The sequence below is a fragment of the Salarias fasciatus genome, chromosome 19 (genome assembly GCF_902148845.1).
Source record: "Salarias fasciatus chromosome 19, fSalaFa1.1, whole genome shotgun sequence".
In the NCBI taxonomy this organism is placed as follows: domain Eukaryota; kingdom Metazoa; phylum Chordata; class Actinopteri; order Blenniiformes; family Blenniidae; genus Salarias; species Salarias fasciatus.
In genome coordinates this window covers 16,617,813-16,734,614 of record NC_043763.1, presented here as the reverse complement: position 1 = coordinate 16,734,614, position 116,802 = coordinate 16,617,813, and the positions used below count along the sequence as shown (strand labels likewise).

General features: G+C 43.3%; 6 protein-coding genes across 9 annotated transcripts; 2 read left to right on the top strand and 4 right to left on the bottom strand.

Annotated features, from left to right (window-relative positions):
• Positions 1–1,275: 1,275 nt before the first annotated feature.
• Positions 1,276–59,284, bottom strand: ralgapa1 (Ral GTPase activating protein catalytic subunit alpha 1). Of its 3 annotated transcripts, none has more exons than XM_030116152.1 (46): positions 58,819–59,284; positions 55,020–55,130; positions 54,580–54,629; positions 53,629–53,686; positions 52,996–53,039; positions 52,725–52,902; positions 51,959–52,074; positions 51,283–51,421; positions 50,488–50,696; positions 50,062–50,385; positions 49,762–49,941; positions 49,544–49,615; positions 48,557–48,705; positions 48,359–48,482; positions 48,104–48,250; positions 47,922–48,012; positions 47,111–47,275; positions 46,038–46,184; positions 42,760–44,586; positions 38,676–38,800; positions 38,341–38,575; positions 37,967–38,152; positions 37,066–37,236; positions 36,719–36,912; positions 36,544–36,642; positions 36,257–36,412; positions 36,006–36,134; positions 35,788–35,913; positions 34,248–34,306; positions 33,407–33,515; positions 31,081–31,191; positions 30,819–30,887; positions 30,591–30,728; positions 30,318–30,501; positions 29,547–29,665; positions 29,339–29,458; positions 28,480–29,131; positions 28,217–28,332; positions 27,698–27,822; positions 25,808–25,879; positions 25,476–25,599; positions 25,198–25,353; positions 21,778–21,936; positions 20,744–20,871; positions 7,460–7,584; positions 1,276–3,348 (listed from the first exon to the last, which is right to left on the bottom strand). In XM_030116152.1, exons 1-46 carry the CDS (start codon positions 58,922–58,924, stop codon positions 3,203–3,205), a joined length of 8,370 nt encoding a protein of 2,789 aa, XP_029972012.1. In that variant the 5' UTR covers positions 58,925–59,284; the 3' UTR covers positions 1,276–3,202. The 3 variants fall into 3 exon arrangements, with proteins under 3 accessions (XP_029972012.1, XP_029972013.1, XP_029972014.1); XM_030116153.1 differs by having other exon boundaries at positions 44,383–44,586; positions 58,819–59,276; XM_030116154.1 differs by lacking the exon at positions 46,038–46,184 and having other exon boundaries at positions 44,383–44,586; positions 58,819–59,275.
• A 293-nt stretch (positions 59,285–59,577) lies between these two features.
• LOC115406646 (breast cancer metastasis-suppressor 1-like protein-A) lies at positions 59,578–63,604 on the top strand. Its single transcript, XM_030116789.1, has 9 exons — positions 59,578–59,694; positions 60,257–60,415; positions 60,514–60,604; positions 60,714–60,841; positions 61,332–61,411; positions 61,503–61,599; positions 61,813–61,902; positions 62,020–62,084; positions 62,178–63,604. Exons 2-9 carry the CDS (start codon positions 60,277–60,279, stop codon positions 62,274–62,276), a joined length of 789 nt encoding a protein of 262 aa, XP_029972649.1. The 5' UTR covers positions 59,578–59,694; positions 60,257–60,276; the 3' UTR covers positions 62,277–63,604.
• A 1,990-nt stretch (positions 63,605–65,594) lies between these two features.
• LOC115406630 (melanoma inhibitory activity protein 2-like) lies at positions 65,595–75,700 on the bottom strand. Of its 2 annotated transcripts, none has more exons than XM_030116768.1 (23): positions 75,505–75,700; positions 73,890–74,021; positions 73,780–73,801; positions 73,556–73,644; positions 73,300–73,371; positions 72,568–72,678; positions 72,381–72,452; positions 72,183–72,287; positions 71,889–72,011; positions 71,499–71,669; positions 71,325–71,415; positions 71,130–71,197; positions 70,284–70,354; positions 70,102–70,203; positions 69,911–70,007; positions 69,737–69,804; positions 69,141–69,226; positions 68,754–68,867; positions 68,086–68,247; positions 66,910–67,050; positions 66,778–66,830; positions 66,513–66,696; positions 65,595–66,431 (listed from the first exon to the last, which is right to left on the bottom strand). In XM_030116768.1, the coding sequence occupies exons 1-23, from the start codon at positions 75,604–75,606 to the stop codon at positions 66,238–66,240; spliced, it is 2,430 nt and encodes an 809-aa protein (XP_029972628.1). In that variant the 5' UTR covers positions 75,607–75,700; the 3' UTR covers positions 65,595–66,237. The 2 variants fall into 2 exon arrangements, with proteins under 2 accessions (XP_029972628.1, XP_029972629.1); XM_030116769.1 differs by having other exon boundaries at positions 66,513–66,693.
• A 9,003-nt stretch (positions 75,701–84,703) lies between these two features.
• Positions 84,704–87,181, top strand: LOC115406632 (gem-associated protein 2-like). The gene is made up of 10 exons (XM_030116772.1): positions 84,704–84,909; positions 85,055–85,139; positions 85,336–85,425; positions 85,504–85,563; positions 85,663–85,779; positions 85,854–85,898; positions 85,981–86,049; positions 86,396–86,506; positions 86,676–86,734; positions 86,930–87,181. Exons 1-10 carry the CDS (start codon positions 84,788–84,790, stop codon positions 86,973–86,975), a joined length of 804 nt encoding a protein of 267 aa, XP_029972632.1. The 5' UTR covers positions 84,704–84,787; the 3' UTR covers positions 86,976–87,181.
• Positions 87,182–87,660: 479 nt separating this feature from the next.
• Positions 87,661–93,141, bottom strand: LOC115406631 (pinin-like). The gene is made up of 9 exons (XM_030116771.1): positions 92,984–93,141; positions 92,142–92,219; positions 91,669–91,740; positions 91,159–91,234; positions 90,793–90,887; positions 90,578–90,653; positions 90,057–90,212; positions 89,824–89,962; positions 87,661–89,306 (listed from the first exon to the last, which is right to left on the bottom strand). The coding sequence occupies exons 1-9, from the start codon at positions 93,094–93,096 to the stop codon at positions 88,111–88,113; spliced, it is 2,001 nt and encodes a 666-aa protein (XP_029972631.1). The 5' UTR covers positions 93,097–93,141; the 3' UTR covers positions 87,661–88,110.
• A 2,438-nt stretch (positions 93,142–95,579) lies between these two features.
• On the bottom strand, positions 95,580–111,158 carry LOC115406490 (F-box only protein 33-like). The gene is made up of 6 exons (XM_030116565.1): positions 110,632–111,158; positions 106,539–106,649; positions 105,508–105,668; positions 105,223–105,431; positions 104,744–105,041; positions 95,580–104,624 (listed from the first exon to the last, which is right to left on the bottom strand). The coding sequence occupies exons 1-6, from the start codon at positions 111,057–111,059 to the stop codon at positions 104,359–104,361; spliced, it is 1,473 nt and encodes a 490-aa protein (XP_029972425.1). The 5' UTR covers positions 111,060–111,158; the 3' UTR covers positions 95,580–104,358.
• Positions 111,159–116,802: the final 5,644 nt, after the last annotated feature.

Below are 116,802 nucleotides of genomic sequence, written 5' to 3'. Positions count from 1 at the left end.
TTGTCTTTATGATTGTACATTACTGTTGGGATACTCGCTAAATGCCTTTATCATGCTGAAAATGTAACCGTGGTTCTATGAAGCCTGTACAGTACTATTTTGATATGGCTGAATGTGAAACTGAATCCAAATGTCAATAAATGTTAACGCAGTCCCTTGGCATGTTGGTAGCCATCTTTTATTGTCAAAACTCATCCTCCAGTCCACACTCTTCCGTGTGTCTCATACAGACTCATGTTCACACACACACACTACAGGTTCGACAGTAACACCATGAGTGGAGTGCTTGCGTGTGGCGCTACAGCTGTTACATGGTCAAAACATGCAGTTAGTATTGAACTGGTATCATGCAGTGTGTGTATATTCAGTAGTTACATGTGTGAGCTACGGTGAAGCCGCAGACGCTCCGCTGCACACATGAGAACCAAACGTTTCCTTCCCGTCAGGTGATCCTCCAGACGGCTCGCCGCAGTGCACCTTAACAGGTCAGTTGAAGCAGAATCTTGCTTGTCGTTGTAAGTGTATTTACATGTTTTGTCAAACGAGCGGCATCTCATTTGAAACCATGGTCGCCGTGGTTACGCTGTGGATGCAGCTGCGTGTCGGGGGCGTTTATGGGACGGAGCCGTTGGCAAACAGTCGTGTGTGTAGTTTCTATACAGCATGTGGAGAGCGAGGAGGGCCCCCGGGATGCAGCGGTCAGGTGAAAGGGGGGGGGGGGCTCACGTTCACCCAGCACTGGCTTTTCAGCCCCTCAGCAACAACAATCACAAACTCAACAGCAGCCGTTTAAAAGCGAGGTGCCTCACACAAATCGTCACCTTGCTCAGTAACCGAACACAAAACTTGACCTCATTTTACAAATGTGTTTAAAAAATAAAGTTCCAACCCTGACACAGCGGGTTCAAATAAAAAGAAAAGGTTGGACGATCCCTTCGCTCACAGCAGATAACCTGTAGCTGAGACGCAGAGAAACGACAACAGAACTGAGGCAGTGAAGCAACGTGATTAAAAAAAAAAAAAAAAAAATACCCCTTAAACACAGTTTACATGTGCCCGTCGAGTCCTGATGGCGCCTGGAGGTTTGAGCACTTTTACAGCGACCGGGAGTCGCTCAGACCTCGCTCGCCTCAAATACTGAGCTTTATAATAAAGTGGCAGTTTTCACTCATCTGCAGGAGTGTTAAGTGTTTCCAGCTGGACCTGCATTTGAGCCACATTACAAGATTTATCAATTGAGTTTCTGGATTTTTTCCCCTCAAAAATCAATCACAGGTCTTGAGAATTTGACATTAAAGTTATAAAATTTGACCTCTGTTATTTTACCATATCTTTTTTTTTTGTTGCAAAGTCTACATTTTTTCCTTTGTGTAGTTATTACTCTACCAAAGTTTTTCTCTTAATGTTCTGTATATTCCTGACATTTTACAATAAACTATGCTTATTCTTGACATTTTGTCTCTAATGTCAACAACTGAGAGTAATTTCTCTAATTTAACTCCACAAATGTTTTAATTACTTTTGATGTTTCGGTTTCATTTTTTACTTTTGTACTTATTTTACACCTTAAATGTAACATCAAAGTTCTTTCCTAAATGCTTTCTTTTATTGTTAACACTTTTCCTTTAAAGGTCAGATCTATTTTCCTTTTTCAGGTCAACATTTCACCTTTACTCCTTCAACTGTCACAATGTCAACATTTTAGTGTTTATTGAAATTTATTCCAATTTTTGTCTTTTTATTAGAGACTTAAAACTTTCATTCCTGACAATTTAACATTTTTCCTTCATCTCAAAACACAAAGACTATAAATATTTCTTGCATGCGGCCCTCATAGGCAGCTGTAAGGTCTGAAGGCATCACAAACCTCAAACTGCTTCGCGTTTGTCTGTGGGGTGCAGTTCAGCGTACACGACTCTCGGCACACTGAACACAAAACAGTGAAATTATGTTACAGTTTGTGGAGAATGAAGTGCGGGAGAGGAAGAAATGTTGTAGTGTTGCCCTATTTGTAGTAAATACATGGTGTTAAGTTTACACACAGTTTGGCTTTGGCAGCTATTCTCACAGAACCGTATATACACAGCAACCCTCCTCACACTGTACACATCCATATAGATATTCGGGTATCTACTATATATATACATTTTGCTCATACATATATAGACATACAGAATATATATATGACCGCGAGAACTAAGAGTGGCCGAGGCTTCTTGCCTCAGATGACAGAGGGATGACAAATACAGCATTGATCATTCTTGTTCAAGTTGAAACAATTTTACAGCCCATTTTTAAAAGGAAAAAAAAAGAGAAAACAAATGCATCGAGCATCAGTGCTTGTCCTCGTTTTTTGCAGCATGAGCAAGAAAACTGAATAACCTGAAACAAGGGCTTCTTCTTTGATCTCTGTCCGGTTAATGCACAACAAAGCTCTGTCCTCTGTCTCATTTTGTAAAACAACATCCACCCTGGTTCTAACACTTTCCTGGAAACATTTTTTTGGCCACCGCGTCCACAAAGACGTCCTTTTACCTTCTTTAAATTTGTATTTACATGTCACGAGGACTAAACAAAAAAGCTCTTGAGGCCTGTGCTGCGCTAAGAACAAAAATAGACTTTGCTTTCTGCGTGCGGCACCTTCCTCCCGTTTCTCTGTACAAACACACACAGACTACAGTACAAATATACAACGCATCTGCTTCTCTCTGTTTGTCAGTCTCGTCTCTGGAAGCAACATGTGAGGCGGCACGCCGAAGCTTTCTGCAGTTACAAGTGGCATCTGTGCACTTTGCATCATGGCACACAGTGTTAGGGACTAATACTGCACTGCTGTGGATATCTGATGCAAAGCTGGAGATATATACAACCGATGTGAGTGAAGTTACAGTATATCAATCCACAGAAGTTTACAATGCAGATATTTTCAGGGGCGTTTTTCATGCGTGAAAGCCCAGCGGCCAATCAGAGAGCTGCAGAGCTGGGAGCCATATCGGGATATGTTACATATATATTCACTTGTAGTTCTGTTAACATCCCCATTTCATTTTGAAAGATAATTAAAGACCCAATTTGGCCTGGAGGAGTGTTCTGAGGAGTGGCCGCCTCTGATTGGCTGATGGGAGGGACATCAAGTGCTTTTATGTATAGATTTATTTTCCACACTAATCTGATATGAGATGTCCCGTTGAAGGCCGACAGCTCAGGTCTTATTGGCCGATCCGGAGGAGCGCCGCAGCTTCATGGACATGCGGCTCTTGCTAGTCCGAGGAGACATGGGGGACGCCGAGTCGCTCCCGGCCTCCCCAAGAGCCGGACTTTCTCCCCGAAGAATCTCGAGGCAGGAGCCTGAGGAGGGGCGATGAGGTGGAGGAGGATGAGGATCGGGGGGGGGGGGGGGGGTGTCAGGGAAAATGTGATGGAGGAGATGGAGAAAACATCAACAACATCGCATGGCACCAGTTTCTACAGTCAGTTTACACAGACGGACAACATCTACACGAGCTCAGTCGTTCTTCCACACCCACTCGATCCAACACACTGATTCCACATGCTCTACGGCTACATCTTCTCTTTTAACCCATCAGGAGCTGGACCCGCGTCATGTATGCACACGGCCCGTCTGTGTCAACATGATAATGTCATTTTAACTAAATGATCTGCAGAAACACACACGAGGAAAAGCTCGGCTCATGTCGCATCCAGATCGGGTGCAAATGTTGTCTCAGATCTCAATGGGTTAATTGGTTCTATTCGGCTCACTAAAACAGATCAGCTAAAGGGAAACTACAGCGCGGGGAGCTACCTGTATCACAGCCACCATTCACCTGACGCACCACGCTGGACCTGTTGCTCTAAATGAGGGGTGTCAAACTCCTAAGTTCAAAATAAATCCTGACAATAATTCTGTTTAATGCACTTTTTTTTCATAGTTTCTCACCATGCCAGAGTGAGATAAAGCCTGTTGTCTCACAAATCATGGGACTTCTGCAGCTTTTGGCATGAATATTATCAGTTTCTCAATATTGTATCGACATTTCACTGCTGTCTCAGAGTCAGATTACAATCTCTAATCTTAAGAAGTGCAAACTTCTGTGGACAGATTTGGAACAAAAGTGACTTTTATTGAAAAATCTGTTAAATTCTTTGCCCAGATTAAAAACTTGTCATTTTTTGGCCTGCAGGATTCACGTTTGACACCCCCCCCCCTGCTCTGGACTGACTAAAGACACCACGGCTACCCTCTGTGAGGCATACCATTCACAGCTAGCATGGAGGACCTTCTGCTTCAGGCCTTTGCCCTTCACCCTCAGTACTGTCAAGCTGTCTACAGGTTTAGGAACCATCAGATACATCCCACTGTGCTCCTCTGGACGGAGGAGGACAGCAGAGAGGAGGACAGGACAGGACAGGAGAGGGTGGAGGAGGAGAGAAAAAGGACAATAAAAGAAAGCAAAAATTTAGAATGACAAGGAATGAATTGAATGAAAGTGATTAAAAAAGGAAAGAATGACAATGATGAAAAGGGTAGAAGAAAATAAACACGTTGAATAAAGCGAGAGGAACACAAAACAGGAGAGTGAGGTTGAGGGGAAAAAAAGAGATGAAAAATGAAGACAATCAGGAGAAAGGAGAAAACAGGCTCCATCCGTTCACACAAACATTACTGTCTCAGAGTGAAAGAAACGACACAGACTTAATGAGACAAACATCAGCGCTTCATTCAGCTGAACCCACCAACCCACCGGAAAACAAACAACAAGCAACTGTTAAAGTTACACATCCAGTTTGTTGACATGTGCACACCTACCCATTCTGTGTGTGTGTGTGTGTGTGCGCGTAGTGCTAACAGTGCTACATCATATCAAATCCAGAAGAAGAGACAGGAGCATACAGGGCGGTTAGAGGAAGAGCTGGTCCAGGGCAGAGTCACACGGCAAGTCAACACAACGGGCGCCCACGAGGCGGAGGCGGTGAGAGGAGAGAGGAGGAGGTTAGAGGAGGAAGAGGAGGAGATCTCACTGTGATCAGGCATCGCAGTGCAGTTTGGTGTGAATGACTGATGAACCGGATCCTTCACAGTTTGATGTGAAAGAAGAAACCCGAGACTGACACCGTGGGACGTGTGTGTGTGTGAACTTGTGAAAAGAGAAAGTTTGAATCAAACTGTTGAACATGATTATGTTTGATCGCGTCAGTAAAATAACTAATCAATTCCAAAGATTTCCCTTTGTTTCATAGTAAAGAAGGGCGAGCGGTACTTTGTGAAAATGTTCACATCCGATGAACTCTTTGGCCTCCAAACCCTGATGAGAATGACCTGTGACCTCCGAGCAAGAGATTTTTATCCGTTCCAGAGGGGTGAGGGGGCTGGAGTAACTTGGCCCGAGGCAACCGGGGGCCTGAACATTATTATTGACTTCACATTAAATTCTATGTGGGTATGCTGACGTGACCAGGGTGCAAATAAGCATTGCTGGAGGGGTGTGTGTGTGTTGGATATAGCTACAGAATTATCGTAAAACTATCCCACACGCTGACCCAAATAACAAGCCCACTCCTGCAACAGTCAAATGTAGTCGGCATGTGTCTACTGGTGTTATTAATCGTACATCATGTGATAATTATCACGCACCTCACAAGGCCACGGGAAATACGCTGCTCGGGCTAGAACATTTTGCCCCACGCTTTGTCATGGTGGGGAGTAATTTCACTTAGAAATGCACAGAAAATTAAATTAAACTGAAACCTTTGGTGCATTTTTACATCCGTACACAAATCCAAAGTGCTGTCTCCTGATGCATTATGAGCAGGATACATTTAGGTGGTTTTGGCGTGATGGGGTGGATGTTCAGAGGCCGGGTGTGTTGTACTGTAGGGTACTTTCACTAAAACAGTGTGTATCTCTGGGGGGGAAAAAATGGGAATCTTTTTAAATTGGGTGAATTCTCACCGCAGGCTGGACATATGTGGGACGTACATGATGTGATTTGAGCACATTGAAAAGTAAAATTAGACCAATGTACTATTTATTTTAACATTCAAAGGTAAAAGACTCAATTGGGTCAGTAATCATTTTCTTTAAGTATTATGAAACTAATGAAAGTCATTACAGTTTTCCTTTGGAGCACAGAGTGTCTGATGTTCTGGTCTGAGAGTGCGATGTGTATCAGCTCCTAAAAAGCTCATTAAATCATCACATCAATGTGTCGCTTTGTCGGTATCGTCCAACCCAGGAAACGCAGCAAGTCACACCAAACCACACGGAGCAATGAGTCCAGAGTGACACTTCCTGTGACGGAGCTGCCGTTAGTGCATGCAGGGCCGCTGGATCGGTGGAGAAAAACACACGGCGAGATGAGAGGAGAGCCAAGGTTAGGGGCTGAAAGTGTCAGTGAGAGGAAGAGCCACTCCAAACAGGGCGTGTCAATCACCAGGCTTACCTTGCTTTTGTTTGTTTTGGTTTTTTTTTTTTTTTTTTTTTTAGCTATAGGCAAGTGAGACAATACGATCTAAAAGGATGGGGGAACAAGAGGGGAAAGGAGGAAATAAAAAAAAAAGAAAAATAGAAATAAAACAGAAACAAACATTAGCATTAGTTATTAAATAAATACCCCAAAATAAATAAATGCATAAATTAAGTAAATTTAAAAAAAAAATCTCAAAGTGAAACATGATAAATAAAAAAAAAAAAAACATTTAGGATATCCATAAAAAAACAAAAAGTGAAATTGAACAAAAACAGAGAAGAATGTTTTATCATTGTGCTGTTAAAATGGGAAAATCTGAGTTAATACAGGGATTCTGCAGTAATTTGAGCAAGCTTTATTTCACAGCACGGGATCATATTCACACAAAAGATAATGCACGTCTCATAAAATAATTTAGAATTTGAGAGATTCCTTGATCCTGTGCCTTGAAATGGAAACGTTGATGCTGAACACATTCATGACTGACAAACCATGTGCCGACTGGGTGTCTGATATTAAGGGGGGGGGGAGACACACCAGTGTGTCGGGTTGTGCCAGATGTTATTCAGCCTCAAAGCGGAGTGATTATTACTGTATCATTATTATTTTTTTTGACACAACAGTTGGTGAGATGGGGAGCAGTTGGTTGAGAAAAACAACAGTTGCCACTTTCACACGTACCCAGAGAAACGCACACGGTCACACCCATCACATCACGCCACTGGACCCCCTACCCCCGCCCCCCAACAATCCAGACTGTCACGTTAACGCGCCGACATGTGGCCCGCCGTGCACACTTCTGCTCCTTCATGTCTCCGTGAAGAAAACGTGTGTCTTACCTGCGAGATTCGATTAATGTAATTGGCCGTTGTGCTGAACGACGGGGTTAAACGGGAATCAAACGACAGCCCGGCATTTTTAAATGATGTTGTGATGCTGATGTTCCCCCAGTGATCTGTTGGGGGGGGGGGTCAAGCGTCGGGTCTTACCTGTGTCCGAGGGCAGGTGGGTGCAGGGGGCGGGGCTGTAGACCCGAGCCGCATAATCCTCAAACGTCGTCGGCTCCTGGTGGTGCTGCACGATGGTTTCGAGGTACCGAGCCCGCTCCTCATAACTGGGATCAAAGGTCAAGGAACAATTCACAACCCAGACGCTTAGGATGAAATTTTTTAAAAACAACATTAAAAAAAAAAAAAAAAAAAAAATGTATGCGGGCAGAAACTTAAAAACTAGAAAATGTCAGAAAGTGAAGTAAAGCTGAATATTTGCTAAATGTTTAATTAGAGTCACATTTTATGATCGCAATGTTTTCATTTTACATTTTTGAAGGAACTTTGCCAACAAATTACGGATTAAAAAGAGTCAACTTCTTAAAAAACTACTTTTACATTTCAAACTTACATGTAAATACTTTCATAGCAAAACTATTAAAAATTTCTTACTTAAAAAATAGTTCCAACCAATTTGTAAACCTTTTTCAAAGCTTGTACTCGGGAATAATAAATTGTACTTTCTTCCAGCTTTTCAAGTATAATAATGACAGTAATCAAAATAAGTAACTATTACAGCAAGAAGGTTTCTGTTTCAGAACAGATGATAGATTTTTCCAAATGCCTGCATAAGCGTCCTTCCATAAAACAAAAGCAGGCTGAGCACGTTATATATATTATATATTTACCATATATTTGGAGACAAAAAAGACAAAAAACCCACAACAGATTAGAGATTAAAAACTGGGGAAACGAAACATCAAATTGTTGTTGGGGATATTTAGAAAATTCAGCGAGTTGATTTGCAGATGTCAGTAATGACAGACTCATTAGCTCCATGTCCCCGGATTTCAATGTAAATTCAAAGTGAATACGGTGGAGAGAAAAAGGAAAACAAAAGGTAAACCTAGTCCTCTTTTCTCTCTCTCACTATTACAGTGATGAATTCAGAGCGGGGCAGAAAGACGGAGCTGAGAGCAGAGTAAATGGAAACCCAGAGTTCTACTGTCCATCTATTAGTGATAACCTCATTCATAGAATGACATTTACCCTCTTTTCCTCGGTCCCTCTCATACATCCAACCATAATGACAGCCATATGCAGCCGTAACAGTCCGAGACACACACACACACACACACACACACACACTCACAATTGAGTCTCATCATCTCCCAATAGCATTACCATTTGCTCAGTGAGTTCCAATAACGAGAGATTTTCAATGAGAGCGCGACGTTTGTGTGTGTGTGTGTGTCTGAATTTGATAAGCTTGGTTGTGAACAGGCACAATGTGTGCACGTGAGACTTAGTGCGACTGTGTGAGTGCGTGATGGGATTGAGCCAATGAATCTTCAGAATGAAATCTGTGTGAGAGTGTGTGTGTGTGTGTTCACGTTGTGAATGGTTCGGCCATCTGTAATAGCGCCCGTGGGTTTTCTATTGGGTTAGAGAGCTGGTCTATGGGCCTCAGAAGGAGAAAGATTCAGGTCTAATGGTAACTGATTCAGTTAGACACAATGATAATAACAACAATATGGCTCCTTTAAAGTGCGCTGGAAGACGGGAGAAGAAACCACAGGGAATGGACAAGAGGTGAGCGGAACGAGGCAGTGGAAGAAACGCACGAGGAAAATATAAAGCTTTTTGTATTTTGTGTCATTTATATAAAAGCACCTACTGGCCATTGGTTTATTGAAGCTCCTGCTCTTTCCTGGAGGCCTGGCAGAGCCTGAGCGATTGCTGCATGTAGCTATACCGTATTCTTCTGCCTTCATCAGTTGACAGAAGATGATCTCAGCTTGGTTATGAAGCACCTCTGGTGGTATTTCCAAGCTGGACCTCAGGACGATCAGCCCTTCCTCAAAAAAGATGTTTCTATTTACTATTATATCCGATCAACTTTTCTTCCTTTAAGTTTTTAATCTCAGTAAAATCCTTCACACGTCGTCAGGAACGTCCCTTTCCAGACATCTCTGGCCTCAATCTCCTCCTCGGATTTAAGGTAAGATGCTGATAAGATGAACAGGATAATAATATTATAATATTAATTGAATCATAAGTTGCTGGGTCAGATGGCAGAAAAAGAAGCAGTCTGAACTGAATGACTGTGACCCTCCCTGGAGAGGTCAGGAGGCGGAGCAGGACGAGGCCTAACAGACACTGCCCTTCTTAACTCTGCTTATATCTCCAAAAAGCACAATACCAGCTCGCTCTTTGGAGAAAACTGAGACACTTCAGCTTAAATTAAACCACTGGAATAAATACTTCAGTCATCACTTCAAATATATTACCCTGACAGAGTAGATCACTCTTTATAAGACGATGAATAGAAACCGTTATGTGTCATCAGACACCCACACATAAAATACATACTAGTAGTCAGGCTGTGTTACATAAATATGGCAGAAACATGGCAAAAATAATTCTAATCATTAGTATAATCAACAAAACACACTGAAATATAAGCACATAAATTTTATTTGTATGTGGTGTTCTTTTTAACTCTCCTTATATGTTGTAAAAATTAATTTCCTTAGTTTTCCAGTTCTGACCAGAATGTGAAAAACATATTTTTTGAGCTTAAGAATTACAAAAGCTTTTCTAGAGATTAAAAAAAAAAAACATGTTTGACTTTCCAAACATCACAGGAGCAAAGTGGAGTAAACAGAGATATCTGGCTGAAGGCGGAGGTTAGAGGTGCAAATCTACAGTGGTGCTGAGAAAGGAAGAGCAACTGCTAGAAGACGACGGGAAACCGCAGAGGTGTGGAGGACGAGGGGCGAGAACCCAGCGGCGGATCACAGAGGAGGCGAGCGGGGAGGACAGTGGGGGGGCCGGATGGGAGGAGGGGGTGTGTAAAGTAAAGACAAAGCCGTGTGAGTGTGTGAGCGGCCGCCGCTCTCACTCTGAGCCTCAACGTGATCTCAGTGTTCGCCTTTTCCTGCCTACCCTGCTCCCCTCGGCGTCGCGCTTCCACGTCTGGCGAGCCGGCGCGAGGAGAGAAGAGGTGGCTGCGCGGAAGTCGCGTAATTAGGAAGTATTGAATTAACTACTCCAGCAAAAACAACACCTAATCATCTTCATCTCATGTCGGCGTAACGCGCGGCTGCATGACGCAACGGGGTGTGAACACGAGAGAGAGCTGTGGGGTTTTTTTTTAAATTCTATTTTCAAGAAGCAGACAAAAGGCCACCTTTTCATAATTTCTAAGGTTAAAAGGTTCAACGACACCCGCGGGAAAGAAAGAAGCCCGTAGAGGTGAGGAAACAGCAAGAGTGAGAACAAGGAGAAAGAGGAGGGCTGCGCCGAGAGCCGCGGCGCCACCGCTGAGATAAATGACAAGAACATCACTTTTCCTCGCTCTTTCTCCGTCTGACTTCTCTCTGCCTCCCACCCGTCTTTGTTCCTCTCAGTGTGGGCCTCCGCCAGCCGACTTATGTCACAGTGTCACAAACACCGGCTCCCCGCGGCGCGGAGCTGGGGAGGGTGGAGGCGGCGGCGGCGGCGGTGGGAGGGACTTGCATGCCGAACGGGCAGAGCCGATGACTGGGGATGCACCGGAGCATCAGAACTGGCAACAAGTGAAAGTCAGTTTCATCAGGACAATGAGCAGAAGTTCTTCACAGTTGCAGAATTAAATAAAGATGTAAATCTACAAATCAGACAGGATAGAAATGGAAGCCGTTTCTTGCGTTTTAACATGTTGATGTGGTGATAAACATCTGGAAAACTTTTTTTTTTTTAATCTGGAAATTGTTAGCAAAGATGAAGTCCACTATTTCACCTATTCACAGTATCACTTCCATCTGCAGGTCGTGTTTTTCCTTTCTTTTCTGTTTGTCTTGCAGCTCCAATCCCCGTTCTCATATTTACTTTAGCACTTCTTTAGCATCCGGACACAACAGCAAAGTGCTGTCTGCCTTGCTTTTTAAAATGAAATCTTTGTTTCACTCTACTAGTCTGGTTCATTTATTTATTTATTATTTCTTTAAATCTGCCTTCATGCGGTCCAGTGAACAGTTTCCTAGTTTTAAATCTGCAGTGTGAAATGTTTTCTCTGCATGAAACATGCTGCACGAACAGTTATTATTATTGGTATTAGAAAAAAAAAAAAAAAGTGCAACCTATTGAAGGGTCAAAGAAAATCGACTTGCAGAGCGCTCATGCATCTCTGGCTCCATCCGTCCCTCCTTCCCTCTCTCCAAATGGCCGTCAGTGCTACGAAATCTACTGTAATTGAATTTCAGATGGCTCCTCTTATTAAGTCATTAGCAGAAAAATATCTCTCTTTCAAAGAGAGAGAGAGAGAGAGAGAGAGAGAGGGGAAAGAAAGAGGTAAAATTATGAGGGGAGAACGATGGGAGAGAGGCTGGTGAGGGAGCGAGAGAGTGAGGAGGACGGCAGAGAGACGGAGGAGCGAGGGGGCGGATAAAGAGGCTCTTTTGTGTCGAGTCAGAAACTCATTTTCTTGTGCGCAGCCGAATAAGAGTGGCGGGAGTGAAGTGTTCGTGTCTTCCTTAGCTCTCTCGCCCTCTCTCCATTTCGGGCCTTTTCTCTCGCTCTCTCCCCTGCGGCGCGCCTCATTGTGGCCGTGTTCGACTCCTGTGATCACTTGAGACCGAGGGAGGCTGAAGGAGGAGGCGAGGAGCCGAGGGGAGGAGAAAAGGAGCTTGTTAGCGCATTAGGAGCTGGGACCACTGCTGGGACATTTGAGTGTGTGTGTGTGTCTGTGTGTATACTAAGGTATGTCTATGTTGAGTGTGTGTTTTTGAATCATCTCCACGAATGGCTTCGAGCTCTTTTTTTGGGAACAATGTGCCTGAAACTACTAACATGAAATTAACAACGCAGGAACAATTACTAAAGTTTCTATTAGTTTGTTACTTGTTGCTTTTAAGGTTCAGTGAACAGCTGTGACGCCGCTGTTGCTCCGATTCGTTCTTTGTGAGAACTTAACTTTAATGGTACAACGGCTTTTGTCTGAGTGGTTACTATTTCCCTAAACTCCTGTTTGCTGGCAGAGCACCTCAGTCCTCTTGACAACATTAAAGATGTCCGACTGGAAGAAATCTCAGCTGTTTTGTCATTACTCCATAAATCGGTTGAAGCATCAGAATCACTGCACTTGCAGCATGACACCCCCCTGCCACACCCCCCCCAAAAAAAGGAGGAAAAAGAGAACAATTAACTCAAATAGTGTGGGCCACCAGTTGATTTCCAAACAACTGATGTAACTCTGACCGTTTGGTTCCATCAAATAGTTCATTTCCTTGTTTCAAAAACCTATCATGAAGCGAGACTAGCACACAAGACAGCAGAACACTGTAGTTTTTTTTTTTTTTTCCCTTCATCAGTATCTAACCCCGTGGAGCAGCGAGGAGCTGAATCTTTTTGCAGGCTTTTCTTTAAACTACCCTGGGTCACACCGGCATCATTTCACTTGGGTCAGACGAATGAACAAATCTCACCAGAAACCAATAGAAGCATCTCTACGAGGATGAGAGAACACCTCATCTCCTTTTTTTTTTTTTTTTTGCCCCCCTTCTCTTTCTTTTCGGTGCGATTTTTTTCTCATCTGAAGGGCAGAAAATTATGTTAAAAACAGCCCGACAGATGAGTCCATTTTCCAAAGCTTGTCTAAAAGATACCTCTCCTCAGACACACACAAGCACCCTATCTGTCCTCTCCACCCCGGGCATTGGAACAGACAACAGAGAAGAGGACATCAGAGGGATAATACAATTGGAAAAGCTTTACAGCGTGTAATGATAAACCTGTGCGTACGTGTGTGTGTGTTTGTGTGTGTGTGTGTGTGTCCATGCCCAAAGGAACAAGCTAATGGGTTTATATCTTTCTGTGATAGCAGTGATATGGAGGCTTTGTGATTTCATTACCAGTGTGTGTGTCCACGTACGCCAAAGATGAGGACAAAGATAAGTTAGGCTGATGCATCACTTATTGCCAGCGGACGACGCGCATGAAAGACACACACTAGCCACCGTGTTTACCCCTATTCATCTCCTCTTTAACCCCCGTGCACGGGGGAAAACAGATGTGATACATTAATTGCCCCCTTGTCACCCCGATGCTTCACCCTGTGACATTAAACTGTGTGCGCACACATCCACACACTCCTCCTCCTCCTCTCTCTGCCTCCACTGGGGAGCCCTAAAGCTGCCAAAGCAATTGCGAGCTTTATTTAACAGACACATACAAACGTGCACAGCGAGGGTGTGTGTGATTGTCACCAAAGCCATAATAATAATTCTTTTATTGAGGAGATGGAGCCTGCTCTTATCTGCAGGCAGTTAGATAATACACACACACACACACCCTCCTCCACACGCTATATCTACATACACACATGTAAGAACTCATATTTATATAATTAGAAGAAACACAATTATTTCTACAAGGTAAATCCAACAAGGATTTCCTTTCTGCTTTGAACTGTAAATTTAGTTTATTTTGCACATTGAAATAAGTAAATAAGTCTGAACAGTTTGCATGTCGAAACACTATTCCGGCGATATTGTAATTCAGGGACCGAAGTACAAAGACAATTCTGCTTCTGGTGAAAAATATATAAAACAAAACTATAAATATATTTAAAAAATAGAGATATATTCAGAAATAGACAATCACCAACTTATGAACTGGGTAAATGACAAACACGCCACAGCGCTCTGTTCTGCCCCTTTAAGGCCAAACTCAAGACGGTGATTAGAGCTCATAGTGCACGGTTTGCGGCGCTGCACTGCGCTCGGTCATCCACCAGATCCCGCCCTGAATCTTAAACACCTTGTCACATAAAAAATACTTAGGTTCGCACAGCCCAGCCACACAGTGCATACACGGACACACACACACGCTGCAGATTAGGTTGTTTACCAGTCAGAGGGGGGTCTGCTCCAACTAGGTGTGATCAAGCTGCTGATGGCTTCGGCGCATGTGTCTGCACAGCTCTCGGTGACAAGCACATATGTGCACACAAACAGACGCGCGCACACACCTCATTACTCAGCCTCAACAAGAATCATACGCTTTGGAAATTACACACACACACACACACAATATGGACAGAACACTTAAGATAAAGTCATATATCATCTCACTTAACATGAATTTCCTTTTTTTTTGTTCTTTTATAATTAACCAGTTTTTCTGCTGTGTGTGTGTGTGTGTGTTGGAACATGATGAGTCTTTAAAAAAAAAAATCTGCGCTGGTAGACCTACATTATGAATGCAATGTAATCTACATAGGATGAAAATGGATGTAGAAAAGCGGAAAAGGCTAAAATTATAAAATAAAATGGTCATCTTGTGGATATCAACATACTGAACATGCTGCACTTGACTGTGACTGAATATGGTTTAATTTTCTTTAATGGACAATTTTCTTTAGAGGACAATCTTTCTGTACTTTGAGACTTTGGAAATTATTAAAACCGACAGGCTGCGCAGGAAAACATCCTGCAACAAGTTATGGAGAATATTTCTGCTTTCCATATACTTTAAGGACTGCAACTGTAGCTTTGATTTAATGGGTATTAAAAATGCACAGTAGGATGGAGGGATTTTGGGTTTTAACGCCCTGTTACCTCTTTGTATTTTCTTTTCTCCTGCTGACTATTGGTGAAGGCAAAGTACGCAGAAAAAAGTCACCTTTTGTTCAAAAATCAAACCTTCTAATTGGCTTCATTGTTTTCACGTGTCAAAGATTACCAAGCTGAAGCATGTTACACACGGTGACATCCTGAAAGCATCTAAAAAATATTTACAAGCGCGCACATCCCCAACATCATCGCGGAAGGAAGAGATTAGTTGTGGCCCCTCCCCCTCATCGAGCCCCCCCAACATCCACCCAGAGGGAAACAATTAAGTACAAATCCCCCTACACGTTCTGTACACTTTCACTTATTCATTTCTTTACATCATGCACACACTTTCAGCCTAATCCTACTTGTATCTGTGGGTGTTTAAGGCCATTTAATAGCAATTTCGAGAGCGCCGTTTGCAGCCCGAAAGAGAGAATAAAATACTTTTTTATTCCATCTGTGATATAAGGTTGCTGACTGTGCGACTTATTCAGGATTGCAGTTGTTAATTTACATCTGCACCTGGGAATTATTTCTAATCCGCTAGCAAATGTCAGAGCCACTTCCGTGCACCTGCATCAACAGCAAATTGTTGTTGATTGTGCGCCGTTTCATCAGACGGAACAAAACAACTTGCGTCGGCTCGTCTTCTCTTTTATATCGGAGGGAATGTTTTCTCTGTGTCTGATGGGCGCAGCGCCGCTCGGGGGAGGTTAAGGATAACATGACCCCATTTTCGGCGTCGGCAAAAGGAAAATGTCTTCAATTTGTCAGGTTTCGCCCTCACCTTACCACCGCGGGGAGAAACACGCACTCCTTGTCACACGCGGCAGATTGTAGCCTTACTGGGACAATGGGCTCTATTGTGAGAGCTGGCAGAGAGAAGCCATGCAGGCCGCGAGGCGTTTGGCTGCCCTCGGTGAGTGTATGTGTGTGTGTGGATATGGGGGAGATAATAGCGCTACATGCCCAGAGCTGCCATCATTTCGCTGGGAACAGAGTGTGAAAGCGAGGGGAAGACAGCGAGAGAGACAGAGAGAGAGAGAGTCGCACACACACACACACAAACACACACGCACACGGGCGACGTGCGTGCAAACACAGCATCGCTATCACACTGAGCCATATGCTGACCCCAGCCTCAGTGCAGCTATCTCTGCCAATCAACTACTAGAGGGGAGGTCTCTCACTCAGACACACACACACACACACGCTCTAATCCCAAGAGTAGGATATATGCACATGCAATGTAAACACTACAGGGTGCACACGAGTGAATGGATGAAGGATATGCATTAGAAAATTCATCTACACACAAACACTTGCTGGCAGTTTGTTCGTGTGTGTGTGTGTGTGTGTGTGTGTGTGTGTAGCAGCTTAACATCTCTCCAACATTGTTCCCCAGAACCACAATCGCCCAGCAGCAGATGGGGGACGGCCACAGCTCGCCGTCTCCATGTCACTCACTCACTCCCACACAGCTTCACTTGTGGGGCCCACTCATTGACAAAATGCATCCATTAACTCCTCTCCCAGAATTCACCATGCCTAACCCTAATGTCTGCTTTACAATCATCTGACTACGACATGTAAATTGTTAATTGTTGATGATACTAAATAGATGATATAATATTAGGTTGTAATGGTCAACTTATTGATGGAATTACTTTATTAGTAGTCAATGTCAGTGGAAATGTGAAATTATATAAAGAGAAAAAAGCTTATCCGTATTGTGGTGGGAAAAAAGTGTGAATGTTTTTTAATGTATTGTGTAGAATGTATGAGGGGGAAAAAAGCAACAGTTTGAACAGCATGAATACTGCCTTTGCTTTGACATGTTGAATTTTTTCTGCCTCTATATGTTCATGATAGCGAGTGTGTGTCTGGCAGTTTCCGCATTTACTGCAAGTTTTTGGGGGTGAAAAAAGCTGTGAAACCTCAAGTATTGCACAACCACTGACCTAATCTGACCCGTATTAAGCGCCGAGTTCCAAAGCAGGAGTCTGCTCCCGACTTCCATCTGGTCTCATCTGTCAGTTCGACCAGCTCAGATGGATTGACTTCACTCGGCTGCGCTCCGGGAGGAATCCATTCTGCATCGCATTGACCAACGATTTACTGCTGTGTTAGAGCACAAGACATCGCAGCACAGACAAACTTTCTCAAACCTGATGTCTCGCTCGTTGGTGATGCATTCTCACCCTGACGCGTGTGAGCGCACCGTGAGCTCTGTGAAGAGTGTGTGTGTATGTGTGTGTTGAGTGTGTGCCGTTGTGGAGTCTTGGATGGCTGTTCTTGCTGCAGCGAGCTGATATGCGAGATAGAGCTGTGCTCACACACAGCTGCCCCAGCAGCCTGGCACTGTGTGTGAGCGTGTTGTGAGCCTTTGGATGGCTCTAGTCATGGTGAATGAAAGATCAGAGAGAGAGGAAAGGCAGATGGACTGCCCTGAGGGCCAAGGGACAGAAAGAGAGAAGGAGAGTGGTGGTGGGGGGGGAGGAGGAAGGAGGAGGAGGAGGAGGAGGGGACAGGCCAGGGAGAGTGAGGAAACAGAAAAAAGAAAGAAGAAAAAAAAAAAGGCAGTTAACAGTGACATACTTTGCCCAGCCAAGGTTCCTCCGTCTCTCTGCTTCCACACTTGGTTCCATGTCAGCCTCTCAATGAGAGGCCGTGACGTAACCATGCAGCACTTTGAATAAGACACTTCCACTGCCATTCATGGAAATCTAATCTCCTTGATGATCCCTAAAATTGAGTAAATCTGGAAACTGTTTTTTTTTTTTTTGCTTTCTCAACAGGACTTCGGACTTGTTGAAGATCTGTATCACAATCCTGTGCTGCTCGATCGGTCTTGACTGTTGCACTAAACGGTATGAAGTGCAATGCAACTCTTTTCTTAAAACCTCAAACGCTCATATCGCGCGCAGCCACAGGCAGGATGGTCGCAAAATGAGGTGGAATGACTGACGCAACGTTATCTCAAGGTAGCAAAATCACCAGATAAAAGGTCTTAATTCACTGGCACGAGGTATTTCAATCATGAACTCTATTATCGACATGGTTATTATAACTAAAGGCACATAAACTACACACTATAAACAGTTAAAATATAAAACAAACCCTAAAATATATTCCCCAGGCTGCCTTTTGTGCCTTTTCCCTGAGTGATAATGTAAACCTATAACCATTTTTTTAAAGAAGCGACAGTTTCTAAAAGGTTTAAATGTGTAAAAGAAACCTAACAATTAGTCCCTGTCACAATTTAAATGAATGTGTCTTTTGATAAGAGAAGTTTTTTGGCACTGGGAGTCTGGAGTAGTTTTGAAGTGATGTCAAAATTGAGTGAACAGGGAACCCATTTTATTCACATTTTACCCATCTTGTATTGACCGCCATTGTCTTGCGTCTTGTCTTGTGCTGTTCTGAACATCCACTAACTCTTGTAAGTCGATTAAAGGATTGCCATTACATCACGGCGAGAGTTTCTCTCGGTTTGGTACAATGAGCAGAAAAGAAGACAGAGAGCGAGAGAGGGAAAAAAAAATGAATGAATAAAAAAAAAAAAACCTCACCAATAAATATGAACAAAATGAAAAACAGACAATATGACAGAGAGAGGAGAAGAAACAAAGATGTGGTAAGATAAGGGAATTAGAGAGACGGGAGAGACAGCACAGGGACGGAATTAAGGGAGGGAGGCAGAGAAATGATGAGGGACACAGAGTGACACAAGACAGACGCAGGAATCAAAAAATAAATAAATAACAAGAACACAAGACGTACAGGGATGCGAGCGCTGATGTACAGAAAGCGAAGTTAAATGAGGAGAAGGAGGGGGAAAAAAAAAAAAACCCGAGTGACAGAAGTGGAGGGCAGAAAAGGTGTGGGAGAGGAGGAGAGACAGACGAGTGGTGTGTGTAGCAGAGAGATGGGGAGTCAATAATGACTGATTACTGTAATTCAGCCTGTCAGAGGCATCGACCTGCTGCTACCACCAATCAATACACACCGGGACCCACTCTCTCTCTCTCTCTCTCTCTCCTTCACTCTTACACACACTTCAAAATAAGCATGTGCTACACATGTGTAGTGTGTCAAGTCCATGCGGGTGCATACAGGTGCCGGTATAGTAATGCACGTACGCGGTCGTAAAGGTGTATGTACATGTCTACACACACACACACACAATGATTGAAAGAAAGAGGAGGCGGGACTAGTTGAGAAGGAAAGACGAGATGAACTCAAAAGGCGAGCTGGAAGCAAAGAGATGAAACGGTAAAAGATGGAGCAGATTAAGGAGTAGAGTGGGGAAAAAAATGAGGAAGAAGACAACATGAGGAGATCGATGTAAAAAATATGAACAAAAAACAAAGCGAGCCAGTTTAATTCATCAGCCTCGACCATCCTTAAGGTTCAGAGGTATCGTGGGGAAAGGAGGAGGGCTCATGGACTGGGTCAAAGGCCTTTCAGCCTGGAGAAAGTTATGAATGTATGGATGCAGCTTCTGCATCCACACGGACAATTTCATTAAAAAAAAAAAAAAAAAAAAAAAATGGAAAAAATGGCAAACTAAACATATTTAAGTCTGAGAAACAATGTGCTGAAAAGAGAAGCTCAAACATCCAAACAGACCAGATCTGGAAGAGAATCAAATCACTTTAAATGTAGCTCACAAGAATTTCCAATGATGAACCGGCGGGTCGACTCACCTCCACGGGAGAGCTCACCACCTCACTGTGCCGAGCGTGTGTGTGTGTGTGTGTGCCTCCACGGCCACTTTTTAATCAACTCAGCATGTATCTGCATGTCTTTGGATGAGCGCACATGCATTACAGTGCCTGCGAGGCGCGCGAGTGTGTCATGTGCGAGTGTAATCACCGTGGACTGGAGAAGTGTGTGAGCGTGCGTGTGCATGTCCGCGTCTGAGACGAGAGAGCAAAGCCCCTCATTTAGAGACGGCGTCGGAGTGGAGAGTCATCAATAACTATTGACCGCTGGGCTCCTTCCAAACAAACTACCATCGCATCAGATCAAGCAGACAGACTGTACACACCTGTCTGTTTCTCTTTCACACACACACACACACACACACACACCTCTCTGGCTGGCTTTGCACGGCAAACACGCATTTGATATATAGCACTTCAGAGGGCAGTAAATGCAGCTCCATCATACCAGCATTTATATTTTGAAAGCCAAGCACAACTGGACATCGATTTGCTATTCTTAATCCTGGAGCTGACCGATAGCCAGCACTCCCGCTCACACATGCATGTGCACTCATCTCACCACACACACACACACACACACACACACACACACACAGACAGCAGGGCACGAACACTGCCACAATGTAAAGCAGGTAATTAAAGGTTCAGTTAAAGCTTTTCATAATTGTTTTGTCGCTTTAAAGTATCGCTTGTGGCAAAAGGATCTCAGATGATAAAACATGCCACCAGTTAAAAACATATGAATACAACTGACAAATAAATAATAATTAATATAAAAAAACAATCCAAAACCTACCTTTGTCTTTGGATAATCATTTTTTTAAAGGCTTCATGAATCTGATCACCCCACAGTGAATTCAGTCGTGAAAGACTGAAGCTCCACTCACTGTGACCCGGCTCAGGTTAATGTGGGTTTAGGAGACGGATGGACGACTGCCGAGGACTTGAAAGGATACAAGTTCTGGTACAGGGGAATCAGAGACTTCAGAGCTCGGCTCGCATTGATGGCTGTGGCCCGAACCATGGTGGGCAAAATCTTCATGTCCACTATGGCGCCGTCAAAAAGTGGACCAAAGAACGGCACCTAGAGGGGAAGGTGAGCGGGCCGAAACCAGCCTGAGTCAGTCTTACATATTTATGTTTTCCAATATATCTATTCTTTATTTCCATCCAGCCAAGACATTTCCAAGTACCACAAAACAAGTTAGTATAGTTTCAAAAAGATGATTATGACTTATCCTGCAAAGTGTTTAATATTTCTATCCGATCAGATCTAGAACACGAGGTGTAGTGGAAAAAAAAAAGACATTTATATACTAACATCTTGTTCAAACAATCAGGAATATTCTTGCTGTGGCAGCATTACAATGGCAAAATGGATATATTTTTTTCTTTTATGACAGAAGTACAGTCTGGAAATCACCAGTGAATCGAGCCTGACAAGCAGTGATTGGCATAAAAGATTTTTTTTTTTTTATGACATAATATCTGATTCAGGCCATGGCTTTCTGATTTAATTCAATCCTTTGCTTGAGGAATCCACCAAAGAGAATAATGTCAGGCTTTTTATTGAGTTTATTTGTCGACCAGGACTCCAAGCCATGTGCTCGATGGCTGAATACATGTGCTTTCAAGGCAACAACACACAGCATATCTTATCTAACTTGTTTTTGGATTCATCATAATTCAATCTTTTCTCCCGCAGAATGAATGAAAGAGAATATGATTATGTTATTACTGCTATGGTATCTATGTCATACAGAAAAAAAAGCAGCATTTTATTGTGTTAGCTCTTGTTTGAAATAGAGTTATGCCATCAGTGCTGTGGTATTAATGTCTGTGTGTTTTAGACTGGGACATTAACCAGATCGACGAGACTTGGGGCAAAAACTCTCTTTCGATTTGTTAGTGAATCTGCGAGGCCCCCGATGGAAATGCTGTACATTTTTCTGACTGTATTACTGCACAAATAGTATAATGTGCTATTTACCTCTGGTTTCTTGAGTATGTGGATGGAGTACATGTGGTTCTTCATGGGGTAGATGATGATCAGCACGTCCCCGAACTCGGTGGGAATGATCCCTCGGCGGTAGTCTCTGGAATGTTCCGACCAAACGATGTGGACTTCGTCATTTCCCAGGTGTCTGAGCTGCAAGATTCAGAGACATGAAGGAGGAACAGAGCAGAAACAAACACCAAACAGAATCACAGCGACAGGATGAATGGAGCGCATGTGGTTCTTCAGGGATGGGGACAGATATTTCAATATGAGTTTTTGTTTCAAGTTGACTGGATCACTGTAATACTCTTCACTTTCCAAAATAAAACCTGTAAACAGGTCAAGTAGTTCAAAACTTGAACAGCTTGGCTGCTGATAGGGACTTGTGTTAGTCTCCATAAACCCTTTACAAGAGGGTTTTCAGCTGAATTTTAGAATTTGATGCAAATCTAAGAAAAAAACCCTTTAAATTCACCTTAAAACATTAGAACTTCAGCCAAAATCAACCTCTTCAATTTTACCTTCATTGATTTAATGTTTTTATTAGCTAACTCACCATGTAGTTGTCCCAATAACTGTAACTGATATAAACATTAAAATTTGTATTTCTTTATTTTCCTCTGAAATATTTTTTTCCTCCAACATCTATTTTCCATTTTCAGGGTTTTTTGATTTAAATATTGAATTCAGCTTGCTTTATTTTTTTAATATCATTGTAATAATGGTTTATTTCATTGATTTTTAATAATCACTGTCAGAATACCATTTAAAACTTTGCTTCATTTCTGTTTTGTATTCACTGATTTATTCCCCTCGCTTGCTTTGTTCTTTTATTGCAGTGTCAATCATCTTTGAATTGCACTGACCTGCAGTGAAAGCTGCTTATATTTGATTGATTGATTATTCTGCCACACAGAATAAACAAAACAAACCAAGCCATTGCCAAAAAAAAAAAAAAAGAAGAGAGAAATCCAACACCCACATTTACACATGCACCTGAAGGCTCCGACACAATAAGGCAAATGGCCTCTATCCATTACAGACCCCAAGGATTTTGATGGTGGGTGCAGACGCGGTGTCTGTGGCCCTGGGTGTGATGGAGTGAGTGTGTGAAGATGGAGAGCGGACAAGAAGACAGAGTGCCCCAGAAAGATGGAGTGTGGGCCGGATGACCGATGGAACCGTGTGATGTGTGTGTGTGTGTGTGAGTGTGTGTGTGTGTGGTTCAAATTCACTCAGTGAGGTTCAGTCGCTGACAGCTCAGTCATTAACCTGATGGCTGCACACACACTCTCACACACCTATACTTCGTCTGGCGCGTCGCACCTTCAGACGGCCGTCACTTTCGGCCTTGGCCATGAGACTAACGCAATGAGGACGTTTCCTTTGAATGTTTACTTAACTACTGCCCAACACGGCCGGTATTTTTATGCAATCTGACATTAAAAGTGACTAATAATGAGCAACATCTTCATTTTATGAAATCCCAGTAAAAGGCAACAAGATGAGGCTGGTGTTAAATTACAATCCCTCGCTGTTATATCAGAGATTTGTTGTTGTTGTTGAGGTGGCTGATTCAGTGAGGAGAAATCACTGAAGACCGGTGGTGTCACATTAGTGCTACCATCATATTCATACCCACTCAATGTTTTCTTTTAGCTGAGCTAGAAAAGACTGAATGAAAGACCCTAAACCAGCAATGATAATAACGAGTGCCAGTGGAGGCGACTCTTCAAGTGACGGAGGCTAAAACAGGTCATTTCAGACAGAAGAGGATCTGATAAAAGACCTGAGTGACATTCATGAAGGTTTTTGGGAAATGAGGAACACAGGAAGACACACAATGTGCTTTTTCATCCTTTAATGAGAAAAACATCTTTATTTAAAAAGTTGATCAAAGTTTGTTGCTGAAGTTAACTCTTGAGGTGGAGTTTTTTTTTTTCTTTTTCTCATGACTTTTATCCAAAGACTTCATCCCTTTTGGAAGTGACTCCACCGACCTGTCATAATGCCACAACATGCCTCCATTGATTTATGGGCTAACTTAACCCAACCGGATACAAACCCTGATATATCTCGACTGCTGATGCATTAAGTTGACATATATGTCAAGATCATTTTCCGATGCATACTTTACGAGCCCTTTCCCCTCGCCCGTGTCAGCAGGATGCAACTCACAGCGAACATGGGAACTGATAAGCTTATTCATTACTGCTGAGGCGGAGTGAGAATTTATGAGCTTCAAGCCGTATTTTTCTCCGTCTGCCTCCTACTGTGACTCTAAATTGTTTCAGAATGGAGTCTTAGAGTCTGGCGGGATCTTCTGAACTGTCTCGCTATTTTAAAACGCTTTCTTTGACGAGGATCGGAGTGATGTAACACCAAATGTAATGATCAGTTGGCGTAATGCAACTTAAATGCTTTTAATCATGATTTGAGCAGATGCGTCTCTGCAGAGCGGAGCGCTGGACAGACGCCCTGATGTGGACTGAGCCGACGGTTTAGGTCAATGCCTGTGTGTTCACCATTAAGCGTAAATGCACCGAGTGTGTGTCTCATCGTCCGGCATTAGCGCAAATTTATAGGCGTGTGGTCGTGTGTGCAGACTGATGTTAATGGGAAGAAAACCCTTTGCGCGCGTTTGTGTCAAATTAAACAGCTTTATAGTCTGAGCGTAGCGTATGCACGTGCGCGTAGGCGTGTGTGTGTGTCTACGCGTGTTGGATGGGGCCCATCAGCTGATCAGGGAGACGGATGGTGTCGCACCAGGCGCTGATAATCCAATCAGGAGCCTGAAGCGATGTGATAGGCCAAGAAGCAGGAAGTATGATCTGATTATAGGGACATTACGGCCATGTGCAGAGCGCCCAGTGCCCGGGGGTTGACAGGTGTGCGCACACACACACACACACACACACACACACTCACACACAAACACCCGCACAGGCATAGACGCATACAATAAAGCAGCCTGTCCAGACTCTGATACAAGCCCCACACTGTGCTCAAACAACGACGTGATTGTTCCTGAGAGTTATTGGAAACATTTGTGTGGTGAGGAGACGCCAACATCGACTGTGTGTGTGTGTGTGTGTGTGTGTGTGTTCCACTGAGGACAATATATAAGATTTTGAGGGAAAGGAAAGAGATATTTCCATAATTGGAGATAATATAAAAACATGCAGACTTACTATTAATACAATTCATTATATCTTCACTCTTTTTACTTAATTTTTGTTAAATTCTTTGTCAGAGATGTTTTGTGTTAAGAAGAAAAAAAAAACAATTACAGTTATTCATTATTTACAGATCCATGAACTAATGATAAAGAGAAGAGGTCGCAATCAGAAACAGCAGAACATGACAACTTCTGGATCAAAGGTCAGCACTAGGAAGACGTGCACGCGTTACCTTCTTGGTGAGGTTGTGGTCCTGGTCGTGGGGCATGCGCGTGGAGACGTGGTAGATGACCTCAGTGGTGGAAGTGGCGTAGTACGGCGTGGTTTGGCCGGTGCTGCGGTTTCTCTGAAGGCCTCCCATGAAGCCACAGTGGGTGGTGAGGTCCACCTAAAGGCCCGACAAAAACACAACGTTACAATTAGGAGACATGACAATGATTTTAATTAAAATTCTGTCAAGAATATAGAAGTCCAAAGACTGGAAACGATGGAGGTCAATTGTTTTCTTACCTCCCAGCCAAGTCCAGAAACAAAATCCTCGTACGCCTGGCTGCCAGCTGTGTTTGTTAGTATGGAGTGTTTGTCTTCTTGACCTTCAGCCACGTAAAATACAGCAATCTTGTGAGTCTCGCGGCTACAAGAGAAAGGAGAAAGATCATGATGACCGGCAGTGTCGCTAATCAGAAACGGATTGTTACAGCAGCAACAGTCAAGTCGGCTCAAACAAAGAACAGAATGAACGCTGAGTGGCGGCGTAATGAGAATAGAGGTGTTTTGGGAAGAACGCTGAATAAAAAAAAAAGAAAAAGTGAGAGGCGCTCGACTTTTTTCCATTTCCTCACCACTGCCGTGAGTCCAGATTCTTCAGCTCTCTGAGCAGCTTTTCGTTCTTTCTCAGCAGATGGAAGTTGCTCCTGTAAGACACAGAAACCGTTGGGAGTTTGCATGTTTTCCCTTGTGTGTGCAGTTTTGTCCAGGTGCTCCAAGAAGATAGCTCGATGGAGCATGAGAGGACAGTTATATGAGATCAACCATTAATTTTAGCTATGTTATGGACAAAACAGCTACATCGCATGAAAAAAAAGGTCCTTGGTCTTCCCTCATTTCATCACAGCTCTGTAATTACAAGAAATAAGTACGTCAAGTTGACCACTGCCCGCGTTTTCACCACTGTTTAATCGTACACAGTGTAAAATAAGGGGCTTGCATTCAAATTTAAAAAGAAAACCGCTTTATGGGGGGGAAAAGTTGCCCAAAGGCCACTCTGAAAATTCCCAGGGTCCAACCCCCCCAACCCCTGTGCTGCTGATATAAAACCAAAACTCAGACAGTGTAGCTCAGAGTGGACTGATAATGACACGTTATTCTTTTCTCTCTTAGAGACAGGGGGGAAAGAGAGAGAGAGAGAGAGAGAGAGAGAGAGAGAGAGAGAGAGAGAGAGAGAAAGAGCAGGAGAGAAAGAGCGAGAGCGAGAAAAAGAGCGACGGCAATTTGCTCTTTATTAAACTGATACTTGGTAATGGCCTCATTCTCTGCTCTCAAAGACTCCATTTACACCCTGGATTATAGGGAAAAGCATAATAGGGGACACACACATGCACGCACGAGGGTGACTGTCAGTATCTTAGTGTCTGTAATGCTCCATATGAATACCTGGAGAGACATAAGGGGGACAATAACAGGTGATTAGACTATTTCTGTTCTTTTAGCGTTATCTGAACCAGTTCTTCTTCTTCTCCCTCCATCATCCAAGTATCTCATTGTTTCATTCCCATCCATATTCAAACGCCTTTTATTTTAAGGTGCGCTCCCCCCGTTACTGTCTCTCCTCATCTCCACGTGCCTCATTCATCCTGTTTTCTGATTTGCCACTTCACCCTCAGCCATTCTCTTCTTCAACTACTGGCTTTTATTCTAACTCCAAATGGCTTGAGTTTGATCAATAGAGCACTATACTCATTATCACACACACTCCTGCACACATATACACATACACACGCGCACGCACACGCATGCACACACACACACAAGCCCAGTGTGTTAAGAAGTCTATTGTGCGGGCTGAATACAGAAAGTGTAATTCCCTGGATGAAGCATAAAGAGTGATGAGTGTCCATTAGTTGGCCAGACACATTTAAAGTGATACCCTGACATTGTGTATTCTAGCCCGGGAGTTATTGAGAAGATGAAATGCTGGACCACATGAATGGGGGAAACGTGGTGTCTAATGAGCACAAAATACTTTGTGGAGTTTGATTTTTTTTTTTTTTTTCCTCTCTCTCTCCCCCTCTGGTGTCTCATTTGCATTAAACAAGCTTTTGGTTTGTTCCAGTGGAGACAAAAATCACAAAAGGACATCCCATATGTGCCAAAAAGAACACAAAAACACCCCTTATTTACTCTGACGAGCAGGTAATGTGCCAAAGCTGTGTGTTAGGTCTTCAAAAAGAAGCGAGCTGGTCTTACAGACAGAATCAGATCTAAATAAATATAATGTAGAAATAAAAAAACAAGAAAGAAATCCAACTCAAGAATGAAAACAGGATGAATTACTTTAGCTTAATGAATGTTATGTGATCACCTGCTACTTGAGAGATCTTTAAATATGAAACACTACGAAGAAGGTTGAATTAACAAAAGACTGTCACCCTTTGTATTTGTCACGAATAGCGAGAATTATTCAAAAGCCGCAGAGTCAACATGTCATTTTCTTTCTTTCATGGTGTTCTCACCTCTTCTCCCAGGAGTTGAGTCCCAGTATGTTGATCAGAAGTCTGCTGTAGTAGAAGGCCGACTGTGGCGTCTGGGTTTCTGGTTCGGCCTGTTGCACTGCCCTCATGTTCAACTCCTCGCCTCTCTGAAACAGTTTTTTTTTATCTCTTAAGTTTGATGATAACACAACTTGCAACACATACAGATGAGGAAAAAAAAAAATCAGACAGTAGCAGTAAAGTGACAGACCACTGAGAAAGAACTGGGGTGTGTGTGTGAACTCAATCGAAAATAAATCTCACATTTTAATGGCAATATGATGAAATCTGATTCAACAAAGCACTGAAATGTGAAAGTAATACGATCATATATATTGTATAATATATTTCACTACCGAGTTTGAGCTGAGCTTAGTAAGTTTCTAAACTCAATGTTTTGACACACGAGACACAATCATTTCATGCGAACGCTTTCATTGAGATACAGACTTGTTTTAGACCAAAGTTTGGCTTTCGCTCCTGAGTTTGGGCTCTACGCACATGGAGGACAAACTCTCGCTCTGCGGCGCTCTGCTTCAGGATGGCATTGATCACGTCGTTCTCCTGCTTCTCTGAGACGCACGCCGGAGGAGGAGCGGGGATGTTGAGCGGCATACCTGCAGGAAGCAGCCAGCAGACAGTTAGCTATGAACAGCTAAACTTTTTTTTTGTTTGTTTGTTTCCAATATCAGCGGGGCTGAACTAAACTGAGAACAGTTTAACTGCTGCATGTTATTCAGGTGGAGTCTGGAGGAAACACCTACCGGCCCTCTGTAGACACTCGGGACTGGAGTATCCCAGGTACTGCAGCATTTCATCCAGCGCGTCGTCTCCTTCCCTCAGTGAATCCCACGCTGGCACCGCCTCTCGACACACTCGCTTAGCCAATGGTGGAGCAAGAAGCTGCTCCAAGCCCGACTCCCCAGCGTCCACCCCCCCGTCGGTCCGCTGCTCGTTCCTCTCCTCCTCCTGCCGCTGCTGCTCGTACTCGTCTTCGTCTCCCAGCCCATCCTTCTCCCCCTCGCCGGCCTTCCTCTCCTCTGCCTCCTCCTCCTCCTCCTCATCCCCCTCTCCCTGCAGCTCCTGCTTCTCCCCCTCCATCCCGCTTCCTGCCCCGTCTGCTGCCCCCCTCTCTCCCTGCCCGTCTTCCTCGCAATCATCCCGCTTTGCCTCCATCTTTTTCGGCGGACCTCCCGGTGGGGTGCGTAACTGCAGAGCCGCGGTGTGAGGCGGCTGCGTGTGCGTCAGGAGCGCGTGCGGCGGACTGCTCGGGGAGCACAGCGGAGGCCCGTAAAGCACCGCTGAGTCCCACGAGTGTTTCCCGGCCACGTCTCGGATGATGACACGAACGCAGGTAGGAGCGGAGGACAGACCGGCTGTCATTCCGCCTCCCGGCACACCAGACTCCGATCGGATCTGGAAAACAGGGTCAGGCAGGGAACAAGCTGTAAACTCAAAACACTTCGCCAACTCAGGCAATCATCCAGCCTGGGAGGTAACGAAATAAAGTTTCAAACTTTCTTGAAAAAAAGAACACTTGTTATAAGAAACTGTGAGTTTTATTCTGCAATAAATATCATAATATTTCAAAAAAAGCATCTAAAACTGGTAGATCCCATTTACCTGCAGCACTGAGAGCAGCGTGGAGCCGTTCAGAACCAGGAACTGCAGGTTCGGAGAGTGGAACAGTTCTGGTCCAAGGTCTGCGCTCTCGCAGAACGGGTTGTCTTGGTTCTCGCAGACCTGCAAACACACAAAAAACAACCCGACCGTGTAATTCAACACCATGAGGTGACACGAGTACCGCCAAACGCGCACAAATCATCAGTACCTGACTGGACAGAGTCGCAGGCCCCCCGGACATGGGATAGTGCCCAAGATGGTTGACCAGGTGGGTGATTACTGTTCTGGCTGCGATGGAAACCAGGCCCTGCTGAATGCGGCTACGAACTGGAGGTAGAACACAAAACAGAGACAGAATTAATTGAAGGAGATGCGAGGATTTAAAAGAAATACTCAAGAAGAATCTATAGAAGAATTTTGAACTCCTGTCATGATTTTTCTTTTCAAAACATAGAATGAATCAGTTCTGATGTGTGAGTTCTTTCAGAAAACTTCAGGAATGACTGTACAAACTTCGGAAAAGGTGCAAACACTCTGTGAGCCTTGTACATAGCTTGTCCCATGCTGAGAAGGAGCCGATGCCATCACACACTGTGCTGCCAGCAGATCCCAGTTAATCAACCTCACACACCCAAACACACACTTCCCAACGAGTCCTTATTGACAGGCTGAGTGTAGAGTACAGATATGTATTGATCAGACATTCTCAACGACTTTCTTAACCTCAGGAGGGTCGGAAGGAGAAGAGAAGAGAAGAGAAGAGAAGAGAAGAGAAGAGAAGAGAAGAGAAGAGAAGAGAAGAGAAGAGAAGAGAAGAGAAGAGAAGAGAAGAGAAGAGAGGCATGTCCTATCAGAGTGCTCTTGTCATTAGACTAGTGACTGAATCGTGGTGAACAGCAGCAGGGGGGAATACACACTCTCCCACAGACGCAGACAGGTTCAAACTCATACACACATCTGCAGACACTAAATGAATGACCTTCAGTGACCGGCTGCAGTTTGCTGGAGCGTTCCGAGTCGGGGCTGTGCAGCGGTTCCGGTTCCCGAAGGCTCTCCAGCGGCAGGAACGGGTCGTAGTCCGGACCCAACAAGTCCGACAACTGCAGCGGGTAATACTTGGGACTGGCGAAAGACTGCGCTCCGTAAACACAGCCATGTAACACCTGAACGAAGAAAGAGAAGCCTGGTTCAGACAGTCTGCCAGGTATGAACCCAGTGCTGGCGAGAACACCATTTCTTTACACCTGCGTACCTTGTATATGCAGCTGAGCAGGGTTTTAGTGGGCTGGTCTCTCTCCGGCGGGCTCCGCGTTTGTACAGGCTGAAGAAGAGTGTTTGGTGGGAGTGCCATCACCCAGTCCAAAAGACATAACAACAAGGAAACCACCAGCTGTAACAGATGCAGGGGAAGAGCGGTTATTATTAAAGCATAACAGGAAAAAAAAAAACAAAAGGAGAGATTTTTGTGTTATCATCTTACCCTTTTATCCAGCTCATGTGGAGACGATTCAGTGGTGGGCAGCAAGTGAGTGATGGTCGCAATCAGGATCTGAAGACAGGAAAAACAAGGTATTGTTTTGAAGGTTAAAACACTGGAAATACAAAAACGCAATAGAAAAACAGGTCTTTTTAGGTTGAAAAAAAAAACCCTTTAAACCTTGAAAGATAAGACTGAGGAAATTGTAGAAATTCAGAAATGTTACACAAACTTTTCTAATGTTAACAGACTTGTGATGTCTCACCTCTACGATCTTCTTCGGAGTGTCAGGGGGAAATTTCTGCAGATGATCCACATAACTGATCAGGAGGTGAAGGATGTCCGACGCCACCAGTGCGACATTCTTATTGGGGTACTGAGGGAGTGGAAGACAGTTTCTGTGAGTTGAATGAATATATATACATGAAGAAACTAAGCAAATAAACAAGAAGCACATTTATTACTATGTTGTAAAAATAAATCAACTGTAGAATTAACTGCCTTGTTAGGAAAGACTATTTGAGAGATTTTGTTGCAGGCACGACACACATAATCTGCTTTGTTGCTCGTCCAAAAATGCAGCACCATTTAAAAAGGGGAAATAAACAGCTTTTATGAAACTATAAGGTCTTTTTCTTGCCAAGAAGCATTATACCAAGACTCATTACAAGTCAAAACAAGCATGTAATTTTCACAAAGTTTTCTTTTGATTCTATTACTCTCTAATTTAACACTTATTGAGATCACAGTAACACCGCTGGTGAGATTTTACAGTATTTAGAGATTAGTCAGGCTCTCATGAGGATTACCACCAACTAAACACATGCTGATAGATGAAAGAGAAGGAGGAAGGACAACAGGAAGAAGCATGGAAATATGACAATCCCTCCAGCTTTGTGTGTGTGTGTGTGTGTGTGTGTGTGTGTGTGTGTGTGTGTGTGTGTGTGTGTGTGTGTGTGTGTGTGTGTCACTGAGCCCATGGCTGAGGCTATTGGCTGCTGGTATGAAGGCAAGAGATTCAAAAGTGGACAGGATGTGTGCATATGTAATGGTGTGAGAGCCACAGCTTGCAGCATTCCCCCTGGATTAGTCTCCTATCTGAAGAAGGACCAAACATATTGACAGTCCAGGGTTTGCTCCCAGGAGTCGTAAACGCAGGAGTGTGTGTGTGTGTGTGTGTGTGTGTGTTGCAGTGTCTTTGCAGGCCATTGGCTGCCGATACACAAGCTAGGGATTCCAAGATGGAAAAGGTATGTGTGTGTGTGTGTGTGTGTTTATGTCCATCTAGAGCCACTTGGCCATAGATGAGACAGCAAATGCTGGACAGTGTTATTGTGATCCACAGGCCTCACTGACAACTTGCCTGAAAGAGACAATACCAAATGAGACAATTTCAGCAACACCGATGATCACCTCCAACAATGTTTCCCATCGTACTTTGGCTGCTGACAGGCCACTGTGCTGAAGGCATCTGCAGCCCAAATCAGCCCATTGTAAATCAGTACTTTGGTGAACATAATGAGCTCATTTTTCGGTAATTTATTATATCCTGGAGATCTACTGCAGTTGCAATGCATGTTTCACAGTTTAAATGAATTACTTGCAGCATCAACAAAAGGAACCTGGGGAAATCTGTTGTTTTGTGTCACATGAGCTGGTCATAAAATACAATCCCAAGAACGGACAAGCCAATGTCCTTGATGTCACACAAACAATCCTAATTATGTATTCTTTAGAACACCGCCATTCACAGTGCTGCTAAAAAATTGAAGCAATATTTTGAAATATGACCCCAAAACGAGCAAAACAGAGTCAGGAATTAGCAAACCTGACAGAAAAAAATGTTTGTGTCATTGCTGTGCCAAGGAACGTTGTTCCAGCGGCTCTGTATTTGAGAAAGTACAAGTCTGCTCTAATTCACCCACAGCTCAACTCTTTAAAATAAGAATTTAAACTGTCAAATCGTGATTTCCAGTAAATGAAGTTTTTAAAAACAAGAGTCACAGGACAAAACGGCAATCATTTTCAGACATTTAATTGTATATAGTAGGATTAACGCTCAAATCTCCTGTATCCGTGAGATTTTTAAGTAAACTTTTTTGCACTGGCAGAAAAGACACGCAGCAGCAGGAGAACATGTTGTACATTCTCTCATCATGTGGTTTTCTAAATCCATTCAAACACACAAAGAACAGAGAAATGCAACAGGGCTCATCCGACAATGAATTAAAAGATTTCATTTCTCACACCAATATTAAAATAAGACTTGGCATGCGGAATTTGTGATGAATTTTCCCTCTAAAGTATGTGTAATTAAACACCCAGACACAAACGGAGCAGATGTGTGGACGCTATCTGTACATCGCTCAGCCAGTCAGCAGCCGCTTTGATTTAGAGTCAGAGTTTTTTTACTGGAACTCAATACTGGATCGCAGGCAGTGTATGGTGGTCAGCAGGGACAAAGTTTGAGGGACAAAGCAGCACAACCAGCTGGTTTCACCACTCCAGCCTCATTTATTCACAATTCAAAGGAAGAAAAGTTTCTTTCAGACTAAACTGGGGTTATGCACAGCAGCATTTACGTTACTGACCTTCAAGGTGACACAGATGACATTGAGAGCATCTTTAATCTGCGGATGCTGAGTCCCGCGAGCCAACTCCTCACACAGCCAGATCCCCAGGCTGCACAGAGCCACACACCTGGCGAAACAAGCAGAGCTGGCTGTTACACACACCACTGCTGCAACACACTTCTTTTTTGCTGTTGTAAATGATTTAGACTTGACAGGGTTGTCATAATACTGCCAGTAAACTTTGCTGATGGTGATTTTAATTTGTTTTAACAGTTTGTGGAAGTTAAATTAAACAGAAACCTTTGAAAAAAAGGTGATTTGACATTTTTAGCGGTAAAGCTAATTTATGTAATCATTTTAAGTAATTATATTGATTTATTACACAACCTGTTAAGAAATGAAAAAAAATTTCAAACTATTTTGGTCCAAATATAAGATGGGAAATGCCTGTTCTATATTCAGACCAAGATAAAATAAATGTATATTCTAATCTACAAAATAATCAGTTCATGTACTTTTAAATGACATATTCAGAACGTAAAGTTAGAAGAAATTTGTATAACATTGTGCGCCATCTTTCACACTCACTATGAGGCACACCTTCCTCCAGTAAACAGGACTGTATAGACACAGTAACCTTCCCCAGAGCTGCTAACAGTCAGCAACTCTACAAATATTTTAAAACGTGATGAAAGAAACAAGAAAAAAACTCAGTAAAACTACACTTTCTGTACTGCAGGAAGTAGTCACTATCATCACTGTCCAGCGTAACGGCATTACAAATACACATTACTTCACCGGTGTTCGGATTCAGTTTATTTTATGTGGATTTTCTTTGATTATAGAAGAAACGACGCACCGAGCAGGAGCAGACGGTTCATCCCTGGCGGAGGTCAGGATGGTTTTGATGATGTGCTCCTAAGAAACGAAGCAAACACACAACGCAATGTAACATGACAATATCTCTATACTGTCACCGGGCAAAAAAAAAAAAAAACTCTATATATGATCTCAACACAACCAGATAAGATGAAAAATTAGAAATTATTAGGTAGCGACAAATATACATCAAAGCTACATATACTGCGTGAAAATGAAGATGCGCGGTCACAGGCCTACAAACTTCTGCACGCCGCAGCAGGCACATTCACACACTCACCATTCATGTTAATGACTGCTTAGGGATTCAAAACAAGTTTTGGCCTTGAAAGAAGCCGGCGAGTGAGCCTGAGACGCCGCCGTGCATGGCATTAACCGTTTACACGGCGACAACAACAATAACAACACGACTTCAGCGGCCCAGAGCTGCTGGGCGAATGGCTGATCGGACATTAACCCATTAGTTTGGCTCCGAGATTCCCGCTGACAGCAGGCATGTGCTGGATGTGTGTGGATCCCACGCAGTGGAGCTTTTAAGCCGAAGCTGGGTCAGTTTTTAATAAATTAGGAAATGAGTACTCATATTCACGAAAATTATATTTTTGGGTGCTTGTGGTGTCATTCTACTCCATGTTTACTCAAACAGTTTTAAAATCTTGAGTTGCTGATGAGTACATTGTCTTCATAACTTGAATCAACAGTAAAATCCTTTGATGATCATGATGTTATTTCAGTTTGAGGTCAGTTCATATATATATATATATATATATATATATATATATATATTTTTTTTTTTTTTAAAGAAATAACTGTCTCAGAAATGTATGCAGATATTTTTATTGGTGAGTTGATTTAAACACCTGCTACTGACAACACAAACACAAATGAATGTCAGAAGCTTTTGCAAAAAGGGCTTCATTTGAGTATTTTCTTCAATAACAGCATCCTATAATTTACTAGACAAGCATCTTTTTCATGTTATTGCAATGACAAGATCACCAGAGCAGCAATAGAGTTCTATTCTTCTGTGTGCACTTCAGTCCTTTCCTTCTCCATCACTGTGTGTACAGTCAGCCTTTCATAAACACAGGTCTAAGTACAGGCCATGAGAACTTGTCTCACGCTGAACCTGCATTAAAAGAGTAAAAGCATCTTGATCGCCCCCTGGTGGTCAAAGTTTTTCCAAGTTTCTTCCAACCAATTTTATGACTCATTTGAATTGAACGTTAGCTGACGTTATTGCTAATTTTATGAAAAAGTTGTGTCAGTTTTGTGTTTGTGAGCTGCTTTCACAGAAATGGAGAGAAGTGTTGGGTTTAGAGGGGTGTGTGTATGAGTGACTAATGCTCTGCTCTACGGTCATCACAGGATTATAACACAGGGTCTACATCAAACGAGTTAATTGATGTAAGTCATGAGCACAGATATCTATGAATCTTTGAATTTCCCTTCATGCTATGGGATAAAAGTGGAGAATATGCTGTGAGCTACGCAAAATCAAGGTCTATTTTCCCATCTACCTTGACATCGGGGAACTTGCTCAGCACTACGTCAGCAGTGGTCGGGTGGAGAGCGGGAAGCTCCCCGTACAAGTTGGGAAAACACACCAGAGATCCAAGAAGGATCTGCGCTTCCACTCGTGGAGCCTGAAAAGAGAGGCGACAACAGCAGCAACACTATATTAGATCTTATCTTACACACCATGCTGTGGGTATATGGTTCTGTTTGTCTTTTTTACATTAAGTGACGAGCAGGCAGTGACTCGAGAAGCTGCGATGATGAAGTCCAGAATCAACATGGTGGCTCCTGGTAAACCAATACTGAAGAATCTGGGGCTGCAGTGTTTGATGATAGTGTTCACAATGTCCTGCAGAAATTACAATATAACTACATGTTGCACACATACCAATAAACACTTCAAACACACAATAGGTTATTATTGTTGTCAACTTTGCGACAGTTTCACACACACACAGACGGACGCGCTACCTGGTCTTGATGCAGCAGTCCCTGGTGCATGATGTTGTAGAAGTGGGTGAGGAAGTCGGAGTTGGGAGAGACATCCTGTCTTCTCTTCATGATCCTGCAGATCAGCTTGTAGGCATGAAGCTTTCCTTGCTTGTAACGCTCTGTCAGCATGGTGGCCTGAAGGCGAGCACATAAAAGATGATAAGTGTGTGTGCAAATACAGACACATTACACACAAACACAGAAGAACCTCCATTGTCTAAATGCCTGGGTTTGAAAAATGTACATAATCTGTCAATAAAATCTACCTTGAAAAGCCAGGGAGTGAGGATTCTGAGAGGAGGGATCAGAACAGGGGGTGGAGGAGACGACTGGTTGTCCAGAGAAATGCCCAAATTATCCCTGATCTGCAAAAAGAAACGACTCAGATTCAGTTAATGCAGAAAGTGCTGAGTCACCGTTACAGCGTGTATCGATGCACACCTTCGCCAGGTTCTGCCACAGTTCGCACAGGTAGTCGAAGACCTGAGCGTGGATCTCAGGGTCCTTGATGCTGTTGACGTCCCCCAGAATACCCAACATCCGCCGCCACATCACCGTGGCAACGTCCGCATGCCATCCTGTCAGGGAGCCGCCTGCCATCACGCTGCAGTCCTCACTAGGGAACTCGCTGGTTTCTAGGATCGATCAAACAATCAATCTGTGAATCTCACTGAAAGCCGCAGCGTGCAAAAGAAAACCAACATGTACGCACTTTCACCAATTACATTCTATATAATGTCATTTCCAGTTAAGCCACATGCTTAAGACAGTGTGTGTCTCACTATTACCCAGATCATCAGGGGTCTGGAGAACGGAGTTGTGGAGTTTCTGGTCCAGCTGCAAGTGCGTGTGTGAATGGGAGTGTGTGTGATCGGCGTGATCTGCTGTCAGCGTGGCAGGTGAGGGTGTCTGAGACCGGGAACCACCGAGGGAATGCATGGGCGACGCGCTCTCTGAACCTAGGCGAGAAAAACAACAAATACTGAAAAGAAGGGACACTTGAAATTCAATCACTGAAGAGGTTCATGGTAACTGTGGCAGAGAAATCCCATTCAAATAACTTCAGCCAAAAGCCCCACAACAAAAAAATATTTTAGAGGCTGAATGATATGATACAGGCTAATCAATGCAAAGCACTGGTAAGCTGAACACTGCATGGCTAATTCAAAAACTGGTCAGTCTAACATCACATAACTAAGTCAAACAATTTGAACAATAATATGCATGACTGGTCAGTTGGAAGCCTTGAAGCTAAATGAGCGACACAATCGGTAAGCCAAGAGCTGTGTAATTAATAATTAATTCACTCCATGGGTCAGACGGATGTGAAATTTTTTTCAAATTCTACCTTTTTAAATATTTTTTTAGCCATATGTTGAGTTGATAACTGGAAAGGTGACCAATGATAAGCCAAATTCTGATAAAACAAGATTTAACATTTTTCTGATGCAGTGTGATTGTCTGATCAAGTTACACTGTTGGTCTGCAAAATACTGAGACAGATGACTGCACAATGGACAGATATCGCAGCACTGGAAATTCTTATTAAAAGATTAAATCACAGTTGAGGTGCAGTGTTTCAACAACTGAAATTGAAATACAAGTACACTTTATATTAAAAGGTGGTAGCCACTTGCTTGTATATGTGAATATATCAATACAGCGTGAGAATCAAGGCTGTGAGCATACCAGTGACGGTGACAGTGTGGCTGAGGCTGCTCGTTTCCGAGTCAATATGAAGTGTTGTCAAACTGGCTACTTCATGTTCCTCAGAGGCCACGCCCCCACCCAGGCTGTCCTGGTCCAGTGAGCTCCCTCGGCCGCCTCCTCCAGATCCAGCTCCACCACCACTCGCTTCAGAACTGAAAGTAAAATCTGTAAAAAAATTAAATAAATAAATAAATACATATAGCGATTACTGTGAATTCAATCTACTCTTTTCAAGTTCAGTTCAGGATGACAGATATGGTTTCAAATTACAAGTTTTATACAATGAAGAGACCAAAACAAACAAACAAACACATTGAAAATCAGCGTGAACCAAATGCTGTTGAGCTCCTCACTGTCAAACTTGCAGGTGGAGTACTGGAAGGCGTTGAAGGAGTCTGATTGGCTGTCAGAGCTGATGACATCAGAACCGCTGGCGCTGGCAGGCGACGTCCACTCGGAGGGGACGCCCGGGTCGTCGATGGGCCGAGGGTCATCCGAGGGTCGTGACCCGGGACTCTGACCGGCCTCCAGGAGCTCGGGCAGGTCCCTGGGAACCTCCAAACTCCCTGGGCTGCTGCCACGACGGCCCTGCGGGTCAGGGCAGCGGAGAGAGGCGGGGTGGGGGCGCCGTCAGCTCGCATATTTTTAAAGCCTGTAATTTTTTTTCATGCTGGTGTGTTGAACTGACCACAGTTCCTTTGGCCCTCAGTCTCTCCTGAATAAACTCATCCATGAGGTCGGAGAAGTTTGGGTTGCTGCTTCCGACATCGGTGGAGACCGGGCGGGCCTTCTGGACCACTTCCTCTTTGTTGGCTACACACAGACACACACACACAAACATTTACGCAATGAGATATGGAGATAGAGGGACCACGCTCATGACCTCCTGCAACCATGTGACGGCGAAGTAAGAGATATAGCGGCACGTTCTTAATCACGAACAGTTCCTTCCTACACCGTCCCTATAGCATTAGCAACAGGCGTGAAGGATTGAGTTAGATCATAGGTTCAAATTTCACAATATTCACAAATATGACTGATTTTGATTGATTAGGTTTCTCTGAATCGTAAGAGCAGTCCTGATGTGTATGTACTGTGGGCTATGAGGGTTTTAAAACACTAAGGTTTAAAGAAATAAAACCAAAAAGCCACGACAGCAGGCACATGAAAACCCACCACACAGCAATGCAGGAGTTAATTCACACCATGCACAGAGAGTGAGACAGAACACCACCTGGTTAGGTCCAAACAAGCAGCATACCGGAGGCCTGCATGAGTGCAGTAAACAGAGGTTTTATTGACGTTAGCCCGGAAGCGATGAGAGCTGTTAGTGTGGCGTTATAAACTCTGGATGGTCGAGCGTCTATCAACCACAGTCAGACGGGAGTAAATCCGCTGCTTTCAGTATTAACCACCTAATCTTTAATTCCTGAACCTGACGGCTGGCAGAGCTGATGGGAGCTCGGTTGGGTCCATCGTGGCTCAATAACAGGGACTGTAGTCAAAACCTGACGGAGGAGGGGAGGATTTATCCGTGCTGCCCCCTAGCTGGATAAAACACACCGTGACTCACCGGTGTCACTCGGCACTCCTCGCCCTGCGCCGATCACCTGGGTTTTAGTGAAATCTGAGCTGTTTAGTTGGAGCTTTAGCATCTTGCTGCTGAGCACATACACATAATCCCAGTTAGCAGCACACAAATGACACAGTGTGTTAATCAGACACGTCCACAAGCATGTTGCGTTTCTTCAATCTGGATAGAAGTTGGTTCTTTAACTGAAGACATTTGCACCACTAAATGGTTTCATTTTCTTCACAGTGGTTTCCCAGCACTTCAATTGTTTTTAGTCTTCACTGAATAATGTTATTGATATTTTTGATCTTTAAGGATGCAACATTTCACATATCACTGTCTTGGACTTTCACCATGTACTTTACCCCATAGTTTATGTATTTCTGATTTATCCAGACGTGCTTATATTGAGAGTAGAGTTTGGATTGACTTTTTTTCCCCTATGACTTTCCTCTTGGAGAAGTAGCTGAATAAAGATTACAACACTGCCACCTGGCAGCTAAAGCATGAAAGCACTTGTTTTCCTCAAGTAAAGGAAGCTGGCTTAGATGACGGATATTTGAGGGAGATTGAAATAAAAAAGGCAGATCTCAATGTTCTTTTGCACCAAAATATGGATGTTTTAGTAAAAAAAATGAATTATAAGAAATCCAATATATTGCCTTTCTTACAGTATTACAATTAACTAGAATTACAATTATGTTGAATAACACCTGCATTGAGATTTACCTTGAAATCTTTGCTGATACAGATCAGATTTTCCCAAATTATGGTTATTATACTACATCAGACTTGCTGATTTGCTTTGTTCACTTCCTTTAACTATGCATTAGGACTGTTTAGCATAAGAGCAAATAATCCTTTGATCTATAACTCTTTAATTCAACCTCAATTAGCTCTTGACACATTTCCATGAGTTTGATCTGCCCGCTATCTGATCACCGAAACACATTTTAATGCCAGGTGAAAATGGGCATCTAAATGGACCAAAAAGACGCATACCAGTTGAATAACATGACTACAAGAGCTAAGGACTGACTCTCCACGAGGATCATCACTGAAGGATTGTGCTATCCACTTCCACGCTCCTCAAACCTAATTGCAGTTCAGTAAGAGAACCAGCTGCTGCGAGGAAGCATATACAGAATAAATAATGCAGCACACTACAGCTAATGACTGCAGTGTGGAACGGATATGTTCCCTTTTGTAGGATCGCCTCCGTTTGGCCGTGCAAGCTCATCCTAATGGACCGGGACACAGACATGCAGATTGCGCCCGCCTGCACTGTGCAGTTGTGTGGTCAAGTCTAAAGAGCTCGGGCAGAGGGCTCCATCTGTGTTCACAGGATGAGGATTATGCAGAATCAAAAGCTGGTTGAACATTCAGCCAGACAGACAGTCACGACACAAAACAGACCGATTTTAGTCTTCAAGTATTACCGGATTACTGAAGTGGACAAAATCTCAAATGGCAAAATTGAAATCGCTGGTAAAAACTTCACTTTTTACCTGCAATATCAACATATTTTGGACTTCGGTTGTCTCCAAATATGTGGCATTCATGTGGCTCAGCAGACAAATCAAACAAAAAGCATTCTGTTCAACAGTAATCCACATCTAGACAGATTCGTGTAAAGAATCACTGTGCTCTTACTAAACATTATGACAAGAGGTCCTATTTTAGATTTCATGCTGTGTGTGTCACACACAGATGTTCTGAAGTCAGGGTCATACATAAACCAATCAGTTTTAACATGATGACCACTGAAAGATGACATGAATAAGACTGGTCATTTTTCTTGGCATACTAGTGCTATCATATTTTAGAAAACAAGTTAACATTCTGTCCCCAAAGCTGATGAGTTAGAAGCTAAAAAATAGTCAAGCATATTGATTTGATTAGGTCTGAAAATTACCCAACTGTGATTGGAGGATGAGCAGATCAGAGCATCTACACAACTGTAGTTCTTGCAAGATGTTCCTGGTCTGCTGCGGTCTGTATCGATCTTTGGTACCAAGATGTTGCAGCGGACTGGTGCACATTAATGGAACAGGAGGGCATTATGCTAATAATGACTGAACCACTGACATATAAAACCATGTGGCACGGTGACAGAAGAAAAGTTGAGCTGCCACTGTCAGTTCTGCGCCTTGAAACAACAGTCGTACTCACATCGTGCACAAGTTCTTCTGAAAAGAAAACCTTCATAATAGCCTCTCAATAGCAAGAAGGCTAAAGCAGATGCCACTGTATTCAATCCAAGAGCTAATGTAGTAAATACATATAACTCATCTGAACAACACTACCTTATAGTGCAGCTGAAACAGTGGAAGACATTCAAATTATTTTTTTATTCTAAAAATAACTTCAGTTTTGCCTTCTGTTCTGCTCAACAGAATTTCAAAGCTGAAAAAAGGCATAAACCACTTTAGATTAATTAGTGGATCCATCCATTCAAATTGTTTTGCCACACCAGCCTCATAAAGATGGCCACATTCACGAGGTGTTCTGCTGCACCCTAGTGGTCTGAAGATGAACTACAGTAATATATTTACACATTCTTGATACAGCTCTGATTTCTTTCTTACTATCAACATGATCATGATACAACAAACAGCAACAATCAAAAGCTTACTGAAAGGTGTCGCGTATCGCCATGTTTTTCGCCATGTTTTTCTCTCTGTGCTATTATATTTTCCTACAGGTGGCGGTTATTTTTCTGGAGATTGCCGCTTCCTTCTGGGCAGCTGAAGAGGGGCCGGAGTCCAGGGAGGCGAAGGAGGCACAAGGAGGCCGCATGCATAATCGAGGAGAGGGTAGGAGGTGGAGCAGAGGGGAAGGAGGTGAGGAGGTTAAATTCCCAAAAAACCCTTAGAAATGAGAAGACAGGAGAAAAAAGAGGGAGGGAGCTTCTGAGGCTGAGAAGTGGGAAGGCATGATGGGAGCAGGATGGGGTCCTTGACAGGAGGCAGGCTGGAGGAGGAGGGGCTACGTTCAAGAGGAAACACATCAAAAGGGAGTTGGAATTTCAGTCCAGCAGCGAGATGATGAGTGTCAGCCAAAAAAATCTCATTCCATCATAACAAACCAGTTAAAAACAGCCCAAAAAGAAAAAGAAAGTTGCTGGTGTTTGTGTGTTGGTGAGTATCTGTCTCTCCGCTGTGTCCGCTGTGAGCGCTTCGTTCGTTGCAATCCTCACCTGGCGTCGTCGTCTTTCGTCCAAAGTAGCCCAGGACGTGGGAGTAGAGATCCCGTAACGACGCGTCGCCCATGGCCGCCCGGCCGTGCCGCTGTGGCGACGAGCCTTGGGATGACCCCTGGCCTCGGGGGCGTGGTTTGGAGGACAGAGCGTGGACCACAGTCTTATAAACGCCACCGAGAAGAGCCCCCTGGTGGTGGCGGGAGGCGGTGCTGCCTGGTTCCTGGGAGCGCGAGCGGGACACTCGGGATCGCAGGGCGGAACGCCCCAGACGTCCGCGCACTCCCGAGGAAGCCGAGCTAGCCGAGGGAATCTCCGAATGAGCGTCGGGGCCGAGGCCGGGTCCCACACAGGACCCGGGGTGAAGTCTGCTGTTGTCCCCTCCAGTCCCAGCCCTGCTGTCCAGGCCTCCGCCTCCCGTCGCGCCGCGTTCCTCAACAGTCCCCGACGAGGACTTCTCATGCACTCCACTTCTGTGGCTAATTCCGGGCACAGAGGCAAACTTACCTGCACCGCCTGCGCCGAGCCTCCCTCCTGACCCCGCCCCGGCTCCGCCCCCCAGCCTCTCCCCGGCCGAGTGGCTGTGTGTGTGGAAGTGACTGAGCCTGCGCAGTCTGGCCTTCCAGTGGGCCTCCTTGTTCTCCAGAGGATTGTGGAATTGGACGGACTCAGTGGAGGGCCGGAAGCTGACGTGGACGCCCCCGGAGTGATGCCTCTTGGCACCGCTGCGGGACGTCTTGTTTTTCGCTGAGTCTGACGTATGGGAAGCTATTTGAGTGCTCGTCTCTACTGCGTTTGTTTCTTGTTTAATTAAGCTCAAACAATCATTTCCTGCTGCTTTCTCATTGTGCTTTTCTTCTCCTATTTCACTCCATATGTCACCTTTTCCTTCCCACTCAGCTGTCTTCCCAGAACCCTCCCCTATCCTTTTTTCATCAGCATTTCTCTCTATGCTGGTGCTCCCTTTAACACTGGGAGACGGCCACTGACACTGCAACTCCAGGCACTCATAGATACTCCTCTGATCTGCTTCAGTCTCCTCAGTGGAATCCACACTGCTATGTCTAACTGGTTTACTTACGTGTCTGTCCTCTCTCGCTGCCTGTTTCACCTCAGACGCCTGTGATGTGCTCTCTAATCGTGTTTTCGCTCCCTCTGTTTGCACCACAGCAGGCTGGGTAACGCTGCTTTCTAACACATTACCGGAACCGTCTCTCTCTCCGGACTCCTCCTTCCTTTCACCTCCTTTTTGAGTGAGATAATCCCTGATGGAAGAGAACAAATCATCCTCCTCTGCTCCGGCCCCAACTTCACCCTCATCTGTAACCTTTTCAGATGAGGCGGTGAAGGCAGAGTCCCAGTCGGTTACCCAATCAGAGCTGGAGCCTCGGCACCGAGAGCCGACCTGCTCCCAGAACTGGTCGTAAACATGACCGTCATCCTGTCCCTCTGAGGCGGAGACAACACCATTGGGGAAAGTTAAAGAGGTGGGAGAAGGGGAGGTGAGGGGTTGTGAGAGTGGTGGAGCTGCGTGGTTGTTGGCTGCGAGTAAGGAAGGAGTTGTGGAGTGGTGCTGGTGGGAAGGGTTGGGGATCGTAGCAGGATCCCTCTTGGGGTCGTCACCTTTGACCCTCTCGGCGATGAAAGGCTCCATGATGTCGGAGGCGCTGCTGCTCCGCGCGAGGGAGGATGGGGCCGGGGTGTCAAGGTCACAGGCTACTCCCTGGAAAACCTCGGAGCAGGACGTGGGAGGCGCCTCGTCGCTCTGGGACGAGTGGCGCATCCGCGAGCTGCGGGATGTCAGCGAGATGGGCGGGTCCTCGAGGTCTGGCCATTGGAGGAAAACCAAAGATGAAGGACATTAGAGAGGGTAGAGTTGGGATAACATACATGAAAATGTAAATAAAGGCAAATTAAAGTACCAAAAGGGAAGCATAAATGTTCCAAACAATAAATCTTGGGGCACTCTTGTAGCACCACAGCTATTTTCATTTCCAAAGTGAAAATGATTTGACTTGATGGTGTGTATTTCAGAAATCTCCAGCTCTGTGGATCTTAGAGATGTGGCTGAATATCATCATGAGCCTCAATCAACTGCTGCACCCTCGGAATTTCATATCATAACTTATCTCTTCAGTAGTCGCCCCCTACAAAAAACCAATCCTTGATCCAGCTCCTGTCTCTCTTCAAGGTTCCTCTGAATGAGAGGTAACTGCTTTTCAGAAGTCATCCACAGTAACAGTTCTACCCACACAGCCTACAAAGTCCTTGTAATTTGACACCAGCATCAACCAAAAAAAGAATATAAGAGCTTTCTGCTCGTTCCCGTTATTTTGGAGGTGGTCAATATGATCACATCATTACTGCAACATGGCATGAGTGATGGATTAAAAATAATAACCAGTCCCCTGTGAGTGGCTGACTGAGCCTTAATCATACCTTCAGGATTTAACTCAGTCCAATAGCAATTTAAATCACTTGAGCTGTAATAACGGCACACACAGTCACACACCGAGTGACTCGGTTCAATCATCAAAGAAAAGAATACAAAAACAAAACAAAAAAATCACCACTACTGTATTTGAAATCAAAGGAATCAAACCAAACATCACAAACCATCATCAAACAAGCAACGATAGGAGGACCAATAAAGGCAGAAAAATGCTGTAGAAAGACAATGCAGGCATGTGACGTTAATGGACAAAAGAGCGAGCATGTGCACAGGCATGTGGAGTAGTAAAAGACTAAAAGGTTAAAAAGAAGGGAAACAAGCAAGCAGACAGGTCAGGTTGGTAAAGACTAAAGACGGTAACACAGGTTACTATTTGAAAAAAAGAAAATAAAAAATGAATTACATTCACCCGTCCAGTGAAATATTCGTAGATAAATTCAAACTGACAGCAACATAAATAGTGTGGCTATTTTTAAGCCTCATAATTCAAATGGAACAAGCCGATAACTGGCATCAATAGTTGACACAGTGAGTGCGATATATTTCAGACTTTTAACATCTGAGTATACAAATCTCTTAGACATGACAGAGGAACAGGTGACAAACAAGAAAACTCTTCAAAACACATCAAACAGATCATCTTTGGTACACATGAATGAGATAGGGATCTGGAACACCTTGTGAGGCACATGCATACTTCTTGCTTTTGCCGCACGAACAATCTGTGAAACCGTCAGGCTTCATTTCCCAACACACAACGTAGACAAAAACAAAAGCTCTGAGGAGGACGGCAGGCGGGCAGACAGGTAGTGCAAAGAGTGTGTACCTGCCAGCTGGTCGGCAAGAGGGGGGAGTAAAGGGTGGTGATGGTGGAGGAGGACAGGAATAGGCGGCGCCAGAGCGGGGGCACTCTTAGCGCTGCGGATAAAGGCTGAGGACAGCAGAGAGTCCCCCGTAGAGCAGCTACGCAGGGCTGAGGAAGTGGGAAGAAGAGGAAGAAAGAGGGGGCACATGTGGAAAGCAAAAGAAAGAGAGCATTGTTGGCGTGAGAAGAAAGGTGGAGAAGATGACAAGTAGAAGGATGAGCGATTATAAAAAAAAGGGTTGAAAATTCGCAAGAGGAAATGGGACATAGAAAAGTGGGTTGTTTGGAGCAAAATATCGAGCGAGAAAGGTGATAGGAGTGTGAAAAGATTTCAAATGGGAGAAAAGTGAGAGAGGAGTGGAGAAAAGAGGCAGGTTGGAGGGCAGGGTTTAGAGGGGGGGTGGAGACAGGGAAGGTGAGGGAGCAGTGAAACGGGGTTAAACGGTGAGAGGCTGGTGGCGGACTGGCACTCGGTTGCAAACCACGACTGAGCGCAAGTTTCACATCCACAGTGACGTTTGTGTTTACTGGTGGTAGAATACGTAACTGAAAAGAAAGTGAGTAAAAAAACTAGTGCATTAATATCTAAGTCAAAATCAGTAAATCAATAACGTAATATTTTCTTCATTACAAAACATGACTTACCACTAAAACTCTGTGCAATAACAAGGAACTGAACTGATTTCATTCAAACGTAGGTGAACTTCTCCTTTTTGTTTTTAAGTTAAGATTCATATCAACTGGATCTTTTTCGTTGACCATTCAGTCAGGCGATGCATGTGTTAGTGGAGCAGAGCCTCCTTTATTGATACAAACAACAGACTGATTAGGTGCTACTGGGTATTCAGATGGCTGTGTGTATCGTAAAGGACAGATTGTTGATGTTACAAACTTTTAAAAAGTCAGAGGCCATGCACGAAGAAAACTAAGACGACTTCCAGTGTTGCACACCTTCAAAAATCTCCTCACGAAGCACCAGCAGCAAAACCTTCTACATTTGCTCACACAGAGGTCTAAAGAGAGAGCGTACTGACCCACAGTCTTCTGGCGGACGATGCTCCGGGCTTTCTCGATGCCCGGTGAGCCGGCAGTGGTGGCGCTGCGCTGCCTCATGGCTGCTGCCTGGCCTGGCTGGTCCCTGCTCCAGCCTTTAGAGAAGGAACGATCCACAACCTGCCGTTGGCCCTCCGAGCCGATTCCTGCAGAACCAATGCAGGGAAGTTAGGAGACGTTGTTGACATGTAAGTGCATGTGCCTGGTCACTGTTTTGGGGCTTATACAGTGGTTTTCAGCAAACAATCATAGACTGTTCTTACAGTGAAGCTTCAAGTAATAAAAATCAACAACAAAATACAAACCTACACCTTTAAAATCCGTAAATGAATTCAGGAATATATGGGCAACAGTTCTTGTACTTTTGTACTGATTTCTAAATATCTAGCTTTTCAGTTCAGTTTCTTCCAGTCAATTACTTTTCCAAACCTTAACTTGCCCTTTTAGAATAAAATATAATAAAACAGGACACTTTATTAATCCCAAAGGGAAATTCTTTTTGTTGCACAACAATAAAACATACAGAGTGAGTAGAATAAAAGTGGAGCTCTGTATTGCACTTTGCTGGTATTAATCTGTTCCTGAAACTGTTCCTACTGTTGACCAGGACAATGCATTTTCCTAATGTTTTGAGAAAAAGTCTATTTTTAAACACACTGCAAACCTTCTTGCAACTGGGTCATTTAAAAAACAAAGTGTTCTTTCCTTAAATTAAATAAAATCCCTCCTGTATAATCTATATCAAAGAAGTTTAAACATCCCTGACAGGTCTTCTGTGACGGATGAACCGACCTTTGCCTTTGTGTTTCTTCTGTTTTTGTTCACTGAGTTTGTCCAGAGGCAGCTCGTTCAGATCCACTGTGTAAAGATTCCTCGCCAAAACCTGAGACACAGAGATAAACGCGGTTTAGGTAACACTTCTTCCTGCGTCTAAGGAAGCAATAGGACTGCCAAGAACGTGCATATTTGAGTACCTTTGTGAGTGTCTCCATGGTGAGCGACCACTCGGTGACCAGTTCTTCCCAGCAGGTGAGGGAGGAGAGGACAGAGAGGAGGTCGTCCCACAATTCCCTGCTAATGTAGACGTTCAAGTTCCCTTTGATCCAAGCTACTATCAGAGTCTGAACAGAAGGGAGGATACAAGACATGTCATGTTGGACTCATTATCAACATGCTTTTGTTGTTTTTGATGGAGCAATGTAACCTGGGTAATGCGACAGGAAGTGTACCTGAAAGATGGGACCAGCCAGCCGGCCTGACAGTGTGTTGTTCTTCTTGCCCGGAGGCATAATGGAAGGAGGCCTTTTCATCACAGACTCTGTGACCCTCAGCAGAACCAATAAGATCTGCTCCCTGCAAACACAGACAGGTTCAAGCTAAATGACACTTCCTCGTTTCGTAACTCCGTACGACGTGTTGGTATTCACCAGGTTTTCTGGTCCATGGTCTCGTGCATGACAAGGCTGCGGTAGATGTTCAGGACTCGCTTGCACATGTCGACGTGCTCCTCCAGAAGGATCTTGATGTCGTTGGCTGGTTCCAGGAGGAAAACGTTGGAGGAGTGGGTGATGAACACCTGCATCAGAGACACGGAACCATTATGGCTGCAGTTGAAGCAGTTTCGGAAGCTGAAGCAAGAACTAGATGCTGCAGTAAAGACACATTAGTGGACATCAGAGAGGAAAAAGGAAAGACGCTTACATTGTGGTTCATATTTGTTTGACGAAGTTTACATGTCAATAACAAAATAAACCAAATATGAGCAAAATAAACTATTGAATTAGCCAGTCTCTGTCTATAAATCCTAAGTTTTTCACTCTGCCAACCCTTAAAGCAACAGAAAAGTGCTGTAAAAGTCAAATCACTTACCATTTATCACAAAGCAATTAGATTCTAACAGTTCATCCTTATTGTCAACATAAAGAGCTCAATGTTACTGATAATTTTTCTAATTTATCCTTGACATTCTTATTATTCACCTTTTCACTTCAGCCCTATCGGATAGTTCAGTCTTGCTCAGAATTTTAACTTTATTATCAGCCTTTATACCCGACTGTCAACATTCATCTTGATGGTGAACAGATCCCTTGTTGTATGTGTGAAGACAAATGATATTATCAAACTAAAATTCTAAAACCGTGTTGCTCTATTGATTACAGACAATCACTGACAGAGCTGCTGGGAAATGAAAGTGAGCTGTTTCTGGCTCCAAAATGAGCTCAAGTTAAAAAAAAAAAAAAAAAAAAAGACGTCAGGTGTAGAGCGACTGTTATCAATGAAACACTCAAATAAATAGAATGTTTTGAGTAAGGTGTGTGGGGGGGGCATCTTTGCAGCTTAAGCAAAGAAAACTTGGACCTCTTAAAAACTTGAAACTCTTTTAGCCGATGTGTGGCACAGAATGAAAACCATACCTGTAATGTAGTTTGAACTCCAGCATGAACGCTGTACTCCAGCATTTCACTGTCAGTCACTCTGTTTGATCCCTGGAGGACACAGGCAAGACACAAACTAAACGTTATGATTGGAATAGAAAATCGGAGGCAAGAAGTTGGAGAGAAGTGAATAAAAAGATCTCTTCACATCTACTGAAATAACAAGATCGTCGTAAAGGTTTAATGAGATTTTTCACCTCGTCTTCTTTGTCCCCCAGTTGGGAGCCTGTCTCCATACTGCTGGCAGAAGCTATAGGATAGGGACCCTCCTCTGGTTCCTTCATAAACACTGGCTTGTCCTCCATGGAGATCCACTCCTGGTAAACACGTACCACTTTGCGCATGGCTGCTGCCTCACACATGGGCAGAAGAAAAGCCTGGGGGAATAGAAAGTCGATCAGAATACTCACATTATTTACTATACAAAGCAATAAATAACAATTGTAATCCATGAACAGCCACACTGGAGGGAAGTTGTGAGTGATCCTCTCTCTGACCTGTCTGAAGATCTCTGTGATGAAGTTGACGTTGGTTCTGGAGCAGGTCAGCACTCTCCTCACCACCTCCATGTCTGTCAGCTGCTCTTCGTCCATGGAGCAGAGCGAGGAGGAGCTGGGCTCCCGCTCAGTCAGTGTGGACGTATTGGAGTGGCTTTGCTCAGGCTCACCCGGACACCCGGGGCCCCCGGGGAGTCCCATGCTGCTCCCCATCGGCCCGGAGGAGCCACTGCTGGCATCCAGGTGGCTATCGGAGCGAATGCCGCTTCCTCCGCTGTCCTCCGAGCTGCCTGTGGAGCGAGCTGCCAGACCGGCTGCTGCTCGCTGGACGCAAACGAGGACACACTCATCATTCAGAACATTTTCACACAAGACAAGGAGTCATAATATTGCACAATATCGAGGTCCACTATCACTATGTTTCACCTGTATGTTCTTGGGGACGTTCTCTCCCTCCGTGCCTGGGATGTGTGTTTGTGTGTTTGGCCGTGGCTCCAGCCAGAAGGACACCAGCCACCGGATGAAGATGACTCGGGCTTGAAGGAAGCTCTCCTTGGTGCAGTACACCGTCTCCCCGCCGTCCTGCTCTCGGCGCACCACGCTGTAGTACGGCTTCGGCCGCATCGGAGGCACATCTACAGAGAGAGAAACACACCTATTTTGTTGGTCATGCAATGATCAGCTATTGCTTTCAAAGTTGTGAGAACAGTTTATACAGAAGTAGGTTTCCAGAGTGGAAACAAAGACATGTTCACCGCTGTGCTTAACCAACTCTTTTATTTCAAGAATAGCATGTTTCTCTATGCTTGTGTGATTTCAGCTGCTCAATACCTCAGTGTCTCCTTTGTAGCATTTCTCATTTCACAATGTGCCAACTTAAATTTAGCACCTGGGCTCTTTCACTACACACATCTGCTGTTGCAAAATGTGGTTTTCCATTGTTTTTTCTGAGTTGAGCAAACCCTCTTTTCAAAGAGACACCCTCTGGGTTTCTGTACAAGCATTGCACAATGTCTTCCACCCTGTGTAGCTCTACTGTTCTTTCTGAAACACAAAATTCTTAAATACTGTCCAGAAACAATCACAAGCTGTTCACATTAACAGTTGCAATGCTTTTTGGTATTTGAAGATTTGTACTTCATTGCCCCGAGTTCTTATTTCTTTGTGTCTTTCTTTTTTTATGATGGTAGTTGCAGCTCTTAGTGAGTTCAGAGTACTGACCCAGCATGGGACTGTAGAGACTGGTTTCCATGGCGAAGTTGGGGAAGATGTGAGGAAGATAAAACTTCCTGAAGTGACCGAAGAGGAAGCTGAAACCACGCTCATGGTTCTCTTTACAGCGCCACTCCAGAGACTTTGCCTGTGTGACACACACACACACACACACACACACACACACACACACACACACACACACACACACACACACACACACACACACACACACACACACACACACCACACACACACACACACACACACACACACACACACACACACACACACACACACACACACACACACACACACACACACACACACACACAGGCCTTGTGATACACTGAGAGCATTATGCATACAAAATGAGGGTCAGGCAGAGAAGAGCACCATTGTCTGCAATCAGTGTGACTGCATGCATGTGCACGACGGCAGCAAACAGGAGGAAATACAATGTGGCGTCTGCCAAAAGGGAGTGTACTCCAGATAATAGGGAGTTACAAATTGCAAGTGAGTAATTTGTTCGAATCTGTGCACGCCGCCATCAGAGACAGATGCACCCGACACCAGGCTTCCGCCATGCAGCCGTCATTAGTGGCATTAGTATAGCGCTGCAGCTTTGTCCTTCATAATGCAATAATGCTGTGTTAACCATGTTAGTAATAAAATGTGATAATACCTGGTTTACCATGTATTTCAACAGAGCTTCCAGGAAGTAGGCAGTCAGATCTTCCTGGTTTTTGTCACCTGACTGAGGGGGAACAAGTGGAGTGATCTCTTCGGGGGTGACCTGAGCTGCAGGGGGGGGAAAGGACGTGATACACATCAGGATCAGTACTTTCAAATATGTTCTCCTTCATCTTTGTGTGGGTAAAAACGCTCAGTGTTCCCAGCAGCAAGTTGAAGGTAGGAGTGATTGGTTCATTTCTTTTAACTGCTGTTGAGCACATTTACACATATTAGCCAAAACATTACAACCACATATGATAAGAACGCAAGCTGGTGAAGGTGATGTTTTTGTTTTGCTTTGTTTTAATATGCAACACCTCTACATCCTTTCTAACAAGGGAAAAGGGTTCAGGAATGCTTTAAGGACAATAACAGGTAGTTTGATATGTTGACTTGGCCTTGAAACTCACCACATCTAAATACTAGTAAGTACTGGCAGGTTGTGGTGAACAAACAGGTCTGATCCGAGGAAGCCACACCTCGCAACTTACAGGACTTAAAGGATCGGCTGCTAACATCCTGGTGCCACCTTCAGAGGTCTGATGGAGTAAATGCCTGAACACACAGGACTGTTTTGGCAGCAAACGGAGAGGCGATCAAACACATGTGGTCATAATATTATGGCTGATGTCTAGATTTGTTGACTTTCACTGTGGTGTGTGTGTGTGTGTGTGTGTGTGTGTGTGTGTGTGTGTGTGTGTGTGGGGTGTCCTCACTCTCAGTCAGACTCAGCGGCGGGTTGATCAAGCTGTCGAGAGTGCGCGGGGTCCCGTGGCAGATTGGAGCCGGAAAGCCGGGAATCAGACAGGCGAACATGCAGAGCTGCTCGCGCTCGGCGTTGCTCTGTAAGGCCTGCATCCACAGCAGGAATAAACGCACGCCTTCACGGCGGATCTGCCATACACGACAGAGAGAACACGTGAGTGAGAGGGGCTTTTAGTTCTAAATGTGACCGATCCGACTGCAGGTAACAGAGAGAAGAAGTACCTTTAAGGAGTTCCCAGTGTGCAACAGCTTCTTGAGGATGAGCCCTGCGGAATAAAGAAATCTCAGCGTTGTTTGTTTCAAACTGCAGTGCATCAAGTTTTTTGCTCACATTTGTTTAATGAACCAGATGAATATTGTTCAGGTTAAAGTAATGCAATAATTGGAGCAATAATTTTTGTTGCTACATATTTGTTTTTGATAAATCCACTGTTGATTTATTAATGTACTATTGTAATTAGTTTTCATTATGCCGATGTGAAAATATAAAATCTTCATGGGTTGCTTCTGATTGCTTCTTCAGGAACTACACTGGCTTTCAGTCAGTGTCAAACAGGATTGGCTCAAGCTCTTCAGGACCATAAAGCCGGTCTAGAAGATTGATGTCTTTCTAAATTTGTCAAAGTATTTCACATTCCAGCAGATCCAAGGTGCTATGCTATGGAGTGCCTGCTAAGTGAAGGTGGATCTCTTCTGCTCACAAATGGCCTGAAGGTTAAAAGACAAAACGAAAATTCACACAGATCTCAGGAAAAAATGTTTCCTGAAACTGTCCAAAACTGGTAAAACCGGACAAAAAAATAAACTTGAATGTGTTTGAGTAAAGGGGTCATCTGCAGTTTTTGTGTGACTTACCGATGCTGTGGAACTGCCATCGGCTCTGGATTCTCTCTGGTAGGAGTTGGAGAATTTTCTGAAGGGAAAAAGATGTAAAAAAAAAAAAAAAAAAAAAAAAGCATTTGAATGCAGAAGACCTCATAGGTGTCACTTGTCCGTCGTATGAAAAACTGCCCAAAGCCATAAAAGTTGAATTTCAAAAAGGAAGAAGAAAAAAAAGGTCTACCTTTCACAGATTACTGTTTTGGAAATCGCTTACCAACATGAAGGCCAAAGTTAAAAATACAAACTCAGCAAAGTCAGGAAACAGTTATACTGCAGCAAGATATCATTATCAGCTGCCAACAGGAAGGAATTGTGTCTCATTCGAGTGTAGTTAACTCAGGGAACAGGTTCAACCCAAACAACCTGAGATTCCTGGATGTTTCCTGGAGATCAAGATTGCCTTTTTTTAACCCCAACTTTGACAGTTTTGTAAACCTAAAAAAATCTATTCTCTCAGTGAGAAGAGACCAGCATTAAGACTTTAGAACCACACTGACGGACTTCTGCTTAACTTAGCTCAATCTGAATTTGAAGGCCATTGAGGGAAAAGTCGACGTTATACACCCACAAACACATTTATCATAAGTTTGACATATAAAGTACAACAACTGCACAAATCTGGTCATCGCTGGATTTTAGTGGTCTGAGTCTGAGGCCAAAACCAGCTGGTGGCCTGGTACTGGACGAGACCACATGCAAACCTTTTTAAAGCAAACAGCTCACTGATTTATTGAATGTCAGGACTCCCCTCTGTATCTACATGTTTGCCCAGGCTGAGATAAAAACTATTCTCTTGGAGCTTTTCAGGACAAAACAATGGTGGAAAAAGTACTCCAACAATACCCGGTAATTGAATAATAGCTATCTTACAGCTAATTTTCACTTGAGCTCAACCTAAAGTAGAGGCTTGTCACGTTATTTCACCTCAAAAATGAAGAGGATTGAATCCAGCTCCTCCCTCTGAGACTTATGACCTGCGAAGCAGAGATCAGTGTCATCCACACACAATACGGTTTTGAAAAACAGGAAGCAAAAGACAGTTGAGATTCCAAACATCAAACAATACCATGGGAAGTTGTGTTGTGTTGTTAGTAGCTTTTACAACGGCAATGAGGCCCAAATCTGCTCATGACATTGGAGATATAGTTTCGCTTTGTTGGGCTATTTGTTACAATACGATCAAATCACAGTCTTATTGGAGGCGATGGCATGGCAGCAGAGTGTATGAGTGAATGTGACTAACATGGCAAAAGGCTTTGGGGACAGCTGAATCAAGGAAACGGCGCCACATAAAGTGAAATCCACCGACCCGTCTCCGCTAACCAGAGGAATATTTAGATGGCTTTTGGCCAGCTGAAGCTTACCTTTTTGCTTGAGGCTGACCTCAATGGTGACAAAGTTCTCAAAGAAGACATAGTAGATATGGGAGTAGTTCAGGTCGAAGAATTGCTTCAGCTCTGCAGGTTCAGCATTTTCTGGAGGATTAACAATGCCAAGATTTCACAAATATGCACACAACCAGGAGGAGGACATTAAGATTAAGTCAAAAGTCTTTGTAAACTGTGCATGTCATTTCTAGAATGTAAAAAGTGATAGCCATGTTCAATACCCAAGTAATGTCAACATACGCCCAGAGATGAAAGTTATGTATTTATGTATCCGAGTACTGTGATGTGAGCACTGAACACCGTTGGACTTTTCATCACAGGAAGTTCATTTGAGTAGAGCAACATCATAGCCACATCTGACTTCTCTAAAACCCCCGGCAGCACGGACCGGATTGGCTCCCAGCCGCAGACGAACATTCACACTGCTCTTCATCATGGGATGTTTCAAATTCAGCTCTACAGGCTGTCATGAGAAGCGAGGCCTGACATAAAACACATCATGTCAACGCAGGTCAAACTAGGACGGATATAAACAAACATGTCAGAGGCCTGCACTATGAAGCAGGATTTTTTTATATCTCAGTACCTACAGGAATCAAATCTGGGTTTTCTGTACTCTGACGGTGGTTAACCAAGCTGACTTGGAGAGATGCAATTCTTTGACAAATCAAAAATCATTGAGTGAAATGACAAAATGTTGTTTGTTCTTGACGTGTTCCCAAGTCCATTTAGCTCCATTAGGATCACATCTAAAATAATGAGGTTAATAATAATGGCCCCACATGGCATAACTGCAGAAACATGGATGGAATATTGTATAATTTCACAAATTTATATTATCAACAGTATCGACAATTTTCTGCCAGCATTCCTTCTTGACTGCTATTGAGGCAGCAGTGCTGCTTTAGCCTGGATGATTGTTCATATTTTTAGGAGAATAACTGTCTGCTCCTCAATGGTAAAGCAGGCTGCTCTGCAGAGTTTCACTATGTTCACAACTGGTTAGACGTTTCAAACACTCCCCAAATTATTAAACAACTTTGTAGTACCGCATGTCAACCATTGCAAATGTTTGGGTCTGTCAATCCAAGAAACGGCTCAATATCCCGGGTGTGTTCGTCCCGCTTCGTAGTACAGGCGCCAGACTTCACACCTATGCACAAACACACACAAGCACACGACGAGGAGCCTCTGGGTTTGTTTACAAAAAGAGAGCTGAGATGTTGAACTCTGCCACACACACACAGACACACACACACACACACACACACACACACACACACACACACACACACACAGAGGATCTCTGTGCCATTGTGGTTGTCCTTGTAAGGCCACAGTGGTACAACACCATGGGTTTCTATTTTTTCCTCCCCAGACTGGCATTTTAACACAATCTTTATCGTCACGTGACTGCCCATTCTTCACCGCTTGAAAGAGGTTGATTTCTGATAATATATTCAAGGTCAGGATTTCTTTTCATTATTTTGTCTCATTTAAAGGAGTAAGTTCAGCTGGAATGCACATAATTGTATCTTATTCAAACCATGGCTCAATTGCTTCGACTTCATATGATAATATTTCACATATTACACATTTAAATACACATATTGTGCTTTATAGAGAGTGACCCTCATATAGCACAACAATGTTCTTACTGACTCACAAGAAATACAAATTCATATCACCAAACCACACAAACATCATGAAAGTCACAAGTTCTCTCAGGAGGTGTCAAGTGGGCAACTCCCTTCATGTTACTTTAAATTAAGACTAGAAAACCTCTACGACATTCAACTAAAGTCTGGAAATCTCACAAAAACACTCCTCAGTACTGTCACACACCACTTCTGCTGTCTTAACATTCATTTGCAGGGCTATACTCTCAGGCATGCCGCGTACCGATTAAACTTTTGTTTCAATCTCTTCACAGCCGTCACGAGTTCATGTCCGCCACAAACAAATTCAACACACCTGATAACCTCTTTGCTTGTTTCACCACAGGCTTTCAGACATGACCTCTGTGCTATCATACGTTTGCTGCTTTATCTCTACTCCAAGCAACAGGGTGATCCCTACGAGAAACAAATCTCACACAACTGATAACCTCTTCCCTGGTTTGACAACAGCCTTTTGGACATAACTGCTAAGAAAATCACACTTTGACAGCAGCCTTAACTTTAGTCCATGGATCAAACCTTGACACACACAACTGCACGCATCCATCCACTTCCAGACAAATTTGACTAACTTGTGGTCACGGAACACTGGAGTTGATCCCTTCAGATAAGTTCTTGTTTTATGGTGATAAATTAAAAAAAAAAAAGCCCAGGAATAATTCCTGCATCAACTTTTGGCCAGTTGATCTTGACATAAGCCACAAGGTCAATCTTCCTATGAACCAATCTGAAATAATTCATCTCTTTGCTTGTTTGCAGATCACAAATAAGTGGTGGCTATTTTCTACCCTGATTCTATTAAGAAGACTGCTCCTTGCTGAATCATTTCTCAGATAAGGTAGGCCACAATGACAAATGGGGTAAACATTTTTCATGGAATTGTTAGAGAGAATGGCAGCAATACCCAACAACAAAACTGACAAATATTCAGTCACTCAGGGGTACATACTGTAACCCAGTCTGTCATTTTTCTAAAGCAGCTCTCAACCGTACTTCACCTCTCAAACGAGAGTGCTCTTTTTAAAGGACTGTATTTGTTAAATCTGTGTGGTTACTCATTCTTCAGTCACGCAAGCTTTCCCTCTCACACAATGTCACTGCAGGTCTGTCTGTGTGTGTGTGTACGTCTCTGGGACTGTTATCACTGTCTGTCCTGCGTTCCCCATGGACCTCACACAAGGGGCACACCCCTTTCCGCCTGACACACACACACACACACACACACACACACACACACACACACACACACACACACACACACACACACACACACACACACACACAGTCCAGTAGCTCTTACAATAGAAACAGGAAGCCAAGCTACTGTACTGGACATGGGGAGGAAATAGTACAGGCGATTTCCCTTCCCAGCCTTTGTGTGTGTGTGTGTGCGTGTGTGTTATTGAAAGTTGCATACAGACACTCATGCTTCCATCACACACATTATTTTCCTTCCAACTTTCCCACAACATTCAAAACACTGCAACTAGTGTTATGTTGTAACACATCCCATCATATGTGAAGATCAATACTCAGCATCCCTCACACACACAGGGTCCTTTGTCCAGCAGTCAGGCACGCCCCTGCAGAAATCACAACAATCTAACAGCATGTAGCATCGTTCTCTAAATTTATACAAGCACCAGCTCAGATTCTCTCCCATCTCAGAGCCCAGTGTAATAACCCAACTATGCAATGTCACAAGTGATTCCCAGACTCTGTGAAGCGCATCTTGAAGCACTGTCCGAACACAACAGATCCTTCCAGTAGCTAAAAACAGCACATTTACTTGTCACTTTCAGCTTGCATGCAAGTCTGTGTCCTTCTGAGAACACACAGCAATTACTTTCAGCCAGTGAGCAAAAGAGTGTAATAAGTGTTGGAACAACAACAACGCCATGCCGAAAGAATGCATGGACAGAAAAAACAGTGAAACTGGTGTCACGTTTGTGATAAAACGACACATCTCTGATTATAATCCAGGCAACCCTGAATTTCGTGATCTCCGGGTTGAGTTTGGCGAGACATGCCCTGTGTGTACAGACTGGCACGAAAGTGCTAACCTGTTAGCGACTTAAAAAGGATGTTTAACCTACCTATGACTATCCTGAGGTGTTTGAGCCTGGTCAGCACGTCCTTCTTTGGGTCCAACACTTTCTGTGTTGATTTTTTAACGTCCCCATGAGGCTTTTTGGAGAACATTCCTGAGGCAGGAGACACAAGAATGCGATGGTAGAGAGCAAGGAGGAGCTAGCCGCGTAGCCACTTAAATAGCCCAGCTAGCCTTAATCTTTAAACTATAACCAAGAAGAAAAAAAAGGCGTCACTGATTTATCATTGATTTACGCCGCGCTGCGAATCAGCAGCGTTCCGCAACGGCGCCGAGAGGATCCGGCGGTGAAAACCCGCATTCTGGATAAGCCTAACACAAATATGTACAGCGTAGCGGGGCAACGCATCCATCCATCGCACCTCCCTTTCCACAACAGCCCTCTGACGGCTAAAGGCTAAAAACTGCTCCGCTAAAACATCATGGCGGAGGAGGGAGGAGGGAAAACTCAAAAATACATTCCAGATACATTCAACGAAAAGTGCAATCCAACTATCACCATCTTTAATTATCTCATTTGAACAAAGTTAATTAAAAGTCACAACTATGCAAAAGAAATGTTTTTTATTGTTGCTATATGCTCTGCTTTGACAGCTCCGCTCCAACTCCGCCTCAATGCACTGCGGAATTGTGGGAAGTGTAGTTTACGTCTCATGTTTTTCTTTTATATTTCCACGACATCTCGCGAGACAAAAACTACATTTCCCAATACACGCGAGGAACGCCCTGCGGTGATTTGTTTTTAGCCTAGCTGGAGACACACGAGTGAAATTGGAGCCGAGGAAAAACAAGTTGTCCCTTTTCTCAGAAAATAACTTTTGCTGTCAGCAGCGTCCTTGGGCGTCCAGGCCATTCCAACCTTGTGAGTTGTTGCTAAGTTTTATGATTTTTCCTTCTGGTGTATTTGATTAAAATCGTGTTCATTTAGCACGCTACCTAATCACATTGGTTTGTTACATGCTAACAAAATGCTAACTTTGTTGTGCATTGTTCGAGTTTCTGTTGCAAAGTTCTTTAAAACTCAGACAGCTGATGGTTTCCATATCAAACCTGTTTTTTGTGAACGATGTTGCACTTGCAGGTTGGAGCAATTCTTGCATGCAGTCGAAATTAAGAAAGTTTATAATCAGAAGCGCGAGAGTGCTTGTTTAGTGGGTGTGCAGTCTGCTTCATACAAAGTGGCGGGAGTTGTCTAAAATACTCAAATTAAATCTTATGATTTTCTTGCGTGATCGAATGAAGTGTACATGTGTATATATTTTAACAAGTTTGTGCTGCAGATACTCCTGACTGTCATCCCTCGAAGTCTGACAGCTTTGCGCTGTTTAATTGATTTAAAGCAAAAGCAATCAAATCATTGAGTGTTTGCATTTAAATGGATCAATTACTTTTTTTATTTTATTTACATTTCTATGTAACGCCAGGCTCAAGCTGAGTTACGGCCATGCCAGTGCACCGTGATCGGGAGAAAAAGGAGAGTACAGCTGAAGAGATGGAGGTAGAGGAGCACGAGCAGGAGGCTTCCAGCTCAGAGGAGGAGGACTCTGACACCTCCTCTGTTTCTGAGGATGGAGACAGCTCCGGTAAATAACACACACTGTGGACAAATATGAGAATAATTATCTCGCTCCCATTGTAGTGCAGTTCAGTGTGGCTGACATGGATTGTTCTCCTCCTCCAGAGATGGATGAGGAGGACTGTGAGCGCAGGAGGATGGAGTGTCTGGATGAAATGTCCAACCTGGAGAAACAGTTCAACGATCTTAAAGACCAGTAAGGTTTATGCTGAGCAAGATCAAATTTGGTTTGATCCATATATATTAAAAAGATTTCAGATAAAAAAACAACATCTATCCTCATTCATACTTGTGGCTGTGTGCAGGTTGTATCGTGAGCGTCTCAGTCAGGTGAACAATAAATTGGCAGAGGTAGAAGCCGGCCGAGCAGCTGAATATTTAGAACCTCTGGCGGTGCTGCTGGAGAACATGCAGGTCCGGACCAAGGTGGCAGGTAACATTGAATACAGATGCATGTTTATATACTTTATTCAGATGTTGCATTCCAAGTAAGAATGACCTGTTTAGTCTTTTTGACTATGAATTTATTAGCCTTAGTAGTTTTCCTCTCACTTTCATGTATGTTTCATACTTTCTTGTTAACCGGAGTGGGTGCTTAGACAGCATATTCTTGAGTTTTCTCTGGTTGAATTTACGGTGGAAAATCAACAATGTTTGTATGACTTTTCTATATAGATCAAAAAGCCAGTGTTATTAAAGTAACCCCCTTTGTATGTAAGTTGGACTTCATCGTGAATATAATGTGATATTAGACTTGTAAGGCTGGTGTGTTGGATTAAATATAATCTGAAAACTGAACATCATAAAGTGACTGAACCATTGAAAGACCACTGTTCTGATCCCGAGTCTTCATTCTAGGTTGGTTGAAAGCACAAAAACTCCTCGGTTTCCTCATTCACTCCTCTACTGCTTGTATCTGTTAGGTATCTACAGAGAGTTGTGTCTGGAGTCTGTGAAGAACAAGTACGACTGTGAGATCCAGGCAGCGTGTCAACACTGGGAGGTACGAGATACTTTGTTGAGGTCTGTGGATTTTCCTGTGATTTTGTCTGTGTGCATGTTTGTCCTACATTGTTTTCTACCTGTGTGCGTAGAGTGAGAAGCTGCTGCTGTTTGACACGGTTCAGAGTGAACTGGAAGAGAAGATCCGAAGACTGGAGGAGGACAGGCACAGCATAGATATTACATCAGGTAATCGTGTTCAACACAAGCTGATAAATCAAATTAAATGAGTGAATTTTGTAATTTTCACCATTTTTTTTAACATAGCATGTCATTACTTCCTCTTTGGTGGTATTTGTTGAGTAAAATCACAAGTTTTATTTACTTATATGTACAATTTTTGTCGTTTCTGTGCGTTTTTCACATAAACTCAAAAGATGCGTTCTGTTTATTTTCTATCAGAGCTGTGGAATGATGAGCTGTCAGGGAGGAAGAAGAGACGAGACGCATTAAGTCCAGATAAGAAGAGGAGACGACCTTCGGTGGTGTCTGATATCCTTTTTATGAATATTTATCTAATTGTCAAGAAAAGAAACACACTGGAATCTACGTGTTAATATTAGATCTTTAGTGTTTCACGATTCTGTGACTTTTCTTAACCCTGCTCACGCCCCTATATCGTGTACATGCTGCCTGATTTGGACATCCTGGAGGACTGGACCGCCATCAGAAAGGTGTGTGTTATTGTGCATGCCTGTGTGTTTGTTGACCGTATGGGTTTACTGTTAGCCTTCTAAAGCCACGTGGATGTGTGTATTGCGTTTCAGGCCGTGGCCACACTGGGCCCCCACAGAGGGAAGGCCGACTCCGACAGCCCCGTGTTCCCCTTCAGGCCCGACAGAAGCAGGCCCATTCTCAACTGCTGAGACACTCTCGAATTCCAGCCAACAACAGGACACAAAAGGACCTCAAATACAACATAGGATTGGGGTGGGGGGGGGCATCTTCCTCTGCAGGCTTTTACTGCCAGCCGTTGCTGAGCTGTCTGTAGTCGACAGCGGTTCAATGCCGGGACTCTGTGGGCTGACTCCGTTCACTAAAAAAGAAAAGAAAATGGAAGTATTATTGATCCCTGCTGATCTGATCAGGTAATCCTGCCTCCCTCTTGCCTCTCAGGCTGTCCGTGGATCCGTTCAGTGGACTTTGGACATGAAACGTGTCATTTGTCCAAGTGTTTTGGAGGCATCGCTTCAGATTGTTGGATATCTTCAGGGAGTAAACAGTAGTGATGCAACATTTCAGCTCTCTAGGAAGATGACCAATTCAGTGTTTTTGTTTTGTTTGTTTTTTTCCCCCCAGACATACATCTTATCTGAAATGGAGCATAACTTAAATACGTGCTTATCAGGCATCGTTTCTGGCAACTAGATGCAACGAGTTGGTTTGCTTGCCGACTTCAGCAGGTTTTCCTGCTGCTCAGCAACCACAAAAATATTTTTATGGCATTATCTTATTTTATTTTTTAGCGTTCTTTCAAGTGGAAATCCAACATATTGTCCATTTCTGAGTGTTATTAATGAGCCTTCCAGTAAACTGGGTTCTTTGCGCTCCCAGTCCATTGTGCCATGAAACTTTGTGTTTTTCATACAAGAATACTGATTGAGAAATGTTCTCTGATCGTTGGGTGGTTTTGGAGATAATCCAGGTGCAAATTTTACATTTTTCATGTGTTTACACGTCTGTGGCAGATGACTGATGTCCATTAGGACTGCTGGTGAACTCCACTGCAGTACAAATTGGCAGCAGCGACGAGAACTTCACAGAAGCAAAAGGTTGAATTTTTAATCAGCTCTTTGAAACACTTGTATTTTTCCTTCCCAGTGTTTTCCTGGGGTAAGCGTTCTACTGCCCACTCTTGTATCTACCTCTCCTCCCAGTTTTGGATTATTTCTTCAACGTTTCAGAAGTAAAACGCGTAGCCTTCGTGTTTCATGCGTTCCTGCTTTTTACACTGCTATTCTGCACCTTTTTGATAAAACACTCGAGGTAATCATTACACACACGTACCACTGATCGCTCAACAAGAGCTGCCATTTGATGTGGCTTTAACAGAGTCAAGGTTCTGCTGGATGTTGGAAATTGTATTTTTACAGTTTTAAGCCGTGTCTGGTGCATTTGTGTCTTCTTTTTTTGTAACTAAGTGAATGGGTTTGTACAATAAAACTTGTTTTTTGTAAAGTTGTGGATTCCTGTGAACTAATCTGAGCTGATACTGGATTTTCACGGAACAGAATGAAGAAATAGACTCACTTCCTCTGGAGTGGTGTCCTGGCGATTAATTCTTAGCTGCTTTTAAACAAAATTTATAGTTTTTACAACATTTAAGACCAGGTGACATTTTCAAAATGACTCATATATTCGCTAAAAAGGGCTTTAAAAATTATTAAAGAAGTCCAAAAAAAGGCAAAAAACACTTAAAACGTGAAAGAGAAATGTCTAATCACGAGAAAGTTTAGTTTCTGCTGAGAGTCATAGAAAAATAATTACGCTAAACACAGAGAGCTGCTGCTCGTGCAGTTTGGGGGTGAATAATGATAGTGCACGACGACTGGGCTTTACAGTTCTCATGACGAACCGCTTTAAAGAAGTCGCCGGTTGAGGAATTCTTAATCCTGATTCGGGAATGTTGACATGACAAAAAAAAGTGTCTTTAAAATATATCAATTAATGAAAATATGACATTTGAGAATCCAGTGATATAATTTCTGCCCTGGTGGAGCATTGAGTTGAAGAATAACAGGGATCTTATTTAAAAAAAAAAAAAAAAAAAACTTGAATCCTGGTTCCATATGTAGACATCCAGAGAGGAAATAACACAAGGTTTTATATTCACTGTATTCACTTTTAACATCCTCTAATAAGGTTATTTCCGTGATGTCTGCCCTGTGAAGAGTTAACTCTCCTGTAGCTGCGACACTGAACTCTCCAGACTGCAGCCTTGCATCTCTGAAAGACGTTAGCTCATTATTAGGAATTAAATATTCAGCAGCCGATCTCAAAGTGCTCGACTGAACCTCAGAACGTCGTAAAAAGAAAGCAGGTCAAAAGCACTGAGCGCGTACGTGTCTGAGTGGAGGTAAAGCCACAGGACAGTGAAGCCAGGCTTAATGAAATTAACATTGATCTTTCTGCAGGATGTGCTCCACACTTTCCACACATCTCAGCGTGCGCTACCTGAGGGTAATAACTCATCATTATGTCAGTGAAGCACAGGCAGCCTTTCAGCAGCGCTATATTCCCCCGAATTATAGCCTCATTGAAAGCTTCTTGTTTACATGTAATTTGATTCAAACAATGAAGCTTTCATGTTTGAGTCTTTTCAGCACTCTTCTTCTTATGGCTTCCCTCCTCGCGGAGGCTGTCAGTGAGACCTGCTGCGTTTAAAATTAAAAAACAAGCATCTATCATTTAAATATAGTCAATAAACATGCAAGATCAAACCAGAAGAATATAAAATGGTGATAATCGTATTATGTAGACTGGAAACATGTAATTGCAGTCAATTTTTAAAATGTGAAGTTAGAAGTTTCTGCAAATCAAATGAAAACTGAACACAACTTGCAGACAGAAGCTGAAACTAAGATTTACAGCCAATTGATAAAATGCGCCTCCTCTAATAGTTTACAGCATAAATCATCAAGGGAACAGTTTTAGTTCAATAAATACAGCAGGCTGAGAGCTCTCGGAAACATCAGTAACTATTATAGATTTGAACACTTGACCACTAATGCAGGGCCTCATAAATCTGTCTGCAATGAAGATAAATACTGAAAAACATGAAATCAAATTTTGATTTTGTTCGCCTCAGCGTAATTTGTCCAAAGGATAAACTGATGCATAAAGCATGAACGCTACTGTGTCCTGATCTTAACCGATTAGGAAATTGATTAAATTAAAAGAAAAAAAAAATAGAATTAAATCTTAAATATAATTGTATGAAGCTGTTTTCTACCAAATTAAACTTCATGTATTTCTCATAAACGTCTGTGATGTGAAGCTTCCAAGCAAGACCCACAGTCGGGTTCAGTCAGGTTTTAAGAGACGGCTACATAATGATGCAATAGAAAATTATTCATATTTTGTATTGTGAAGTCCAGTTTTAACTAAAAAAAACCTCAACATTTCAAATCAACACTAGCCACCGGAATGAAGTTATCTCATAGAAATATGCACACATGGAGAATTTAAGAGTCTTTATTCATCTATTAATCACTTTTTACAAAATTCACATGGGTGTCTGGGGTGCGGCTCTGGAGGGGGTCTCTACCCCGCTGAGTCCGCTCAGCTCACAGTCACGTGTCGCCATCAGAGGCCGTCTGGAAGTCAATGAAACATGGCGACAAGTGCTGCTCTCGCCCTGAAAGACCAACTGTGTCGACGGAGGCGAAGTTCCCCCGGATTCAAACAGAAATGTAGAAAAGTGTCTCGTTTGATCTCTGAGGAAAATGAGAGCTGATGTCTGAATGGAAAACTAAAATCGGTGATGACATGACGCTCATGACAAACTGTACGATTCCAAGTCTAAAAGAGCTGCAGCGGCCGGTGATCGTTGCGCGCTTCATGCAGAACTTGCGCGAGCTGCATCCCAAACTAAGAGCCGCGATAAAAATCTTTGTGGCGGTGTTGGAGAACCGTGCTGCCTCGCGGAAGAGGGAGCCTGCTTGATGGAGACGGACCAACAGAGAAAAAAAAGGCAGAAGAGAAGGATGCGAGTGGCGAAAAGCAGACTCGGAAACGGGACGGGCCTTTGTTTCAGCTCTGATGACGCCACTCGCTCCATCCGCTGAACGACGAGAGTCCGCCCCGCCGTCTCACGCGACGCCGGGCTCAGATGGCGTCTTCGGGCGAGACCGGGTTGTCCTGCGGTGGAGGGAGGGGCTGCCGGGGAGGGGGAGGACCCATGGGATGAGGCGGGAGCCCATCGGAAGGAGGGGGGTGTCGCATGGGGGCGCCGAAGGGAGGCATATGAGGGTGAGGAGGGAAGCGAGGGGGGAGCATCATTCCTGGAGGAGGGGCCCACGCTGCAGGCAGAGGGAGGAAGAAGAGTTACACTGCTGACATCTGCTGGTGGAACGGTGTGAAACACCGCTGCAGTGTCTTACTTGGCATGATGGGAGGGGCCCCCGGAACCCGGGGAGGGTAGAAGTCGGACGGGGGCGGGGGTCCGTAGGGGGCTCTCCGAGGAAAGGGTCCATCCATGGGGCCCATTGGGGGTCCTGGAGGTGGGGGGCCACCCATCCGGGGATCGGATTCTGGGGGAGTCCTCCGCTCGCCAGGACCAGACTGCTGACACACACACACACACACACAGGGTTGTTTTACACTAACACACACACGCAGACGCAAACACACAGAAACACATCTCACCTCTCTGTGTTCCTGCTCAGGAGCTCCGAGGCTGTTTTCTCTGTAGGGGCCGTCTGAAAGAACAAACACTCAGCAAGTGAGCCGCAGTGAGGAAAGAGACGACACGACGCCTGAGAGCCGCCACTGACTCACCTGCCAGGTCCACAGGGTGAGGCGGTCCCGGGGGGAAACCCCTCGGGAGAAGTGGGCCTGGAGGAGGTAAAAGGCCCATGGCTCCTGGATGAGGAGGGGGTCTCCTGTACATGGGACCACCGGGGTCTGGAAACATGTAGCCTGTGACAGACAAGAAACACAGATCATGCACAGGTGAAAACAGATCGAATCTCCACTGCAAGACTGATGTTTTAAGAAGTCATAGGCGTGACACTGTGGGTATGAAGGTAATTAAAGGGTTAAAATTCAGAGGAAGCACAATGGCGATGCTGCCTGTGAAAGTAAACTCAAGTGTGTGTTGAATCCAGACGTTCTCTCCGGGATCTCTTGATGTGTGACTGGATACATTAATGACAGACAACTGGAGTCTGCAGTGTCACATTCAAGATGAGTGCAGCATTCACATGCATAGTATGACTGATGCCTTCTGTTTTTTTTCACCTGGTAAACACATCAATCTCCCCAATGTCCGCTTCCCACGGGTGATCATTAGAGCCGTTTAATGCATTAACGGCTGTATGGGTGTGTTCACACTGAGCAGGTTTGGGTGGATTGACACACTTGGCCTGCATGACTCATCTGTGGGAGAGTGAATGCCGGATCTGGACCTCTGTCACATTTCCACTGGCGTCTCGCGAGCAGAGGAACTCTTCTGCTGCTCACCTGGCAAAAATCCCACACGCGCCACTTATTTACATGAGCCGTGTGAGCTGGATCAGCCTGCCATCCGCCGCAGGCGTGAACACACCCTAACTCAAACCCCCGCTGAAAGACACTGTTGATCTTCCTAAGCACAATCAAGATGCACATGCATTAAGATAATAACTGTTGAGTGGTTGATGATGAAGCAGAAATGCAACTTTGCCACATGCAGATCCCTTCACTAAGCCCGAACATTCTTTTTTATGTTTTTTTTTTTTTTAAACAGCTCAAATCTGACATTGCTTTACAGTGCAGCTGCAAGGAGCATCGAGAATTTTAATGCCTGCTGCAACGGTCACAACTTCTGAGAGCTGGAAAACTCAGACAACTTACCTGCTAAAGCTGGAGATCAACCTGAGGAAATGTCATTTCTGACAGGTTGTGACTGTGTAAGCGTTTACCACAAGATTCATGTAACCTCTGTCTTTTTTGATGTTGCGTATGTGCACGCACCTGGGGGGCCGAGAGGCCCTGGTGGTCCGAGAGGCCCTGGGGGTCCTGGTGGGGGTCCTCTCCGATCCCATGTGGGTGAGATGGAGCCGCTGTCTGAGTGGGGGCCTCCACTACGCTCCATCTCCCCTTGGCCACCTGGGGGCTCCCCTGGACCGCGGGGCACTGGGGAGAAGAGGAGCGATGACGGAGCGCCACACAGACAGGGGAGGTGGGCGACGTGACAGAAAGGAAGAAAAAGAGGGAGGGGAAACCCAATTTCCAAAGACTGATTATAAAAAGAGCAGCAACATCAGGTCCCAGACGGCGTCATTCGGCCAGAGAGGTTCAGTCCGAGCACAGAAACGGCTTTACATCTGATTTTTTTTTTCATTTGTACATTCCAGGTTGCAGAGAGCATGCTAGCACAGAGCATGCTGCGGCACGTCTCATGCAACGTCATCTGCTCATTACCAACATGCTTCATACGTCCACTGCATTAATGAATCCAGAGAAGGTATGGAGGTTTTGTAAAGTCAATCAGTAAAATGAAGAGAACACAATCTGTTCGTGACAGAGTGGTGATTCTGCTGGAAATAACACGTTAGAGGAGAAAAGCCAAAACTGTCTACATGAAAAAAAGGATAAGGAGAAGAATGGCTTGTATAACAGTTTGGCATTTGATGTTTTACCTCGAGGGGAGAGTCTTGGAGGGGGTCCTTCCATGAGCGTAGGAGGAGAAAGGAAAGGTCGGGTCTCAGATGCGGGTCGGCCCAGAGGAGAAGGTCCGTATGGAGACCGCTCACCTGGAGATAAACAGGAAAGCTGTTAGAGCGAAACCGAGGAAAATACTGCTTTCACTACATCTGCACTGCCCCAACCGTCCTCTCCAGGACACAGAAAGGAAATTATATTAGATGATATTTTCTTCTCCTATTTTATCTTTCTATTTGCACCAAAGAGTTATTTTTTTAATTTCGTCGTACATATATGATGACAATAAAGGCATTGTAATTCTAATTTGAATAGAACTGGCATTTGTAAGTTGCCTAAAGGTTAATAAGATTAGATGTGTGTACCTCGGAATGGCAGAGGTCGAGCTAGGCTGTTCAAGGCGTATGGATCTTTGTCGAGTGCATCCAATTTGAACTGCGTATCCGTCAGCCTGTAAACAAACATTTAGGTTAAAGTTTGATCAACAACTTGGGACGTCAAACTTCAAAGAAATGGCGCCACCATTGTCCCTACTGGAAACTTCACCACGCAGCACAAAGACAGCTTCATTTCATCTCACGAGTTTGTTCAATAACAGAGATAACACAGAATTCGGGGAAAGTAATTCAGAATTAATGCATCCTTCCGAGTTGAAGCTGTTCAGGCTGCTGATGGGAAAGAGATTTTCTTGTCAAACTTTTGGTTTCTCAGTACAAACTGAGCATTGTTACAGCACCATAGCTACTCCAAAGCCTTCAGATCATAGATAGCCAACAAATCAGCAGTGACTCTGATACTCCAGTGAGAATATGGAGAAAAATCTGAGCGAAGTGTTTCCAGCAGCATGTTAACTTGATGACATGTGAAGGAAACAAACATCATTATGAATCAACCTGCTACGACCAACGTCTACATATAATTGATAACAAAGCAATGGGGACGAGAAGAAGCTTGGGCTCACTTCTGCCTGAGGAGGGCGTTCTCTCTCCTGATGTCTGCCAGCTCTCTGTCGGCCGCTCGAGCTGCCAGCTGGAGGTCACAATCAGGAACAGGAAGTGGACACAGATACAGATACAGCTCAGTGGGTTTACAGAGTGGGAGGTATTGTTATGGCTGACTGTGGAGTTTTACCAACCCAGTTATTATGAGCCTTCTTCTCATGCGCCGACATCTGAGTCTGGTAGGACTGTTTGGTTTTCTCCAGTTCGTCCTCCATCTCTAAAGCCCGTTGCCTGAAACGAAGCAGACGAGAGTGTGTGTGCAGAATCGCCTCACAAAGCTTTCACTGTTTTAAACTGGTGATGAGTCCGTGGAAGAAGCAGCTACCTGTAGTTGTTGAGTTCCTCCATCGCCATCGCAATGTTTTTGTCTGCTTTGTTTAGTTTCTCCTCCTTCTGCAGACGCTCCTTCTCTTCCACCGTCAACAGTCTGCAGACAACACTCGTCAACACCCTTCCAAAATCTCTTAGCGGTCTTGGTGAAATCGATACACGCGTGTTCGCCTCTACCTGTGCAGCTTGAGCTCGTTCTCCTGGTACATTTCTGTCATAATCTGGAGTTTCTGTTGTAACCGCTGAACCTAAACACATAAAAAGTAAAGCACAAATCATCAAAGTCAAACAGCTGTAAGATCACTGTGCAGGGCTGAGCCACGCATCAATGCTATATGATATAACTGTGTCAGATGGTTTTCTTTTTAGATTTTGAATATAATATTATTGAGATTTGATATAAAAAAATAGTCTGCTGCTGATTTGCTCTCAAGTGCGTAATGATTACACATCGGAAAGTGCTTTGCTGGAACTGTAAAATGGGAATTTGATGCAAAAACAGAAAAAAACTTTTTTACAGTCATTTATTTCCTTGGCACAATCAAAAAATAATAAAAAATTAGAATCTTCAACAATATAAAACCTAGTAATTGTTTTATTGTGTTAAATTTCATGGAGCCTTTAAAAGCTCTTTCACAGCAATGCTGCTGAGGGCCATCTGTTTCCAATTTCTACAGAGCATAATCAGGACTTAATTGTCAGGATTGTTATTGGTGATGCATAACAGAAGCACAAATAAAAAGCTCCACTTAAGCTTTGCAGTTTAACAGAGTAAATACTGGCAGCCTGGTTTAGTTCGACTCAGCTGAGAACAGATTACAGCTACACATTAAAAGCACTGATAGTAATGCTTAATTAGTGATATCCACGTGTTTGGGTCAAGGTAATACAGACTTAATGAAACGTTACACACATAGTAGAGCCATTGAAGAACTTAGACTGTATTTCATAGACGTAATGATTCAACTTATAACTTGACATGCGATATGAACAGATTTCAATAGCATAGTTGAAATTGGCTACCTGCTCTGAGTAGTGCTCAGTGTCAGACTGTAGTGACAGTTTCTCATTCTCCAGGTCCTTCATGGCCACTTGAGGGAAAAACAAAAACACATCAACGCGCATCAGAATGATGATAATTATCCAATCAAAACTCAAACTTGCTGTTCTGAGTCCATGAAGTTCACGAAAACAGTATCCAGAGCACAGATGGCTTACCTTGAAGGTCTTCTTTAGCTTTGACTTCATCATTCAGTTTGGCGAACACTCGATCTTTATCCTCATCTACTGACTTGAGATCTGCATTGAGCTACACACAGATAAAGAAAACCTATTAGAGGTCTGCATGGGACTACAATAAACTCAAACGTTCAGTTCATTTTCTTGATGTACCTTAGCAGCATAAATGAGTTTCTGGACTTTCTGCAGATGACCTTGCGTGTCGGTTACAGTCCCACTTCCATTTGCATCTTCCTTTCCTGCGGTGCCGTTGCTGGTTTCCGTCTCTTCTTCCTCAAGATCTGAATCCCAAGCTTTCATGCTCAGTAGTCGATCAGTCAGGGACTGGAAGTGCAGAAAATATTCATAACACTAAAATATGTAGAAACACCAGGAATTCTGGATCCAACAAGTCTCTTATTTTCAAATGAAATGACTTAATCTATTCTAGTTGAGTCTAGTTGTTTAATTTCCTCTATTTGAGTAAATGATACAAAAAAACATTATGACCAGTATTTGAGAACATAATCTTCACAGAATAAGAACTGATCACAGTTAACGCACCTTTATGCGTTCATCCTTGTTAGTCACATCCTGCAGCATTGCGCTGTGGGCGACCTCACACCTCCTCATCTCTGCCTCCAGCTCGCTCACTCTTTCGGCCCAACCCTCAACCTGCTGCTTCAACTGGAGGAAAATAAGACGGGAGGAAATGAACTAATGGGGTCAGGATAGAGTGAAGACAGCAACACAGATTTGGTAGAGTGCTTCGATACACTGAATAGAGCAGTATGGTAAGAAATGTTTCGAAACCTTTTAGTTTTAGACAACAACAAAACTGTGTGTGCAGCCTCATACCTGAGCGTTGCTCTCGTGAAGCAGAGTGTTCTCCTCTCCAGCTGTGTCCAGGTTCCTCTCTAGCCGGTCGCTATTCATACTGTAAACTTTCACAGTGGTTTGTGCCTGGACGGCAGACAGGCAGCCATTACTTTATATAAAAGCTACAGAGAAGGAGGAAGTAAAGAAAAGTGAGTGTAAAAAGGCGGGGGAGTGTACCTGTTCATCCTGCGAATGCAGGTCTTTGATTTCCTCCTCAAGTGTTTTCATGCTCTCCTCAAGCGCTGTTATCTGCAGTGGGAGACAAAACACTGACTGTCAGGATTGCGTCACAATGGCAATGTCTCTATGAACAGAGTTAATCATACTGCCTCTCTGCTCTTAATAGCAGCTTGCAAGTGTTTACCTGTTTTTCCTGCTCTGTCCTGTGTTCTCTCTGCAAGTCCAGTTGATCCTTCAGTGTTTTCAGATCAGTCTCCAGCTCTTTGTTAGCATTTGCTAAATGTTGGGTTTTGGCCTGAAGTTCGCAAGATGACAAGATGGAGTCACAAAAAACAAAACTTACTTTCACTAACTGAAAGTCAAAGTCAGTGAAAAGCAAATATTAGCAAACTTAGAAGACATACATACAATGGTGCCTGTCAATTAAATTCTGATGAATTGGACCAAAGAGTTGGAGTCATATTGTGCAATATATGCAGCTGTTTTGCAGTAGGTTTGGTTATATCTTTTGTTTTAAAAATGACAATGTGAGAGTGAAATGAGTAACCCTAAATGTGATTGCTTCTTTTGTTGTTGCCCAACTTTTGCCCACACAAACCTCAGTACAAGTGTCAACATTGGCAAGTCTACATACACAAAGACAGGATGTGGCAGATCCTGAACTCATCACCTTTGTGCAGCATATCGCTACAGGGGGTGAAACGGTTTTTGCATTTGCATTGCAATGCAAGAAAATCTGTACAGTAGTGTTTCTAAAAAAAACAAAAACATTTTTTACAAACTTTATCGAATTGAAGATTAATTTATAATTACACAATAAACTGAATATTCTAGGGATGGAAATACAAGTTAAACTCCTTGAGAACAGTTAAACAATTAGGAAAAACTTACAAAAACCAAACTTTTTCATCCTTACCTCTAACTGTTCTGTCTTTTGACTCTGGGCCAAGACACCGCTGTCCTTCAGGGAGTTCTCCAAATCATCATACTGCCAATCATAAAGAGAGAAATGTCACAATAAGACCATGACACCTACATTTTGTTCAGGTTGTGATAACAATTAACCATTTCCCTTTCTGATTCTGCAACTGCTGTTTCATACACAAGCTGTCTCTGTTCATTACACCAGTTCAACAATTAGCTCCGACTCTGACCAGCGAGTAGAAACCAACCTCTTGTTTATGCTGGCTGAGAGTCTCAAGAACTTTACACTTCTCATCCAGGAGCTGTGCAACCTGTTGAGCCATCCACCTCTCTCGGCCTGAAAAAGAGAGAATAGAAATCTATTGGGCACATTTTCATGAATTTCTGGAAGAGTTTTATTTTACTGTCCAGTATTAGATACAATGATGAGTCTTGCATATATTTGATCAAGCAATGGCCAGTAACAACTTACTGCGATACATTCTGCTCTTGACCTGTGTGGAAATAACAAAGCAAACATGAGAACGTGATCAGTGAAGACAGCGACAGGTTGAAAAACTTGTTCAAAGTATTTATCCTCACCGAGAAATAACATCGACAGGTGAATAACAGCACTGTCACCAGCCCCACCACACTGGTGAAGATGACCGGTTCCCATGGCAGCCCGTACAAGTCCGGTCCAGGTCTTAAGTCGTCCGGCAGTGCAGAGACCACCTGAACAAAATGACACCTGCAAGTTCACTCCCATTTCATTGAGTGAAGTGATTCTCGATGGACATCAGGTTTACCTTAAATTATTCAAACATGTTCAATAATTTGCAAAAACATACAACTCAAAGTTGTGGAACAGTTTCAGAAAAATGGTTAACACTTTAAAGATCCAACCACACACAGTACATAGCATCATCTAATCATTTAGAGCTGAACAGACAGCGTTATGGACATCCCACACCTTAAACCAACAGAAAGCATATGGTACATCATAAAACAGAAAAACTTTAAACAAAGAAGCAATAAAGATTCTGAATCAGATAAGAATGAGACAGCATCATTCCAGATCTCTTCTTCGCACTACTGAGAAAACCTCTCAGCAGTGAGAAGAAGATATCTAGAATGATGCTGTCTCATTCTTATCTGATGCAGAATGGCAGACAGCGGTCAAAGGAATGATGGAACAGGGCCATGTCCCACCTTTCAAAATTCCAACTGACATCCAATTCACAATCACATTTAAATTACATAATATCTCAGCTTAAAATGAGAGAAAAAAAAAGACTAGTATCTTTGTCTTACGGTAAATAAAATGACGTTTTGGAAATGATATCATTATAGCATCGTTTTCCTAATGTAGACATTGAGCAAACCTTTTTGAGTTGAGTTTCTGTCGCTATCAAATCAATGTCAAAGGAATGTGAAAGAAAAGAAGCAAAAATACTTTAGATTTCCCTTTTCACATTCATCCATCCACATTAAAGTGCTGTGGGGAGCTGGTAGGAGGTCAGGGGTCTTGCTTAGGAAGCCACAGTGGTGACCTGTCCACTATGGGAATTGAACCTGTGCACTCTCACGGATGTAAACACTATCCCAACTATTACAATGAGAACTAAACACACTGACAAAAAAATACATATAATGAAACATAACAGCTCGAACACCAAGCAGCTGGATTCCGCTGACTTGCGGTCACCTACCAGACATATTTCATAAAAAAGTTGCGATAAATTCTTCTTTTTTAAAACTGATCTTGCAGTGTTTTATATTTGGTCGAGGAACCAATGATCGTAAACAGTCTAAAAGGTTTTACAACACACAGTTCACATAATATTTAACCCACTAATCGCAACTCATCCAGTGCCGAGGGAATATACCGAATACCGCAATTGCTTCTCTGAACCAACGAAACGTAAAAAAATGGAACTGCATCTTTTTCGACAACAACGTTATTATCAATTAGCAGGCTAACTATAACTAGCTAACAGTAAGGGCAATGACAAAGTTGTTTAAAAATACCACTTCCAATGTCAACATATTTCTGACAGCTGGCCCAGTCGTTACCACATACGCAGTTACAAACGAGAGGAACACAGTTATGATAATAAGTAGCAATAATAAATAAAAAATCGTGGAGTTTCGGTTATCTGAGAGCCTGTTGTGTCATTTGGGGAAATGCTAGCAAAACCTGCCACATATAACATACATCCTTCACTTTCTCCACGGCGATACTGTAGTACGTCTCCGCCGCCGCCTGAAAGTCCGCCGCTTTGCTGGCCATTTGGTCACTGCCCGCATGTTCCGCCATTTCCAGACTATTTCATTTGTGTAGATTTTTAGTTATTCTTTTATTTATAACGAGGAGACGCCGGAGCCGCGTCACTCGGGTTAGCGGCGATTTCACATCCTTTTCACAACACTGACGCTACAGACGATACCACTTTGTGGGGAGGAAGGAGAGATGATTTAATCTCTCAGCAATGTTGGGTTATTTACTCTATTCAATATAACACCACTTGTATATCCTAATTATTACGCGTTACGCGTTTAAAGGATGAAACCGGACATATGCGTTGTTTTGAGGACTTCACACGAACGGGATCACCCTACTGTTGGTGCAAATGGTTTAGTCGCAACGTCACCAATAGTAGAACGCCACACTGGCAGATCGGAGCGCTTTTAGTGCGACACCGAGAGAAACAGGTGTCAATAAAGTGGAGGTGTTTCACTTGTTTGACCTTTAACCATTAACAGTTTCCTTCACCAAACCAACTTGCACCAACATCCAATCAAATTAGAATGAACAAGATGCACAAGATCGACAGATCGCGCAAGTACAGACGTATGCGATTGATAGATTGCGAGCATTGCATGCTGATTTGTATTGGTAAAATGCCAAGCGCGATCTTTGCATCGGATCTTTGCACAAATAACGGATCCTTATGAGAGGCAAATACTCCAAAAGCACTTTACTTATTCATCATGGCCATTTACAAGCGAAAGTACGCACGTTTATAACATCCAAATAAAACTAACAAAGCAACTTTCCCTCTAAAACTACTCAAAATCCCAGTTACTTTAAACCAAATTTACTGCATTGTCAGTGAGAAGTATTTTTTTTTTTTGCCTAATTGTATTAATATGAGTTCAAACAATAAGGTATAAAAAAAAATCTAAGTTAAAAAAACCGCATCAAAGGTGGAACTTAGTCAAGTTAAAGAATAAAGGTATTTGCTGACCAAAAGATTTGATTATTAGTTCCATTTATGAGGAATGCTCCTTAGGTATTAGTGATTTTAAAAACAGTTGTGTAGATTGTTTTAAGCATAAGCAAAATTACAGCATTGGCAAAAGATAGTCAAAAAATGCAACTTTCCCAAAAATACTTCCTTATTACAGTCATGTAATCCGGTCCTACCACTTTTGCTGTTAACCCCAGTACTCACCGAACTCTCCTCATCTCTGTCCATCTATCTAACACAAGAGATTCTCTTCATCTGTCAAAAATACATCTACTAGTTTTAAATACCACAGCTGTGTTGAATACAGTTGGCCTACAGTACACTCCAGGATGTGGAACTTAAAGTGGAGTCAGGTTGACAGATGAGACGCAGGCTAAGCTGGAATGTCAGAGGGAACATGTCGCAAATAAAACGTCTTAAAGAACCACACAGCCCCCAGGAGACAGTGCTGAAGGAGCGGTTCATGGACAGCTCTATTAGGAATGGGGCCAAAAGCGTAAATATTTGATTGAGAGGTTACAGTGCTACATTGAACTGCTTTTGGAGACAGCTGAAAAGATTGTGTTACAAAAGTGACTTGGATTCTGCTCTGGGGGTATTGGTTTAACTGGGTATGTTAGAGAGCAGGCTACAGCCTGTTTAGAGCGTATCCATCGATCACTACAGAATAAAACTGGGTTATTGCAACAGTGTACTCACAGATCTCAGCAAAAAACTGTGAGACGGCAGCAGTTCATCCACAACACTGCACCAGAGTCCTCACCAACAAAGAGGGTGGAGTACATTACACCTGTTCTTAAATCTCTGCACTGGCTGTCTGTCTGTGTGTCAAAGGATTGACTTCAGAATCTCACTTCACGTCAAGAAAGCTTTGAATGGTCTTAGCCTAAATATACCGGTATCTCAGATTTACTTGATGAAATCACAATTACAATGTATGCAAGTGAAACAATGCATTCAAAACTTTCTGTGATTTTTGTGGAAGTCAGATGGAATGAGTAGACATTAGTCAGATGTGTGACATGGCATATTATGCAAAAAAGTAGCTTGTGCAGTAGGATTAAGGCTTTAGGAAAGATAAAATTGCAGGAAAGCACATGTCAAGCAAATCCTTTCACATGACTGAATTCTGTTGGTTAATTTTACCTGCATGATAAGCGCGCTTGCTGCATGACTGTAAGTGATGTAATCTTCAGCCATCTGATGAATGAAGTCCAGAAATTGTCTCATCTCCCCTGGAGTTAAAGTCAAGCACAAAAGAGAAATAAAATCTTCAACCTTTGGTCAAAGTGACATTGATATAAACCTAAAATTCATAGCTTTTAACAATAAAGGTTCTTGATTGATCATGACTTTAATTACGTCTGTTATTTTTATCAAGTGTATCAGTAATGTTCAAGCTGTTCCACCAAGTTGGTGGGGTTATATGTTGCAGGAGTGAAGATGCTGCCGGTCCCTTTATTTGGATTGTATCTTTATGCAGCTGTTGTGATTGTGAGTGAATGTCTACTCTGTTTGCTTCACTTTTGCCCACAGCCAGCCACTGGTGTGTGAATGTGTGTGTGAATGGGAGAATGTGACTGACAGTGTGAAACGCTCAGCTCAAGCAGTGAAAAAGCACTTTATAAGTGTAGTCCATTTACTTTTTACCATTTACAACAGACGTCCTCGTTTGGCTGTCGTCTCACTCGGTGACCAGAAGCTCACCTTTGTGTGTGTTGTTCTCCATGTTTCCTGATGGATCCTGTGAACTTCTCATCTCTTCCCCACTGAAGCACGATGTGCCGACACAGCTGACTTCTGACAGAGGAATACATGCATTCCCAATGACACAAATTCCATTAAAAAACAAACAAACAAACAAATATTGTGCATGTCAGACATGAAAGTAGAAGCAGTGTAGTACCTTGATGAGTACTGACATCAGGTTGTCCCGCATGGAAGGACTTCCTCACACTTGCCAGCATCATTTCCAGCTTCTGAAGTGCTGCGAGTGTTCTGGTCTTTTCTCTCTCCTCCTGAGGGGCTTCTGAAATCCTCATGCTGGGAGCAACCAACATTTCCCTATGATACTCTAGAAGTCTTTCTATATCAGATATAATAGACTGATCACCGTCGGGGTCTTCAACTTCTGAACTGGACAAAATGTAATCTAAAAACTGAAGCTTGTGTTGCCCAAACAGATCCAGTAAAATAGTCATCTCTCCGGCATCCACATGAGCAATAAGGTTCTTGTAATGTTTGGAAAAGGCTTTTGCTTGCAGCTGTGCTTCTGGATTTGGAGCTGGAGTGTGGAGATTGATGCTGGACTGTGGTGGCTCTGTTGATGATTCTGTGGACTCATCTCGATTCTGAGTCGATTCACCAGCAAAATCCAGATCTTGACTATGACTTAAAGAGGACTGCGACTCGAATGGGTCAGTTTCATTGAGGTTTGGAGTCTGGACTTGTTCAGTGGGATCATTTGGTTTGGTGGTGGGTGGTTGATTGAAAAAACCAAAGGCATTTTTAAAAAAGCCTAAAGCTCCTGCATTTGGAGTCTCTGCTGTATTCCTACTGCGATCATCATCAGTAAGCGGAGACCCAAGTGAGGTAGATTGTTCTCGGTCACTAGTTGACGCTGAAATCTCCTGCTCTTCCTTGCTCCAGGGATCATTTCCTGCATTTTGGTTTGAGTCCTTGTTTTCCACTTCAGCATTCTGTTCTTTTACATTCTTGTCCTTCTCTTTGTTTTCTTTCTCCTCTATCTCCTCAAACACCCTTTCTTCCTTTGCGCCATCCATTTCATCCTGTTTTTTGTTTTCCTCTAATCCCTCCATCTCTTGTTGCCTTTCTTCTTTCATCTCTTCCAGCTCTTTTAAATCCTCAACTTTCTCATCTTCCACCTCAACCTCCAACACGTTCACTTCTTCTGGCTTTTCTTTCTTTATCTCCTCCACCATCATTGAATCCTCCGGCTTTACATTTCCCTGCTCATCCACAAACTCCTCCACCTCACTGTGATTTTCCACTTCCTTCATTTCCTGGGCCTCTCTTAAATCTTCAGGTTTGTCACCACTCTCCTCTTCCTCTAACTTTTCCACCTCCTCTTGGTTCACGTCTTCCTTTATCTCCTCTTCAGCTTTGCCCTCCACTGGCTCAGGTTCGTGGGTGTATATTCCCTCACTGGTGAACTCCCCATCAGAGTCTATTGATTCCCTCTCCATTGTCTCATTTGTGAGATTGCTCTGATTTTCTGTTGTATCTTCACCTACAAACTCAGAGCTGCCTTTTCCTTCTGCTACAAGCCCCTCTGCATGGGGCAGAGGTGCACTACCTTCAGAACAAAGGTCATCTGAACAATTGAGATTATCTTCCTCCACATGCTTCTCTTCAGCCTGCTCCATCTCGTCATCCTTGACCTCAGACATCTCTTGTTTTCCATCCTCATCTTCCCATTTTTCCTCTGACTGCAGGCTTTCAATCTCTGCTGAAGATTCAACAAATGATGTGAAACTCTTGTCTTGAATATCTTCATTACCTTCTGATTCTGGCGTGCTGCTATCGTCAAGATTACTTTCCACATGGACTTCAAACTGAGATGACTGCAGCTGGTTCTCATCATTTATTTCTTTGTCCGATTCCTTTAGCCCATCCACTTCCTTTAAGTCTTCCTCATCGACGTTCTCCTGTTCTTTCACCACCTCTACCTCATCCACTGTCTCTTCTCCCCTTGACTCTGTGATTTCCACATTTTCATTCTCCTGAGTTTGCTTTGCTACGTTCTCATCTTTGTTTTCTTCATTTGAATGGAATATGATATTCTGTTCTTTTACATTCTCGTCCTCTTTGTTTTCTTTCTCCTTTATCTCCTCATACACTCTTTCTTCCTTTATGTCATCCCTTTCATGTTGTTTTTCACTTTCCTCTAATCCCTCCATCTCTTGTTGCCCTTCTTCTTTCGTCTCTTCCAGCTCTTTTAAATCTTCAACTTTCTCACTTTCCTCCTCTTCCTCTAACACGTTCACTTCCTCTGGCTTTTCTTTCTTCATCTCCTCCAACATCATTGAATCCTCCAGCTTTACATTTCCCTGCTCATCCACTAACTCCTCCAGTCTGCCTTGCTTTTCCACTTCCTTTATTTCCTGGATTTCTCTTGAATCCCCAGGTTTGTCACTGCTCTCCTCTTCCTCTAACTTTTCCACGTCCTCTTGGTTCACTTCTGTCTTTATCTCCTCCACCTTCATTGAATCCTCTGGCTTTACATTTCCTTCCTCTATCAATTCATGCCTCCCTCCATCACTTGAGTCTTTATCCTCTTCAGCAGCTGAATTTGTGTTTGGTGTGCTTCCATCTAAAGGGATTTCACCTTTCTCCTCCCCGGAGGAATTTTCCTTCCAACTTTCAGTTTCAGTACTACTGAAATTCAATAATGTGAATTCTTGAGAGCTCTCCTCTGTAGACAGTGTTTCTTTCTCCTGTGGTAAGTCAGTGTAACTTGTCTCTGTTTCTACATGTGTGTCTATCACAGCCCCTGTATCTGCACTGTCCTTACTTGTTTCTTCTCCATGAGAAGTAAAACTGGAAAGGACTGGGTCATTGCTCTTATCTGATGAGGAGAAAGAAGAAAACCGATTCTGTTCGCTGCTGGTTAAACTTTCATCTGCTAATTCCTCAGTCTGAGTAGGGAGAACTTGATTGTGGGATAACTCGAGTTCTTCGTTACTCCCGGCTCCTACATGGTCGCCATCACTTGAACTAGTTTCAACAGATGTTGTGTCCTTTTCATCGTGTACGTTGCCCTCACCTGTAGATGACGTGAAGGTGTGGTCAGGGCTTAAATGAATGTCAGCTTGGGTTGTACTACCCTGATTACTGTCAACTGGAAATTGAACTTCTTGCTGTTTTTGCTCCACGGCTTCATTGTTCTGCTCATGATCTTCATCCTTTGCTTCAGCAGGTGTCCCCTCCTTTTCGTTTTGTTCCTTCTCAATTGATTCATTGTCTTTGAATTCCTTATCCCCATTTTGGACAGTGGGATGCGCATTTTCCTCCATGATGCTCGTCTCAATCTTCACATCCTCTGTCAATTCAGGCTGTAGCTGAGTGTTAACAGCATTCTGTGATCCTGCAGTGTCTTCATCATTTTTCATTTCTTCCAAGCTGTCCTCTGTGCCGACAATGGAATGGACATTTTGGTCTTTTGGAGGATCCTCCAAGATGCTTGTCTCAGTCTTCGCCTCATCTGTCAATTCTGGTTGTGACTGACTGCCAAACACATTTTGTAATAGTGCTTCATCTTCATCATTTTTCATCTCTTCAAAGCTGTTCTCGGCACTGACAGTGGAATGGAAATTTTGGCCTTTTGGATGTTCCTCCACGATGCTCGTCTCTGTCTTCTCTTCATCTGTCAGTTCAGGTTGTGACTCAGTGGTAAGAGCATTCTGTAATCTCGCAGTGTCTTCAGAATTTTTCAACTCTCCAAAGCTGTTTTCTGCACTGGCAGTGGAATGGACATTTTGGTCTTTTGGAGGTTCTTCCAAGATGCTCGTCTCAGTCTTCGTCTCATCTGTCAATGCAGGCTGTGGCTGACTGTTTACCACATCTTCTAATATTGTAGTGTCTTCATCATTTTTCATCTCTTCAGAGCTTTTACCTGCATGGCCACTTTCATCTCCATTGTTGTCGTTCCTGAAGCCTAAAATTCCTCCAATCCCCAGCCAGGAACTAGATGGTGGTTCTTTGTCATCTTTATCAGCCTCTTCTCCTTGCCCTGATTCTGTTTGCTTATTGCTTATTTCAAATCCCAATGTGTTTGTCAATCCATTTCTCAACCAGCCGAACGTTCCGGTATCTTCCTCCTCCTCTGTATGTAATTGGCTGCCCTCTAGGTCCAAAGACATCCTCCTGCTCCTGAATTTCTCTACTGGTTCCTCTTTTTCTTCATTTGCAGGATCAGTGTTTTCCTCTCCGTTAAAACCGAGCCATCCACTAAAGGATGAAGCGACTGGATCTGCAGTTTCTTCTCCAGTTTCCACGCCGTCTTTTGCAGGTGTACCTTCTCCGCCAAGTGTTAACCATGACGTGGCAGAGGAAGCAAGTGAAGCTTCGGCCTGTGTGTCTTTGGTCTCATCTTCTTTCTGTTCTTCAGCCCGATGGTCGGGGAGCTCGTCTTTAGTAAGACCGAACCATCCTGTCACTGAAGAGCTGAGCCAAGCGGAGGAAGGAGACCCACCTTGTTTATTCTGTTCAGCCATATACTGTGTGTCTTCTGCAGGATCAGCATTGCTTTTCTCCTCATTTCCTTCTGCTTCCTGCACTGAAGCTGTGGATTCTGTGGACTCCGGACCAGCAGGTTGGAGAGAACGTTCAGAGTGAGCGGTGGTTTGAGTGAATTCTGACTCGTCGTGGATTTGAATTTCTTTTTCACTTTCATCCTCGTCAGCATCGTCATCACTGTCCAGATGAGAGGAGTCGGTAGGATAGCCGAACTCATCCATGCAGAAGAAATCAGATTTCTGAAGGAAAGATAGAGAAAGAAGTCCTAAATTTAGGGACAGTTCCTGTTTAATTCATGTTTTTTTTTTAATTTCTTCTTAACTCAGTTACTGAAGTTACCCGTGTTTCCACTATTTTCTCCGTGGCTGCAAAAACCTGTTCTTCCTGCACTGCGTCCTTTGGGAAATAGCCAAACTGTTTGTCAATCTGAAAGGAAAAAGTAACAAATTAGCAGTTACAAACAGCTCTGCATGTTTTCCATGCCTCCCTGGTTCAACACACCTGAATATCATGAAGGTGCCATCACCAAGGTCAGCAAAAAGTCTGATAAAGAGCCACTCATTACTTCATTCAGCTGTGTTGCAGCAGGGATACATAGGAAACATGCAGGACTACAGCCCTCCAGGAGCTCGGTTTGAGAGCTCTAGTTTATGGTTTTTAAAAAGAGTATCATGACTTCTGTCCAACAAGAAAGCCAGCAAGATATCCAACTGCTGCGGCTGTGTGTGCTTTGATATCCACATCACCACAGCCACTCAAAGCTTCTACATAAAAAATCAATACCTTTCAATACCTCTTCTCTACATTTTACAGACTTTCCAGGGAATGTGATACGTACGCTGCCTGCCCACAGGTCCTCCCTCTTTCCTGTCAGTTTGTGATAAACAAAGATGACATCTCCCCTTCGGAAGCTCAGGAAACGGCAGTCCTTACCGTGGTGGTCCCTTATTGCCTGTGCTGAGCTAATCATACCTACACACACACACACACACACACACACACACACACACACACACACACACACACACACACACACACAAACGCAAAATTGAAAGGACTCATTAACTTTTTGAAGTAGAACACTTGTAAAGCTGTAAAGAATTATATATTTGCTATAACAGAAATAAAGACTTTTAAAAAACATATGTGTTGTGAGTAATTTCTTCTCCAAAATACAATTTGGAATATGTGACACCGTTTACATCTCAAAACATGGAATTGTACTTAAAAAAAAAAAAAAACAGACTTTAAAGAGTGACTTGTAAGACTTGGTGGTGATTGTTTCAAAGAGCATAAACAGAAATGACTGCACACTGATGTAGTTTGTGATCATATCAGGAGGTTCTGAACTTACTTTCACATGCAGAATCGCCACAAATCTTGTAGTCTGACAGCAAACCCAGATTTACATGAGGTAAAATCCCGAACGCCGCAGCCAGAACACACAGAACTCTATAAAAAGGAAAAGCAGCCATCCTTGGTGTTCTGGACAGGAGTGTATCAAGAGAAAATGTCCATAATGGGTGGAAAATGCTCCGACTGCTGTCACTAAGTGGACATTGACTCAGAGTTGTTGCTGTTGTGAAGCCTCAATGGTAAATGTAGCAGCTGAGATAAGATACAAAGCTACCATCCTGATAATTATTAACAGTCGAGGCTGATTTGGTCACTGGTCAAAGGTTATTGGATTTTAAAATTAAATGTATTCATTTAATTCATTCATTTAATAAACACTTCCGCCATTTCATTTAACAAAACAAAAAGACCTGTGGTTTGGACAAAACAGATTTTCTTGAACCTTCTGGTTTCACCAAACTAAAACCAAAAATTGCATAGAGCGTCTATTGCCATGGCAACGAACCTTGCGCACATTGCCTACATCATCATTCCGCGTCTCCAAAGCAAGATGGCTGCGTAGTCTGCGAGTGTACTTGGTGAAACTTGACAGTTGAGCTTTACTCTGCTTCTGTCGGACAGCAGGGGGGTAAAATGAAGTCGGACACGGAGGACTTGATGCCCAGGCTGCTGCCTCTGGAGTGTGTCGGCGGTGCGGCGGAGCTGGACCTCAGCGTGACGCCCCGGAACCCGCAGGAATACCTCCGACAAGTGCAGTACGTTAACGAAGTTCCCACTGCTTTAGGCATTCATGATCTACAACTTTTTAGGAAATGACATAATCTCAAATATGTACGTATATGATTGTCGATCATATGGTTTTGTCTGCGTGCAAAAGCTGTGAAAGTGTTGTTCTTTCAGGCTGGAGGCGTCCCTGTGCCCAGAGGTGGTGGTTGCTCAGATTGACCCAAAGAAGCTTAAGAAGAAGCAGACGGTGAATGCATCGGTAAATAAATATAAACATATTTGGTGGAGAAGCTACAAAATTGTCGTATCTGTCCTCTCAAACCGGTTGATATGTTTGCATCAGTTTACCTTAACGCTGACTTGGGGTGGTGTTCTTCGTACTACCTGCACGGTGTTGTTGATGATTCTTGATGAGACAGTTAAAAAAGTAAGAGATGAGTTTCCTGGTGTTTCAGGTGGCGGAGTGTCCCGTGGCTCCTCTGGGTTGTTCTCCAAGCCTAAGCTGGCAGCAGCATCAAGTCAGCAACTTCTCTGAAGTCAGACAGGTAAAATCTAAAATATTTTCTCCCCACGTCCCTTCAGCTTGTAGATATTCTATCATAAGCTTTCTTTTCCTCTTTCAGAGTATCACAAAGAACAGGAAACACTGGAGCAGCCAGAATCTGGATGACAATGTGCAGATGGTTAGAAGCTGTTGTAAACTGTACACCCAGAGGGGTTTTCTGGACACTCTTGATAGTTTTTTGGTTTTTTTTAACCTTGTCCTGCATTGTCTTTTTCAGCCAAAGCTCACAGATGAGGAGGGCTGGAAGAGATTTTGTTTAGGAGAAAAGGTCTACCTGGGCTCCTCATCCTGCCAAACAGACCCCGACGCCGAACCAGCGCTAGACTACAACAAGGTCGTACTGACGTTATCTATCAACTGTGGTCATACAAGAATACACAATTATACTGAAATATTCATTCATTGCAGGTGGGCTTCCCTCCCTTTCTCAGCATCGTCAGCAGACTGAACCAGGTGACTTACCTCTCTTGTAAGGTAGTGCAGCAGTGTGCTTGATGTCTGTGTTTATTGTTTCCCACCTTCTCTGTGTGCTCAGTCAACGGTTCTAATGGTACTGGACATCCTCATCAGCTGGTTTGAAGAGCAGGAGTTTGCTCCACAGTTGGTAAGTTCGATGACAAAAAGGTAACAGGAATTCAAATAACCAGTGGCTACAACTTCCAACTTCATTCAACCTTCAGGTAGATATTAATAGTGTGAGTTAAGAACTACTCACCCAAACTGGACAATAGAAGAAGGACACTTTGTTGGTCTGGTGAGTCTGGATTCATTCAGATTGTCTGGCTCAGAATTTGGTGGCAACCTGCTTGGTACAACACCCCTTTGTGTCTTTTACTCTGCATATTGCTGCAGGTGTACAACTTGGATGTGAGAAGTGAATGATAGGTCACCCAGTTTATTTTTTTTTAATTGAGAAATTGTACAGTGTTGTTGAATGTGGGTCCCTGCAGGGTCGCTGGCTGTATGCTCTGCTGGCCTGCCTGGAGAAGCCTCTGCTGCCTGAAGCCCACTCCTCCATCCGACAGCTCGCCAGGAGATGCGCCCACGTCCGCAGCACGCTGGTAGTTACTCAGAGCAGCTCCAACAATCTGCAAACACTTCTATTTTCCCTGTGATTTCACTCTGAGCTGCTTTGATTACCATCTTTGTTCGTGAATGCACAAATAGACATTTGCTTTAATGACTGTGACTTTTGAATTTGTTGACCTTGAGGACTTCTTGTGTTCACAGGAAAGTGATGAGGATGAGAGACTTCCTGCTCTGAACTTACTCATCTGCTTGGTTGCAAGGTGACTGACACATTTTGAAATTTGGCCTCTGTAAAACTCCACAAATCCTCACCTCAGCTTTGAGGAAGAGGTTTCCTTGCTGCTAATATATTCCACCTCTGAAAAGGTGTCGGGATAGAGAGTAGTGTTGACTTCACATCCCAGTTGTTGTGACGTACACCAGCCTCAGTTGTTCTCTCTTCCTTCCTCTTGCAGATACTTTGAGCAGAATGATCTGGCAGACCAGCCAGAGGGAAGCTGATCTCTCCACAACACACTCAAGATCGTGGCGATTTCCATCTGGCTGTTCACAACAGACTGGAAAATAACTCATGGTGTTTCTGCTCACATGTTGGGATGCCACCATATTTGTGAACGAGCATGGTTACTTCAGCTGATTTTGATGATTGTTTTAGTGTACGGTCATTGAACTCGAAGGTTTTGTTTTGTTTTTTCCTAATAAAGTGATTTCTACAATGTCCGTTCATTTCCCCGTAGATAAGTGTTCAGCAGTACTGCACAAAAGAATACTTAACATTCTTGTTAACATGTGTAACAGTACTTCTTAGATTTAAATCCTGTTATCACAAATATTGATTCAATTAGCTCTCTGAATGCCATAGCAGTCACTATACTTGGGTGTGGGAGCTCCAGCTTGTGGATCAGTTGAGTGCTTGTAAATTTGTGGACAAGCTGCAATGAGGCAGAGCACTTCTGGAGGGTCAAACATCATCTGGTGCTGTGATGTGCAGACAAGAATTCAGTTTATACCCACTCCATTTTACATCTTAAATGATGGGTGCATGGACAAGAGCTGATTCTGACATTTAACTGACACAGCTGACAGGTCCACAACACACAAGAAGGAGTAACTTTCCAATTATTCTGGCAACTTCAGTTTTCTGGTTTTTCCACACTATCGGAAAAGAAAGAAGGAGTCATTTCATTTATAATTCCCCTTTATTTGAACCAGATAATCAGTTGGTACAAAAAAGAAAGACTTCCAACTCAACGTTTTTGAGATTATCACACGAAAATTTAGAACACTTAAAAATCAGCGCAGACAAACATTATCGTCACAACAACTCAAAAACACGACTACTGCACTGAGGTGAACGACGTCTGCTGCTGGAACCTTTCACAGGCTAACCTGTGGCTTCAGTGAGGAATCGGGACATTTTTACGACACAGACCTCTATGATCACAAGGTGATGGTCTGTGCCTCGGATTTAAAATTACGTCTTTCCTGTCTAACCATTTGACACTAACGATCCTGTTTAACAAGTCAGAGGGAAACTGCCAGTCCGCCTCTGCTGTGACGCTGCTGATGGTTCTTGATGAAACTTTGGCTGTTTTCGGGAGAACACTAAAAAGCTTCAGCAGTTTGGAGAACCATCTCAGCGTCTCTTGTCCTTCCTGTCTCTATCCTTATGCTCTCTATCGCCGCGTGACGACCTGCCCCGCTCCTCCTCGCTCCGCCTCTTTCTTTTCTCCTTGGACCCTTTGTCCCTCGCTCCTCCCTTGTGGTGACTCCGCTCCTCTCCTTTCTTCCTGTCCCTGCCTGACGGCCGTCTCTTGCGCTTGCCGCCCTCGCGGCTTCGGCTGCTGCTGTTTGATGATGAGGAGGACGACGAAGACGAGGAGGAGGACGAGCGGCTGGATCCGGAGGACGAAGAGGAACTGCCACTGGAGGAGGAGCCGGAGGAGGACGAGGAGGAGCTGTTGCTACGGCCTTTTTTGGCCTCCTTCTTCTCCTTCCTTCCCCTGACGCCGTCCCCAGCCTCCTTGGGGGCGGCGGGGGCAGAGACGGGGGCCTCGTTGGATTCAGGCGGCTTCTGCGGGGCTTGTTCCTCTGGTTTTTCCTCTGCTGCCTGGCTGTCCTGCACCACTGTGACGGGAATGGCGAGGGGGCGCACAGGTGCGGTGGAGGCAGCAGTGGACTCGGGGGTGGGGGAGGCCTCCTGGGTGGTGGGGGGCTGGACTGAGGGCTCTCCTGCAGCCGGGCCTGGCTGCTCCTGTTTGCCGCTGTCTGTTGCTTCCTGGTTGCTCACTGTGATCTGAGACGGCTGCTCCTCTGGACTCTGCTCCTTTCGGTCATCTGCAGACTTCTCCTGGCCCTCTCCTCCTGCCACCCCCTCCTTCCCCCCGTCCTTCTTCTCTACCTCCATCTCCTCTGATCCTGGACTCCCCTCTTTCTCTGCCTCCTCCTTCTGCTCCTCCCCATCCTTCTTCCTCTGGCCTCTCTCCTCACTCAGCTCCATACCTTCCTCTTCCTCCTCCTCCTCTACCTTCATCAACACCTCTTTCCCCCCCTTTTCTTCCTTCCTACCTTCCTCAGTTTTGGCTCCCTTTCCATCCCCACCCTTTTCCTTCTCTCTCTCCTCCTCTTCCTCATCCTCATCTTCCTCCAAGTCTACAGCACCCTTATTACCTGTCACCTTGACTACCTGACCTACTGGCTTACCCTCCGCCGGGTGGTCCGTCCCTGTTGCCGTTGTGTTGACGTCCTGGTCGCGGTTCGGCTGTCGCCGGGGGCGCGACTCCATCTTGCTCAGGTGCTCAGCAAAAGCCTCACGCCTTTCCTCAAAAACAGCTGAGGAGAGGAGATCCAGAGAGGCGAGGGTCACACAGTTACCAGGAGAAAGATACATTTCATTTAAAATGTCTCTATGTATTTAAAATGTGTCTCTATACTTTTTCCCCAGGCAATGCACTATAATAATGTCACTTGGAGTGTCATTGGAAAAAAAAAAAAAAAAAGGTGTAACATCAGCAATTTGGACTTTCAATATTTACTTAAACACTAATAATGTCATCCTGTCTTTATCACCTGAAAGACTTTCAATCTGCTGACTGTGGCCATGTTTAGAGGTTGAGACAACAGATGCATAATTGGCAATTTGGCACCAGTGTCACTATATCACCAACCATTGTACTTTGGGTCAGAAAAATCTTGACTCAGTCTGCAGCTTGAGTTTTCTCCCAATGGAATCAAAACCTTCTGTTCAATACTTGTAAATACTTAACATTGTGCTGTCTATTATTTTAATAAAACATATTCATAAACACTATTAAATCAAGATAAATTGTAAAACAGAAGCTATACTTACCATTGAGTTTCTTGGTGGACTCATCGAGGAGTTTCTGTGTTGCGGAGCACACTTTTCCAGGCCGGTAGAAGATATGAGGCTTGGTCTTAGTGCGAATGTATTTCACCAGGCGATTGTTGTGGTTGGTCCACTCCTCTTGCTGTGAAGGGAAAAATAAAACGACTTTTTATGGAGCTGAAAAATCAAATCATGTACAACTGTATTCACACTGTGAAAAGGAGTTTTTTTCTTACCAGCTGAGCTAATTCCACTTTCTGCTCCAGTAGTCTCAGCTCGGTCTGCTTGGCTCTTCGCTCCTCAAACAGCTCCCTCTTTTCATTCTCCACCTTCTTTCTCTCAGCCTCAGCCTGAATTTCCAGCTTCTGCTCAATCTCTGAGCGCCGCTTTTGCTACAAGGGAAGAAAGAAGACAAAGGACGATGATCCAGAGTTAAATACACTGTTGTCTGTGATGAAATCAAAAATCTATCAATTCTAACAAAACATGTTCACCCACATGTTGTGACTTCCTACACTACTTTAATGAATTTGGGCTCTGAAGTTCCAAAAAAGTGCTCTTTCTAATCTTGAACCAAATTTTACCCAATTCAGTAAAAAAAGTGTGACGGTAAATTTCAATGTTTTACATGAAACACGACAGTAAAAACACATAGAACAGAGCAAAAGAACGTGAAGCATAAATGATCTGCATATAAGGTCACCCGAGAAGCTCTCCAGAAGCTCGTTTCCTCGCTCATCACAAAAAGTTTGCTCACCTTCTCTGTTGACACGTTTGATTCCTGCTTGAATTTCTGCAGTGTCCCCATCAGCAGGCCGAACATGCGCCGATTTCTGACAGAAGAGACAAAAATTCAACCATCACTCACGTGGCGCCACCCGTGCCACTTCTACAGAATCAATTCAAGAATTTTTCAGAGATTAAGGTGTAAGTGTGGTGTGCGTTCAGAGGCCGAGGCTCCGGTGGGCCTACCTCTGTTTGCCCTTCTCGTCCATGGTTTGATCTTGAATGAGATCTCGGCGTGTTCTCTCCTTGGAGGTAGCTACGACGGACGACTGCAACGCCGGCTAAAGGCAGAATAAAGCGTGAGCTGGCTGAGCAAATATACAAGTTACTGCTTTCAGCGGTCAATGGAACCGCTTCTCAAACCAAAACAATTGTCAAGTGCAAAGTAGATAACAGTGTGAACAAAACCTAACAGAAAGAAAGCAGGACTGACTGCTCTGACTGGTGTTGACAAACCAGAGAAGCTTATGTTGTATTGTTACCATAAACCAAATAACTCTGACTCTAATCTTTCCCACTGTTGTAAATCAGCGGCACACTCTCGCTTCTGACCTTTTTGACATCATCGTCATCCTCGGCGTCGCTGTCGGGACGCGTGTCTCTCCTGGCCCTCTGGTCCCCTGCCAGCCTGTGAGCACAGTGAGAAGTAGACAAACAGACATGCAAGAGACATGAAAGTGAATGCTTTTTTTCAAATCCACAAGAAAATCAAGAACTTAACCGATTTAGCTACAGACTGACAGTTCACCTGCACGAGGAGTAAAAATAACACAGATCAAACAATGCAAGATCCGCACCTTCACAATTCTACAATAAAGCAAGCAGCCTGAATTATTCCAACTCAGCCTTTTTCTTACCAGACAGAGCAGTTAGACCGGGTGGAAAAGTTAGTTTGTGCACACCAAGTTAAAATATCTTGATTAACATCTCAGAAGAAAAGTTAAAATCACCAACTTGCCCATGTAATTTCATTCTGTGTGATTGTCACAAAACCACTGGATTCTTTCAATGTGTAGCTCTGTCGGATCAGCTCTAACTCTGGTATGACAGCTGTAAACTCACCTGAGCAGGGCTCCTTCGATGTCTCTTTGCTTGGCAGGGGGGCCGCCACTTCCCATGTCTGAGAGACTACGCCTGATGAGCAAAGAGAGACAGACAGATTTTAGATTAGCCACTTTAAAGTCAAGATCCCACTGTTTTTGGTAGTACTTGCTCCTTGCAGCCCAGCCAATTCATCATGACTCCATTCAAAATGAACTAAAATGTTTTAAGAAATAATCTTACTTTCAGCATTTCATATACTGCCTAATTTGTTGAGGATTAAATATGGCTCTACAAACTTGCACAGTACATGATGTACTTTACTTATTGCAAACAAATATTTTGAAAAATTTAGTAGGCTGCGGTATCACCCTAGATAAAGTGAATGTATGAGATGAATAGATGAAACAAATAGAACACATGTTAAATCAGACCACTTCTCGTGAGTGAGTTCATGTTAAATGGGTTTGTGATGATATTAACACCACGTTTACCTGAGCAGGTTGATTCCTCTGCCTCTACCTCCGCCGAGGCCTGCCATGGGGCCACCAAACCGCCGGATCTGACCTGGTCTGGAAACATAGGGAAATGCAATGTCAACACAAAAACTTACTACTGGATGCACACTGGAAAAAGAAGCCATTGAAGTGTTGAATCATTACGTTAAAATAAGGACATTTGACAAGTACTAAATAAAACCAAGGAGGATAACAAATTATAAGCCAGACTTATGTAAGAATGATTGAACATGTTAATTTTTAATTTACAAAAAAGGTTGTTTGAAATTTGTCTAAAATTGTGCGAGGAAACTGCTTAAATTGCAATCAGTCATTTTACAGACTTTTTTCCTTTGTTACTCAACATTATGCAGATTAACCCCAGAGATTAAGGCCGCGATTTACCTGGACTTAAATATTAATAAGAGTGTCTCGTTTGTGAAATAGAACTTACTTAAAAACTACACTAAGTAAAATGCCTGCTAATCTATTTATCTCCGGTTGTAAATCGCCCTGTGTGAATAAAGCAATGGTAGGAGGAGCGCAGCGTGAGGGGGCGGCTGAACAACGCCTGCTGCGGGGCCTACACACACCCTGCTCGCATTACGGCTTCGCTTCAATGTCTGGAGACACTTCTCCTCTGCTTTTTCATCCAGTGGACAATTTCGCGGCAGACACTCCAAAGAAAGGACAATATCAACTTTCCCACCTCGCGCAGTGAGCCGTGATTGTTTGCTAATTCTGCGCACGTCGCTTATCACCGACACGCTCGTCGGCTGCTCGGACTTCTGCCTAAAAAGAATCACCCAGAACGACCCACACGCACTCGGACTACTTACCTGGACTCATTTGGGTCTCGGCCGGTGAGCTTTCGGATATTATCGTCCACATTTTTCAGGCTTTCTTTAGCTTTTTCGAGCTGGTCCTGCAAGCTCCGCACCACCACCGCCATCTTGCTTTCAGTTCGCGCGAATCACGTGTTTCTTTTCTTCTACGTTTTACCGACGCGAGCCGTTCTTGTTTGTGGCTCGCGAGCGCCCCCTACTGTCATGAAACACCTTTATAGTGAACGATATGAACGAGCCTACTCAGTTTTTGAGTTCAAGCTTCATCAGGCTGAATGTTTGATACTTTTGATTGTATAAGGAGTATAATAATAATAATAATAATAATAATAATAAAAAATCGAGACATAATTTTGTCGAAATTTCAGTTCTTTCTTTCTTCAATTTCCAGGGTTGTCGTTTTTTGTATAAAAATAACAATATTGCAAAGAGACAGCAAAATCCCGGAGCCATGCAAAGTGACCATAAAGACACACAGATATCAAGGAATCTTTAATGTCATATCAGTACACATTACCTGTGTTGGTACGGAACTATATACTCAAGGCCTGGATGATGCCAAAACATAAATTAGCAAATTATTAGGAAGTAATATGAAAAAGAACAAAAATGTGATATAGATAGACACACACACACAGACACACACACACACACACACACACACACACACACACACACACACACACACACACACACACACACACACACACACACTACATACAATGTTTACAATAGATACAAAGAGCAAAGAGAGATGTGAATTATCATGGGAAAAAAAAGTCAGACGACTGAAGAAGAGACCCAAACTGCCACAAAAAGATGCCAACATACCACAAACAAACTACCACAAAGCGGGCTGGCTGACATTGTTTTCATTTCAGCATTTCGTCTGGATTGATTCTGCTTCTTGCTGTTTGTGCCATTGCTATCCCCACACCACCGACTGAAATATGGGATTCTTTCAGAATATTTGTGTAGCTCCATGGCAACAAACTGATCCACACAATAACAAGTTATTTTTCTGAGCCCTGTATTTCTTTTCCCTCTTTCTCTACTTGAGATTAAAGGCGTAAATATGAATGTCAAACCCACATTAAAGTCATTTTAAAAACCACTTTAATTTCCCTTCAGGCTGAAAAACTGTCTACACGCTCTTTGTTTTTAGCCTGAAGTGACTCAGTGCATTCCATTGGTCACTGAGGCTGACTGTGTACGAGTCAGTAGAAAGTATGCCAGTGAAGTCTCAGTTCACAGAGTGCAGTGTTTCTTCTTCTTCTGTCTGTGTACGGTAATTAAGATTTTTATTACTGAAATTAGAGCATAATGTGGTTTGGCTTCATTACAAGACATTTTGTTCAAAAACAGTTCAATCCAATGAGAATAGTTTGTGTAACATTCAAACATTTGCAGGTTGTTGTGTATCTTTCTTGTATGAACAGGGTGATATGCAACTATCAGGACCTTGGCTGGCGAGTTATTCCTTATCTTATTTGCAGACTAAGCAGACAGGATGTGTGCCCTCCGAATGTTTCTTTGTAGATAATACTGATTGCTGAAGACAACTGCCACATTGCAGAAATGTTCCAGAAAGATGGGAGGAGGAACAGGTGGTGAGATATGATGTTGTAATATTTTGGAAAGATGTTTAAAGTCAAGGCTGGAGAATTCCAGTTTTTTTTTTTTACTGATCAAATGCCCATTGTTGTTATGACCTCAAATACAAGGACTCACCAAGTAAGAAAGGGAGCGGTGTGGGTGTGTGTGTATGTGTGTGTGTGCGTGTGTGTGGGTGTGTGTGTGTGTGTATGTGTGTGTGTGCGTGCGTGCGTGCTCTGCTTGTACAAGAAGCGCCGTACTGTTTGAATAGTTGATAAACACAGCAGGGGCCTGAATCACAAAGCGAGTTCAATGAAAGCCATAAAAATCAAGTTTCCAGGTTTTTCCTTTCTGATAAAAACACTTATTTTCAGTACACCAATGCCATGTAGTGATGGGGATGAGACATCAGGACTGTGAAAGCTTAATTAAGACATCCAGTGAGAAATTAGTCATTCAGTTTTTCTTTTGTATAATTTGAGAAAGAAGTATCATTTTAATAAATTACATTCAATCTTTTTTTTAATTACAAATTAACATATTTCTATTTTTCTAGAATGTAAAGGAGTAGGTTTTAAAATATTTTATTAACGGGTCAGGGCTGTTTTGGGAGTTATAGAATATGTGTGAAATCTGAGGAAAATGGCTGGTCTGTGAAGCATAAAAAGGTTAAATAATAACCGATTAAAGTTCATGTTGTGACAAACAGGATTTCTGTTTCCAGCATGAGTTGGACATTGTGTCATTCATTGCGTCGATCATTTGCTGCTTCTTTTGAGTTTTCAAAAAGAGTTCTTTAAAATTGTTGTGTCCCTAAAGCATCACCATAATAGGTCTTTGTATTAGGTTTGTTCTGCTGAAAGACTCAAACCATGCCAGGCATCAGATAAAATAAAACTTTAATAAACTTATAACACAACACAAACTGTGTTTGTGTGCGTAAATCCCATAATAAAACCAAATTTAGAAAGTAAAAACAGACGATTGAGGCAGGTGGCTTTTTCAAGTTTTTATTCACTGACTAAAAGAAGAGAAGCATTCATTCAACATTATTTCAAATCAACATTCGGCAGGTTGACCCCCTCAGGTGGACGCTATCATCTCAGTGAAGAGGGTTGGTTTTTTTCCCAATGTGCATGTTGTGCACTGCCCTCCCGTTTCTCCATAACAACACCATGGCTCAACACTGTTCTTCATTGAATCTGTCCGTTGGGCTGGTATAGAGGACTTGTTCCATACAGACTGGCCCCCAAAAAATCACAGCTGGGAAGATTTCAAGGAGCAGCTTCCTACAATGATTTCAGATGTGAAATTCACTGCTGGACGGCCACATCCTCAATAAAAGTGCATTTACACATGGGCACAATGGGGAGTATTCAGGGTGGAGTTTTGCTTTGCTTGGGTTTAAGTTCATAATCCATCCTGTTGAGAAACCGATTCTTCATTAGGGTGTATTTGGAACCGCACCATGTTTTATTTGTAACAAGATTGCACAACGGAATCGAGTTGGAAGGCAGCGTTTTGAAGTTGGGTGCATTTGAAGTCTATCCAGCTGTGCTTGGGGGTACATTCTGCTTCCCTGCTTACAAAAAGAAGATAAAACCCAGTGCTATGTGCTCACTTTACCAAATACACTCACACAGGAACATTATGCTCAGAATATTCAACATTGAGGATGGTAGAACCATTTTTTCTTTTTTGCAAAAAACACACAACATCATAGCTTCTGATTTACAAAGTCTGTGTGATTTCATTTTATACTTCATGTTCAGAAATTGAACCCGGACATGTGTTGCATAAGAGTATACCACGATAATGCATTGTTGAGACCTATACAAATATGCACTGTGTGAACTTTATATATCTATTTATATAGTTTCTATTTCTTCCTCTATGGTTTTCTAAAGACGCAGCCGGGCGCTGTCAGCACTGCTTGTGCCCCCTTTGTGGCCACTAGTAAGACTGCTGTTATTGCAAACTGTCCTGATTTTAAACAAATGCACAACATTCGTACCACGATAAAACTTGGGGCCATCGAGCCAGTCTCACAGAGACCAAGAGTGAGCCCGCCGTCACCGCTGCTGTCGCTGGGCTGGCTGACCAGAATCAATAAAGATCTTCAAACGAAACAATAAGATTTCAGAAATCATCATAAGGCCAAAGTATTGTCATTGCAAGTTCTTATTAGTACACATCTTCACTTCTACTGCGTGACAGTGAGGAAAAATAAATCGCGATTTTAAAAAAACCAACCAAAGAAGAAGAAGAAGAAGAAAAAAAAAAAAACCTGAAACAAAATAAGCAGTGAGTGTGGATTATATGCATTCCTCTTGCATAGTTGTGAGGCTGGACTGGGCAGCAGGCCTGCCTGCCTGGCTAATTAGGAGGTTTGGCTCTCCAGACTCCACAAGAAAGACTTTGTTTACCAGCCAGAAACATCAGAGCCACAGGAGCCCAGGTCGAAATGAAGATAACTGGCTGACACCGAGCATGAGGATCTGTCAGGTTTGTGATATAGTCCAGCCCTCCACCCAATCTCAATGTGCACCAGAGCTCCTGACAGGGACTGACGGGGCCCTGCCACCAGCATGGTTTCTTCTCCAGACGCAGAGAGCAGGGGGCGTATGACAGCCCCCTTGAATAACCCGTTTGTGCCGAGACCTTTACCACAAACTGGATGGACAAATGATTTTAGGTAACTGAATAAAGGAACGTACATACTTCCTCTCAGTGTGGCCTCCTGTTCATGGTCTTGCGCTCTGTGATCGCCCCCACTGAGAGTACACATCTATCTACACGGACTGTTGAACAGTGTACATCCAGTGTTTTTCTCCTGAAACCTATTAGGATGGTCCTCAGATTTCTTACATTCCTGCTCGAGTCCAGCTCTCTCTCTTTCAGTCCTGCCTGAACTTTAGCCATCTGTGGCCAAAGTATTTCAGATGAAAAACTTAAAAAATATGACGAGGATACCATGTATGTCCCTTTCCTTTCAGAAATGTTAACAGGGCCCCATCATGCTTTATTTTTCGGTCACACATGCAATGTTACACTGCGGGGTGCTTGTTTCACAGGTGGCTAAAGAAATCAGGGGAAAGTGCTTCTTCAAACGGAGAAGGCTCAGGTTTTACGTTGCTGTAAAGGCCCCGTTGACACAGGATGACGCCAATTTCTCAGAGTTCCCCCAGACAGGTGTCTACATGATGAAGCTGGTGTAAAATGACAAGCACTGGACACTGTGTATTGGTAGGAGAGACTTTCTGGAAGAACTTAAGCGGGGGAAGGACATTAAAGTGACACAAGCAATCGCAGATTGTTTAAGATGAAAGTGTTCTGCAATGAGGAGTTTCAGAATATGAGAGGAAGCCTTATGGGACCCCTTCAAACGGCCCCTAAAACTGTCTTAGGGGAAGCTGGAAAGGCCCAGAATCTTCTGACAACCTCTTTTCTGAAACTGTACGCTAACATTTGCTTTCCATAACATTGCTATCATCCTGAGAGTCCACAGTACAAACTCTGGAGTTGGCTTTGAGTTTGTACTCGAATCAAAGTGGGACAGAAAACTAGTGATGTCTGATGAGTGCCTGGCTCACGGATCCCAGCGTGACGCAGATTTGACAGTCTGCTTGCTTTGGTACTAAAATAACACTCGCTCATGCTCCACTCCGTGTCAGCAGCACGAGGAGCTTCCACACAAGTGTTGAGCGGAGAGGTGAACCCCTGAGCCTCTCAACGGTTCAAACATGAGGTTGCGTCGTCGGACATGGAGCATGTTAGAGGCCAGCTCTGTGAATCCAGCGGTTCGTCAGGCCACAGGGGGGGGGTCCTGCTGTCATCCAGGATTACTCAAATGAGCGCACATTAGGAGGGCTGACAAAATCAACAACAAAGCACACAAAGGTCAAAAAGGGGCCACTAAACCACGTGAGTGTACAGTAACTGCTGGCAACACGGATCAACCAACACCTTCAGACCTGCCGCTTCGGCGGCAGGGTGCAATAGAACAAGGCTCTGCTTGCTCTGTGCCACTCAGTCAGTATAGTACAGACAAACTCTGCAAAACCCGTGCGCACATGGTGTAGAAGTAAACAGCGCGGACCATTCTGGAACCATATGCACATGTGCTGCGGCCTGTGCTTCCCAAATACGCACATCCATATACTCTAACCTCTGTGTTATTCTTAGTTCATGTTGATATTTAACACAGGCAGATTGTTTTTTTGTTTTTTTTTGTGTACCGGACACAAAAGATGTCCCCTCCCAAAAATGGCTGCAGCGCGCCGAAACCCCAGCAGCAGCTGACACACTTTGAACAGCCACTTCTAAATGGCATCACACCACGGCTCTATTCAGACCAGCTGCTACTCCAGTGTGACTCATCAGCGCTCACCTGTAACTCTCACTCCCTTCCAAAACCGAGTACAAAAAAAAAAAATAGACTCTCTCTGTATGTGCAGACAGTGTAGCCATATTGTAAACTGAAGGCCTGGAATGTCCCGTGTCTTTCCTCTAGCAGCGCAGCGCATTACAGAATTACTAAGCGCTTCTCAGTAAAACCTTGGCTGGACACACACCGACACACGCTGGCCTTTGTCTCGAGCTGTGAAAGCTGCCGTCTCGTTTAAAAGCTACACTCTGGAAGCATGTGCGGGAATGTTCGAATCCCTGATGTGCTCAACGTCCTCCTTTTACATTCACTTGCTCCTCACAGTGAAACAGGCGAAGGAAATGAAGGTAAAAGAGGGGAGGAACCTCAGATCTGTTTTGCTTTAAGACTTAATTACACTGCAATGCACGTGCACTGGGCGGGCCAGCCCTCGGTCTGCGGAGCCCCCAGCCACATGCGCTGTAGACCCTGAGTGTCACACAGAGGGAAGAATTTGGCAATGCTGTACGAGACGTCCGACGCAGCTCACCCTTAACAGCGACACACTAAATAAACGCATGACAACACATTTCTCACAGGAAAAAAACCCCCACACACGCAAAAAGTCCAGGCGGTCTGCCCATGTGATGTGCTGGAAGTGTGGAGGAGAACAGAGTCAGACCAGCCTTCAGCCTGCATGTCAGTATCCATGGGCACTTCATAGACTTGTGTCTACGTTAAAGGTTCATTCCACTGCGGTCTTTGGCAGCTTCGAGCACATGGAGGGAGTAAACCAGATCCAGTGACTCCCAATATTCATGTGAACAAGCTAGAGGCCTGAGCTACTGTTGTGTTTCATCCTCCGCCTGCTGCTTGGTGAAAACCGATTGTACCCTGAGAACGTCCTGTAACTGGCTGTAACATGAATAAGACTGCACTGCTGAATATGAAAATGCTCTATCAACATACCTCACCCCTCCGCACAGACACGCACACGTTGGTATGCACAGCACATGTCAGTAACACGCCAGAAAACACTGACATGCCACGCAAGAAATTAACAGACCAGTGCTAAAACTCTTGCAGCGGCCGACTGTTGCATCATCTGTGGTACAACTACGGGGTTTGGGAAGCAGTGAGACTCCCGAAGTTTCAGGCACGAGATGGCTCGATATTTAGCTACTGGCGGCGACGCAGAGGGATCAGGGAAAGGTCAGTTTCACCCCTCCTCTTCTCCACTGGTCAATTTATCAATCCCCCTGTCAGCGCCACCTCACCAGGCACTGCTTTGTCTCGCACTGTCTCTATGTGATGCAACGGAGTGACCGGGCTCCGGGAGGAGGAGGGGGGTCTCTGTTTTTTTTTTTTTTAACATTTCTATTGTAAAAATTAAGTTTAAATATAGAGAAAGAAGTAAAAACATTGCACAATTGAGAATGAAGTCAAGCTGTTCAGAAAAAAAATAAAAGCTGAAATGTAATTTTGAGAAATATCTAGAAGTTGAGAATAAGGTTAAATTGTAGACATTAAAATCTGTGTGACTACAAAAATAAAGTCTAGATGTTTAAAAAAGATGCAGTCAATACAGCCAGCTTCCCCAGACAGACCACACAGCTGCTCGACCTGTAAAGCTGCCTCTCTCCCTCTTTCGCTCTCTCTCACCATTGTGTGTTTCCAAGTTCTGAATTAGCTCTGCTCCATTTGGTCAAAATTCCATTACAAAATGTTTTCAAATTGAGAAAATTGTATTTCAAATGTTTTTTCTGCACAATTTGACAAATTTTTTTTTTAATATTATACACAAGGCTCTTAGTTTATGATTCTTTGACAATAAACCAAAAGAAATTTCTGTTTTCTCACTTAAATTTGGTTGTCCACTTTGTGATTGGGTGAATTCTTGAATTTCATTTTGCTCAAATTTATTCAGTGATAAACCCAGACTTCTCTTCAAATTCTTGTCAAAAACCCACAGCCACATGTGTGGAGTTAGACTCCAAACAGCCTTGCCTGACCTCTACGGTTGAATCGGTAACATCTGGGAAGTTAAAGATGAAAAAACTAGCTTAAAAAAAATTCTTAAAATATATGTGTAGCTGAGTTGACTATCAAATTTGACATTACATTCCACTAAAATAAACACTGATTTTCATTCCTGAAATCTACACAAACTATGAACTTCAAGAATGGTGAAATGCATCACATAAAAAGAGCAAGCTCTTATAAGAGGCGGCAGGGAAAAGAGGAAGAGGGGAGCAGGGATAAAATCCAACAAGTGTTTGGTCTGAACATGTTATGTTGGTATTTCTGTCCCCTCCGAGTGTACAGCGCTATACATACACACGGCAGTCTTTAAAAAGAAACTCTTGGTACCAAAGTGCTTTTATCCTGAGATATGAACCAAGGACTTGGGAGATTATCATGGCTAAGCTTTTCAGGTCCTGTAACAGATGAGCGAACGTTCGGTGACTGCAGGCCTCTCATCAGGAACACATTTGTTCTGAAGCGAGCAAAGTGCTGGCGTGTTGAATGATGCTGGTTCCACATCAAAGAGAAATGGATGGTACGACCTTGTAAACTACGGCCTTTAAACTGGACCTTCACAGTTAGCAGAGCCATTTTCACGAGCTGTGCAGTCAGTGTAACTGCAGAGGAGCCGACGCTGTCTGGGAGAGAGACTTCTCTAACGCAACTAATTTCTTTCAGTCTTTTGCAAGACCCAGCTGTCAGACCCACTCAGCAATGGCAACATTTACCACACATGGTCCACTCATCAAGCAACGTTGCTTGTATTGGTATAAAGCTTTTGGCCAGTAGGACCTGGGTTGCGCCTTGCAACATGGCGTGCTTGCCTGAAGGACATTCACTGGTTTTATGAGAACAGCGGTACTCGAACGGAGCCTGGCATTTGTAAATGATTGAGGGACAGGCTCAGTCGGACGAACCCTGCTGTTCCAGGCAGACATTGTTTCCCACCCGTCAGAAAACCTCCTACCATCAGATCCCACGTCGACGACGATAAGCACGTCTGCTATTGACAGCATCGATTTTGTTTCCCCACCAGCCACTCTATGGTCTCCAATCTCACAACATCTAAAGATATAAAACACGTGCAATGAGCAGCTCAGCCTTGCCATCTTTCTTTAGTCTTGAACAACCTTAATCTTTGAAAACAAATGTATGATTAGGTTTGCAAACCCTCTAACTGAGGGGGTAAGCGAGGGTTTCTAAGATGGCAAGACAAACATCAACGAAGACAACCTCATCCAGAAAACAAGGGGGCTGTTTCAAAGGCAACTGTGACTCAAGAGGAACCTTAAAAAAATAACACAAGAAAAACAACAAAACCATGTCCCATACTTAAATGATTGTTTTGCACACCTGATGCAACACCACCATCACGGTCCTGGTAAGAGTGATGGTAAAAGCCTACCTGAGACTGACAGAGAAGAACCATTCAACATGATACCCAGAATCTTGTTGTGCTGTAGATAATATTTCTCAAGGGGGAATCAAAAAAAGAAAAAGAAAAAGAAAAAGAAAAGAAAGACATGCACTGCTCTGGCTATCAGTTGATACTACAATGTTGTATACCCCTCCCCTCTCAGCCCTGGCAAGAGATGCATCTGCTGACACTCTTGTGGTGAATCCAGCTATACTGTTCCCTTTGAAGAAAAAAGGCTAAGCAACCGGCCAACAGGAGGAGAAGTGTGAGATGAGTTTACATTCAGTGCGCTCTTTTCTCATTTCTTAACTGTAATCACATTTGGACGAGAAAAACTGGATCCTGCCGACAGAACTGCCTCACCCCAGGGATGGTCTTCAATGTCTTTGCATGACCTCAAGTTTGGAAACAGTTGCAAAGATTTTTCAAAACACATGAACCCCAAATATGGCATTATCCATAATGAAACTCTTTTCCGTTCCTTTTTATACAAGCCTATTAGATGATGACTGCATCATCTTTGATGTGGCGCACGCTCCATCTACTCCCTCTCATTTGGTGTCACTTTCTCTACTGATGCCTTCACGTTAGCATGCAATAAGAAAACTTAGACAAAACGACACGACTTTCACACAAAAGTGCTGTGGATAATAGTCGGAGAGGAAGAAATACACATCAAGAGTATCAAAACAGCCGAACACAGTCACTTTGCATTCCGCTGTGATGGATTGAATGCAGATTTTGACGAGTTTGGCTCAAAATGTCAGTTGGAAGACGAGGCTTCCCGCTTACATGACTGGTTACGTCCCCCCCCCCAAGAAAAAGTCAACCAAGCGAGCCAGGTGGGGAATGTTGGCTATGAGTATGTAACAATATTCTCCACAACACCTTTGGTAAGATGCTTTGAGGTGCTTGAAATTCTAAATGCAGTCCGGTTATTTGACAATAGACATGGAAATATTCAACTATGTGATCTGATGAGTCACCAAGAAAACCTTATTGTCGTATGTCATCCTGTTTCTCTCACTAGATAAGTTTTGGGATCTTTGCAGACCACATAGCGATACAAGTACCGAGCAACTGGAACCTCAGTGAAATCCTTTGGCTTCGAGAAGCCACGCTCTTTACCGGACCTCAGGTCAAAGAGATGCTGATCTGACTGTTGCTTTAAACTGCATTAAAAACTGATTGGCACCAGCCACGGTCAGCCATCATACAGTGGAAATTCCCACCCTGCTGGTAAAAGGCTTGCCAACGAGTGGACAAGTGCACAAGGCGCTCTTTCAGAGCAACGAAAGCAGCAACTATGGATGTGTTACTGAGGAATTCAGTGATCGGTTACCCAACGTACTCCAGCTTTTGCAAGAGTGGAGCAGGCTGACACGCCAACACAGAACAAATGTTTAAAAAAACAAAACTAAATAACCTGTTGCAACTAAAGCTAATAGCTTGTGTCTGAACACACATCGTCTCGCAAATCCCACTAGTCCATCACTCAATCTGCCTGCCTGTCCTGTTCTAGCTGTGAGCAGGATAATAATATATCTGGATTTTAAATACACATAAAGCCTATACAGGCGAGGGAAACACCACGTAGGAAGGAAAAAAAAAAAAATACATTATACACAAAGCAGGGAGAGATGGAAAACAATCGAATGGAGAAAAAAAAATAAAGAAAGAAAAAAACAAAACAGGAAACAACTCAAGCGTACATTTATACAGAGGCTCTGGAGGTTATTAAGGTGAAGGAGAGAGCTCTGAATATTTGTAGGTCAGAGGACCAGACCAGAATGGACCAGATCAGACCAGACAACACCATTGATGACCCATTTCAGCAGATTGAATAAAACCTATCTGCTCGTCGGCCTCATTCACAGGCCTAACCTGACCTGGGATTTACACATCTGGCCTGACCTGGCCTGAACTGGTTATTGGCTGTGATGTGATGGGTTTGCTGGCCCTGATCTACATGCCCATGCTGAAGGCGTGCAGCTCACGATGGAAGTGCTGGGTAGGTTCAGACAACACCAGACTGGAATCCAGGCAGGGGTGCCAGACGCGGCCGAGGCCCAGAGAGACCTCCTTGACCAAGTTGTGGACTGGGTCGCCCTCCACGTACACCGACTGGTCTGGGTCGAAGTCGATGCTCTCCTCAGAGACGGTCAGGACACGGAGGCTGGAGCCTCGCAGTCGAGAGATAGCCACCAAGTTATGGGACCACACAGTGTAACCTGCAGGGAGAAAGGAAACGAATCAATCCCAATGCGTACGCCATTGTTTTCCAAACCTGGTCCAGCAGGCCTTGTCTAATTTGTGCTAAAAACTGGACAAAACAACAAGCTTAACTCACCGTGTATCACCAGTACAGCCAGCTGAGTGCATCTCCATGCCAACAGAACCAACGGGTCCTCATTGCGGTTGACGTTGAGGTCAGGAAAGTCGTGGCCATCTCTAAGGAGCAGGAAGTGCGTCAGCGTTTTGTTGTACTGCTGAGAGATGAGCTCCAGTGTGGCGTCGGTCACAAGTGTGCTGTAGCTGTCGAGATGAAGACGCTCCAGGGGAAGGCTCGGCTTCAGGAACCTGAGGAGCTCGGAGCTGTCCACCTCCAGGGCCATGATGTATACTCGCAAGTTGGCACTCACGCGTACCTGAAGAGCATTGGGGAAACTTGACTTATGGAGAGGAGGGCAAAATCTTCGGCAAAGGTGACTCAAAGTTGTGATTATTCAAGAAATATTGAGAAATATTCAAAAAGCCACATAAAAACAGCATTTCAAGAGCCATCTAGTACCAAACAGCAAACAAAAAAAGCAATCATAGGCTGTTTACCAGAGCCTTCCAGTCATCCTCTGTAGCTGTCCCCTCTAATGCTTTGAACTCCAGCGCAGCACCGTTGAGCAGCAGGGAGAGGCGGTGCAGCGGCGTTCGGCGTGGAGAAGCCAGCAGGCCACACAACTCGGATGTCAAGTCTGAGAAATCCAGAGCCAGAGAGTGCAGGTTGGAGAGGCGATCCAGCTCCGATGGTGAGATGAGAGGGCCTGAGAGAAAAGGTTACAACACAGTCAGCTTACCGTCTTATTCAGTCAAAACATGACGGAGTGATAAAATACCAACCTAGCTGGTGGTCCAGTAAACTGAGGTGTTGCAGACTCTCAGCAGAAGGGTTTGACAGACAGGCTAAAGAACAAGGGGTGACCAGTCCCAGCATAAAACTACAGGACAACCACTTGAGCTGCCTGCTGTTCGACAGCAGCTCCATGAACAGCTGCTGGATTCTGTTGAGAGCAGAGAGGCAGGGTAAGTACACTTTAAATATCATATAGCCAATGCAAAGCTCAGAAAAATACAATTTCTTTATGCCATCACAACAATAGAATGAATATGCACCACAGCAGGTATCTCTACAGCAGTGCAACAGTAATAATCTATACCATCATGAAACACACATAATGGTGTCTTCTTTAAGCTGCCCTGAAATTGAAACTTGTGACATTGACAAATTACTTTATTAGGTTCAAGCGCTCATAAAAGGAACCAGCTGAACAGGAAATCATATGACAGGACATGGGGAAAAGGATCTGCAGTACTTTAAAGCAAGAAGCCCTGGGGGAAAGAGGCGATTTTATCGGTGAATCTAAAGAAGGCATGGTGATCAAGTGGGATTTCCTTGTTCTGTTATCATCAGGATCCCTGGAAAATGGGGTGAACCAGTGCTCACAGTATGATGAAATATGATGACTCATAACTGCTGTACTGCTGTAATGCATCAGATGACAGAGATTCTTGCCACTACACATTCTGATTATCATCCACATGCAAACCTTCATGAAGCACGGTGCTGTATGCTCTAACTGGATGATGCCACAGCATTTTGTACATGAATGGCCAGGCAAAGACTCCAAGCATCACGCCATTTGCAGTAGTGTTATGTAGTAAATAGTGCTCATTCACGCCCACACACAGCAGCAAACATCAATGTTTGCAGATGATTTAAAGTATTTTGTTGCATCTCTGCTCTACTCCTTTATGAAAAGTGTCTACTTTATAATACAAGTGGCCGACGTGGTGCAGTTTTATACAACCATTCCTGTTACATGGAAAAATATAAACAAACAAAAAACACATTCTTGGGTGCTGAAGCTTACTCATTGATCTTTTTGTCCCCTTGGTGGATTTGGTGCAGGTTGGAGCTGTCTAATAGTCCTTCTTGCTGGAGAATAAAGGTGTCTCCATAAAGACTCAGCTTCTGCAGGTTTCTAGAGAGTCAGAGAGAAAGGGAGTCGTGTTAGAGAGGAAACAATAGCAAATCAATGAACACAAACCCGTGACGGGAAAACCTGAGTGAGCTCGGACATTCTCGAATCACCTGTGTACCATATCTGCCTCTCATCTCACCTGAGCTAACACTATCTACAACACTGTAAATTATCTGAAGGGTGTGCAGCACATTCTGTCACCATGTGTCCATGCCATTAATGCAAAGGTTGTGCGGATGGTTTAATCCCAAACAGCATATAAGGGACACTCAGAAAACCCATGCCGAAGTGACAGCATAAGTATTACTAATTGGAACTATTTAGAAAATGTGCCCAGCAACTGAGACAGCCACTCTAAGCAATCTAATTTGGCCCCCGTTCTGTATATTGCCGAGTCGCCTTCTACTGTGCACAGAATTATGACAGCCATGCACTTCACTGCACTGCTGTCTCAAGCCCTTTAAATCCAGGCACCTAAAATAGAATGGCAGCAGAGGATCAAGCGGCAGACTGTATGCCAAACAAAAGTTGATGCAGTCAAGGTGAGCACAGGGGTCACTGTGCACCCAGTCCAATAACTCTTGTATATTTATTTTATGTCCCAAAGATTATAGATCACCTGTTTACAAGAGAAGTGGTCTCATCTGATTTGTGGCTCTAATATCTATTGTTGTCAATGTTGAACCAACACCAACAAAGACTGTAAAATAACACTATGTAAGCAGACATTAAAGGTATAATACAGGATTTTGATTTCCGGGTGGATCACCTAAATAATTGGTGGGTCCGTTTGTCAATCGTTCCGACGAGCTGGTTTTGTAAGGCGGTTCCACGTGCTTGCGCCCAATAAGCTTCTCCCTTTTGCGCATGCGCATTCAGAGTGTTTATGTAGCCGGTGAGCTTCTGAGCTAGTACTTACCGATGGCGACTCTGACATAATGAAACTGAAACTGTTTCGGAAAACAAGCTTTATGTATGAGCAAGGTCGATCGCAGAAACTGTAAACAGAGCCGTGCACGTCCGGAGAAGAGGAGAGCCGGGCGGATGGTCTGGCGCATGCGCGTTGTTCAAAAAGTGAGTAACAGACGTTTGGCTTCGTCTTTTCGAGAAAATCCTGTATTAGACCTTTAATAATGAGAGACCTTCATGTTTCTTTTTAACTACGTAAATTCTTATTTATTCTATCCAGTGCATAAATACTTAACCTTAACTTTGTTGTCATACCATGTCGACTGAAGGCTGAAGCTGCATTTGTGTGCTTTTCAGATGGTCTAATTTCTCAAGTTCGCTCTCCTAGTATCTCCAAATAATGAAAACCTTTTCCCAAAAGAGAAGTGTTGTAGCTGTGGATGATGTAGTGTATTGTTCTGAACAGTCGGCCTGAAAAAGTGGAGTTGTCCTTCAGTCATTGCCTTATATCTAGCTCTCAATGTGACAAGTTCTGCATCATAAACTCAGAGACCTCAGAAAGATTAACACGTGCAAGAATGAGAGGAACTAACTGAGCTAGTCAACGGGTGCTCACAGTGAACAATGACTTGGTGATCATACTGGGGAATGACAAGCAGGTAGAGGTGCTGTTTGAAGGATTTTAAAATGCTGTCATCTCAAATGCAGAAAGGCAGGTGACTTTTGTGAGGAAAAGACTGAGTTCATTGAAGACGACAACATGAAAACATCTGGGAAGCATGCATGCAATCTGTATTTGAAAATCTTACAGTTGCTTGTTTTCAATTTTATTAGCAGAAAATAGAATCCATGTTTTCATGAAACTATATTTGTTTATGTTTGCAAAACCTTTTTCCAAATATGAGTCTTGCAAAATGGGGGCTTGTCTAACAATTGGACCAGCAGTATAGTATGTGGAAGGTTCCTTAGAGCAGAAATGGTCGTAAAAGATGAACTGCACACATGGCTGTGTCTCAAAAACAAAGACCCACTCACCAGGTAGTGCGCTTACATGCAGTACAACCACTTCCTGTATAAAAAAGGAGTACCGCATGTTCTCTTTGCGCATACACAACAGCAAATGTCTGATTGTTTTCTTTCATTGAAGGAATGGAGACAAACTATCATTTTTCATGACCGCAAAATAAATAAGATAAAGCAACTGCAAAACTCAGTTATACACAAATAAATTTGGATGTACCTCTCACTCAGGTGACAGCAGCAGTACAGTCTCTGAGGGAGGTGTGATACACAGACAGTGCTGCTAACTTCGTGAGGAAACCGTTTTCAGATGTGTTTTTTTTAACAAGTGTAAATTCTCTATTGCTCATGAGTGTGTAAGGAGTGCATATCAAACTGCTGCTGTGACTACCTCGTACAAAATGAATGTGGAAGCGACATGTGACATCAAGTGGGAGAAAAAAAAAGAAAATGCAGTGCCGCTCTACAATTTGTCCCACATTCCATTTTGTGAATTTGTCTTTAAATAAGAACGTCTTCATCTGCATCACCAGTTTCCTTTCTGTTCCAGTACATGAAGGCATGCATCAGAGTTTGTGAGCAGGAAAGCACAAACTGTCCCTTCAAGTTTGTTTTCATGAAATCTGACTTTGCCAGAAAAGTAGAGAACACCAATTGTTTCAGTCATCATATAAACACCAACCATTCTCCGTCTTTGAATGTCCTCAGAGTAAGTACACGTCTATTTAGAACCAAAGTTTTATAGAGATTACCAGTTATTGTAATTTGCACCACAAACCGACAGTATTTACACGTTCCTTCTGCTTTTGGGATTTAGATCTATGTCCCTCAGCCAAGGTCAAGATGAAAAGGAATGGGATATTTTGTTTAAAGGTATGTTTACAGAGAGCTGAGGATCAGCAGCTAATCCTACCACTGACTGAAATGATCGCTTCACATCAACTGATCACACAGAACAGAAATTGATGGCTTATCTGCTCTTACTATCAACTTGGACTGACACCATCTACAATTGTAACAACTTGTGGCTGTAATACTATAGGAAACACTGTACTCGACAATTTCAGTCGTGAATTCTGTTTAAGAATCCATTATCATGATTATCTCTTTTTTATTGATTTTGATTTCAGCTTGAAGCATGAAAGCTTCAACCAACTAGGGAAAAATACATTTTTGATCATTTTACTGTGGATGGTTGGTTTGGTTCACTTGCATCCTGCTTGATAGAAACACATTAACCATTAAGCCCAATTAGGTTTGTCTAATATTGTCATAATGTGCTGTATGGACTGGGAAACCGGTAAAGATGTTTGACCAGAAGAACTGACGTAACAGAACAGAATTTAACAGCAGTGAGACAGGAACACTCTCAACGAGAGGTACGCATTCCAATACAACAAAGCACAGCAGAGAACGGAGAAATTTGTAGAAGGTGACATTTTCAGACTGATAGACAGACGGTTCCTCTTATTTTAAGAACTGCAGGCCCTATAGCATACATTACCAGAGTGGTCATATTTAATGTATGCTGCTCACATATCCAACAGCGTGCAAAAGCATACCAGAGCTAAATATAACGCCACATAAACTGTATATATGTGTGTGTGTGTCAGTGCTGATATCAGCAAGTCAGGGCCAACAAAGCGTTCTGTAGCCAGCAGCAGCGCTGCATTGTACCAGCTGGCATGGTCAGAGTAATGTAACATGGAAAATAGAGGGCGGCAACAAAAGAAAACGCCGACCAGCGTTTGTTTGGCTTGACCCCGAAGATCACCTCGAGCAAACATCGCCTAGATGTCAAACAAAGCAATAGTGTACTATTCAATGAAGATGGATACACGCTGTAAGCTTCGCCGCAAAGACGTGACACGATTACGTAACTCCTAATGCCTGGTTTGTTTGTAGCTAAGTAAGCTAGCTAGTGGCTAGCTCACTGCGACGCACTACACAAGCTGAATAATCAGCAACAAGAGAACGTGTCACGCCGAGTTAGGAAACTAAATAAATACGAAAACACACAAAAGGCATGTAGCAGTTGCAAAATTCTCACTACCTGTTGTTTTTTATGCTGGAGAACACGCACAACACCTGGTCCAAGTAGGTAGCCATGGCGTCCCTCCATCGCTCCGAAAGCTGCGGGTCGCTGTCGGGACCGGGAGGCTGATCCATCCTGGCGGACGACGGGTCGTTGTTCAGGGCGCCGAGGTTGCCCTCCACCGGTGCGACTTCCAGTTGCAACTCCCGCACGAACGAGCCAAACTTCCGCATGAGGAACTCAAGCTTCGGGGTCTCATCGGAGGTAGATCCGCCGCCTATCCGCAGTTTGAGCTCGGCCCACAGCGCGGGGTAGAACAGACACTCCCTCCACCGAGAACACACAGCCGAGGCCCGGAGCTTGTCTCGGTCGGACAGAAAGGAGAATATGTGGACGATAAGCTCGCTGGGCAAAGCCATGGCTCCGACACCCGCGCACAGAGCCATGGCGAGCTAAACAAAGCTGTTGTTGGGACACCAACCAGGCGTCAAATAAAAAGCAAACCGTTGTAAAAGTGGATTGCTGCGGCGGAGTCACAGCGACGCTTCCTCCTCTCAGTGAAAACAAACCGTTTTTTTTTTCAGGTTAGCCTTCAATACTATTGGGAGGGACCACTGTCAGTCAACAAAAGGGGGGAGGGCTATAAACACTTCCCTGAGCAACATCAAATCGTCTTTGGTAAGAAATCAGCTACTACTAGCTTTTGTTTTAACACGTATTCTCTATTCCAAAATAATGGAATTTTAGAGACATTCAAGCCATATTTTGTCATGTATGGACCCTCTGAAGTGAATGGTTTCGTCCGGAGGGGCCGCTATTTTTGCCATAAAGCCGTACACCGCGGTGGAGCGCTGTTTGACGGGTGGAGAGAAATACTGGAGCCAACACGTGATTTTTTCTTTTTTTTTTTTTTTTCTGGTACTGTATGCGGACACACCCCCTTCAGTATCCAGATCGGGGAAGAGATTACACATGCAAAACACACCACGTGTCTGAATGTATGCACGTGCCAATGTTTTTTTCTTCTTCTTTTCCTTTGTATATGCATGCACATGCAATGACACCTATAGACCATCTGTGCAGTTTTGTGTTTCCAGAAATATTACTTTTTTGCTTTCATTTGTGATATGTGATGTGATTTGGTGTATATTCTCTAAAAAGTGCTGTGTAAACTATGATTGATTGATTGATTGTTGTTTCTCTAATTAATAACAAAAATTACTTCTACAGTGAGTGGGTAGAATAGAATTAAAACATAAAACTAAATGTTTGAGATGCAATTTCATTAAATTAAATTATTGAAATTACCAATGCTATAACAGGGTCAATGAGTGTGCTCTTAAAATTAATGATTTAAAAACCTTTATTTTTTTTGGGGGGGGTGGGGGGGTGGGGGGGTGTGGGGTCGATGAAATCCTAACTTCAACCAATGTTTTGAGAGATTGCAAATCCGCTTTAGATGTACTGTATCTTATATTTAGTAATCAGTCTGCTGGTAACGTTTTGGGTTTAGTGCTTCACACAGAGAGGTAGTTGTGGTAGTGGTGGCTAGGGTAAAGAATGAGCCAGTATGACCACTACTGCATTTAAAAAACACAATAATAAACAAAACAAACCTTTCTTTTAATTTTGGTAAGGTCAGATTTTAAACTCAACTGACAACTCTTACATGGATGAACGTCACAGCACCTAAAAACTGAAATGTGTTTCCAGGGTTATGATAACCCTCAATTTTACAGTCTTCTGGCTGAATTAGGCCCATGTCCCAGTTTTAATTCAAATTCATAATGTGTTGACATTTGAATGAATATATATTTGCATGCAATGATTGAACCTCTGACCATAAACATGATTTTTTTTTTTAATGTTCTGTTCTTTTTTTCCCTCAGAAAATCAATTACGATATTTAGATTATTCAGAAAAGGTTCTAAATTAATGAAATGAATAGCAGTATGCAAGTACCTGTGCCATTTGGAAACACATACTAACGAGTTTGTATATGAAGCTTTTAAACAAAATAATTTAGACCAAGGTTTTGGAATTTCTTTTCCCTGATTGTACCAATTTTTTGAAATTTGAGAAGTATAACAAAAATGTTTAAATTTTAATCCTTGCTCTCATCATTTGATGATTTAATTGATCAGTGTCACAGGCTGTGCAATCATTCCCTTTTGCTTTGAGAGAATGGAATCCACTGGCATTATCTGTCTTTGAGTGCAGCACTATCCAGTGGACAACAGTGGAAATACAGCAACAACTGAAAGACGTGCGTGAAATCTTTGCTCCTCTTGAGACAGAATACAAAGAGCTGGGACAGTCCCTACATCAACAAAGATGAGGACACACACTTGTTTTATCATCGAGTAGCAGCAGCAGCAGCACTCAGTAGTAAACATAGTGAGGCTGTTCTTCTCTTCTCGACTGCAGTCTCTCACAGATACAACTTGTGCCCAGGAGGCAGGAGGTCATGCACAAAACACTTGCAGCAACTAGCGGAATGAAAAATTCCTGCACAAAATCCCAGATAAAGTACTTGGCCAAATTTGCAGGCATGGTCAATTAAACATACAGTATGTTGTGGAACTGTGTATGTATTTGTGTGTATGAGATTGTACAGATACATTGAGTTTGCACAGATGACTTTATTCTCTCCTTGCAGATGTGTGTTTTGTGTGTGTTTTGGACATATCTGAAATGAATGATTAATAATGTTCTGTACCTCAGACTTGAACCTGTTCAAGCAGCACTAGTCTTTATAAGAACTGTTTGTCAGAGAGTGTTTTGGGATGACTTTTTTCAATACCTCAAACAATCCGAACTGTTTTCAAACACATTAGTTCACCACTCAGCAGACATTTTTATGGGATTGTTCATTTTGTGTCTACGAATTCTCATTCAGCTTTCATGTGATCAGATTTATAATCCATATCACCTTTGAGCATTCCTCTCCAATTTGATTTAAAAAAAACCATTTTAGAATGTTTTTTTGGTCTTCCCTCTGCTTTCAGACATTTTATTCACAATCGAGCCACATATAATCATCATTAGTTCTTGACATATCTTTTTCAACTGAATCCATGAATACCAATGAATGAACGAATGAATGAATGAATGAATGAATGTATTTATTTTTCGAACATGTATAAAGTGAAAGAAAAAAAAGATAAAAAGGAAAGTTAATGCAAATCAAAGAAAAAAGAAAACAAACAAACAAACAAACAAACAAACAAAAAAACCCCAACATAACATCATAGTTCGAAAAAAGGAGTAGGAAGAAGTAAAAACTTTTTAGAGATTCCTACCCCTTTTTAACTATTAACAAGTTTTAAAATCATACATCATAGGACATCACATAATATATGTATACATATACCGTGCAGATATCCCTATAAATACATAATATATACCCACACATACCATATAGTTATCCCCATAAATATATACTATATAACAGAATAATTATAACTACAGTATAACAGCAATATATCAATTTCCACTATATGTATAATACTCAACACCATTTGTTATCATCATACAGAGTTCCAGACTTCCTCCTCCATATACTTATTAAGAAATATTTTTTTGTACTTTTTTTTAAACAGATTTATGTTGCTACTTTGTTTTATTTCTGTCTCCAGACTGTTCCACAGAGCCACTCCACAGCTTGACATGCACATACTTTTCAGTGTAGTTCGAACTTTTGGTTTTTTATAATTCAAGTCTCCTCTTAGATTATAACCACCCTCCCTTTCCGCAAACATCCCCTGTATATTTTTTGGCAGTAAATTATTTCTTGCTTTGAAAATTATTTGTGCTGTTTTGAATTTGACTAGATCCATGAATTTCAACAAGTGTGATTTTATGAATAGTGGGTTTGTGTGGTCTCTGTATCCTGCATTGTTTATTATCCTAATTGCTCTTTTCTGTATCGTGCATATCGGCTGTAGAGTGGTTCTGTAGCTGTTTCCCCAGACCTCAACACAATAAGACAGATATGGCAAAAAAAGTGCGCAATATAAGGTGTGCAGTGACTTAATGTCCAGGATATGTTTAGTTTTCCACAATATTGATGTGCATTTTGCCAGTTTTGCTCGTATGTAACTCACATGAGGTTTCCAGCAGATTTTGTTGTCCAGAATCACGCCAAGAAATTTAATTTCACTTACTCTCTCTATTTTGTTATCATCTATTATAAGTTCTACATTACAATCCATTCTGTGTCTCCCAAACAGCATGATCTTTGTTTTACTTAGATTTAATGATAATTTATTTTTATCAAACCATAGTTTTAATTTATTCATTTCTGTTGTGATGGTCTCCAAAATTTGCTGCAAATTCTCACCAGAACAAAAGATATTTATGTCGTCCGCAAACAGAATACATTTCAATAATTTAGATACACTACATATGTCATTAATATACATTATGAATAATTTTGGTCCTAATACTGACCCCTGTGGTACCCCACATGTAATATTCATCAGTTTTGATTTATGATTCCCCATCTGTCGACACTTCCAGAAACAATCATGTGATCACCTTCAAACAAGGTGCAAATGCTTCATTATGAAACATGTATCACAAAAATGACATTTTGTATAACAAACTGCTTTACAGTCCCGTAAACATTAAAAAAAAAAAAAAAGCTCAAGATCGTTCAGATTAGCTGGAGAGTGTCCGTGAACAGTAATAACAGTAATCTTTAAGTCTTACCCCAGACTCTGCCTTTCTGAGTGTGCTTTGACAGAAACCAATCCTTTTTTAGGTCTGAATCCATGTTTGGAGCCCTTGTATTATTGAAAGATGAATCTCCACTGTAGTTCGAAGACTTTCACAGCTTCTAAAAGGTTTCTTCCAGCCCTGCATTGGAATCCTTCCATCTTCCCATCAACTGGTCAGCGTCTGTATCCTGATTGAAGAAAATCACCCATGAAGCATGATGCTGCCACCACCGTGTTTCACGGTGAGGATGGCATGTTTATAGTGAGCCTTTCCAATACACTGATGAAGACATTAGAGTCGTTTTTTTGAGTAGGGCCTTATAAATGTGACAGAGTTGGATATGGATGTTCCATCCCCATTCTTCCTGACTGATCCTGTAAAGATTTGTCCGATTGAAGGAGGGGTGTCTGTGACCCGCCGTCCTCAGGTAACTCCGCAGCCGCTCCGACATGTTTCAGCTCTCCCTGGTGACTTAACTAACTGCCAGACAGTCCTGAAGCCGCAGTCATTTCCTGGCTGCGTGCCATACATTTTGAAAAGTGAACCATCACCTCAGGATGAGGTCAGTGCACCCTGGAGCACATTTTCTTCTAGAACCAGAACCACTCTATATTTAGCTGTAATGACTTTCCTCTCACTCCTGTCGAGTCTTCCTGTACACACACAGACACACACACACACACACACACACACACACACACACACACACACAAAGTGATTTGCAGTTCTTCAGGCCTGGTCTACATTCCAGAAAGACTCTTTATTTTCATTTTCTTTGACATGTGCAAATCTAATTTTTCGGGCCTCAGAAGCCTTGGGTCCCTTGTGATATGGATTGCCCCCTACGAATGGCCCACACTCCCGACCTCATCTGACAGCCTTTGTGGTTTGCTTCTATGGTGACTCCTACAGCCACAAGAGGTCACTATACATGTTGATTTTGCAGTTCTGCCCCTCCATTTCTATGGCAGCAACAACAATTCAGTTGCACAACTGATTAAACTGCACACACTGAACACTGCAGCGTTCAGAATGAATAAAATTGACTAAAATTCTCCTTGTGACTTTTTCTGCGATCATATTTTTCTAGAGTGCCGTGCCATTCCTACTCAAGTGTCCTTGAGTGTGACACTTAATCCCACTTGCTGGCTGATCCTGAACCTCAAACCAGAGGGCAAAACACACTTTCATACTCCGAAAAATTAGAGTACATCACATCAAATGAGGCATGATGCTGCTGAATACCAATGTCAGGAGAGACGTGCCGCAACTACGAATCTCCGCCAGCCAATTGTGAGGTAATCTGCTTTTATTCACACCTGCACACTCTGGATGGCAGCTGCTCGGGCTCTCATGTTGATACCATAATGATGCTTCAGGCCTCACTCTGTGGTAATGATAAGTGCTTTCCCACATGATGGATTTGTGTCTGTTAAAAAGAGAAGACACGGGGTGTACAAAGCAATT

Coding starts and splice junctions, on each gene's coding strand:
- LOC115406646 (XM_030116789.1), top strand. CDS start 60,277: ATGCCAGTGCACCGTGATCGGGAGAAAAAGGAGAGTACAGCTGAAGAG. Junction 61,903..62,019: donor ACGACCTTCGGTGGTGTCTG/ATATCCTTTTTA, acceptor AACCCTGCTCAC/GCCCCTATATCGTGTACATG. Junction 62,085..62,177: donor ACTGGACCGCCATCAGAAAG/GTGTGTGTTATT, acceptor ATTGCGTTTCAG/GCCGTGGCCACACTGGGCCC.
- LOC115406631 (XM_030116771.1), bottom strand. CDS start 93,096: ATGGCGGTGGTGGTGCGGAGCTTGCAGGACCAGCTCGAAAAAGCTAAA. Junction 90,213..90,577: donor CAAACGTGTCAACAGAGAAG/GTGAGCAAACTT, acceptor CTTCCCTTGTAG/CAAAAGCGGCGCTCAGAGAT. Junction 89,963..90,056: donor AAGTGGAATTAGCTCAGCTG/GTAAGAAAAAAA, acceptor TTCCCTTCACAG/CAAGAGGAGTGGACCAACCA.
- LOC115406630 (XM_030116768.1), bottom strand. CDS start 75,606: ATGGCGGAACATGCGGGCAGTGACCAAATGGCCAGCAAAGCGGCGGAC. Junction 68,868..69,140: donor TCGACCTCTGCCATTCCGAG/GTACACACATCT, acceptor GTTTATCTCCAG/GTGAGCGGTCTCCATACGGA. Junction 66,432..66,512: donor GGCCCCTCCCATCATGCCAA/GTAAGACACTGC, acceptor CTCTGCCTGCAG/CGTGGGCCCCTCCTCCAGGA.
- LOC115406632 (XM_030116772.1), top strand. CDS start 84,788: ATGAAGTCGGACACGGAGGACTTGATGCCCAGGCTGCTGCCTCTGGAG. Junction 84,910..85,054: donor GAATACCTCCGACAAGTGCA/GTACGTTAACGA, acceptor TTGTTCTTTCAG/GCTGGAGGCGTCCCTGTGCC. Junction 85,426..85,503: donor ACTTCTCTGAAGTCAGACAG/GTAAAATCTAAA, acceptor TTCCTCTTTCAG/AGTATCACAAAGAACAGGAA.
- LOC115406490 (XM_030116565.1), bottom strand. CDS start 111,059: ATGGCTCTGTGCGCGGGTGTCGGAGCCATGGCTTTGCCCAGCGAGCTT. Junction 105,669..106,538: donor GGGGACAAAAAGATCAATGA/GTAAGCTTCAGC, acceptor TGCTCTCAACAG/AATCCAGCAGCTGTTCATGG. Junction 104,625..104,743: donor GGCTGTACTGGTGATACACG/GTGAGTTAAGCT, acceptor TTCTCCCTGCAG/GTTACACTGTGTGGTCCCAT.
- ralgapa1 (XM_030116152.1), bottom strand. CDS start 58,924: ATGTTCTCCAAAAAGCCTCATGGGGACGTTAAAAAATCAACACAGAAA. Junction 31,192..33,406: donor TCATCTGTGTCACCTTGAAG/GTCAGTAACGTA, acceptor CCACTCCCTCAG/TACCCCAATAAGAATGTCGC. Junction 25,600..25,807: donor AATCTGGACTCACGGCAGTG/GTGAGGAAATGG, acceptor TTTCTCTTGTAG/CCGCGAGACTCACAAGATTG.